The 125,583-nt window shown below is 37.7% G+C and overlaps 1 protein-coding gene across 2 annotated transcripts; it reads right to left on the minus strand.

Annotated features, from left to right (window-relative positions):
- Positions 1 to 16,008: 16,008 nt before the first annotated feature.
- On the minus strand, positions 16,009 to 94,666 carry CCDC50 (coiled-coil domain containing 50). Of its 2 annotated transcripts, XM_059163136.1 has the most exons (12): positions 94,497 to 94,666; positions 55,515 to 55,577; positions 53,853 to 53,979; positions 48,962 to 49,052; positions 40,129 to 40,246; positions 35,292 to 35,819; positions 28,402 to 28,517; positions 27,932 to 27,976; positions 27,731 to 27,835; positions 25,846 to 25,925; positions 17,981 to 18,087; positions 16,009 to 16,431 (listed from the first exon to the last, which is right to left on the minus strand). In XM_059163136.1, the coding sequence occupies exons 1-12, from the start codon at positions 94,543 to 94,545 to the stop codon at positions 16,412 to 16,414; spliced, it is 1,449 nt and encodes a 482-aa protein (XP_059019119.1). In that variant the 5' UTR covers positions 94,546 to 94,666; the 3' UTR covers positions 16,009 to 16,411. The 2 variants fall into 2 exon arrangements, with proteins under 2 accessions (XP_059019119.1, XP_059019120.1); XM_059163137.1 differs by lacking the exon at positions 35,292 to 35,819.
- Positions 94,667 to 125,583: the final 30,917 nt, after the last annotated feature.

The following is a 125,583-nucleotide window of genomic DNA, read 5'->3' on the forward strand; positions in this document are numbered from 1 at the left end:
AGACTCGGTACCCATGTAAATCACCCTTGAGGCAACCTAGAATCCCATGTGCTTGACCTCAAACTACAGTCATCTTTCTTTGCACTCCACCGCAATCATTTGGTCCTTGGGCTTAACTCCCTTTTCTGTATCTAAGATACCCTTCTTCTGACCCAAACAGTTCATCTTTCACATGCCCTTGTTTCCTGACCCCAGCACTCTGAGCCCAGTGATCTCTCAGAGAGCCCTTTCCTCTTCTCTCAGCTGTCACCCTGCCCCGGGGCCTCGTTCCAAGAGCTCATGCTGCGTCTCCTCAACCTCTTTCTTTCCTTCTGGCCCTTCGATGTTGCTTCACAAGCACACCCACACATCAACAATGGATCCCTTCCAACCAGCCCTGTCTTCTGCTTCCACACATAAGCTGCTCATGCAGCTACCACAAGCCAAGTAGCCATGAAGACTGATGCTGCCAAAAATGCGTAGAACCCGGTACAGCTGCCCACTCAGTCTATGGTACTCAGTGCTTCCTGGCCAGGCCCTCCACCCTGGCCCTCGGGATTCTTCCAGACCTCTTCCAGACCGTCACCTTTTCCATAAGCATCTAAATGCCACTCTCTCATGCAGATTAGAACTTGCATTTTATTTCGCATGCCTTGAGCTCCCAACCTTGCCCCCTCATTCTCAGCACTGAGAATCAGTCCCCTTCTAGGACCCAAAACAAAGAAATTATGAAAACTTCATCCACTTCCCATCCCCAGGTCCAGGACATCTCCCAAGCTTTCCTCCTGCCATCATATCACACGTGGTCATGCATGAACAGGTCATGTAGAAGAGGTCATTCTCCAATGTGATCTACCTGGCCAGCCCCTCCTCTGTGTAGGTCTGCTGCACATTCAGCGTGGGTATGACCATGTGTCCCTGGCTCCTCTCTTTAACAGGAACTTTATTCTATCATTGGTCAATTTCTCTCCATGGTTAAGCTCTTCTCTCTAGTTCATCATTCCCATCAGCATTTAAACGTGCGCAAAGATCCATGAACTCCACATTTTCTTTAATATGACTACAATTACATGGAATTAAATCCTCTGTACAGAAAAGGGCTTGGAACAGAATGTGGTGAAAAGGGTTTGTAATTGTGTTTCTGTTGGGTCCATGGATGATGTATTAATTGGTTTAGATTTTACTTACTGATATTCTAAAAATTCCTTTAATTATCATCTAATACTTTTACAGATAAAGTGTTGTTTCTGTAAAAGTATGATTTTTTTTTTTTCCCTAACTAAACCAGTGCATCGGTTTTTATATACAGCCAATCCAGTTGGAAGAGTGCCCAGTCTGAGTACTGCAAAGTTTAGGCTGTCTTGCCAGCTCTGAGCGCCCTCTTCTGGCGAAAGTGCATATAACAGAAAGACAGTTAAAGTGAGTTAAAAGAAAACCACCACTTCGCATTTATCAATCACTTTGCAGGTTATGGTTTCACTTCCATTATTGTATAATGGCTAATTAATATGTTACAAATAGGGCTCTCCCTGTCTCCATGTGATCTGTATATAATAATTCTGTGCTGTCTAAAACAGTAGACTTTAGCCACAGGTGAATTGTGAGTGCTTTAAACATATCTCGTTTGAATTGACTGTCTTGTAAGTGTAAAATACACACCACAGTTCAAGCGTTAAAATAGGAAAAAAGAATTTAAGGCATCCAATTAATAATTATAGTGATTACTTGTTAAAACGATAATATTTTGGCTGTATTGGGTTAAATCAAATATCTTTTAAAAATTAATTTCATCTCTTCATTTTTCACTTTTTTAAAGATTATTAATTTATTTATTTTCAGAAAAACAGTATTCATTATTTTTTCACCACACCCAGTGCTCCATGCAATCCGTGCCCTCTATAATACTCACCACCTGGTTCCCCCGACCTCCCACTACCCCCTCGCCACTTCAAACCCCTCAGATTGTTTTTCAGAGTCCATAGTCTCTCATGGTTCACCTCCCCTTCAAATTTACCCCAACTCCCTTCTCCTCTCTAACTCCCCTTGTCCTCCATGATATTTGTTATGCTCCACAAATAAGTGAAACTATATGATAATTGACTCTCTCTGCTTGACTGATTTCACTCAGTGGGAGTTGGAGTTGGAGTTGGAGTTGGGCTTGTGACTGCTGGGAATTCCCTATGAGTAAAGGGCAGTGAAGGGGTGAAAGGAGAGGGGAGCACATATGCCATGTGACACTCTCTGCCCTTTTGAGTGGGTCTGCTCTCCCCCACATCCTAGCTTAACAAAACTGCAAAAAAAAAAAAAAAATCTCTTTGACAAATCTCTGAACATGAGATGTGTGACATTCATTTGAAATATTCATTTTTGCAAACATCAGTTATAAGCAACTGATAAGTCAAAAACACAATGACCATCAGGGAAATACAAATCAAAACCACAATGAGATATCACCTTAAACCAGTTAGAATGGCAAAAATTAACAAGACAGGGAACAACAAATGTTGGCAAGGATGTGGAGAAAGGGGAACCCCCCTTTAAAAAAGATTTTATTTATTTATTTGACAGAGAGAGAGATCACAAGTAGGCAGAGCAGCAGGCAGAGAGAGAGGGGGAAGCAGGCTCCCTGCTGAGCAGAGAGCCCGATGCGGGGCTCAATCTCAGGACCCTGAGATCATGACCCGACCTGAAGGCAGAGGCTTACCCCACTGATTCACCCAGGTGCCCCGAAAGGGGACTCTTTTACACTGTTGAGGGGAATGCAAGCTGGTGCAGCCACTCTTGAAAATAGTATTGAGGTTCCTCAAGATGTTAGAAATAGAGCTACCCTATGACTCAGCAATTGCACTACTGGGTATTTACCCCAAAGATACAGACTTAGTGAAAATAAGGGACACATGCACCCCAGTGTTCATAGCAGCAATGTCCACAATCGCCAAACTGTTGGAAGGAGCCGAGATGTCCTTCAACAGATGAATGGATAAAGAAGATGTAGTTCATGTATACAATGGAATATTACTCAGCCATCAGAAAGGATGAATACCTATGATTTGCATGGATATGGATGAACTGCAGGGTATTATGCTGAAAGCAACTAACGAATCGTTGAATACTGCATCAGAAACTAAAGATGTACTATATTGTTGGCTAATTGAATACACTAATAAACAACCAAAAAGCACACTCACCAAGTGGTCTCTTTAATCCTTATGCTAGAGTCTTCCTAACATTCATTAATTTATTCATTAGATTTTGAATAAGACTCTTGTTGAAATAACTTTCTAGGCCCCAAATAGTGCTGCACGTGCCCTGGGTGCCATGTCAGCAAACCAAAATGTAGGTAACTTTCACAGCCCTCTAGGTGCTCCACTTGGTCCGAAATGCAGTATATCCACTCAGCCAATCCCCAAATGCCAAGCCAGCTATGCACTCTATACTCATTGCCTTGTTCTATATATTTGTCACTACAAATATATAGATTTCCTACTTAATAGTCATTCATTTTTATATTTCTGACCTTTCATCCATGATCATTTTCCTTTTGCCTCGAGAACACATACATAGTTAGAGTATGACTTTCCATAGTTTTAGTTTGAAAATTTTATTTCTCAGCCATTTAAAAAACTTTACTAATGGGCAACTTGAACATATATGAGTAGAGAGAACATTATAATATACCTGATTGTCCCATTCCTAATGATTGATATATGGCTGATCTTTTCTTACCTATATCTCATTCGCTTCATACCCCCTAACATCATATCATTTTGTCAGTGTATTCCCTGATACATAGGGGCTTTCTTTGTTTACAGTCTGACCCCAAAATCATCACACCTAAAAACTCAACACTAAATCCTCAATATCATCAAATATCCAGCCAGAGTGCACATCTCCCCCATCACCTTATGAATTCTGTTTTCAGTTCATTTGCAGTTAGTTAAAATATTCCTTGCATCTTATACTCCTCCTTCTCTCCAGTTTCCTCATAAGTATATTTCATTTTGGAGAATTTTTGCTATTTGTTTAATAAAGTTTCTCACAGTCCGATTTTGTAGATTGCAACCTTATTTCCTACTTAAAGTGTTCTTTAATGCCCTCTACTTCCTACAGTTTGGTAGATAAATCTAGAAACTTGGCAATTTTGTTGTTAGTATTAATTCTATTTAGAGGTATATAATATCCAATTCTCTCTCCTTTTATGATACCAAATGTTGGTGATCATTACCTAGAGCTATTAATTGAGGGTTGCAAAATGATCATAATCTCATTCTATCATTTTTTAAATTTGACTACCAGTTAAAATGTTCTATAAAGGGAAACGTAGTATCATCAACTATTCATTTATTCATCAATAAGGTACCCATCTTATATATAAAAAATACCAGGCAGGATAACGTAGTATCATCAACTATTCATTTATTCATCAATAAGGTACCCATCTTATATATAAAAAATACCAGGCAGGATAAATCCCCAGTTATTACCCTTATTCACCAGTTTTCAAAAATAATGAATTGGCCCATAACATCTGTCATAGGTAAGCAGTAAGGGTTATTTTAAGAGGATAAAGATGCTTATAAAGACATGGATATAAACATATTTGATATGCTTCTATTAATTTCAGTTATTATCTTTATTGATGCACAACCTCCTATGTATGGCTAGTTGGACCTTTTGATATGACCCTAGTAGTCTTTGATAACTTCTTTGCTTTTTGATAATAAAGATATTCCAGTTTTATCTTGTAAATGTAAGCTCATACTTAAACTAAAATGCAAGTTCTAATCTGCATGAGAGAGTGGCATCTCTATTAAGTCTGTTTTCTTTTGGTAGAAAATATTTCAAGTATTTGAAATATTATTTCATAATATTTTTAATGTTATGAAATATTAGTATTATTAATATTATGAAATATTAATGTTAACATTACAAAATATTAATATTAGTATTAATATTATGAAATGTATTTCATTAATATTAAACATATTGTGAAATAATAATATTTCAAATTATATTTCATACAATTTGAGTATGAAAAAAATGTTCATTTCTACTAGGGTGTCCATTCTTCTAGGTTTCTTGGCCTTTCCAGTGAACAAAAATGGTGGAAAATATTGTTAAAAATATGTATATGTAGGGACGTCTGAGTGGCTTGGTTGGTTAGGTATCTGACTCTTGATTTTGGCCTAGGTCATTATCTCAGGGTTGTGAGATTAAGCACCATGTAAGGCTCTGTACTGAACATGAAGCCTGCTTAAGATTCTCTTTCTCCCTCTCCCTCTAACCCTCAACCCCTCCCTCTCCAAAAAAAAAAAAATATATATATATATATATATATAAAATATATATATAAATATATATATAATATGTATATGTGTGTGTATAGAAAGAGAGAGAGAAGATATAATTTCATATATAGATAAAACCATTTGAAATAGTTCCCTCTGTATGATTATGTACCACCTGGGTATAGTTAAGTCCATTGTTTCATTTTACTTTGACTTTTATAGTTTCCTTTTAATGTATACAATTTTGTTTTGAAATTATTTAAAGTATCTGGTTCTAACCTCAGATCTACAAAATCAGGTATATGCCACTATGCCTGGGTTCCACATCTCCCCTACACATGTATTTCTCTGCCCTCCTTAGAGCTAACTTCAAAAATGTTGACATTCCATTTTACTTGTTATAAAAAATGCATACACATAAGTATCATTTCCCCTCCTCTCCTTTTCCAGCTACATGGTAGAAAACTTTAATGCTTTCTCTACCTTGCTTTTCTCATTTAAAAATATATTCTGGAGACCAGCCTATGGCTGAGATTTCCCTCACTTCTTTTGCTGTCTAACTAGTACTCCACGATTCATTAGTCCCTAGCTATTTATGAAAACAAAATAAATTTTCCAACATTGATCTATAAAATGACAATTTGCTTTTTAAGAAATTGCCAAGAGTGATGTAAGCAAAGTGACCAAGTACATAGCCTCAAGCTCCCATTCCCCCAGAGAAATATCAAAAACACAAGCAGAAATTGTCAGAACCAACATTGTCAGAACTCTGGAAATTAATCAAGGGCTTATAGTAACCAAGTAAACATGGATTCATGAAAATTTAACTTGGATATAGAAAAGCATTCAGTGTTTTTCTTGCTGGGCAGCAGTCTTGAAGACAGCAGCCTGTCTTTCCAGCAGGGGACCTTATTTTTGGTGCCAGAGGAAGCAGAGCAGAATTTATTTGCAAAATTATTGTATATGTCTATTCTAACCTGACTGGGGGACTAGTTGAAGGTGAGGTGCAAGGTTCTCATTCTATTTTCTCTAACTTGGAACTCACTGAGGACAGAAAAGCAGTGGGTATTATTTGAAAACATTGCAAAAGTGGATGGACAATTTGCAGACACCTGAGACAAGACATTACAGTTGAGACATAGACAGCTTAAGTCTTAGGAGGGAAACTTGGAGAAAATTTGTGAAACAGGAACAATTAAAAAAAAACCCACCATATTTGTGCAGGAATTTAGAAAGCCATGCACAAGTTCAAGGCAAAATGAATACTCAGAAAAGATTTCAGAAGACCTTTAGCTTTGACCTCAGTGAAAATCCAGTTAAGTGTTAAAGGAAGCCTTCAGAACAAAGCCAATCTGCAAAGACTAAAAGAGATTCCTTTTCTTACCTCTAGTGTTCAAGAAAATGTCCATCAAACACAAGATGAACAAAAGCTAAGAAACAGAGACTACAGAGACCACAAATAAAAGGAATACAATCTCTGTAAACACACACACACACACAAACAAAACAAAACAAAACAAAAAAACAAAACGTCAACATCAACCCAAAAAACAACTTGGAAAAGTCACTAGATAAATTAACTGCTACAACCTTCAGCAATCAAAATGTAAAATAAAAACAAAAACTCCAGGTAAAAGGAAGAACCTGGCCTCCAGCGTTACCATATTACAGTATTCAACGGTCCATTTTTCACAGGACATACAAACTCACAAGAAATTATATGCTATCTACAAGAGACTCACTGTAAATATAATGGCATGAATAGGCTGAAAGTGAAAAGATGGGGAAAATGAACTGAGTGGCTATACTAATAACAGAAAAAATAGTCTTCAAGTCAAAAATTGCTACAAAAGGCAAAGGACATTACATAGGAGGGTTAATTTCATCTAGAAAACATAACAAACACATGTGCAACAAACGGAGTCTCAAAATAAACACAGCAAACATTAACGGAATTGAAGGGGAAATATATAGTTGGAGACTTCAATACACCACTCTGAATACAACAGCTAGACAGAAGATCAAGAAGGAAAGAGTGCACTTGTACAACACTGTAAATCTTTGTAGACCTAATATTTAGAACACCCAATGCAACAACCACATTTACTATTCTTCTCAAGTGCACATGGAATGCTGTCCAGGAGAAACTGTTAGACCATGAAAGTCTACAGAAATTTTAAAAGATTGAAATCATACAAAGTATTTTCTCTGACTACAAAGTAATAAAGCTGAAAATCAAGAGAAGAAAGAATATTTACAAGTATGTGGAAATTAAGCCAAGCATCTTTAGACAACCAATTGGTCAAAACAAAGATCAAAAGGGAAATTAGAGTATACTTAGAGAGAAAAGAAAAAAAAAACCACAACATATCAAAACTTATGGATGCTACAAAGGCAATACTCAATGTAAATGTATGTATTAAAAACAAATACATGTATTAAAAACATGTATTAAACATGTATTAAATGCATGTATTAAAAACAAATATCTCAAATCAATAACCTAACTTTATATCTTGTGGAGCTAGGAAAAAAAAAAAAAAGAAAAAACACTATATTGAAGATTATTAGAAAGAAGACAATCATAAAGATTCAAATGGAGATGAATGAAATAGAGAACAGGAGGACAATAGAATCAGCAAAACCAAAATTGGTTCTTGGTAGTCTTCTGAGTGTGGAACTAGGAGCCACAGGATAGTGCAATCCAGAACACATGGTCAGCAAAGGGTATAGACATTCAATTTAGGTTTGGGGGATCGAATATATAACCTGGAGACTATGGTTAGTCATCAGGTACTGTATACTTGAAATCTGCTAAGAGTAGATCTCAAGAACTCTCACCACATATACACACACACACACACACACACACACACGCACACACCTATGGAAGCTGATGAGAGAGGTGATGGCTGTGTTAGTTTCATAGTGGTCATCATTTCACAATGTATACATACATCAGAACATCACACTGTACACAATAAAGTTTTGTCAAAAATAAAAAAGAAATTAAAAAAAAAAATGATCAGGAATGGAGCCTTTCAGCCAAGTGTTTAGAAGTCTTTGTGACTTTCCAGGCCCTCAGTACTGTATGAGGGTACTCTTTCTGAGGCACCTTGAAGGAACCCAGCAGCCGTTGACAGCAGGAATTCCAGAATGTTGGACTTACAGAGTACTTAGATGGAGATCACCAACTCTGCTGCAATGTGCTTATTACTCTATGTAAAAGAACTGAGTTAGCAATGGTTAAGTGGTGTCCCAAAGGTCCTGAAGCAAGTTCAAAGCCAGGACTAGCACTCAGGTCTCCTTATTCCTGTTAATGCATTTAGTACACTATGTCACACAGCCTTCATGTCCTTAAGCATGTAACCCATATATAATGGGGAGCCAAAAAACAATCTTCAAATCCCTACCCTTACCCCATGACTTGTAGTAATCCCAAAATTCTTAAAGACGTCACCTGATTTCCAAGTTGTAGGAGGTGAATGTTCTCCTGGCTGCCTTTTAGGAAGGGGCTTTCTAGCGTGCCACAGCTCTCTGCACAAGGGCACAGTTTAACGTCCAACTCAGCCATATTACACAAAATCCAACCAATCATACCAGGTATGTCCTCCCACAGAGTAAAGGAGCTACCTTAATTGCATATTCAATTTTTTTAAATTGGCCTGTGGATATGTCTACTTCTTTCACTGTCAGCTTTCATCCATAACTCTTTAGAAAAGGAAGGTTGAAATCGACATACCGACTTTCTTCAACATTGCGCATCACCGGTGTGCCTATACATCGGTAGGGTATCAGTATAGATATATTAACAGAGATCATTTAGATTTCGTGTTACATTTGCTAGAGAAGAAACTAAGGCCTAGAGAATGTGCTAATTATCACTTTAAAAATTGTTTAGTAGTTATGAAAAATAGGATCTTATTTTCAAGATACCTCCTAATTTCTGCAGCCATCAGTTTCCATTACTATGGCTTGTCTACCAAAAAAAAAAAAAAAAAAAAAAAAAAGAAAAAGAAAAAAAGAAAAAGAAACAAGCTTTTAAGATAAAAAGTCAGGGACACCAGGGTGGCTTAGTTTGGTTAAACTACCAACTTCAGCTCAGATCATGATCCCAGGGTCCTGGGATGAAGCCCCCACCCACCCACCCAGCTCAGCAGGGAGCCTGCTTCTCCCTCTGCCTACTGCTCCCTCAGCTTGTGCTCACTCTCTGACAAATAAAATCTTAAAAAAAAAAAAAAAAAAGATAAAACGTTAAGTGGTAGTTGTTTCTATCTATTTTACCAAAATCCACAGAGGACCAACGATAGACTTGAATTGTTGCACTCATGGAGTCTTCATTCAGATTATTCTGTGAATATCCACTTAACTGTTTTTCTCCCACATACATCAAACTAAGTCACCAACCACCACACACACTTCTTTAGGCAACTTTAGATTTAGGAGTGTTTATTGCGGACTTCAATGTACTAGGTATCAACATCAGATTTGGGAGTATTTGTTGACAATTTCAATGTACTAGATATTATCATGAGGGCTATACACGGTTATAGAACATGGATGGAACTGGAATGAGAGAAAATTCTAATGCTTTTAAATGAATACAAATTAGGATTATGTCATTTAAAAAAAAAATACTCTTCCTCCCAGAACTTCCCAAGTCCTTGATTGCAAAAAAGAAAACATGAGACCATGGACTTAACAAATGGATGACTTTATTAAGAGAGAAGGACAAGACTGGTGTTTGCCTCAAACCATCCAGGAAAACAAGCACACAGACATATACATACTTTGGTTTAAAAATTATTCATAATATTAATGTTAAACCTGATATTTAAAGAATCAAATGGGACATAAGTGTAGAAAACAAACCATAAAAATTTAAGTTTGCATAGATGAATTAATGTAGATGTAGAACTGGCATTTAAGGGAGGCATGAGCACTGGAGAGTGCTGACTGACTAGACCACCTCAACCTCCCAAGACACACGGAAGTCACCAGCACCATGTTTCTCGTGTTCCTCAATGAGGTCATGAACAGGAACAACTTGCGCTGTGTGAAGGTGAATGGAAATAGATGATTCTGTCAGCCTAGCCCAGATGGGTGCACATACCCACCAGTACTCAACACCAGTCACCTTTAAGGCATCCACAGAGTGTCCCTCACAGTTTCATTTAATCTCTAAAATGGCATGTGGTTTGAGGTGGCCTCTTTTGTTTTCTGTCCTCAGACAGACAACTGGATTCCATTAAGGTTCTGTTCAGTTCTATGAAGTAGCTATTTCAAAGCTGCCTTTCCTTCTAGGGCTTGGCGACAAGTTGATAGGCACCTGGGTTAACAGCTCACTCATTTTTTAAACATATCCACATTCCAGGTGTTAAAGGACTCCTTACCAAAGAATCCAAAACTGCCTGGGCACTATGCAGTTTCTCTCTCAGGAAAGCACTTTTCTGAATTATAAGACAAATGACAGCACCACCTCTCATTTCCTGAGCAACTGATTTATATGTACTCATGAAACTCTATAATCCAGCACCTTTTTAAAATATAATGCTGTTCTGGGATGGATTCTTTTTAAGGAAAACCCCCTTATAGAGAATTCTCATTGTGGAACACCATTTTTATATGCTATCTTCCCCCTGTATCTCCTCATTATTTATAATACTTCATGAAACAAATATTGGACTGCTTTTAAGAGGCAGGTGAAAAATATAGCTACTTCTGAGAAAGGGCATTTGGCTTTCTGCTTATAGCAAGAGCTTAAGTTATAGCCTACCATGATTTCAGGGGCTAATTCAATCAGAAATTAAAAAAAAAAAAAATTCTGACATCAAAAACCCTCTTACTAAATTTAATAGCTAGAAACTATTTCAGGAATTATGGTCTGAAATTCAGTGCAACAAAAATACAGCCTAAGTATGCAATGTGTAATGGTATATTCTCTTAGCTGTATATAGCTGCTCTTAGTCCTTGCTCTTTTGTGAAGGACATGTCCCTCAAAAACCCTGTCTTTCAAGTCTCCTGTTCTTTATATATGAACCTCAGCAATGAATAATAGGGCACTAACTAAGATGCACAATTAATTCTGTCCTCATCTGAAATGCTGAAACCAGCACAATACTGGCTTGCTATGCTATCAAGAGTTATTCAAAAGGAGAAAACCATCCTCTAGTTTGCTGAGAATAAACAACAGCATATGAAATGCATTAGGAACATGTTTCTAGGCAGTATTCACAAATATAGAAGGGAAGAAGATGGTTTCCAGCACTAGATATTTCCAACAAATCAACACAATTACTTAAATGATTCTGTCAATTTACGGCATCAAACACAACCTTATAAAAACACTCTGATGTCTTCCTTACCAGCAAAAGTTTTCCTGGTTAATTTTCTCCTAAAAGTAATAAAATAGAAATACTCTTCATGCCAAAGGAGCTCCCATTTCAAGTAAATGTCTCTGTTTTGTTTGGTTTTCTCTTTTTTTTTTCTTTTGGTCAATGGTATGCATTTAAAAACACAAGAGTGTTGGTGAAATCCTCACAAAACAGTAATAATTGACTTTGCTACAAAATACAACCTTTGGAAGTATCTTCCACATACCATGTAACAGAAAGACAGTCAACTCTCAATTACATAGAATAACTTAGAGAATCTGATGAGGAAAACTCTCACTCTCCTATCACCAGCCTGTTTTGGTCATACCGCTGCTCGTTCACAAACTGAGAGGCAATTCAATGAAATGATGTATCCATCAGTACACAGGTCATGCATAGCTCAGCGGGGGGAAATCCAGAGTTTCTGATGGCAAGGATGTTTGCGGATCACCTGTGAATTTCAGATCTCAAAGGCGAGTTGACGGTCATTCACATATCAGAAGTACAGTACTCTGACCTTCGTCAGAATCAAACTAATTTAAGGCAATACTGCTCCTTGAGACATTGCTGGCAAAAAGGGCAAGCCTCATCAGAAAGTGACTCTGTAAGAAGTAAAAATTTCCCAGTTTACCCCTTCTTTTTTTACTTCTCTGGAAGTAAATTTCAGCATTTCCAACAATTAAATGGCAGGAGCAACAACAGCCTTGACTTTCCCTTTAATAAGCCTTAGGATCTTCAGGGGTAAAGGAGACTCTTTGACCAGGAATCTGGATGACACTGTGCCCATGCAGCATTATTAGAACAGTCTCCAGTTTGCTCCCCCTGACCACAGTCCCTGTTACAAGCTAAAGGAGAAAAACAGGATTTTATCAACAGGAAGATAAGCAGTTTCAGCTTTAAGACTCACAGGCACCACCAGATGTGAGGAGAAAATGGCACCACTTTATCTAGTCACTTCTCTAGCTATGAGCAGTAGGTAAGGGACAAAGTACTTTAAAAATCTGTTTTGTTTTGTTTTGTTTTTTCCTTTTGGCCGAGAGAACAGGTTTTGGTAATTTTAAGATTGTTTCTAAAAAGCCAACATTATGAGAATATGGCACACCACATCTGGTGAAATCAACCTGAATGTTGTTCTCTTTCACAGTAGTACTGTTTTATCAAAAGGGAAAAAAGCCTTTCAGTGCCAATTCTATTCTGTTCTCAGTCCCTTGGAAAGCTGATTACACTGGGGTCTCACTCCCTTTATTTAGAGGGAAGATCTTATATCCAGTCACCAGTTACCTTTCAAGATAACCATCACTGAATCAATGAATAATCCTGATTTTCCCCGAAGTGATTTTTATACAAAGGCAACACCCCTTAAAAATCAAGGCCCTAAAATGTTAACCACAGATGTGGTAAACTGAATGCACCATATTATATAGCAGGTGTTTCCAAAGAACAATTTGGCACAACACAAAAATTAGAGAGTATTTGACAGTATTGAGGAAGAATAATTATCCATTAAAAGTTAACTATATTTATACTGAAAAGTCCTGACATCGATGGAAAGGTGTGGACAGAGTCAGCAATGAATTTAGTCACCATCCAGTTCAGCTGCAGACCACAGTAGAGAGGAAAAGGGGAAAATGAGTCCAGTTCACAATGTTCTAGAGTTCAGGGGAACACAAGGCCCAAGGTCACACACCTTGGACTATGTTGATTGAGATCCAAGTGGCCACTGAAAATTTGAAAAGGTTTTCCTCCTGGGAAATATCTATCCATATCTTTCTTTGCTAATTTAGATGTTTCTCTATGATCAAAAACTGTGAAGTCGTTTTTTGCAGTTCATTAGTCTGTTGCTGGTTGCTATAAAGTCACTTGAGAAAAAGTAACTCAAAGGTATGCAAAGTCACTTTCTAAAAATCGCAATGTTCTTTTGAAGCATATGTAGCAACTGTCCAGTCTCCTGTAAAATAATTATGTCTAACAACAGTTTCACACTACAGATTTCTTCAATTCAGAACATTTAATCTGACCCTTGTCTGACTTTGCTTCCAGGCAATGAATTACAAAAAGTTAGGCTGGGGGAAGAGGGTATACACATCCAGTAGCCTTATGATAAGGCTCTATAACATACTGTGCTCATTCAGCAATACCAGTGTTAATGGGGCCTTCAGGGAAAAGAAGTACAGAAACAGATTTCCAAGGCCAGCATATTAGTTTACATCACCACATTAGAGCATAATACACTGTGGGCCTAAAAATTAAATTGCCTGTGGTCCAGTGGTAGAAAGAGGAACAAAATGTTTCCATATTTATATAAATATAACAAAGTGAAAAGCAGAGAACACAGTGAAGAATGTTTGTTAGTTCCTTTTAATATAGTTGTTACTTCTATAGTCAAAGGTAATAATTAATCTTAAAGATAATATAATCTTAAAGATAATAATATTTGAATGAGAATAAGAGGATTTAACTAATATGAAGAAAAGAATCACTCTGATATTCTTTGAAAGTGTCTGCTTTACAAAAAATAAAAATATTTTAAAATTCTAATTTTTTAAAAACCTAAAAAAAAAGTTAACTAATTTTCAATACAGATGTTGAGTTACGCGTCACAGGGAATTATCACCTCTGGGCACTAAGACAGCTGAAACACTAATATCCAAGGGTTAAGTGTTAAGTGGACTAACATTTTTTTGAATGAAAAGATCTCCAGACAGCATTTTACAGTAATAAATATGATTGGCTAGAGTACATAAGAAGCAAGACAAATGCAGAATTCCTAAAGTAAATCTGATCATTGTATGAGATAGAAAAATAAACATTTATGAAATAAAAATATGGCAAATGATGTTGCCCATTTGCCTATCAAAATAAAAATACATTGTTTTCTTTTTTTAAAAGTTACCACACATAAAAAAATTTAAAACATGAAACAAAATCACAGGGCAGACAAAGAAAAATACAGCATTAATAGAAGTCAACAAGGCCTAAGTTTTGGATACTGAAAGCACCCTCTAGAATTTGACTAAGGCTAGGACCCCCATTTCATCTGCCCTTGCCTACTGAATTGAAAACTGCTTCATTCATTTCATCAGGGTCATTCAAAGTCCTATTTGTTTTTCTCTTTCCCCATTTCTTGACTCATATTATAGTGTTTCTTTCTTTCTAGATTATCATTTCCCTAAACTTGACTCTTAGCTACCTTTTACCCACACTTCCGCAATCCAAAAACTTTTTGAACTAAAGATCTTTTTCAAAATGAAAGGACCTAAATCCACTCAGAATTCTAAATAGCTTCCTGAATATTGCCTGACTTCAAAGACTATCCGGAAAGATAAGGCAAAAAATAGGCAGTTTCCAGTGGGAAAAGAATGGACTAACCACTTTTTCCTCTACTCACCTCCATATTTCTTTCCTGAACAAACACTATACTGGAATGTCAAAAATGTCAGATTCATATAATGAAAAATAATGGAAAGTTAAGCTGAAGGGAAATTTTATATATGTATATATATATAGATATATAGATATTATATATATATTATATCTATATATATAATATCTATATATATATATACTAATATAATATCTATATATCTATATATATATACACACACCATGATTGCCATTTATATTAACTAACTAGTATGGGAAAATAAGCATTTCCACAAGGTTAGAAACTGGACAAAGACTAGGTTTCTCAAAGAAGGCTTTAAAGATCCTGTACAAAGGAATCCAATGCCATGAATCACTACCGAATATGTGGAGCTAAATACCTGGATAAAGAATCACTGTATCCACTTCAACTTCATGTTGAGTTCATCTGACTACTGACTGATAGATAAAATACTCTTTGAGCGGTTGCCAACAAATACCATCATTTTTTAAGCAAGTGGAAAACTTATCAATCTATGTCCACAGAAAATGATGGCATCACCACTTACATAAACATTTTTCCAATTCTACTTCCCTTGGCTCTATCTGTAAATGTAAAAGAAGAGAAGAGATACAACCCTTTTTTACTTTTTCACTTTCAGCTGAATTTGCACAGACCTGAGTTAATATTTCATAGAATTAAACTTTTGCCAATAAATACTAATAAATAGCCCAATGCCCAGAGGCCTCATAAAGACTTGGTATTAAGCTGAAGAAGAGGGAAAGTGTCAGAGAATGACATCTGGGCCAATTCTCCCAGGACAGCTTATAAGGATAAAACTGCTACAGTCCTGGTGGTCAGCATAACATGTTCCAACTGTTCCAGGTTTTCTACTTTTTTTTTTTTAATACTTTATGGTTGTGATTTTTTTTTTTTAATTTTCCTGAAGAATACAAAAAGCAAAAGGTTCTTTAATATACCATACACTAATGCACGAAAAAGCTATTTCTTATATTCTTTTATTCTGTATTGCTTCCAGACATTATGTTTTATTCTGATCATAATCTCCACAAAATTCTAACTGCTAAATAAAGCCTAGTCTCTAGATACCAGTACTCCATTCCTAACAAAAAGGATATTTCACAGAGCTTTTAGACATTATATCCCAGGAAGCATATGTAGCAGAGAGGTGGCCAATATTCAGAAGCTAGATTTTCCTCTACTGCCCAAGTGATCAGGAATAAACAAACATTTTAAACAAATTAAAATTATTTATGGTCAGAACACTTGAAGATAAATCCCAGGAATACAAACCCAGGAGGAAAAAAATGAGTGTGGAATGCATTCTGTATCATCCAGTAATGTTTGCTACAATGAGTCCGTTCTCAAGGCAAATTCCTAGGGTTTTACTGCTTATGATGGAAACCTTGGAAAGGAGGAAAAAAGAAGAAACACCATTAAGGACAAAACCTTGGAAATGCTCTGCTTTCTCCCTGCTCGGGCAAAATCACTTATCTTCATTTCTATGCATGTCTTCTTTGTTCTTGATTGTAAAATATTTACATACAGAGTCAATGTGCTATCTTAGTATTGTATATCAAATGTATGTCAAAGATAGACCTCCCCTAAAAAAGCAGTGCATTAATTTGAGGGGAAAAAAAAAATCATGAGCTACTTCCAGTTAAGCCAGCCACATTGGAAAGTCTGCCAAAGGATGGAAATTAAAGTGTAAGGGTTGTTTTGGTAATGTCCAACTAATTCTGCCTTTTACATAATGTCCTTTGTCTGATCAACCTTGTATGAATGTCCGAATGGAGAGGGTTGGGGTTAGGAGACCTTTCTAAAAAGATATAAGTGCTTGGCAACCTCCTGCTCCCTGAAATTCTCATTTAATTTGTCTGGAGCAGCACCTGTATACTGGTATTTTGTGATGATCACAGGGGGAAAAAAAAATTAAAGAAGTTTGGGAAGGCATGACCATTAGATTTGTTAAAGGATAATAAAAGCATGACCTAAGAAATCTTCAAAAGCTGTACCAAATAACAGGTATCAATTTACAGGACTTAATATTTATAAAGACTATTGCAATGTGCTTTCATGTATTTTATTTATATGATCCTGACAACACTGACACTATTAAAATCACTTCCATTCTTAGATGAGAAAATTAATATAAGAATTACCACCTTTTCATTATTTCATTTTATGAGTGAATGTGTATGCTTGGTAGAACAGCTACATGCAACCATTCTTTTCTTTTTAAAGATTTGGCACAAAAATAAATAAATAAATAAAATAAAGATCTGGTTCAACTTAGACTTCATATTCTTTCATTTCCTTTGCCCAGATTTTCTTTTGTGTGACAGAAGTTTTGTGTGAATTGTATATATATATGTGTATACTTTATTAATTTTAATTTCTTTCCTTTTTTTAACTTTTTATTAAATCCTAGTTAGTTGACATACACTGTAATATTAGTTTCAGGTGCACAATAGAGTGACTCAACACTTCCCACACAGCCCCTGGTGCTCCTCACAAGGGCCTCCTTCACCCCAACCCCCTATTCACCCACCCTCCCTTTGCCCTCCTTTCTGATAACCATCACTTTGTCCTCTGCAGTTAAGAGTCTGTTTTCTTGGTTTCTCTCTCTCTCTTTTTTTTTTCTTTTCCCTTTGCTCTTTGTTTTGTTTACAGTCACCCTTTAACAATCTGATAAAAGCTACAAATTCTCCCTACGGGAAAATGCACATACATAGACCATCTGGCATTCAAATTAGGGTGTTCTGTTTTCTGTTTTATCTTTTATATTTTTTAACAAATGAAGAATACTATAATGATGTTCCAAAAGAAACGATAACTTATTCTGCCACTCTAGCGATCTATAAGACGTCATTTAATTTTTCCACCATACCATGAGGATTGTTAAAAAAAAAAAAAAAAAATCCTAAGCTTGATCACATATATATTTTTCTTACCTTTATGAGTGGATTCTGATTTTGAGAAATGACGTGTGGAATTATGCTGGTTTGTAAAATGAGTGTAATCCAAATCTTCAGCATCCGTCATGATAGGTGGTGGTGGCCTGAAGGGAAGTCCGAATTTAAAGAGATACTCTAATTAGTGGTGACTACAACTCCACCTCTGATTGGAATACATGGTAAAAACATTTTAGTAGAAATGCAAAGCCACATTGTAGTAGAATTCTCGTCTTAGTTCCTTGCCTGTTGCATAACCTTGAATAAATTATTTTATCTTACTGTTCCTTTGCTTTCATATACATAATTCAATAAAAACAAATATTTTCTGAGCACCTAGTATGTAGGAAGCATTGTGCTAAGGATGAGAGAAAAAACAATTACATGTATGACTACTGCCATTGAGAAATTGACTTTCTTTTGGTAGATTTTAAGAAGAAAAAGAAGAAAAAAAAGTAAAGGATAGAAAAGAAGTAATAAAGTTAAACAAGGAAGAAGGAAAAAGAGAGGGTGAGGGTGGCGGGTCAGGAGGGAGGACAGGAAAAAAGGAAAGGGGAGGGCGAGGATATGGCTCAGCTTGTAAAATCTAGAGCAAAGTTCCTCAGTCCACTAGGTGGCAAAGCAGAGCTTAGAGAAGGAAAGCACAGTCACACACCCACACACCAGCAACTTTTCATGTCAAAAGGAGACAAAATGTAAAAACACTGGGGAATTTTTATTACTCCAAAACTGTAATTATTTTAAAATCACGTGACATAGTGTTTTTTTGTTGTTGTTGTTTTTTGGTTTTTTTTTTTTTTTTTTTTTTTTTGCAAACTCTTGGCATTGATGAAGATAAGGAACAAAATCTCTCATCAGAGGTGTATTAAATGCTGCACTACAGCATGGAACCAGAAGAGGTAACAGATTATGTCAAATAAATGAGCACGCTGAAGGACGTTGTTTGTAACCATATATGCAATCTGGAAGGCACCATTATACTGCAGTTCAGAAAGGTATGATGAATTTGATACAAACGGCTCTGTCATGCAAGAATAAAGACAAGTGATTTTAAATTTCTCCATCGGTCTCTAAGCAGCAGGTCTCTGATTATTTGGAGTCTGCCACAGGTCAGCACAGGATGTAAGCTTGAGGACTGTGCTATGGGCTCTCCTCAGATGATCTCAATGAATTTTCAGGACCAGTCTGAAGGGCAGCTATCACATACATACTTCAGAGTTATACTGGATTAGATGAGGCAAGTGATCTGTCCAAACTCACACAGTTGTTAAATGGCAGGGGTGGGGCTCAAACTTGACTCCTCTTCAAAACCAGTGTGCTCTTCACTACACTCCGCTGTGCTACACACATGTGTATTTTTATCAGCAGCAGTATCTGCATTCAAGACTATATACACACGTCTGTATCTTACACTTTCAGATGGTATTTGGCTTATATTTTTATATTTTCATGCCTTTGTTCTGCATATATAACTAATATATAATATAATTGAGCATAAAATGATACAGTATTTTTAATTTTTCTTATTTTTCACTTTAACTACTTGTTTTCAAATGCTAGAAATGAAACATAGTGTTTTTCTTTCATTATTGACTAACAGTTTATAACAAGTGCCTTAAAAAGCAGTGTTAGGAGTTAGCAGGAAGAGTTGAGACAAACAATCAGACTCTAGAATTAAGAAACTCAACTTCAAAAAGAAGGTGGTTCAAGAAGTAGCTTAGGCCCAAGAAAACAGTACTGGTCATCAGGACGGCAGAGTCTCATCTCCACTCCTCCATTAAACTCTCATATTAGGTGATCAAAAGCCAGAAAAACAAAAGCCAAGTATAACTCTCAAAAACAAACCAAACAAAAACACAACAAACCAGCATCACCTTGATCCCAAAACCAGACAAGGATCCCACCAAAAAAGAGAGCTATAGACCGATATCCTTGATGAACACAGATGCGAAAATACTCAACAAAATACTAGCCAATAGGATTCAACAGTACATTAAAAAGATTATTCACCACGACCAAGTGGGATTTATTCCAGGGCTGCAAGGTTGGTTCAACATCCGCAAATCAGTCAATGTGATACAACACATCAATAAAAGAAAGAACAAGAACCATATGATACTCTCAATAGATGCTGAAAAAGCATTTGACAAAGTACAACATCCCTTCCTGATCAAAACTCTTCAAAGTGTAGGGATAGAGGGCACATACCTCAATATCATCAAAGCCATCTATGAAAAACCCACCGCAAATATCATTCTCAATGGAGAAAAACTGAAAGCTTTTCCGCTAAGGTCAGGAACACGGCAGGGATGTCCATTATCACCACTGCTATTCAACATCGTACTAGAGGTCCTAGCCTCAGCAATCAGACAACAAAAGGAAATTAAAGGCATCCAAATCGGCAAAGAAGAAGTCAAATTATCACTCTTCGCAGATGATATGATACTATATGTGGAAAACCCAAAAGACTCCACTCCAAAACTGCTAGAACTTATACAGGAATTCAGTAAAGTGTCAGGATATAAAATCAATGCACAGAAATCAGTTGCATTTCTCTACACCAACAGCAAGACAGAAGAAAGAGATATTAAGGAGTCAATCCCATTTACAATTGCATCCAAAACCATAAGATACCTAGGAATAAACCTAACCAAAGAGACACAGAATCTATACTCAGAAAACTATAAAGTACTCATGAAAGAAATTGAGGAAGACACAAAGAAATGGAAAAATGTTCCATGCTCCTGGATTGGAAGAATAAATATTGTGAAAATGTCTATGCTACCTAAAGCAATCTACACATTTAATGCAATTCCTATCAAAGTACCATCCATCTTTTTCAAAGAAATGGAACAAATAATGCTAAAATTTATATGGAACCAGAAAAGACCTCGAATAGCCAAAGGGATATTGAAAAAGAAAGCCAACGTTGGTGGCATCACAATTCCGGACTTCAAGCTCTATTACAAAGCTGTCATCATCAAGACAGCATGGTACTGGCACAAAAACAGACACATAGATCAATGGAACAGAATAGAGAGCCCAGAAATAGACCCTCAAATCTATGGTCAACTAATCTTCGACAAAGCAGGAAAGAATGTCCAATGGAAAAAAGACAGCCTTTTCAATAAATGGTGCTGGGAAAATTGGACAGCCACATGCAGAAAAATGAAATTGGACCATTTCCTTACACCACACACAAAAATAGACTCAAAATGGATGAAGGATCTCAATGTACGAAAGGAATCCATCAAAATCCTTGAGGAGAACACGGGCAGCAACCTCTTCGACCTCTGCCGCAGCAACATCTTCCTAGGAACAACGCAAAAGGCAAGGGAAGCAAGGGAAAAAATGAACTACTGGGATTTCATCAAGATCAAAAGCTTTTGCACAGCAAAGGAAACAGTTAACAAAATCAAAAGACAACTGACAGAATGGGAGAAGATATTTGCAAACGACATATCAGATAAAGGACTAGTGTCCAGAATCTATAAAGAACTTAGCAAACTCAACACCCAAAGAACAAATAATCCAATCAAGAAATGGGCAGAGGACATGAACAGACATTTCTGCAAAGAAGACATCCAGATGGCGAACAGACACATGAAAAAGTGCTCCATATCACTCGGCATCAGGGAAATACAAATCAAAACCACAATGAGATATCACCTCACACCAGTCAGAATGGCTAAAATCAACAAGTCAGGAAATGACAGATGCTGGCGAGGATGCGGAGAAAGGGGAACCCTCCTACACTGTTGGTGGGAATGCAAGCTGGTGCAGCCACTCTGGAAAACAGCATGGAGGTTCCTCAAAATGTTGAAAATAGAACTGCCCTATGACCCAGCAATTGCACTATTGGGTATTTACCCTAAAGATACAAATGTAGTGATCCAAAGGGGCACATGCACCCGAATGTTTATAGCAGCAATGTCCACAATAGCCAAACTATGGAAAGAACCTAGATGTCCATCAACAGATGAATGGATCAAGAAGATGTGGTATATATACACAATGGAATACTATGCAGCCATCAAAAGAAATGAAATCTTGCCATTTGCAACAACATGGATGGAACTAGAGCGTATCATGCTTAGCGAAATAAGTCAAGCAGAGAAAGACAACTATCATATGATCTCCCTGATATGAGGAAGTGGTGATACAACATGGAGGCTTAAGTGGGTAGAAGAAGAATAAATGAAACAAGATGGGATTGGGAGGGAGACAAACCATAAGTGACTCTTAATCTCACGAAACAAACTGAGGGTTGCCGGGGGGAGGGGGTTTGGGAGAAGGGGGTGGGATTATGGACATTGGGGAGGGTATGTGATTTGGTGAGTGCTGTGAAGTGTGTAAACCTGGTGATTCACAGACCTGTACCCCTGGGGATAAAAATATATGTTTATAAAAAATTAAAAAAAAAAATAAAATAAAATACTCTTATAAAAAGAAAAAAAAAAAAAAAAAAAACACAACAAACAAAAACCCATGATTACTGCCTTACCATCAACCTATCAAGGAAAAGGATGCTAACGTGTGAAACAACACAAGGAACTTCCATGGGCTAGGGTCTCCACGGGCTAAAGAAATCAATTCTCTCAGTTTTCTTCGTATCCTGTCTGCTTAGTTTGTTTTCTGGTTTTTGTTGTTGTTGTTGTTTAAGATTTTAGAGAGGAACAGAACCCATGCACACAAGCAGGGGAAGGGCAGAAGGAGAGGGAGAGACAGAGTCTCAAACAGACTCTCCACTCAATGCAGAACCAAGAGTCCACGGCTTAACTGACTGAGCGGCCCAGCCACCCTACGTCTGCCCAGTTTTTTATTACACACCAAACAAATCTTGGCTTATGGCTTCCAGTAGTCCTATCAAGCTATCTGCCGCACTGGAGACATTGTTGTAAAGCTAAGGATATTCATATTCAAAATCAGGAAAAGCTTGCTAACCAATAGTCTGTTTCATAATTTTAGAAGTATTAGGAATACCTGTTTCCTATTGTTCTCACAAAATAATTTAAATGTTTAAGTCAGCAACACAGCCAAATACCTTTCAGAATTCACTCAAAAATCATTTCTTCAGGTGCCTGGGTGGCTCAGCCTGGTAAGCATCCAACTCTTGGTTTTGGCTCAGGTTATGATGACAGAGTCCTGGGATCAAGTCCCAAGTAAGGCTCCCTGCTCAGTGGAGTCTGCTTCTCCCTCTCTCTCTCTCCCCACCCATACCCCCACTCATGCTCTCTCTTTCAAATAAATAAAATTAAATTAAATAAGTCATTTCTTTAAGAGGCCCTCCAAGATACCTGGACCAGGCAATCTCCTTATTCTCTTATAATACCATGCACTTTTCATCCAAAGCATTTAACATGGTAATAGTTATTTATACTATTGTTCAGATGATACATTTCATCAGAACAAAAAACAGTTCTTTCTTGTTAACTGCTGCTTACTCTAACTATGGGCAATTATTAGGACACTCAACAAATATCTAATGAATGACTAAGTAGAGATAAATATATTTCATACTCATAAGAATGCTAAATCAGATTTTTTAAAAGCTTATGTTTTTCTAAGGGAAGAATGCAAATAAAATACCAGGAGTATGATGAGTATAAAATCCTACACTTTAAAAGATTTTGGAACTTGGTTGAAACTTTTCTCAGTTATAAAGGGTCTAAATTAAGTCAGATCGCCAACTGACTTTGCATTTCCTTAGAGAGGGTAGAAAATCTTGTAATGGACAAAGAAACTGATTTTGGACCATGAGTGTTACAAGCTCTCATGATAATTTGTTTTCCCTCTACTACTATTATCACTATACTGAAGTAAACTTCTAGACCTAGGATGTTCCGTGATCCTTAAATCCATCTCTTTCTGTACAAACAGGTAAGTAAATCCACCATACTTAAACATGAAGGAGGAAATAGAAAATGTGAAAGAGGAAACCACAGACTAACCAGAAAGCATATATTCTAATATTAGTTGTACAAGATCTGTGGTAGTATGCTTACTTTTTAACTATGAAATACAAATTTCATAAAATTCTCATTTTTGTCACCTATATCTAGATCTATATCTATACATATGATCTTTCTATAACTGACACTTAAAGACAAATGTTCCCTTCAAGTCAATAAAAGGCTTCAGTTCTATGAGTCACAGGTCACTTTCACTCATTTAAAATAGCTATTTTAATACTGGATCATTTGTTTATTCATCTTCAATATACCAAATATTTTTAAAGTAACTTACATTTCAGAAACTTGTTTTCAACTTCAATACATCTTTTTAAATAGACATTCCAGACTACTCTATCATATCTGATGTCAAAATTATTAGTGTTTAAAGTGCCCCAAAATTTAGGAGACTACAGAAAAACCCAAAAGATGTTTTAATTCAGTTGAGTAAAGAAAATGTAATAAACCACTTATTTACCTACTGAGAAGACATTAATTACTTCTTATTTTACTTGGATATTGCAGGGATGAAAATAAAGTCTGCCTTAAAAAAACCTTTGGCTGCTGGGGAGAGAGGGGTATGGAGAAGATGGTTGGGTAACGGGCATTGCAGAGGGTATGTGCTATGGTGAGTGCTGTGAAGTGTGTAAGCCTGACGATTCACAGACCTGTACCCCTGGGGCAAATAATACATTATATGTTAATAAAAAAAATTAAAACAAAAACAAAAACAAAAACCTTTGGCATGTGCTTACTTAAAATATATAAGAAGAATTAACTTTAAACAATTGATAGAATATACTACTGTTGCCCCAAGAGCCTTACAAACCTGAGGTAGTTTTCTGAAGGATATTATCTTCTAAGAGCCCATGGGTTTTAAAAATAGAATACAGCCTTTTTTTTTTTTTTTTTTTTTTTTAAAGTAGGTAGGTGTTGAGCCAACATGGGGCTTGAACTCATGACCCTGAGATGAAGACCTGAGCTGAGATCAACAGTCAGATGTTTAACTGACTGAGAGACTCAGACATCCCAAAACAATTTGGCCTTCTAAGGACACTAAACATATTCTCTTTAAGCCAAAAAGTCTAGCAGCTTAAGTGTGGGCAGTTAGTAGCAACAGTAGTGTATATTTTTCAATGTGATAAAGCTAATACATATATTAATAATTAGGATCAATATTCAAAGTTTTAAAAGAATTTTCAAAATGTGAAATTTAGTGTTAATTCTGTCTTTCTGTATATAATATTCTTTCTATTCCAAATAGGTTGTCTTTTTTTTTTTTAAGCCACAGGAAGCAATAAAGGACAAAGAGAACAAAAAAAGGTTGCTTCCTCGGAGACTTAAATATTGCTAACTTGAGGTAGGAGGTAGAAAGATTGCATATACTCCTTGAACTATGACCCAAGGCTGTTTGAGAGAAGTCCAAAAGTATATCTACTATAGCCACAGCTATTTGATCTAGTTGGATTTAGAATAGTCTGCCATGTCTCAAGTAGGTGCCAAGACTTTGAGATTCACGCAGAAATGAACTTAAGTATGTGTAAAGATCAAGCACACACCAGTATGACCATGAAACGCAGTAAAACTTCAAAAGCTGAGATTTTACTGGGAAATTGTTTAAGTTCATCCCTTCTTAGCTGAGGGCTGTGAATCCAAAGACAAGAACTTGTCCTAACAAAAAACACATCATTCTTTATATGCCCTAGTTTCTGTAAAATTATGATCTTCCTGATTTGACTTGATCGACCCAGTTTAAGAAACAAAGTTTGAGAATAATCCCGCAAGACTTGATACCACTTCACAACTGCCAATTTCTGGATCTCCTCTCCAAAGAACACTCTTCTCAGACTATCCACATCTCCTTACTCACCCCAAGGTCAAGTTCCTCACTCCCCTTTCCAGGTGGCATCTTACCGTGCTGGCCTGTCATTCTTAGAACGGTGAGGGTCATCACTCTCTTTCGACTTTGAGTGTGCTGATTTAGTTGTTTTTGGCTAAGGATAGGAAAAAAGAAAAAAAAAAAGGAAGAAAAAAAGAGAAAAGAAAAGAAAGGAAAAGAAAAGCAAAAGAAAAAACATACATATAGAAAACAGCAAATGGTAAGATTGTTAGGTTTAGAAAATATCTAAATCATATCAAACTATAGCAATTTCAACTTACGTTCACATGAACAACAGTAAGATATTTTTACATACAGTCACTCAGATAAAAAAAAATTATAGTCACAAACCTATGCTGGAAGTGGTCAGTAGATGAGAGATGAGTGGGCTAACTACACATCAACATGCTCCCTGACAGCAGTGTGCCTGGTCACCCATTATTAACATAAAGCTGCACAACAGCTGACAAGAACTTCCCGAGTCTGTGGAATGTAGGTCTGTGCTCTTAAACTTATTTCTGAACATGTGACTTGGGGATGGTGATTTTCAAGCCAGGAAACTAAGGAACATTCAATTCAACCTTTCTATCAGAAGAACGATGCCAGCACCAATTACAGAATCTAGGAACTAAAGAAGTCTTGATACTTGCTAGAAGTGTGGCCTTCCCCTTTTATTGCTTGATTTGTGATTTTTAAAAATACTCACTTCTTCACAGTTGAGCTAACAAAGAATCCAAGTAACTCCTGGACAATTATTTGTAGCTTAACTTATAGAGCAGAAGCATTTGGGAGCCTTTCCACTAAAATGAAATACATTTGTTAGGAAAATCCTGAATTACTAAAAGGGTAAAAAGAAAGAAAGACCTATACATAATTAATAATGCTTTCATTTGATTTCAAACTGACAACTGAATAACTGAGCAAGAGGAAACAGTAGAGCAATGCTGTTATCACGGTTTCTGTCTTCTTTTTCCTCCTAATCGGTGCTGAAACCAGAGACCCAAGGGAGGAATTTGTTCGAGAGAGAAAGGACAGTGCTAAACATCACTATGGCTTGGATACACACCTGAGCTGAATCTTCTCAGGCCTAGTACAAACTCCCTCTCTGAAAAACCTTTACCTTGGGAATTCTTCCTCCCTGCAACTCTGCTGTTCTTCTACTCTGCTTTCTTCAGCCAGCTTGACCTTGTATCTGTTCGCAGTCTACATTGTCCTCTTTACCCTCCTACATTTTACAGTATGATAAGGAAACTGTATGTTTGCCCTTCCCTGTTAAGTGCAGAGCAGTGCACTGCACACAGTAACTACTGAGTAATGTTTGTGAACCTGGACCTGCAACTACCATGAACAACAATGACATTACTTTACAGCAGAAGAGATGGCAGCCACTACTCTGTCTAGTATTTCTGACTGATGAGAGGAAGATGATAGTTCAAGCTCATGCTAGACGGTTCCTACACTCTGACCTAAGCCTTGGTTGCTAGTGGTATCTGTCGGTTTGCCACAGATCAAGTTATGTCAGAGGAAAGAAAAATTATGGGCACATGATCATGGATGGACAATATAAGCACACAGAAAAAGCAGAGAGAGAAAAAGAAAAGGTCACTGGTGAAATAGGAAAGCATGAGAAAATACTACATTCTCCTGTAAGGTAAATATTAGTAAAACTAAGGTTGCTTATGACCAGAGGCACCTGCACCTCAACTGATCTTAAAATCAATGGAATGAGTTTTCAATCTTAGCAGTAATCTTTTCACAGTTACTTTGAAGAATTAAGTTTCTTTGTAATGAAGTCACTTTTACAAATTAGATCCATATATGCAATACAGATAATTTGTAAACACTAAATACAGTTGCAGAATTTACCCTAAAATTAGAGTCCCCATTACAAAAATCAGAGAAACAATAAACAGAACTTACCTTCCAATCAGGGTCGTACTTCCTTTTGTCCAAAGATGATTTCTCCCGCTCCTTGGCCTTCTTATAAGCTTTCTTTTCTTCAGCCATGAGAAGTCTAGCGATTTCCTAAACAAAATCCAGTCAATACCATTGATTGCAGAGTTGTGGGCAAAAGCTACTGGATATTTCTAAAGAGTACTGGCCAAATGAATATGAACTCACCTCATCCTGGGCTACTTGAGCTGCTCTCATGTCCACCTGGGTAGCCTACAGTATAGAAATACACAAAATTGAGTCATTTAACTAGAATCTGTGTTGTCCATTTTTAAAAAATCTTCCATAAAAGTAAGCTGGTATTTCAAACCAGCTGTAATCAACATCCCTGAAGTTTAATTAGTATACTTTCACCAGCCAGAGCAGGGGCTATTTTTATCAAATTCCACACCAGATTACTAAAGGATTATCAGGACTCAATGAAAGAGAGAAAGGGATATGGAATTTTGTTGCTAATGTTTACTCAGTAAGTAGAACTGAACAATCTATTCCCATTGTCTTGATTTTCCCACCGATAAAAAGGTACCAGCTTCTCAACTCATAGAGGTTCATTAAGCCTATTACATAATCTCAAGAATGATTCAATTCAAGAAAACCTAGTGATTATCACCTAAAGTTCTACGTGAAAATTTACTCACCAAAATTTCTTCTTCTTGCAGTTTTCTGGCAATTTCAGCATCATACCATTCCTGATCTCTGTGCGCCACTCGTGAGGGAGTAGAGAGAGCTTCTTTCATCCCTCTTGGCTTCATTCCTAGAAAAAACTCAATGTAATAAGGCAACTGCATTTGTTTTCTGAAAAGATGCAAAAGTTAAAGTTCTTCTTTAGTATCTAACACTGACAACACTGCCACCACTATAGAATTCCGTGTAGGGTGCACGTGAAATAAGTTTTTCCCTTAGGCACAGAAGTGGCAATGCAGATTATCCACACATTGAAACAAAGTTACCCACACAAAATCACCAGGCAAAACTCCCCTTTCATATAGTTTCTTCAACAGCAGAAAATCGCACAATGAACTGTAAGTGAGGCTTTTGCAAAAATAGCTAGTGAAAAAAAGGTGAAGTCACTGAAATTTTAAAAAAAAAAATAGAGTAAGGAGAGTTAGAAGAGTCGGGAGTTTTAAAGAGGCTGAGGAGTCAAGACTGGAGGAAATGAGGCTCTTCCTTCTATTTAACTCAGCCTTGCATACTTTACTTCAGGGGGAACAGAAACAGTATCACCGGGGAGCTATGTGACAGTACCTGTGAGCCCACAAGAGGCCCTACCATAGTTTCCGCTCTGATGGTCAACAAACCCACTTGCTTTAGATCCTTCCTGTAGCTTTGATTAGTTCAGTGTTGTTGCTAAATTTTAGGGAAGATGTAACATAAGGGAAATACCAGAGAACAAAATGAATGACTTTGATTTCTACTCCTCTGAGGGAAAAGGAACATGGGGGACTGATGGGGAATTGTGGCATTTTACTTTGAAACGTTATAAACAACATGTAGTCCTTTTATAACTTTTAATCAAGTGGTAGCTGCTAATGTTTATTTCAAAATTGCAGATATTTCCCTCTTTGTATCTTGTATTAATTACAATTATTCAACATTGTAAATGTATTGGATACAGAAGTAATAACAATTTTCAGTGCCATGAACATGATTAACCATCTGGAATAGTAACTTCCAATAAAGGGACTACTGAAGGGAGAAATAAAATTTACTACTAACTGCCTACTTCATTGTATCAGTGGTTGTCAACTCTAGCTATATATTAAACTCACTTGGGATGCTTTAAATAAACATAAAAATCTTCAACTCAAACCTCAAGGATTCTAACTTAGGTAGCCTGGATGAGATCTGGTTGTTTTAATCCTAATAGTTGATGCTTGCTTGAAAATGGCATTGAAACTATTAGTTTACTATATTATATCCATCAAAATAACCATACATTAAAATAATGTTTATCAAAATGCCTCACTGCACTTGACAAAAAGTAAAGGAAAAAATACAACTAAATTCTGGGCACATGAAGAAATTTAAATTACTTGGAGAAGTCTCCCTTTGTAGAGCTTTACACCTAGTTTTGTGGTAAATCCACAAGCCATGTATTCATATGTCTTCCCCCACAAATACAGACTATTAAACCTGGATTTCTTAACTTCAGGCCTATTAGCACCTGTTTATTCAGAATACAGAATTCACTTCAGTTTCTCATCACCTCTAGAGCTACTGAATCTTATATTCTGGGGTAGGCTGGGCTGGGCTGGCTTTAAAACAGATTTCTGAGTGGTTTGGGACAGTCAGGAAACAGATATTCTCAAGAGTGAATCATATTTAAATGAAATAGTAAACCTCCCTGAGTTATCATTAGTTTGGTCATAACTGGAAAACAGTATTTCAGGGAAAATAAATGAAATTATATAGGGAGCTGGAATTGAACAAAGTTAGTGGAAAAGAGGTTGTGATATTATTCTCCTATCTATAGGAAACTGATACTTCTCTAAGCAGCTGAGTCTCACAGCAAAGATTACAGTTAGGCCTTTTTCCTTCCATTTTGCCACCAGTAAAAAAAACAACAGAGTGGGATGTGTTCAGATTTTAACATACTAAACCCTCTCCACTCTTACTCTACACCACAGAATTCACTAAGAAAACATTTTGTCTTAGTATCTTTCAAAGACACTTAGAAGACATTCAAGTCAAATAGTCAAATGAACAAACTTAATTGGTTTGACAGGGTGGTAAGACGGTCACTTCCAGGCAGTTTAAAAGAAAATGATACACAGGTCAATGGAACAGAATAGAGAGCCCAGAAATAAATCCATGCATATATGTTCGGTTGATCTATGACAAGGAAGCCAAGAATATACAATGGGGAAAATACAGTCTCTTCAATAAGTGGTATGGGTAGAATTGGACAGCTCCATGCAAAAGAATGAAACTGGACTTATACTATAAAAAAATAACTCAAATGGGGGTGGCTGGGTGGCTCAATGGTTAAAACCTCTGCCCTTGGCTTGGGTCATGATCCCAGGGTCATGGGATCAAGCCCCTCATCAAGCTCTGCATCGGGCTCTCTGCTCAGCCAGGAACCTGCTTCCTCTCTTTTTCTCTGCCTGCCCCTCTGCCTACTTGTGATCTCTCTTTGTCAAATAAGTAAATAAAATCTTAAAAAAAAAAAAAAAATAACTCAAGTGGATTACAGACCTGAACATAAGACCTGAAACCATAAAACTCTAAGAAGGAAACATAAGCTCTTAGAAATGATTTTTTTTTTATTTGACACCAAAAGTAAAAGCAACAAGACCAAAACTAAACAACTGGTACTATGTCAAACTGAAATGCTTCTACACAGCAAAGGAAACCATTAACAAAATGAAAAGACAACCTATGGAATGGGAGTAAATAGTTACAAATTTCCCAACGGGTACATGAAAAGGTGCTCCACATCATTAATCATCAGGGAAATACAAATCAAAACCACAATGAAATTTCACTTTGCACCTGTTAGAATGGCTATTATCAAAAAGACAAGAAATAATGAGTGTTGGTGAGGATGTGGAGAAAAGGGAACACTTTGTGCACTGTTGGTGAGAATGTAAACTGGAACAGCCACTATGGAAAACAGTATGGAGGTTCCTCAAAAATTAAAAATAGGACTACCATGGGATCCAGTAAATTCCATTTTTGGATATTTTTCTGAAAGAAACCAAAACACTAACTCGAAAAGATATATGTACCCCCATGTTCACTGTAGCATTATTTACAAAAGCTAAGAATGGGAACAACCTAAGGGTCCATCAACATATGAACAGATAAAAAAATACGGTATATATACAATGGAATATTATTCAGTTATGAGAAAGAACATTTAGCCATTTGCAACAACATGGAAGGACTCTGACAGCATTATGCTAAGTCAACTAAATCAGCCATAAAGAAACAAATACTTTATGACCTCACTTTATAGAGAATCATAAAAAAAAAAAAAAAGCACTCATAGATACATAGAACAGACTGGGAGTTGCCAGAGGCAGAGGGTAAGGAGTGGGCAAAATGGTTGAAGGGGGTCAAAAGGTACAAACTTCCAGTTATAAAATAAGTAAATATGGTTTAGCTATTGGTAATAATACTGTACTGCGTATTTGAAAGGTGTTAGAGAATACATACTTTTTTGTTAAGAGAGTACATCTTAAAAGTTCTCATCACACGAAAAACATTTGTGCTTGTATATGGTGATGAATATTAACCAGATTTATGAACATTTTACAATATACACAAATATTGAATCATTTCACTGTATACCTGAAACTAAAATAGTATGTTAATTATACCTCAATATAAATGAATGCATGAATGAATGAACAGAATAGTTAATGAGTAAGTATTTGAGGTAATATCTCTCTAAGTCTCAAATATCTAGTGGAGAAACACTTTATTTGAACTATTGATATGTCATTGAAATGTACATGTCTCACAAGCAAAAAAAACTCAATTATTAGATTTCTGGCAGGACTGGTGACTGCATGCAGTATGCTCAGTACCAGAAGTAAAAAGAGCTTTTTTAAGTATATAAGACAAACTTCAGACACTACATTGGAAGTCTACACATTTCATTATAGAAAACGGAGATTAAAAATGTTAAAAGCGGAGTTAATTGAAGGAAATTAACAGAATGGCTGCTCTTATCTCAGTAGACTTAACAATCCAAAAACTAGCTTCCAAAAGATAAGGTGAGGGCTGCCTAGGTGACTCAGTCAGTTAAGCATCTGCCTTCAGGTTCAGGTCATGATCCCAGGGTCCTGGGATCAACTCCCCACTAAGCTCCTTGCTCAGTGGGGAGTTGGCTTCTCCCTCTGTCCCCCTACCCTACTCTCTCTTAACTCTCAAATAAATAAATAAACTCTTTAAAAAAAAAAAAATCAGGTGAGCCATACTTAATGGCTGCACATTCTTTTATTTATTTGTTTATTTATTTATTTATTTATTTATTGACAGAGAGAGATTGAGAGAGGGAGGAGAGGAGAGAGAATTCCGAGCAGGCCCCATACTCAGTGCAGAGCCTGAAAGGAGACTCAATCTCATGATCCAAAGATCATGACTGCAGTCAAAATCAAGAGTTGGACACTTAACTGACTGAGCCACCCAAATGCCCCTGCACATTCAATTCTTAATTTAATTCTTGCTTGTCTTTTGTTCATCATTCTCCAGTTTAGGACACAAGAACCTTCCTGAACAAACACAAAATCAAGCTTACCTTTATATTCTCGCACAATAGGCTAAAATTATTAGAAGTATTAATACTGAAGACACATTTATCCCAAATTTGGGATAAGGTAAGATGAGGACTGATAGATTCTTGAATATCATGCAAGAATATTTTTTAATAAGCCAGTCTGAAGCTTAGGGAATGTCACAGCAGAAAGATATAAATGTCTCATGGTCCTAAGAGGCTGGAAGTTAACCAGCAGGAAGTAATAAGCTGTTATAACTTAAAAGTTCATTAGAGAACTTACCCTCATAGGAGATAGGGTTTTAAAGTCCTTTAGAAAGTTAACTGATCTTATATTTAATTTAGCAATTGTATTTTGCATTCCTTTTTCAACTGACTATGCAAATTCTGTTAGACCTAGCTCTTTGTCATCCTGGTAGTTTCTTCATTACTAACTTAAACAAAACTTTGGCTTATGCTAACAACTTTAAGAACTGTGCTTTTATAAAAACAAGAATAGACACCAGTATTTAATAATTGCATTTTAAGTAATCTTCTATTCTAGAGGGTCACAAAATCAAATACCTCAAATCTCTAGGAAGGTAAAATTTGTAAAGATGAGTACAGAATGACAGATCAGCAGCTACACTGTAGCCATTTTAGTAGCTACCTAGCCACATTGTTTTTTTAAACTACTGGGGGGTGGGGGGGTAGCAGGGAAGAGGGAGTTTACCCACAATTCCAGTAGGAGGGTTGTGAATCAGTGTTTTATTTCCTATTAGTTTTACCTTTCTCAAGCCTGTTTAAGAAAGCCTCAAGTATAATGAAAAGCCATAACCAGCTCTCAAAGCATACTTAAAAAGCAGAATCACAGAATCAGAAATGTAGAGATAGGAGCAATCCTTCACCATGTTATGACTCCAACATACCTTTCTACATTTGGATATAGATAGTATAACTTGTTATAGAGAGATCATATCACTGCCTCCTCTACTCCCACATAGCTCTTTGTTCAAAGTACATCTAATTTGTAATTGTTTACATTTATTCTACTTTCTAGCTTGACTTATACCTCTGGGGCTCAGATCCAAGCATATATCCCAGAACATAAAGCCTGAGGCAGAATATTTTCAGCAGATACTCAATGTGGTTGCTGAACTGAAGTTTCATTTTCTTTACGACCTTGTCTTTTAATAGCTTAAATGACTAACATCATAGGAAGAGATAACATGTAGAAGAAACCTACCAAATCCACCTGAATCTGCAACGTAGAAACCAGTTCCAGACCCAGAAAAAGTGGTTGGCTGGGCAGTGAGAAGGAAGAAAATAAGAACAGATGCCTCCATGGAACTCCCCAGTAACCCTCGTATCTCTGTAAAACTTCAGGAAGAGTAAAATAGAATGAGGAAGAGGAGTATGGCCTGATTATGACTGATAGTGGTACAGCCACAAGGAAAACATCACCACAGCAGTTTCCAGATAAGAACAGAGAAAACCATTACTGTGTCAATGAAGGATGTCAGAGCCTCAAAGATGCCAGAAAATTTGAGGCTCAAGTCTAACATTCACCTCATTCCAAACAAACCCCAAGAACAGAACGTACCCAATACTGACATTTCAGAACACCAACTGCAGTCTTAGAGTCTAGATGGTTACAGCTTAGAAAGAAACTTAAGGCAATGGCCTTCCAACTTTAAGTACAGGTCAAAAACAAATCCACCCCACCAGAAGAAAGTACAGAAATGATCATATGAGATCCAGAAAGCTGCCTCTTTAGGAAACAGCCCAGCTGATTCTGACAAAAATAGCCCAAGGCCCACAATTAGAAATATGCTGTTATAACAGACTGCCTATTCAATCTCTCACTTTACAAATGGGAAAAAAGATGAGACCAAGAGAAGCTGGTACTTCCAGACTCATTGGTTATCTAGTTTGGCAAATACTATGAAGACAGTGTCAATACCTCTTACTTACAACCAGAAATTCAGGAGCTTTGATTTGGTCTCTGATCTCTGGTATACGGTCTTGGCAAATGAAGAACTGTATCCAGGACGGGCACCTCCACTGCAATCTGGGGCTAAAAGACCTTTGTAAGGAACTGGTGTATTTTCTTAGAAAGCAGTAGGAGAAAGGTACAAATATTTTTCCTCTTACTATAAACTTGATTTTAAGTAGATACCTTTTATAATATTTGGCTCCAGGATTTATTTTAAAGCCATGAGTATAAACTAAAGATAAAGAATAGGTTGCTTAAGATGCTTATTAAATACATTCGCTTGTATACATATACAGGATACCAGGACTTTCAAAGTGACTGTCCTTTATTACCTGTGTCATGGAGCTGGAGCTGTTCCTCACTCTCTGAGAAGGGAGGAGTCCTGGGCCTGTGTTTCCTTTGTCTGTGCTCACCTTTCCCATGGTCCCTCCCATAAACAGCTTCCTTGCAATGAAGCCCTGCTTTCTGTGAAGACTTGGGTGAAAGTTGGTCTTGGTGTCTGGACTGCTTTTCCCAATTCCAAGTTCGATGGATACTGTTAGCCTCCCCATCATCAAATCCAGTACTCAGAAACACCTCACCACTGATCTTGGGAAGTGGAGGTCTCCGAAGTCTCTCATGATCAGACCGTTTCCTTTCACGCTGCTCTGTGTCAATTTGGGAACTGGCCCTCACTTTGCCCAAGCTAGAGGATGACAGACATTTCCCTGATGAACAATGATCTTCTAGTTCTTCCAACTTCTCCATTGGATGTTTGGGTTTCTTGTTCCTTTGCTTCACAGTGTTTCCATCACTTTGGAGTCTACATGACTTTGAGACTCCAGAACCCAATTCCCTTGCCCTCCTGGACTGTGGCTGGTCTGAGTGGAAGTGGAGGGATGTGAAAAATAGAAATGCAGGTTAACTTAATGAGAGTATGAACTCACTATGCAGGAAAGACAGGGCCCAAGTTTAATGTATTTTAAAATGGAGAAGACTACTTTTTCAACTTAACTGAAAATAGGGGACAGGCATTTATTGGAATGGTCCATGTATACATGAAGGATTCTGGGTATTCAGTCAAAAATGTAAAAGACTAAAATAAAATTATGTCAAATAAATCTGAAAGAAGAGCTTGATTATGAATAGGGAGTTAGTATAGTACTTTGATATTTGCCAATAACAAAAACCACAGTCATTAAATGTTAAAGTCTACTTATAAAACCAATTTGGAACTACTGTGGGGAGAAAATAGGGATTGAGAGAGTCTTATAAAACAGAAAACAACTAAGCCTGGTGATAACTAAGCATTCCAGGAAGAGACTTTCAAATATTCTTATTGGAAATGACAATAAATCTCTATCAGAATGCTGCTAGTTTCCATTTCATTTGGAGACATGACCCAGATTTTAGTATTTCCCTACTCTCTCCCAGCCATGCAGTTCAATGTGGAAGAGGATGGAATAGACAATTTTAAGTGAGTAAACGACCCTGTTATCTTTAGACAACTCTGCTCCCAAACTTCCTTAACTTTGCCAGAGGAAAAAATTAAAAAGGGATGCCATAACAGAATACAGGAAAAGGAGTCACTTCCACCCCTGTATTCATTTCAAAAAATGAGTCGATACTGTATTCTTTGTATAAAAATACAGTGTGTGCTAACTATACAAGTCCCTAAATGTAATACAAAATAGCACATAGAGGGGTGCTTTTGTTAGATCTCACTGAGGCAGGAAGATACTATGAAAATGAAGGAAAGATAGTACTGTGCACTTTGCAAGGCATATTTAACGTTTTCTAAGACTCAATACAATCTAGAATAAAAAGACATCCTAATTCCACAGAAAACTGCTAGATTAGCTAAAATACCTTTCCTATTGAAATTACCCACTTGCATGAATTGCATTTGAAACAGCTACCCCAATTTGATGGGACATAGAGGAAATAATGAACTATATATTTTCTTAATTTTGGGGGGTTTTGTTTCTTTTTTTTTTTTAAGTTTGTTATTGCTAATCAAATAAAGGAACAGAAAGGAAGGGGAGATACACACTAAATGTATCACTGATGTCATCAGGGTTCTCAAAACCTTAATCATTTCCTCTTGAGTTTTCCAGAAGAAAAGAAAATCTGCTTCATAGATAGAATTAAAAGCTGTCTTCCAAAAAGTTTACAAAATTATCTACAGAACTTTTTTTTTTGACTTTTAATTTTTTATTTTTTATAAACAACAGAACTTTTGATTAAATTTATTTTTTACATAAAAGCGAAAGAGAACAATTATTCTCTATGATAGAGGTATCTATTCTTTTACCAAACTATTATTTTAAGTATATCTTGACAATTGAGAAAGAATCAATTGACTACTGCTGTGAATTATTAATATAATATTGACTCGCTACTTAAATGATGACCACATCCAGGGAACAATGGTTTAGTGTTAATACCAGTGTTCCCACAGAGAGCTACATGAATGAAGTCTGCCTTCCAGCCCACCAAAACAAGAAGGGCTTTGTTTCTGACATGGATATATGAGACTATGATTGTTTTGTTGTTGTTTTTAACTCCTTCTAAAAAGTTAACTAATATTAGTACTTCTACTTTAGGTAAGTGTGCTCCAAGAATTAGAACAGAGCTGTCACTATATTTTCACAGAGTTGACAGGAAAAATACATGTTGTCTAGTTCACTTGTGATAACTTTAAACCTCAGAAAGAAAAAAGACTGAGGTTGGGGAATCTGCTTGAATCTTTTGAAACCCTATCCAGTTTAAGGACTGAGACTTGTATATTTCTTGAGACTAGGTTATTTGGCAAATATAATTAACTTACTTATAGCCAATGCATATATATTTATATGCATACATACATATATATATATAAACATTTGTGTGCTTCCATGTTTGTCTTTCAAAATAAGATGATTTTTGTATAGATATGCAAGATATTGTTGTATACACATAATACTGATATATGCATAAACAATAGTACTTAAGAGTTTAAGTCCTCACCAAAATTACATTATTTGATCTTCTCAAAATCCATGTGAAGGATTTATTTTTAAAATCTCCATTTTATCAATAAGAAAAAGGCTTACTGTGATTACAGTAGATGACTTCCCAACACTACAATTGTTCTATAGAAGGGATGAAACTTGAACTAAGGTCTTGTGACTTCAAAAGCCTGATTAAAAAAAAAAAATGATCCATATGCCTATGATACTGGTATGGCTTTGAAAGAAAAACATGGATTCACAAAAGAACAAGACATAGCATTTCAGCTGATATCAATCTGACATACATTTTAGATAATTTCAAATTTGCAGAAAATCTACAAATGATCATTTTTAAGATTTAAGCTTAAGAAAATAAAAGCTAAAAAGAAAACTACTTCTATAATGTCTACTTTAATTATTATATAATTAAGGCAAAAATCATAGTATACATAAAGATAGAGAAGTACGATTAAATAATATCCCTATGTGTTGGGAAAAGACCACTGCAAAGGAATAAGGATTACACTTAACACTTTGTGCATGTGAGCTGAATTATAATGTGGTTTCTGTGGAACTCATCTTGGTCCAACTCAAAGGCAAATGAATGAGGATCACACATGTTCCGCAAACTATAAACTCGCAGAAACAACACAATTGAAGAGGAACTCTAATATTTATATGCATATGCTCAGGAGGTCACAACGTCATGATTTTTTTTTTTAACTTTAAGAAAAACCACTGAATTCTTAACATAGTCTCCTGCCCTAGAGGATGACAGCACTCTGGTTAAATCAACCAGATTTGAGTCCCGACTGAAATTAGCCAAAGGTTTTAACAGAGGAAGGCCAAAATTAATACTTTAGTATACTTAGTTACTTGCCATCCTAATGTTTTTATAGACTTCATAGTTTCAAATGGTTGTTTTTATTTGCAGTGAACATGATTGCGGAGCAGAAATAAAAAACAAATGAAAAATGCCATAGCACATTTCTAAGTTTTTAATTAAAGCTGAAGAATAAACTCTTTGCCTTCTGGTCTCTAGCTACAGAAATATATGGCAATATTTTTTTTTTTCTTCTTAAATGATGTACTACATGATTTCATTAAAAAAAACAGCATAGGGAAAATGACTATAAAAAAAGAGCTGAGCATTTTGCATATGGAAGAAGAGCACAAACAATAAATAATCAACCTGCTTATTAACTGCAGTAGAGCTAAGCTCTACTGATAACAATAAATTTAGAGCATGACTGTGTAAGATTGTACTCAACTATAATAATCCTAGCATCTACATATGCATTCCTTTCATTCTACCCATCAAAGACAAATAAATACCTGCTTCTCCTTTCCAATGAAATTATAGATAAGTACTGATAATTATCTCACAAGGGCATTGGGGATCATTGACTTTAATACCTTTACTCTTTAGGAGATGTTTTAGGTTTTACTTACTTGTTAACCTAAGTCTGGTCTCCAAGTTGAACTACAAAAAATACTGATACTAGAATTATAAGAAATGTCTTCCCTTTGACAGATCTTTAAAGAAGATGGAACAATACTTGCAAATACTCCTTTCCCAACACACTTTTAAGGTAAAGAATCACCGGGACCACAATTGCCACCACTACAGTGCAAAAGCAGGCACTAGAGAAGAGAAATTGAGAAGGGACTTCTCGTCCTCAGGAATTTTTCTATACGGCAGTCAAACAGCAAGGAAGCATCAAGGACAAATAATGAACAGAGTGTCTTAGAATTTAATTTTGTCATCAGCACACATACTCATTGGTAAACGTTTGAATAGGCAAGAGGCAGAGAAAGAAGCTTTGTTACCAACTGATGTAGGACGTACCATCTTCATTATCCGTGTCTCTCTGCTACTTCGGACATTCTGCCCACACTCTTTGAGAAAGGCCAAGCCCAGAGACTCACCCCATTTTCTACACCCCAGTTTATGTGCTTAGAATGTAGTACGGCATTCCAAATGGCTACAGCACAACAGAATGCATGTCAAATCTTACAAAACCACAGTTGTTTTAACAGCCATAAAAATAGCTCTGATCATTCAACTAAGAACAGTTGAATTCATTAGATTCAGAGAGGATCTGGCCACAAATCCACACAGCCCCTGAGGTCACTTTACAAATTTAAAGGGGTGTCTTATGGTTGAGTCTAAGGACAGAGTAAATCATATTGTTACCTCCATTTTCGTAATAGTAACTATCTCCATAAACACTGGATCCAGAGGATTCTGGAAAGTGTTTCTTCCGCTTTTTCTCTTCCTGTAACTCCTTTTCTTGCAAAAGGCGAGCTATGTCCTACAAGTACAGAGAGAATGCTAATCAGTATGACGAGAGAATGAACAAACCTTTTACAGTGGAACAGGTTCCACCCAGTGGCCCTACAAGTCAGTAGTTTGATATTCCATTGCCAAGCTTTTGTGGGCTCTGTCCATAGCTTTCCAGACTTTCAGGTATTAAGCTCATGCTATTCAAATGACATCCATAATAGCCCAACAGGAGTGGTGCATGATCCAGATGAACAAGAAAGACTTTTCTTTTTTTTTGTTTTCAACTAAATTTAAATCTAATGCAATCTGAAGACATACAAACCTAGCTTTCCTAAAGCTGGCTATACAATATAATTTTTAAAATACTTATTTGCGGGCCTTTTTTCCAAGCTGATAATTCAGTAAGTCTGGATGGAGAAGAGTGTGGTAATCTATGAAACTTTATAAACTGTATGTATAATTTAATTTTAAAATTTTATAAAAGAATTTTTCTGTTGATTCTGATTTAGCTTTGCATTAAGAGTACTACTGTCATAACTGAAGAAGAGAAAACGATATTCTTTCTGTCTCCCCCTTGCTTCATCTCCAGGCAAGTTTTTAGCGGTTACTGAGTGATAAATAACATTCTGACCCTGCCCCTAAAAGACTACCATCATCATCTGAAAACAAAGGTATGTGTAAATAATTATAATACAATTAAATCATAAATGCCTCAATAAGAGGGTAAAAATACCAATGTGAGTATATAAGAGGCAAGTCTTATTTCTGCTTAAGTTAATTACTGCAAGTCTTTGTATTTGTGTTAGGTTTTGAATAAAGAACTGGATTCCAATAGGCAAAGTAAGGAGGGAGAGCCACCTCAGAAAAAAATATGAATGTTGTATTGGGAACAAACAACAGTCCATTTAGAACACAGGAAGTGGGGTGTTAAAGAGAAAGGTAAGGTTAGATAAACAGTCTGAGACTGGATCACAGGTCTTCTTACACACAATCTCAGTGTGTGTGGACTCTGGAGTCCACACTGCATGGGATGAAGGCTTACTAAACGTTTGAGCTAGAAAGTTACAGTGTTCTGAATCTGAAGCTTATTTCTATGAAAGACCCACAAAATAGCACATAAACTTTGTTCCATGTACACTTTTTTGGACAGAAGGTCCCTAGGAGTTGCCAGATTCTTTTTTTTTTTTTTTTTTTTTCAGATTTTATTTATTTATTTGACAGATCACAAGTAGTAGGCAGAGAGGCAGACAGAGAGAGAGGAGGAAGCAGGCTCCCCATGGAGCAGAGAGCCTAATGCGGGGCTTGATCCCAGGACTCTGGGATCATGACCTGGGCCGAAGGCAGCGGCCTAACCCACTGAGCCACCCAGGCGCCCCGGGGTTGCCAGGATTCTTACAGACCAAATATGCAACAGCATTCACTTGTGAAAAATAACAATCCCAAGAAGTTTGAGGTGCCTACTTTATATTTATAATAGGGAATATAAGAAGTGCTCAGATGTTGATATAAATTTTGAACCAAGAATTCATTACTACTCTGCCTTTTGCAATTTTTTAAATAAGTCAAAATGAAGAATATACTAAGACTGGAAGGCAAACTTCAAAAAAATTCATCTGAATAAATGAATTACTTTCAGGTCAGTGTAGAACATTATGGATGTGGCAGCTAGGTAAATTAGCAGTGACTATCCACATACTCAGCTTTTAATGTTCATCAAAATGGCCTTACAAATCTGACCGTATGTTAAATGAATACCTAAATTCAAACTCATGAATATACTAATTAACATACTGTCTTTAATGGATTTCTATGCTGGAAGTGTCTCATAAATTTTGTGCAAGATATACATACCTTTCTACCAATCAACTACTTGACTGTCTCTCTCTCTCTATATGGTCATGTATCCACAAACACATATGTACTTATCTATAGATATACATACATATTTATATCTACATAGTCTATATATACATATAGATGTCAATTTATATACATATTACACACATTACCAGTCAGTCTTAAAGTCAAATGTCTTGCTTGATTCCCTAATGCATCATTTTAATAAATCTGTTACCACATATAACCCCTGTGCCAGGTTCATTGTATTTGGTGTCTTATAAAGTAATATATCAATCAGTTCGAGAGAGAGAGAAGTAGGATAGATATCTTGCTCTCCCAAAGCTAGTATTATTATAGTAGAGTTTCCCAAATCTCTATGCTTATTGCAAAATAGGAAGAAAATGCAAAATTTTCCTGAGTTATCATGTTTACTAAGCACCTAACACTATAAATGGTTTGCTTTACAGAAATTTCCCTTGTTGTAACGGAGTAAAAATATAAGGGAAAATTACCAGGTCCAGCAGAAATGATTAAGTTAAACTATGCTTTAGAGACCTTATAGTTGCCCTCCCGCTACTGAATTTTGTCCTAATGGATACACAGTAATAAGCCATGTTCTCAGTGTAAAGAACCAGGAAAGAAATGAGATGATGCCACTTCTTGCCTTGCATTATCTAGTCAAAGAAAGTGCTCTTCATCAAGGAAAATAACAGTTATGGGCCTTAGCACCCAAACCTGTTGTTCTAAGCTCTCAGCTCTTTTTTGAGTAAGCTTCGACTGGGTGAGAGGAAAGGCTGCCCATACTTGATGAGGGAAAGGATCAGGGCCCCACTGACAAGTGACTGCTGTGTGAAGAGCTACAGCTTCACCAAGTGCGTGTCCCTCCCCACATTCTAGCATTACTGTGCCCTGCCTTCAGGAAGGTGATTTCAGGAGAAAGAACTTCCCCTGAAACAAACTGAAGATGACAATTAGTCACAATGCTGTGTGCAGCTTAGTCACCCATGACATAAACAACCTCCTTGGTCCTCCTCAGCTTCCTTCCTGTTAAAGGCTGGTCTAGAAGAGCATTTCCAAAGCTCTGTTTCAGAGAACACCAGTCTCTAAAGGTTCTCCAGAAAACACAAGGCACTGAGTAGAAAGCATACATTACATCTAACTCTTTAAAATGCACCTTCACCTACTTTAAAACTTTGGTAAAAGAAGCCTGTTATCTTCCTATAACAACCCAAATATACTCAAATATACTCAAATATAACCAAATATACTCAAACTTATTTTGAGAAAGACGACTTTAACATAAAAAGCATAAACTTTATGGATTTACTGTTTCACAAAATATAACTTGATAAAACAAACCTAAAAGAACTTATAAGCCCTTCTGAAGTCAGCTTCAATTATTTTTTAATTATCATATTAATCAGGTAGGCTTAATTTGCACTAATGTATCAAAAAAAACCACTCCATAATTAGATTTCCTGGTAAATACATTTATTGGAATAAAAATTCTCCACTGTATCCAAATCTTGAAAATGTGAAACTGTGAGTACAAGACAAAACACAATTAAGGATCTCCAGATGCTAGGAAAAAAGTCATTTTAATAAAAGCATAGTTTTTTTTTTAATAACAAAATTCACCTTTTATTTAAGTTGAAATGAACTATATAAAATAGATTTTCCTCACCAAAAATAACAGCAATATTTTTTGTATTATTCCTAGATAAAGCACAAAACACTTATTTTGTAGGCTTTCCAGGTTTTGTTTATAAATCAAGACAAGGCAGTGGATATAGTCATGGAAAAAGACAGAGGAAAACAGACAAATCAGTTGTCAGTATGCATGGCCTCTGATTCTGCCTTAACCATGAACAAAGGTGTTCAACATATACCATAAGCTAAAAAGCTTATGAAGACTAAAAACACAGTTTTACTGACTGCCTTCGATGGGCTAAATATTCTCCTACAGACCTGTAGAAAAACAGCATATATGGCCAATATTCTCAAAATTCTTACCTATTAAGTTTTAGAAGCAAAATTATTAGCATAATTTAAAACATGCAAAGGTGAGTGCCCTAAGAGAAGCATTATCACAAACAAGGTATAGTGGAGCCCAGAGGAGCCTAACACATCTTTCCCAAGTAGATTACAAATTACTAAATTACTAGGGCACTTGGGTGGCTCAGTGAGTTGAGTGTTCAACTCTTGATTTTGGCTCATGTAATGATCTCCAGGTCCTGAGATTGAGCCCTGCAGGTTCCACACTCAGTGGGGAGTCTGCTTGGGGTTCTCCCTCTCCCTTCCTTCTGCTCCTCCCCTCTGTTCGTATTCTGTCTCTCTCTCTCAAATAAATATATATATTTTCTTAAATTACTAAACTATTATGTTGGATTCCTTACGCTATTTTTTTGGTTTATATGACTTTATATTGGCATCACTTCTCCCTGAAAGCTTCCACTTCCATTCCTCAATGGTAGTAGGTTTCAAACTGAGGAAATCTTTGGCATAAAATCAACTGAAGAAATCTAAAAATGTGATTGTCAAATGATCAGTGGAAAGAAAAAAAAGAAGAAAGAAAACCATTCTATTATATTGCTATACTTCTTTATCAACTAGCAATTATCATCTAATTCAGTAGGGAACTCATCATACATATAATCTTTAGAAGGTGTAAGACTGGAAAACAACATACCAATTCTACTAAGTAAAAATATCCGTATGACCAAGATAAGAGAGAAGAATTTTCTCAACTAAAAACCTTCCACTCACTCCCCCCTTTCTGGGCATATATGTATAATCTTATTTTTATTTTTTTAAAGATTTTATTTATTTATTTCACAGAGAAAGATCACAAGTAGACAGAGAGGCAGGCAGAGAGAGAGAGAGAGAGAGAGAAGCAGGCTCTCTGCTAAGCAGAGAGCCCGATGCAGGACTCGATCCCAGAACCCTGAGATCATGACCTGAGCCAAAGGCAGTGGCTTAACCCACTGAGCCACCCAGGCACCCTGTATAATCTTATTTTTAAAGTACCAAAACATAGGGCTTTTTTTTTTAAGTAGCTAAAATGTACTACTATTTGAGCTATGCTCTAAATATTAGCAGCTTACATAAATACTCTTTTAGAACATGAAATTCTATGTTACGAAAAAGTACCATGGTTCACACTAGATTAATTTTTAATGTACATTGGTTACTTAGTCTGTCTCTGAACAGTTCATATTATAAATGGTTTCAAACTGTTGGAGTAGTGCCACAGACTTTTCATAACATGGTCATGCTAATGTTTACTTAAGCAAACAAACAAAAAAAAAAAGTTTTGCCCTAAAATATTGCACATTAACATATATTTGGACCTAAGTTCAAAAGACACATATGTATATCTATAGATACACACACACAAACACACACATATGCTTAAGAGTTTTATTTAAAAATAACTTCAATCAACCAAACACACATTCTTTAGCTTTATGAAATGACAAATGCTTATGTTGTAACCAAAGAGAATGATCCCAATGGAATTAGCTCACTTTTTCTTAGTTACAAACTCATGCGGTCCAGTATTCCCGAAGGCTACAACCCTGCTTCAACAGGGGCCTAAGGAGAAATGCAACTACTATAGTGACACTATGTAAAAAAGTTTAAAAAAGAAAAAAGAAGAAAGGGGGAAAGGAAAGAAGGGAGGGAGGGAGGAAGGACAAGAGCAAAAAAGAAAGAGAAGGGGGAAAGTAGGGGAGAAGCAGGAGAGGGAGGCTACAATACTGGTAAGAATACTAAAGATTTTTTTTTTCCTTTCTTTCATTCCTTCTTTTTTTTTTTTTTTTTTTTTTTTTTTAAATTTTGTACATCTGTCTTCCTGCATGGAAATGCTATTTTCCTTACATCTGTGCTCTGTTAAAAAGCACAATAAAATTATACCAAAACAAAGCCAGATATGGTAATTCACCCACATGGAGTTGTGTAACTTCTCATGTACAATGCTGTTCAGGAAAAATCCTCTGCCCCAAGAGGAAAGAGGCCTTGGATTCTACATCTGGTTGTTTGGGGGGTTATAAACTACGGAAGAGAGTTGAACCCAAAAATCTGAAAATGAGATCTGGATGAAAATCAGAGAGGAATTTTCCACAGCCCTGCTTACATTTAGTAAGAGCTTACTAGCTAAGCAGACTCCACAAGGAAATAGAAGAGCACAGACAGAGAAAAAATTCAAAAAGAATTAGGACAGTTCATGAGTAACAGGCAATGTTTTTTTAAGAGTTGGGCAGAAACCTTCCACTATTATCCCATCTCAGTCTCAGTCTCCTCTGCGAGGCACAGGGACGAAAATAAACAAATATGCACTATCATAGATCCTTCAATGACAAGCTTTACTACTGCACATTTTATTCATTTAATATTAATAACATGCCAGTCAGCTGACAGTCCTATTTTTTGATAAGAGAAAATCTCGGCATGGTAGGCATCTTCTAATCTACGGCATCAGCTGGAAAATCAAAGAAGCTGAATGGAGTATTTAAGGCTAGTCTTAAGAAATCTCCCAACTGGATTTCTCCTTTAATCTCTCCACTGCACTGGGGAATGGGGGCATCAGAGCAGGTAAAACGGCACTGGACGGCAACCTAGCTGGGAGATCTATTAAGGCAAAGATGCTTGAAGATTGTTCAGATCATACCAGACTGGAATACACTTAAGCCTGTTTACTCTCCCCCTTTCTAATTTAACACACATCTCTTTTTATAAGAGAAATTTTTGTTATAAAGGGCCAAGTGGTGTGGAAACGACTGGCAAGAAAGTAAAAAAGAAAGAGAAATTATTAACTTACTATGTCCCAGAGGCCTTACATACACGATCTCACTTAAACCTCACAACAGCCCTCCAGAGTGTGTACCATTATCACGGCTTTTCCAATTTGAAACCTGAGGTTCCACATCGTGAAGTGAGATTCTGAAAGTCACGGCTAAAAGTTAAAGAGCTAAGATTCAGACCCAAAGCACTCTAACTCCAAAGTTTACTTGTTTTCTGTTGTGTCACAGGATATCTGTGTCAGAAGTGGTCAGTCAGGGAACCTGAACTATACAGACCTTTCTCTGGCATCTTACTACAGCTGGGGACAACTCATTGATTTCTTCAAGTCTGTTTCTTCATCTGAAAAAGAGTTAATTACTAAACTGCTTACTTTATCTAGTATTACCACAGGACTATTTATTGTGATTGCTGTTTAGATTCTACATGCCTAAATAAAATGTTTTGGTTTCTCTTTCTTTCCTATTTTTCCTGAATGGGTGGGGGGTGTGGGGGGGTGGACCACAGGACACCAGTAGCATTTATAAGAAGCCAACTCCATTACTCTTATTTTTCAAATAGAAGTTTTCCTGTTTAGAAAATATAATCACTTCTTTCAGTTCCCAGTTTCATCCCCAAAGCAAAGTCTTGACTATAGAGAAGTAACACATCCTGTAATAAGAAAGAGTTCCTGTGTTGATAACAGGAAGGATAAAAAGCAATCCTTAAATCTTACTTGCAGTTCTGATTATTGTAAAATCATGGTTTGTTTCTTAAAGAAACAGCTAAATACACACATACCAGGTGTCTCATGCTCACCTGGCACAGAACAAGGGGTCTTACAGGAACAAAGATGGCTCTGTGGGAGCAGCAGTATATGCAGTGTGGTTTACTGGTGGCCCTCATCCCACCTATTTAACAGGGTGATCACATGTGCTGGTACCCAGGACAGGCCCCGTTTATGTAATTATTAATAGTGCCCCCTTTTAGCCCAGAGAAGTAGTTGAGTATACATATAATAAATCATATGGCCATTCTACTCTTAAAATTATAAATCATTTTCTTCCTTAACATAATCTTAATCTGTGGCCAAGAACAGCACAAGGCAGACACAGAATCAATACACACTGAAAAGGAATTGTCTGTAAGAAATGCTAAAAGTCCAACACAAAGTCAAGTAACCATTAACTGCAAATTTAAGACTTCTTACCAACAAAACGCTATTGCTACTTTTAGTCATTTTTCAGCTGGAAAACAATACAATTTAAAAATACCTACAGACTCAAAAGGATGGGTTGGTTGTTTGAGGCAGCACTCATAGGAGGGTGAAGCCACGAATGACGTAGAGTGACAGTAACAGTGGCTCCCAGATTCTCACAATGACACCCCTGACTCATGTTCAGCCTGCACTCGGATCTGCTTTCTCTCTTTCTCTTTCTCTCTCTCTCTCTCAAGACTATAAGAATAGCCCATAGATATAGAGCCTGTACTGGGTCGAATAATGTCCCCACAAATTCATTCTTACCAAGAACCTCAGAATAGGACCTTATTCAGGAAAATGGTCTTCACAGATGTAATTAGTTAAGAGAAGATCATACTAGACTAGGGCAGGTCCTCAATCCAATGACTGGTCCCCTTATAAGAAAACAAGAGGACACAAAGATACAAGGAAGGCTATGTGACAATAGAGGCAGAGACTAAAAGGATGCAGCGACATGTCAAGGAATGCCAGTGATGGTCAGGAGCCACCAGAAACTAGGAAGAGGCAAAGACGTATCTTTCCCAGAAGGTAGCAGGGCCCCACCAAAACCCTGATTTCAGATTTCTGGCCTCAAGAACTGTGAGAGAAAATATTCCTGCTGCCTCAAGCCATCAAGTTTTTGGTAATTTGTTAAAGCAGTCCTAGGAAACGAATCCATACCTTAGGTTGAATTATCATCATTTTTTAAAATTTCACTGGGTTATCAAGGGGTAATAAACAGTGGTCTATGGAAGGGAATACGTGGACTATGCACCCCAAAGACGAGAGCTCTGCTGCCCATCCAGCAACCCTACCTTGGGCCTGTGAATACTGAAAGCAGCCCTTCCTCTGCACTGGGGTGGAGGGGCATTATCTAAGTTGTACCTCATCCTTCTTCTCCTGAATGCGTCGTCTCTCTGCCTCGATAGCCAGCTTCTCCTGGATTTCCTGAGCAATTTCACAGTCTTGCTGTTCACTAAAAAACAAAGGTGAAAACAGTATGAATAAAGAAACTAAGGCATGATTTTTTCCTAAAAATAACATAATTTATTAATACTCACTTTGAGCCCATGCACACTTTTTATTTTACTTAAACCTCACGAGAGTGATGAAAGAGGTTGATATCACCACATTTTACAGACAAAAAAGGCGGGGCCCAGAATAGTGAAACCATTTCTCTAAGATCAGAGAAAATAAGTGGCAGAATAAGAATCCAATGCTCAGACACTACAATGGAAAGTCCCATGCTTTTTCTACATTCCTAAATCACCTCACCATACTGGGGCCACCCAACAGAGAAGCAGGTTTTCTCAAGAACATGTAAAGGAGACAAAGACTGAGATTAATGTCCACAAATATCCAAATACAGATATGGAACACATAGAAAAAACTTGGGAGATAGCTCACTAAATGTCACTGTAATCACCTGGGGTACTGGTATGACTTTAAAATTATTTCTATAAATTTTTAAATTAGATGTATTTTTCAGTTTCACTAATACTTAAAATTCCTACCCTGCTTCAGTTCCCAATAGACACCTCTTTGGCTGATGCCAGTTTCCTTAATACTCAGGCCCCTAAGAAAATAAAATGTAATACCATGGCCAGCACGGATTTTGTTTGGGTATTCATGCATTCAACAAAGATTTAAATAACACCTGCTATGGTCCAGGGCCTATGCTCAACACTGCGGATACAAACATGAGGAAATCTTTACTCTGCACTCAGAGAGTCACAATACTTTTTGGTGAAAGAAACAAGAGAATGACTTTGGTGGGAGAAACAGATCCTTTAAAACAGCACCTATAAACTAGCAGTTCAAACACAAAATAAGGCTTTAATCTCTCAGAGGTGGGTACAAGTGTACATGTCATCTGGCTTTAGGTTTCAAGAAAAGTAAATGGACAGCTCAAAACTCCTGAATGTGATGGCTCTGGACACCAACCTTTATACAAAAGTGTTGTGAGGAATAAAGACCAGAAACATGCATAGAGTTTACTATTTAAAAAGATGCTGGAATAAACTTACATTTGTGACTCATGGGTACAGTTTTTTTCCTAAACAAATATATCCTTTCATTGTCCCCTGCCAAGTAAACTTAAAATATTTGGTAGGGGAGCCTTGGTGGCTTAGTTGGTTAAGTGTCTGACTCCTGATCTCAACTCAGGTCTTGATCTCAGGGTCCTGAGTTCAAGCCCTGCGTTGGAGTCCATGCTGGGTATGGAGTCTACTTTAAAAAAAAAAAAAAAAAAACCACACTCAGTGAGTCTCAGCCTTGGTGGTATACTCTGTGTTTAACAAATAGCATTTTCTAATTCAAAAGTGTTACAGAGGGCAATAATCCTGCTGCCATTGAGGAATTAAAATCCATATACTCTCTTCTGACGAAACTGAGAGGATAAAAATTATTCTGACTATTCTATATGGAAATGGGTCACTTTCAACATGCCTGGAAATAGCTGTAGGAGGAAGATGTATGCACAGATGCAGGTTTGTACACATGTGGTGTGCACATACAAGACAGAAACAGAGGGAAGAGAAACATATCTTCTCATGGCAATTTATCAGCTATAAAAGTATTTGGACTTAATGACTTCATCTTATAGGTCTAATATTTTAGGATTCTTAACCACTCAAATCAAAGAACTGAAAAGAAATAAAAACCTACTCAGAACAATTTTTATTTATATATCGTCTTTTCATTTACTCACTTCTAATAATTAAGGATCATATATAAAATCATGGTCTTAGTTTTCAAAGATTTCTCTACTAGGATCTCCCAAACTCATGTAAAATCTGTACAGAAGTTAGCAACTATTAATTATATGCAGATGATAACAGATGGGAAGAAAGCAGAAGCTCAGCAAAGAAGACAAGGCCAAATCAAATGTTAAAGGTACCAAGTGACACAGATGTACCTCCTAATATGGACAACAGCCAAAATATGGAAAGAGCCCAGATGTCCACTGTCAGAAGAATGGATAAAGAAGATGTGGTGTACACATAACACACTCACACACACACACACACACACACACAGGCACAGGAAGACTACTCAGTAATTAAAAAGAATGAAATCTTGCCATTTGCAATGACTTGGATGGAACTAGAAGGTATTATGCTAAGCTAAATAAGTCAATCAGAGAAAGACAAATACCACAGGAAATCACTCATATGTCGAACTTAAGAAACAAAACAGATGAATATAGGGGAAGAGAAGAAAAAATAAGACAAAAACAAAAAGGAAGGCAAACCATAAGGGACTTTTAACTATATGAAACAAATTGAAGGTTGCTAGAGGGGAGCTGGTTGGGGGGAATGAGGTAACTAGGTGATGGACATTAAGGAAGGCACCTGATGTGATGAGCCCTGGGTGTTATATATAATTGATGATTCACTAAATTCTGCCGCTGAAACTAATACACTATATGTTAACTAAAGTGAATTTAAATAATTTTTAAAAAATAACTTAAAAATATATAAAGAAGTGAGGCTTAAGCTGAGCCTAGTAACTTCAAATCCTACTTCCATAAAGGACCAGATCCAGCCAATTATACAGAATCCCAAGAAGAAAAATCAAGTGGGAAAGGAGTAGTCAACAACCGCCAAACCTGACATTGGACAGGGACCCCAGGATGCAGATGGAGTGAGATGTTCCAATTCATTAATATTTACAGCATTTCATCCATCCACTGATGTGCAATGTCAAAATTACCAGGGTGTGAAAATCAGAAAAACGTCCTTTCTAACTTACTTATTTCAGTTAGAAATACCTCCAAAATGCCGAAGTCCCAGGCAGAGGCTCTCCTCTAATTTAAGACCTATAATCCATCACTGTCTGAATCCTCATTTATATTTAGTGTTTTATCTTGATAATCTCTGAATAATCTCTTTATACTCACTATTATTACCCTAACTTAGGATCTTAAACCTCTGCATCAGCCTCAGAACTGCCCTTTAGAGTAAAGCACTGTGAATCCTGTAAAGGGCAATAACTGAGAACTCTAGAATATTATTCTAGCTCTGGGTCTGATCTTCCCTCTGGTTGTCACCCTGAACCTCCACACATCTCAAGTCTCTTTTTTTTTTTTTTTAAAGAATTATTTATTTTAGAGAGTGAGTGAGAGAGCAGGGGGGATGGGCAGAGGAAGAGATAGTCCCAGACTCTGCCCTAAGCACAGAGCTCAATGCAGGGCTCAATCTCCTGCCCCTAGGATCAGGGCTTTAGCTGAAATCAAGAGTTGGTCGCTTAACTGACAGAGCCACCCAAGCGCCTGTCAAATCTAATTCCATTGCCTCAAATCAAGCCCTGTCATCTCTTCATTTGACCACTGCTTAACAGTTGCCTCCACAATTCTTCACCAACCTAGCAGCACCCAGAGAAGGCCCCAAAATAAAAACCCCAACAGGTTATCTGTTGTTTATAATATAAAATCTAAATTCCTAAAAATATAACTTAAGTAACCTTTTGATCCAACTTTTGACTACTTTTCTGGCCTCATCCCCTACCCAGGCTCTTACTCACACTTTGCAGTCCAGCAGGACTGAACATCGTGTAGCTACCATGAGATTCCAAGTTCTTTGACCTCCTGTCTTCCTTTTTACTTCCTCTGGCTAGAATCATTTTCCCCAGCTATAACTACATACTTCTAATTAACCATCAAGGTTCAGATTAATTGTATCATCTGCAATTGGGATGGTTTTCCCAGTCTCTCCCCTCTTCAAAGGCATGAAATGTATTCTCCAATTCCCTGGGGCTTGTGCAGATTATCTGTAGATTTATAATACTCAGAGTTTTATTCTGAGGCCCTTAAGGGCAGTGTCTACATTTTATTCCTATCTGTGGTCTTCAGTGCCTTTCATGGTGACAGGTATAGCAAGAGTCAATAAGAGTGTTTATTTCGAAAATAAGTAAGCTAATAAAATGATGACTAAAATTCTTTCTACGAGTATTAGAACAAAACAATAAACCCTTCCTCAAAATGGCAAAAATGATGGGTTTTCCTGTTTCTTTGAACATGAACTACAGTAAATTAAAGGTCCCTTCACTTCTTCCTTAACCTTTCCTCCTCAAAACAAAACCATGCAGTAAAACCCACCATTTGCGATTTAGGGTTAGGGGCCACTGACAAGAAATGCACTCTGTGAGCTTGTGCTGGAAGAGATTCTAGATGTGATCTTTACATTTATCTAACTCTTAAAGGAGGAGACTGAGAAAGAACTTTTGTTAGATGCAGAAGTTATAAAAAGAACTAAGGGTATAATTCAGAGCTTTCCAGAAGATTCTCCCTCTCTCTGAAAAGGACGAGGTTTAAGGAAAATAAGAGCAGCAAACATCACAAGAAAAGAGTAAAAGAATCCAAATAATTCCTGAAGTTCTTCGATAGCCAGTATTTCACTGGACTCCCCCAAACAACCTGGGACAGAGATGATGTTCAGATTATGTTCAGATTATGTTTAGGGACAGAGATTATGTTCCATATGCTATAGGGAAGGGATATACACTCAGAGAGGTGGGCCAAATGCCTCGAAGTCATACAGTTACAAGTGTTAAGAGTTCATACCAGAAGTCACATGTCCCAAAACCAAGAAAGAGTTCCAACAATGAACAAATATTTTCAAATCAAAGAAAACTATGAGATAGCCACTACAGGATTTATAATCTAATAGTGAAAGGCATAAGAGGGATAGACCCAGTCTTCTTCCCTGAGCTGGTTGCTAACTCCACAGAGAAAACCACTCCCAGCATGACTCCCTCCCATCCCCCAAATCCTCACAGGTCTTTGTAGCGCTTCTGGAGCTGAGCCTGAGCTTTCAGATCTTCCTCCTGAAGCTGCTTAGCCACCTGGAGATCATGTTGGACCAAGCGGTTCCGCTGAATGTTCGATGCCAAATGATGCTCGACTGGACAGAAAGATTGAAGAGAGGAATGACAATGTCATTTTTTTTTTTTTGGCTTATTAATACTATGCCTCAGAATAATTTAAGAAGAGCTTTTGCATTAAAAAGAGCTTCACAGGGCGCCTGGGTGGCTCAGACAGTTAAGTGGCTGCCTTCAGCTCAGGTCATGATCCCAGGGTCCTGGGATCAAGTCCCGAATCAGGCTCCCTGCTCAGGGGAGAGGCTGCTTCTCCTTCTGCTTGCTGCTCTGCCTATTTGTGCTCTCTATCTCTCTGCCCAATAAATAAATAAAATCTAAAAAAAAAAACTTCATTTAAAAAAAAAAAAAAAAGAGCTTCACATCCACAACTTCACTGTATGCTCTCAATAATGCTATATAACAGGGAAAGAAGAATTCCTCTTCTCATCTTTCCATTAAGTAAAGTGAAGACCACAAAGGTTAAGTAATTTGCCTTTGGTCAAATGGTGAAACAGTCGTAGTACCAGGACTTCCACACATACTCTAAGGCCAAGGCCAAGGCTCCTTCTGCTCCACCAGTTGATATTCTCTTTATAAACTACATTTTTCAATACTTAATTTTTATATTGACATGTAAATGATTCTCAAATTACATACTGTAGTATAACACAGATAACTTAGATCTAGCTTCTATAGATACATAATTTTTTTAATTTAATTTTATTTTTTGTGTGTGTTCCAAAATCCATTGTTTACGCAACTCACCCAATGCTCCAAGCAATACATGCCCTTTTTTTTTTTTTTTTTGAGATTATATTTGTTTATTTGACAGAGAGAGATCACAAGTAGGTAGAGAGGGAGGCAGAGAGAGTGGGGGAAGCAGGCTCTGTGCTCAGCAGAGAGCCCGATGCCAGGCTCGATCCCAGGACCCTGGGATCATGACCTGAGCCGAATGCAGAGGCTTAACCCACTGAGCCACCCAGGTGCCCCCCCTAATACATGCCCTCCTTAATACCCACCACCAGGCTCACCCAACCCCCTACTCCCCTCCCCTCCAAAACCCTCAGTCTGTTTCTCATAGTCCATAGTCTCTCATGGTTTGTCTCCCCCTCCAATTTCCCCCAACTCACTTCTCCTCTCCTTCTCCTAATTTCCTCTGTGTAATACCTTATGTTCCACAAGTAAGTGAAACCATAGGATAATTGACTCTCTCCGCTACATAAATATTAAGAAAAATTCACAATCTAGATATTGCCAGTGCCTGGAAAGATATTTAGGCCCCTATTCTAAGGGAAGGAACAGATGCCAGATAGTGTCTCTCTCCAGTAACATTAGGGTAAAAGAAAAGGTTCAAGTCCCTCTACTCCCACATAACCAACAGTCTTCTCCCTGGTAGCTGTCACGCTTCAAAATACCCAGAACTTCACTCTCCACCAGTGACATTTGCCTAGATAATTTCCTCAGGATGGAAAGGCAGTGCGGCCTGGTGACTCTGTTCTCTCCTGCCTCACCCTAAGAAACCTGCCTCAAGCTACCACTAAAAAAGCAGACAGAAGAACAGAATGAGGCCATTACTCACTTTCTTGTTCCTGCAGGCTGTGGGCCAGGGTGTGGTCCTCTAAGACAGCAAAGTCTCGGCACACTGCAGAGGATGAAGGAAGAAAAGCAAACAAGACGCATTGGTAATATTTTAATATATCTTAAAAAAAGAACCGTGTTTATTTCAAAAATTAATTCAAATATTTTAGGATGATCAAGTTTATATCATGCAATGCAAAAGAGTGACTAGTTAGTATCAAGTCTTCATTCACAAAAATCCACATAGTACCTGCTCAGTGCCAAGCACAGGGTGTCACAAAATAATGGTTAGCTCTGGTCCCTGGCCTAACTATACTAACCACAGAATCAGAACCCAGAGGTCCAGATATTCTAATCCACATCTATTAAGAGAGGGCAAGAACTGTTACCACAATACAGAGTCAAGAACGTTCTGAGTACTGCAGCTGAGAGAAAACTGAGTTCTCGCATGGTCAGAGAAGTTAAGAGCAATCTAGCCTTTGCAACAGTCATCTGGGGTTGAGGGGATCCTCTCCCAGAGACTGACATCCTGGTTCCCAAAGGAAAAAACATATCTGTATTAGTCCCTCGGGTAGAAACAGATCTCTAAGTCAAGGATAATCACATTCTTTAAAGGGTCCATACCCTCAGACATGAGTGAGAACTGGTTCCCTAGATCTCTCTAAATGTAGAGTTTCCTAGAATGGATCTGTACACCAAAAGAAAATGGGAACTTTAGGGGATACAGAAATCTACCCCTAATGTTGTCTTGATTTGGAGATCCAGGCGGGAGCATTCACTGGCCTATCTTTGTAGAAGCAAACAGGAAGAGATGGTCTGTCTCCAAGGTCCATTCTACCCCAAACTGCAATTCAAACTCCTGTTTCCTAACATAAGCATATACATAAAACAATACTTATGAAGGACTCTTATCATGAAATGTGCTAATTTATTTGTCTATTTGAAGGGCAGTAGTTTAGGTGATACCTTCTTACTCTATTCCAAACACACAACTCACATGAAAAAGGAAAATTCCTCACAGCCATAAACTACTACAATATGTAGGACTCAGAAAACTACCAGAGGAATACCAGAAGCTATAGATTTCTTTCTGCAGCTTTGGATTTGCCTATGAGGACAAAAAATAAAGTAATACGTCTTTGCCATTCTTAGCACTTACATATGCTGACATACACATTCACGTAGCTCTGTCCCTGAGAAATAATGCAATAAAAAAAGGAGGTAGGTCCTGGACATTAAGGTTACTCCAAAATGGTTTTATAAATCATTTCTATCTAAGAACCACTTAAGCTACATATGAGCTGCTTACCCCTTGTTCAAACGCAACTGCCAAACTATTAATTTCCAGTACAAAGTCCTGTTCTTTTACATCAGATATAGTCTCAGCAAATTCTAACTGTGGCCCAGATCCTAGTCTGTGTTTCACAGAATGAAAGTGCTTTCAAAATGAGCTAGTAAACCCTTTCAATTAATAGGTGAGGAAAATGAAGGTCAGAGGGAACAAAGGACTTATTAAGGCTATATGCAATTTGTTGGTGACAAGGCGAGAAGTCAGTGGCTGTGCCAGCAAGAGCTCTTTCCTTTCCTGACACTATGACAGCCCTCCTGGACTTCAGACAAACCCGGAGATATTCAACACTGACTAATAAACGCAGTCCCTAAAATGCTTAGCTAATTAATATTAATTGATTAACTGCCCAAAACATGCATGATTTAGTTCACAGAAAACAAATATTCAGAATCAGCCAAATGAATGTAATCAAATCCTGTGCAAAAGAATGCTATTTTAATATGCTGCCTTATTATCTGAAGTGCTTTTATCATACTATGAAAGTTTATGTCTATATACTAAATTAATTTTAGTATATAGAATCAGAATTAATTTTAGATTAAGATTAGATTAATTATTAAGTTTATTATTTTTCATATCAAGGATGGCAACTTATTATTAGGTCATAAAACAATTTACTAAGTCTAAAACAAGCATTTAAAAATGAATATGCTAGAAAATAGAGTATAATAGCATAGAGAGTAAGGGAAACTATGGTATAGAGAAACTTTTTCAGTTTTACACACATAACACACACACACACACACAGATACATTATATAGACATGATATGCATTAAGTCATAATGTAAAACGTGTCATTCTGTAGGTTACGGTCAAAAAAACTTAAAAGCCACTTTAATTTATGTGATCAGGGCAGAAAGTTATATCAAACAATATATTTTATATATTTTTAATGTCATGCTGAATAAAATTAAAAATTATAAAATTATTACAGTTTTCCATGGGGATAACCACGTGAAGAACTGAAATAATTTCACATTTTTTCTTTTAGTTAGTGCAACAGTAAAAACATAATGTTTATGGATATAAACCCCTGTAATAAAAATATACATTTTCCACATACTAAATTTAGAATCATGGTCACCTACAGAGAGAGGCAAAGGCAGAAGTATCTCTACTATATCAGATGGAGTTCTACTGCTTTATGAACAAAACAGAGAAGACTAGAGCAAATTAAGGCAAATATTAACATCCATTCAATTTGAACAATAGGTTGTCGGTTTCTGTATTTCTTTTGCTTTTTGTAATTTTTTATGTATTACATTTTAAATTCTATAATTAAATACAAACTTTAAAAAAATCTAGATCTTTGGGGCGCCTGGGTGGCTCAGTGGGTTAAAGCCTCTGCCTTCAGCTCAGGTCGGGATCCCAGATTCCTGGAATCGAGCCCCACATAGGGCTCTCTGCTCCGTGGGGAGCCTGCTTTCTCCTCTCTCTCTCTGCCTGCCTCTGCCTACTTGTGGTATCTGTCTGTCAAATAAATAAATAAAATCTTAAAAAAAAAAAATCTAGATCTTTAATTCCATCAACAGCATATACTGCTAAATCATAAACATGGAGACACACCGACATAACAGGTACAAGGGGTTTATGAATTACTGGTTACTGTAACAATGACTCTTCTCAATGATTTCTTGATATTTAAACAAAAAGTACAAAGTCTATTCAGTCATTATGATTTGATCCTAAATCTTCTTACAGCATATATGGGTTATGGCTTGAGTTAGAAGAGAATCTAGAAGATCTTCAAAGACTACAAGGAAGTGCACACACACATATACACAGAATTGTCCTGTCAATACAATGACTTAGCACTTCAGAGTTTGCTAAAAACTTCCAAGTATACAATCTCATTTATACCAAGTATTGTGTGTTCAGTACAGTTTCTTCTGCATCCACTCTGGTTCCTTCCAAGATGTGCCTCTGTATTCTCTGCACCATAATTCTACTACAAGCTGGAAAACAACCACACATCTAGCCACCTTTGTAAATCAGTAATCAGATGGGCAATTACAGAAAAATTTCACAGCCAGGACAAGTTCAGAGCCTAGATCTTTGCTCCTTCCTTAATCTACTTTGAAGAAAATAGTATAAATGTACTGAGGGTAAACAGCATAAATTCACCACACTACCTTCCCCCTGCAGGCATATTTAAGATGTACAACTTGGCCTTGAACTCTTACCCTCCCACTTCTCAAACTTCCTCCCTCCTATGTTCACTTTCACTCATCCAAATTTCATGCTGATCTTGCCAGTAAAGCAACACCATCACTCCCCTTCATTCCTACTCATACTTAAATGGTCCTCCAGCCTCTTCCCTCTAACCCGAAACATTTTCCCCACAATTAGGGCATGGTAACTAAGTCTCGTTTGAAAACTAATAACCATGTAACTCTGCCTCCTTGCTTCTGAAGTGAACCAACAGAAAGAAACACATTTATCCCTCAACTCAAATACACAGCTGCCTCCCTGACCAGCTGCAAACTCTTCAGGGGAGGGACCTTGTGGGATTAATCTTTGCACCTTCCACAAAATTAGCACTGGATGTAGCATGCAGTAACACTTCAAAAGATATTAACAGGAAAAAAAAAAAAAATGAAGAAACACTGGTCAACAAAGTAAAAAAACACAACAGCTTGTTGTGAGAGCATCACAGAGACTTGTAAAATTTTCAAATTCCAAATTTTCAAATAAAAACTAGAAATCTTTCCCATTCCCATTAAAAAAAAAAATAGCCTTAGTGCTTCTTTTAATCCAGATACATACATGTAAGTATACAACGAATTAGTTTACATTAAGCCAAGCAAATCTCAGAAATATGTGGGATTTTTACATATATAAATACACACACACACACACTCACACTCACACTCACACACACACACACACACTCCCCCTCATCCATTTTCCTTGAAGAGATTTTCATTCATTCATGAATCTCCCTAAATAAATAAATGACATAGCATGTATCTAGTAAACATACTCATTCAACAAACATTTGCTGAGTTCTCTTTTAGGATAAGTAAATCATCTCCAAGCTATCAAGAAGGTGGAGATGACAAAAAGTACATAAACATAATATAGTTTAATAAATGTTATAAAGACCTATTGAATATTCTTTGAGGCCATAAATATGGAGGAGTTATGCTTATTATGAATTGGAGGTAAGTATAAGGAATGACAGTGACTCAGGCAGAAGTATCAAGGAACCTTAAAGTAGCTAAAATACAAAACAAATTTCAAAGGAAGATTAAAATTCTTAAGGGCAAAAGGGGTAGGCATTCTCAGTGAAGAGGCCAATTAACTCTTACAAACCAGAGAAAGAGTGAAGAAGTCATTTCCCTTCTGTCCTTTTACCCCAATCCCAAAACTTTCTGAAAATACAATTCCAGTGAGTCAATCTTTACAAGCTCCCACCCACACAGAAATGCCTGAGTTAATAATACATTCACTAGAAACTACTTCTTTCAACTGTGTCTGGATTGCCTTTTATGTTCTGGTACAGCTTGTGAGTTATTTTTGCGTAAATGCTATTAGCAACAGATGGAATACATACTCATTACACTGAGAGCAGGGATGATACTTACTTTCCTTTGTTCTGTACACATGAAAACAGCTTCTATGAATGACGATATCCCAGACACACATTTTGTCTTGAAAAGTTTGGTAACAACAAGCAGCCACAGTTGATGCTGATGGAGCACTCTGTTCATGACAATGTACTTTCACATTTATTCCTCCTAACCACTTGAAGGTAAAGGCTTTATCAGTGTTCTCATTTCATTTATGGGGAAACTTAAGGCTCAGAGAAATAAAGCAACTTGACTAAGATAGCCCAACAAATAAACAAAAGAACTGGAAACCAAACCAAGTTCCTCTGACCCTAAATATTTCTGCTCAAAGAACTCCTGTGGAGAAATAATGAGTCTATATTTCATTATGTCAGAAAAAAGTGATATTATTAAATAGTAAATAAGACAAATCTGCATTTGGTTCTCTGAAATTGCAGATACAAAATAATTTAGGTAAGGCTGGTACATGTGCTTAGAAGGTAGATTCCCAGTCCCAAAATAGAGCAATAAAAATGGGACATCACTTAACTGTGTCTCACTATCTCCTCAAAATAAGTCTCTAGCAATCAGTTTGTTTTCAATTCTGAAAAACAAGGGCAGTACAAGTTCTTTTCATTCAGTGTTTCATGGGTGATCTACAAGAAAATCCCTCAGCTGTGAGTATGGTGAGAAATTCTGAGGAAAATCTCCCTTTGGGATCTAACCACCTCCCCCCATCTCCTCCAGCTTCCATCCAACATTAGTGAGTTTCCCTCCCTTTGCAAAGACAGTATTAATGAATTTCAGCCTAATGTGTCCATGAGATGCTGAAGGCAATTTGGATGAAGAAATAACATATGTAAACCCTTATGCCTTTGTTTGTTGCCCTAAAAAAAAAAAAAAAGTCTTCCTAATGAATTAAAGAAGAGTCTCTTTTATTTAAAGTTCTAATAAAATTGCCTGAGCAAGAGAGAAATGGGATTCGGGAAAAACTGTGAACAGTTATCATCATAATGACAAGTCCTCAACATTTTCACCCCAAACAAAATTTACATACATAGGAATTAAGAGTATACCAATATCACCACCACTAATACCAACACCAAAATGAACCCCTACCCCCAGCACCACCACCGTCAGCCTGGAAGCTTCTTAGGGATGCCCAGCTGTGGACTGGACACTTTTTTTAACCATCTGCCCCAATAATGAGTCCCAAAATAACAAACATAGCTTTGAGTCACTGACCACTCTGACAACTAAAACTTCCATTTCAGGCAGAAGGTTAAAACAATGAGAATAAAATCTCGGTGATGTTTAAGCAATTAATTTACTAGCGAATAGAGGGTAACTGAAACCTTTGTTCTTTCTGATTTTTAGTGTCCCTAGATGTCCAACCTATTGAAATTAACAAAATCTAAGTACGATATGACAGAAGGAGGTAAGTGGCACCTAATTTTGACTACTGAAAAACTGGTAAATGACACTGGTGTTCTGTCCTCATTTACTTTGTTCCTAGTGGGGGAGGAGTCAAGATGGCGGAGAAGTAGCAAGCTGAGACTGCTTCAGCTAGCCGGAGATCAGCTAGATAGCTTATCTAAAGATTGCAAACACCTGAAAATCCATCGGCAGATCGAAGAGAAGAAGAACAGCAATTCTGGAAACAGAAAAACAACCACTTTCTGAAAGGTAGGACCGGCGGAGAAGTGAATCCAAAGCGACGGGAAGATAGACCCCGGGGGGAGGGGCCGGCTCCCGGCAAGCGGCGGAGCAACCGCGCACAAAATCAGGACTTTTAAAAGTCTGTTCCGCGGAGGGACATCGCTCCAGAGGCTAAACCGGAGCGAAGCCCACGCGGGGTCAGCGTGGCCTCAGGTCCCGCAGGGTCACAGAAGGATCGGGGGTGTCTGAGTGTCGCAGAGCTTGCGGGTATTGGAACGGGAAAGCCGGCTACAGAGACAGAGCCGACAGTAAGCTCGCAGCTCCGTGTTACCTTGAACCGGTCGCAGGCTCGGTGAGCTCGGAGCGCGGCCGGAGGTCAGGCAGACGGGAGTAACTGGGCGCTGTTCTCTGAGGGCGCACTGAGGAGTGGGGCCCTGGGCTCTCGGCTCCTCCGGGCCGGAGACCAGGAGGCCGCCATTTGTATTCCCGTCCTCTGGAACTCTACGGAAAGCGCTCAGGGAACAAAAGCTCCTGAAAGCAAACCCGAGCGGATTACTCACCCCGGCCCCGGGTAAGGGCGGTGTAATTCCGCCTGGGGCAAAGACACTTGAAAATCACTACAACAGGCCCCTCCCCCAGAAGATCAACAAGAAATCCAGCCGAGACCAAGCTCACCTACCAAGGAGTGCGGTTTCAATACCAAGGAGAGCAGCAGAATTCCAGAGGAGGAGAAAGCCAAGCACGGAACTCATGGCTTTTTTCCTGTGATTTTTTTTAGTCTTGCAGTTAATTTAATTTTTTCTTTTTCATTTTTTTTTTTTTTCTCGCCTTCGGGTAAAATTTTTTTTTTTTTTTAACTGTTACCTTTTTCTTTTTTAACGATTTTTTACTAGTTTATCTAATATATATATATATTTTTTTACATTTTTCTTAGGTGTTTTCTTTTTTAAAAAAAAATTCTTTTCTTTTTTTTTTTTTTTTTTTTTTTTCTTTTTTCTTTCTTCCTTTTTGAACCTCTTTTTATCCCCTTTCTCCCCACTCACGATTTTGGATCTCTTCTAATTTGGCTAAAGCATATTTTCCTGGGGTTGTTGCCACCCTTTTAGTATTTTACTTGCCCCTTCATTTACTCTTATCTGGACAAAATGACAAGACGTAAAAATTCACCACAAAAAAAAGAACAAGAGGCAGTACCGAAGGCTAGGGACCTAATCAATACAGACATCGGTAATATGTCAGATCTAGAGTTCAGAATGACAATTCTCAAGGTTCTAGCCGGGCTCGAAAAAGGCATGGAAGATATTAGAGAAACCCTCTCGAGAGATATAAAAGCCCTTTCTGGAGAAATAAAAGAACTAAAATCTAACCAAGTTGAAATCAAAAAAGCTATTAATGAGGTGCAATCAAAAATGGAGGCTCTCACTGCTAGGATAAATGAGGCAGAAGAAAGAATTAGTGATATAGAAGACCAAATGACAGAGAATAAAGAAGCTGATCAAAAGAGGGACAAACAGCTACTGGACCACGAGGGGAGAATTCGAGAAATAAGTGACACCATAAGACGAAACAACATTAGAATAATTGGGATTCCAGAAGAAGAAGAAAGTGAGAGGGGAGCAGAAGGTATACTGGAGAGAATTATTGGGGAGAATTTCCCCAATATGGCAAAGGGAACAAGCATCAAAATTCAGGAGGTTCAGAGAATGCCCCTCAAAATAAATAAGAATAGGCCCACACCCCGTCACATAATAGTAAAATTTACAAGTCTCAATGACAAAGAGAAAATCCTGAAAGCAGCCCGGGAAAAGAAGTCTGTAACATACAATGGTAAAAATATTAGATTGGCAGCTGACTTATCCACAGAGACCTGGCAGGCCAGAAAGAGCTGGCATGATATTTTCAGAGCACTAAACGAGAAAAACATGCAGCCAAGAATACTATATCCAGCTAGGCTATCATTGAAAATAGAAGGAGAGATTAAAAGCTTCCAGGACAAACAACAACTGAAAGAATTTGCAAATACCAAACCAGCTCTACAGGAAATATTGAAAGGGGTCCTCTAAGCAAAGAGAGAGCCTACAAGTGGTAGATCAGAAAGGAACAGAGACCATATACAGTAACAGTCACCTTACAGGCAATACAATGGCACTAAATTCATATCTCTCAATAGTTACCCTGAATGTGAATGGGCTAAATGCCCCTGTCAAAAGACACAGGGTATGAGAATGGATAAAAAAACAAAACCCATCTATATGTTGCCTCCAAGAAACACATTTTAAGCCCGAAGACACCTCCAGATTTAAAGTGAGGGGGTGGAAAAGAATTTACCATGCTAATGGACATCAGAAGAAAGCAGGAGTGGCAATCCTTATATCAGATCAATTAGATTTTAAGCCAAAGACTGTAATAAGAGATGAGGAAGGACACTATATCATACTCAAAGGGTCTGTCCAACAAGAAGATTTAACAATTTTAAATATCTATGCCCCCAACGTGGGAGCAGCCAACTATATAAACCAATTAATAACAAAATCAAAGAAACACATAAACAACAATACAATAATAGTAGGGGACTTTAATATTCCCCTCACTGAAATGGACAGGTCATCCAAGCAAAAGATCAGCAAGGAAATAAAGGCCTTAAATGACACACTGGACCAGATGGACATCACAGATATATTCAGAATATTTCATCCCAAAGCAACAGAATACACATTCTTCTCTAGTGCACATGGTACATTCTCCAGAATAGATCACATCCTCGGTCCTAAATCAGGACTCAACCGGTATCAAAAGATTGGGATCATTCCCTGCATATTTTCAGACCACAATGCTCTAAAGCTAGAACTCAACCACAAAAGGAAGTTTGGAAAGAACCCAAATACATGGAGACTAAACAGTATCCTTCTAAAGAATGAATGGGTCAACCGGGAAATTAAAGAAGAATTGAAAAAAATCATGGAAACAAATGATAATGAAAATACAACGGTTCAAAATCTGTGGGACACAACAAAGGCAGTCCTGAGAGGAAAATATATAGCGGTACAAGCCTTTCTCAAGAAACAAGAAAGGTCTCAGGTACACAACCTAACCCTACACCTAAAGGAGCTGGAGAAGGAACAAGAAAGAAACCCTAAGCCCAGCAGGAGAAGAGAAATCATAAAGATCAGAGCAGAAATCAATGAAATAGAAACCAAAAAAACAATAGAACAAATCAACGAAACTAGGAGCTGGTTCTTTGAAAGAATTAATAAAATTGATAAACCCCTGGCCCGACTTATCAAAAAGAAAAGAGAAAGGACCCAAATAAATAAAATAATGAATGAAAGAGGAGAGATCACAACTAACACCAAGGAAATACAAACTATTATAAGAACATACTATGAGCAACTCTACGGCAATAAATTTGACAATCTGGAGGAAATGGATGCATTCCTAGAAACATATAAACTACCACAACTGAACCATGAAGAAATAGAAAGCCTGAACAGACCCATAACCAGTAAGGAGATTGAAACAGTCATTAAAAATCTCCAAACAAACAAAAGCCCAGGGCCAGACGGCTTCCCGGGGGAATTCTACCAAACATTTAAAGAAGAACTAATTCCTATTCTCCTGAAACTGTTCCAAAAAATAGAAATGGAAGGAAAACTTCCAAACTCATTTTATGAGGCCAGCATCACCTTGATCCCAAAACCAGACAAGGATCCCACCAAAAAAGAGAGCTATAGACCGATATCCTTGATGAACACAGATGCGAAAATACTCAACAAAATACTAGCCAATCGGATTCAACAGTACATTAAAAAGATTATTCACCACGACCAAGTGGGATTTATTCCAGGGCTACTTTGTTCCTAGTCAAAGTAGCCTATGGCAGAACTACTTTTCCTACCAAGTCTCCAAATCTCCTGTCCTATCCCATATACTATGGTAATTCCATCTGTCTGGAAGACAGAGGATCTTTCTGAGAAGAGACCCATGATATAATTAAGGCAGGTACACTTTTCTGTAATATTTATCCTTAGTATAACTGCCCCTCTTACTAACCTGCAGAGGGCACATAGATTTCTGTAATTGCTTTATGAAAGACAAAGACTTTTATCCACATTTTGTACAAATGATTGAATCAAGTACTATTAACCAACCTTTCAACTGTTTGGGGATTTTTATGATTATTAGTTTGGGTTTATCTTTTAGTTAGTTGGTGTGGGTATGGAACACCAAGAATGGGAAAGTTTAGCAAGTCTGAAGGCAAGCTTAGTCATAACACAGATTGTGTGTGTGTCTGCCTGAGGCACCTCTCCACTGTCTAAAAAATTCATAATCAACTTTCAAAACCCTCATTCAAAAGTCATTTCTCTATTTATCCAATCATACAGAATAAAACCAAAACCATCACAACTGACTCTCATACACCCAGTAGATCCACCTAGGCTTCCCCCTCTCCCCTGCAGTGATTTCACAGCATACAGTAAATACAGTACTATGGCACTAATCATAATTATCTTACCCATCTGTTTCCCCAGTATACATTCAAGATCCTGCAAGGCAGGAAAAATATTATGGATCATTTTCTCTCCAACATTTATCACAATGCCTGAGATGATTATTTTCGAATAAATACCTGTGGAAATGAGGGCTCAAAGAAAAATGATGACTAATATAAATAATGATGTACAATAAAATACTGTATTTTTTGCAGGTGTGAGCCATCCTCACCTTCCAGCTCACCTGAAAAAAGGCTGAGTAGGAGCATGGCTACCCACATTACTCAAAATGACAGTAAAGGCGGAGGGGGGTGCATGATGGTTCAGTCAGTAAAGTGTCGGACTCTTGATTTCGGCTCATGTCATGATCTCAGAGATTCTGAGATTGGGCCTGTGCCGGTCTCCCCACTCAGTGGGGAGTCTGCTCCTCTCCCCCTGTCCTTCTCTTGCTCACTCTCTAAAATAAATAAATAAATCTTAAAAATAAAGTGAAATAACAGTAAAGGGTTTCTGCTTCCATCACCCAAATTTCAGATACATTTTATGCATTATAATGGACAGAAGCTGGTAGAAACTTAGAATATCTAGAAATCCTACACTATAGTCTAAGTAGGTAGTACACTCAGACAAACGGTCAACTGTTGGTCCCTTTAGATCACAATTAAACACATAATTCAATTAATGGAGAAATGATGACAGCTGGAAAAACAATGCCAAGGATCACACAAATAAGTGTTATTTCTAAGACTAGACCCCGAGACTATGAAAAATGTGTCCATACAGGATATGTGTTAGGCTAAATAACCCAACAGAATGCATAGAATGTACACGGTATTTTGAAGCAAAGAATGCAATCTGTACTAAGGAGCTGATTCTCATCTTAGAGCAAGTGTCCTGAGTCAAATATTTGAGAAAAACTTCCTCATGTCTTCAGAAATCCTCTATAGTAGCAGACTGCCAAGCAGTCCTGAAAATTAGAAAATGTTAGTAAATCAAGGTAAATGAAGAACATGTCAACATCGGAAGAAGCAAGAAGCAAGAAGGAAGAAGGAAGAAGGAAGAAGAAGAAGAAGAAAAAGAAGAAGAAGAAACATGACGGATCTTTGTAAAAGGAAAACGTCTTCCAGGTGAATTATCCTGCCACAAACATTACTGAAAGAAAGAGAGCTACCCTTCCCATAAAAACCTCTACAAGAACCAGAATACAGTAACTCAAGATCTGAAAAGTTCTACCAAATACCTTGTCTGCTAAAGCCACCGCTTCGGTGACAGCACCAAACTGTCTAACAGTAACAAGAATCTTAATTTCAGTGGGCGCCTGGGTGGCTCAGTGGGTTAAGCCGCTGCCTTCGGCTCAGGTTATGATCTCAGGGTCCTGGGATCGAATCCCGCATCGGGCTCTCTGCTCAGCAGGGAGCCTGCTTCCCTCTCTCTCTCTCTGCCTGCCTCTCCATCTACCTGTGATTTCTCTCTGTCAAATAAATAAATAAAATCTTTTAAAAAAAAAAAGAATCTTAATTTCATATGAATATCTCTAAAAATAATAAAGGCCCTGGATGACAGGCCAGGTTCCCCAACTTCTTCAAATATTTCTAAACTTCAAACACCGTTCAAAAAATGTGCTGATTCACGAGGAGTCAAGATGGCGGAGAAGTAGCAGGCTGAGACTACCTCAGCTAGCCAGAGATCAGCTAGATAGCTTATCTAAAGATTGCAAACACCTGAAAATCCATCGGCAGATCGAAGACAAGAAGAACAGCAATTCTGGAAACAGAAAAACAACCACTTTCTGAAAGGTAGGACCGGCGGAGAAGTGAACCCAAAGCGACGGGAAGATAGACCCCGGGGGGAGGGGCCGGCTACCGGCAAGCGGGGGAGCAACCGCGCACAAAATCGGGACTTTTAAAAGTCTGTTCCGCTGAGGGACATCGCTCAAGAGGCTAAACCGGGGCAAAGCCCACACGGGGTCAGTGTGGCCTCAGGTCCCGCAGGGTCACAGAAGGATCGGGGGTGTCTGAGTGTCGCAGAGCTTGCGGGTATTGGAACGGGAAAGCCGGCTACAGAGACAGAGCCGACAGTAAGCTCGCAGCTCGGTGTTACCTTGAACCGGTCGCAGGCTCGGTGAGCTCGGAGCGCGGCCGGAGGTCAGGCAGACGGGAGTAACTGGGCGCTGTTCTCTGAGGGCGCACTGAGGAGTGCGGCCCTGGGCTCTCGGCTCCTCCAGGCCGGAGACCAGGAGGCCGCCATTTGTATTCCTGTCCTCTGGAACTCTATGGAAAGCACTCAGGGAACAAAAGCTCCTGAAAGCAAACCGGAGCGGATTACTCACCCCGGCCCTGGGTAAGGGCGGTGTAATTCCGCCTGGGGCGGACACTTGAGAATCATTACAACAGGCCCCTCCCCCAGAAGATCAACAAGAAATCCAGCCGAGACCAAGTTCACCTACCAAGGAGTGCGGTTTCAATACCAAGGAGAGCAGCAAAATTCCAGAGGAGGAGAAAGCCAAGCACGGAACTCATGGCTTTTTCCCTGTGATTTTTTTAAGTCTTACAGTTAATTTAATTTTTTTCTTTTTCCTTTTTTGTTTTTTTTTTCTTGCCTTTGGGTAAAATTTTTTTTTAAACTGTTAACTTTTTATTTTTTAACAATTTTTTACTAGTTTATCTAATATATATATTTTTTCTTTTTTATATTTTTCTTAGGTGTTTTCTTTTTTTTAAATTTTTTTTCTTTTTTTTTTTCTTTCTTTCTTCCTTTTTGAACCTTTTTTTATCCCCTTTCTCCCCCGTCACGATTTTGGATCTCTTCTAATTTGGTTAAAGCATATTTTCCTGGGGTTGTTGCCACCCTTTTAGTATTTTACTTCCCCTTCATATACTCTTATCTGGACAAAATGACAAGACGGAAAAATTCAAAACAAAAAAAAGAACAAGAGGCAGTACCGAAGGCTAGGGACCTAATCAATACAGACATTGGTGATATGTCAGATCTAGAGTTCAGAATGACAATTATCAAGGTTCTAGCCAGGCTCGAAAAAGGCATGGAAGATATGAGAGAAACCCTCTGAGAGATATAAAAGCCCTTTCTGGAGAAATAAAAGAACTAAAATCTAACCAAGTTGAAATCAAAAAAGCTATTAATGATGTGCAATCAAAAATGGAGGCTCTCACTGCTAGGATAAATGAGGCAGAAGAAAGAATTAGTGATATAGAAGACCAAATGACAGAGAATAAAGAAGCTGAGCAAAAGAGGGACAAACAGCTACTGGGCCACGAGGGGAGAATTCGAGAGATAAGTGACACCATAAGACGAAACAACATTAGAATAATTGGGATTCCAGAAGAAGAAGAAAGAGAGAGGGGAGCAGAAGGTATACTGGAGAGAATTATTGGGGAGAATTTCCCCAATATGGCAAAGGGAACGAGCATCAAAATTCAGAGGGTTCAGAGAACACCCCTCAAAATCAATAAGAATAGGCCCACACCCCGTCACCTAATAGTAAAATTTACAACTCTCAGTGACAAAGAGAAAATCCTGAAAGCATCCCGGGAAAAGAAGTCTGTAACATACAATGGTAAAAATATTAGATTGGCAGCTGACTTATCCACAGAGATTGGGCAGGCCAGAAAGAGCTGGCATGATATTTTCAGAGCACTAAACGAGAAAAACATGCAGCCAAGAATACCATATCCAGCTAGGCTATCATTGAAAATAGAAGGAGAGATTAAAAGCTTCCAGGACAAACAAAAACTGAAAGAATTTGCAAACACCAAACCAGCTCTATAGGAAATCTTGAAAGGGGTCCTCTAAGCAAAGAGAGAGCCTACAAGTGGTAGATCAGAAAGTAACAGAGACTATATACAGTAACAGTCACCTTACAGGCAATACAATGGCCCTAAATTCATATCTCTCAATAGTTACCCTGAATGTTAATGGGCTAAATGCCCCTGTCAAAAGAAACAGGCTATCAGAATGGATAAAAAAACAAAACCCATCTATATGTTGCCTCCAAGAAACTCATTTTAAGCCCGAAGACACCTCCAGATTTAAAGTGAGGGGGTGGAAAAGAATTTACCATGCTAATGGACATCAGAAGAAAGCAGGAGTGACAATCCTTATATCAGATCAATTAGATTTTAAGCCAAAAACTATAATAAGAGATGAGGAAGGACACTATATCATACTCAAAGGGTCTTTCCAACAAGAAGATTTATCTATGCCCCCAACGTGGGAGCAGCCAACTATATAAACCAATTAATAACAAAATCAAAGAAGCATATCAACAATAATACAATAATAGTAGGGGACTTTAACACTCCCCTCACTGAAATGGACAGATCATCCAAGCAAAAGATCAGCAAGGAAATAAAGGCCTTAAATGACACACTGGACCAGATGGACATCACAGATATATTCAGAACATTTCATCCCAAAGCAACAGAATACACATTCTTCTCTAGTGCACATGGAACATTCTCCAGAATAGATCGCATCCTCGGTCATAAATCAGGACTCAACCGGTATCAAAAAATTGGGATCATTCCCTGCATATTTTCAGACCACAATGCTCTAAAGCTAGAACTCAACCACAAAAGGAAGTTTGAAAAGAACCCAAATATATGGAGACTAAACAGCATCCTTCTAAAGAATGAGTGGGTCAACCGGGAAATTAAAGAATAATTGAAAAAAATCATGGAAACAAATGATAATGAAAATACAACCGTTCAAAATCTGTGGGACACAACAAAGGCAGTCCTGAGAGGAAAATATATAGCGGTACAAGCCTTTCTCAAGAAACAACAAACGTCTCAGGGTCACAACCTAACCCTACACCTAAAGGATCTGGAGAAAGAACAAGAAAGAAACCCTAAGCCCAGCAGGAGAAGAGAAATCATAAAGATCAGAGCAGAAATCAATGAAATAGAAACCAAAAAAACAATAGAACAAATCAACGAAAGTAGGAGCTCGTTCTTTGAAAGAATTAATAAAATTGATAAACCCCTGGCCCGACTTATCAAAAAGAAAAGAGAAAGGACCCAAATAAATAAAATCATGAATGAAAGACGAGAGATCACAACTAACACCAAAGAAATACAAACTATTATAAGAACATACTATGAGCAACTCTACGGCAATAAATTTGACAATCTGGAAGAAATGGATGCATTCCTAGAAACATATAAACTACCACAACTGAACCAGGAAGAAATAGAAAGCCTGAACAGACCCATAACCAGTCAGGAGATTGAAACAGTCATTAAAAATCTCCAAACAAACAAAAGCCCAGGGCCAGACGGCTTCCCGAGGGAATTCTACCAAACATTTAAAGAAGAACTAATTCCTATTCTCCTGAAACTGTTCAAAAAAATAGAAATGGAAGGAAAACTTCCAAACTCATTTTATGAGGCCAGCATCACCTTGATCCCAAAACCAGACAAGGATACCAACAAAAAAGAGAGCTATAGACCAATATCCTTGATGAACACAGATGCGAAAATACTCAACAAAATACTAGCCAATAGGATTCAACAGTACATTAAAAAGATTATTCACCATGACCAAGTGGGATTTATTCCAGGGCTGCAAGGTTGGTTCAACATCCGCAAATCAGTCAATGTGATCCAACACATCAATAAAAGAAAGAACAAGAACCATATGATACTCTCAATAGATGCTGAAAAAGCATTTGACAAAGTACAGCATCCCTTCCTGATCAAAACTCTTCAAAGTGTAGGAATAGAGGGCACATACCTCAATATCATCAAAGCCATCTATGAAAAACCCACCGCAAATATCATTCTCAATGGAGAAAAACTGAAAGCTTTTCCACTAAGGTCAGGAACACGGCAGGGATGTCCATTATCACCACTGCTATTCAACATAGTACTAGAGGTCCTAGCCTCAGCAATCAGACAACAAAAGGAAATTAAAGGCATCCAAATTGGCAAAGAAGAAGTCAAATTATCACTCATCGCAGATGATATGATACTATATGTGGAAAACCCAAAAGACTCCACTCCAAAACTGCTAGAACTTATACAGGAATTCAGTAAAGTGTCAGGATATAAAATCAATGCACAGAAATCAGTTGCATTTCTCTACACCAACAGCAAGACAGAAGAAAGAGAAATTAAGGAGTCAATCCCATTTACAATTGCACCCAAAACCATAAGATACCTAGGAATAAACCTAACCAAAGAGACACAGAATCTATACTCAGAAAACTATAAAGTACTCATGAAAGAAATTGAGGAAGACACAAAGAAATGGTAAAATGTTCCATGCTCCTGGATTGGAAGAATAAATATTGTGAAAATATCTATGCTACCTAAAGCAATCTACACATTTAATGCAATTCCTATCAAAGTACCATCCATCTTTTTCAAAGAAATGGAACAAATAATGCTAAAATTTATATGGAACCAGAAAAGACCTCGAATAGCCAAAGGGATATTGAAAAAGAAAGCCAACGTTGGTGGCATCACAATTCCGGACTTCAAGCTCTATTACAAAGCTGTCATCATCAAGACAGCATGGTACTGGCACAAAAACAGACACCTAGATCAATGGAACAGAATAGGGAGCCCAGAAATAGACCCTCAACTCTATGGTCAACTAATCTTCGACAAAGCAGAAAAGAATGTCCAATGGAAAAAAGACAGCCTCTTCAATAAATGGTGCTGGGAAAATTGGACAGCCACATGCAGAAAAATGAAATTGGACCATTTCCTTACACCACACACAAAAATAGACTCAAAATGGATGAAGGACCTCAATGTGCGAAAGGAATCCATCAAAATCCTTGAGAACACAGGCAGCAACCTCTTCAACGTCAGCCGCAGCAACATCTTCCTAGGAACAACGCCAAAGGCAAGGGAAGCAAGGGCAAAAATGAACTATTGGGATTTCATCAAGATCAAAAGCTTTTGCACAGCAAAGGAAACAGTTAACAAAATCAAAAGACAACTGACAGAATGGGAGAAGATATTTGCAAACGACATATCAGATAATGGACTGGTGTCCAGAATCTATAAAGAACTTAGCAAACTCAACACCCAAAGAACAAATAATCCAATCAAGAAATGGGCAGAGGACATGAACAGACATTTCTGCAAAGAAGACATCCAGATGGCCAACAGACACATGAAAAAGTGCTCCATATCACTCGGCATCAGGGAAATACAAATCAAAACCACAATGAGGTATCACCTCACACCAGTCAGAATGGCTAAAATCAACAAGTCAGGAAATGACAGATGCTGGCGAGGATGCGGAGAAAGGGGAACCCTCCTACACTGTTGGTGGGAATGCAAGCTGGTGCAGCCACTCTGGAAAACAGCATGGAGGTTCCTCAAAATGTTGAAAATAGAACTGCCCTATGACCCAGCAATTGCACTATTGGGTATTTACCCTAAAGATACAAACGTAGTGATCCAAAGGGGCACATGCACCCGAATGTTTATAGCAGCAATGTCCACAATTGCCAAACTATGGAAAGAACCTAGATGTCCATCAACAGATGAATGGGTCAAGAAGATGTGGTATATATACACAATGGAATACTATGCAGCCATCAAAAGAAATGAAATCTTGCCATTTGCGACAACATGGATGGAACTAGAGCGTATCATGCTTAGCGAAATAAGTCAAGCAGAGAAAGACAGCTATCATATGATCTCCCTGATATGAGGAAGTGGTGATGCAACATGGGGGCTTAAGTGGGTAGGAGAAGAATCAATGAAACAAGATGGGATTGGGAGGGAGACAAACCATAAGTGACTCTTAATCTCACAAAACAAACTGAGGTTTGCTGGGGGAAGGGGGTTTGGGAGAAGGGGGTGGGATTATGGACATTGGGGAGGGTATGTGCTTTGGTGAGTGCTGTGAAGTGTGTAAACCTGGTGATTCACAGACCTGTACCCCTGGGGATAAAAATATATGTTTATAAAAAATAAAAAATTAACAATTAAAAAAAAAACATAATCAAGAATAATGTGAACTACAATGTTAAAATAATAAAATTACCAACCTTAAAAAAAAAAATGTGCTGATTCATCACTTTCTTAAAATTATAGAAACTGATTATCAGAAAGGGCTTTAGCAGTTGTTGAGTCCAGCCTTATCCTGCCCAAATAACCATCCTCTTAAATATTTCAGCCCCAAGATGCCCACTTCCATTCAACAAAGTCCCCCATTCCCTTTCAATGCAGTCCCCCTGTAAATAACTATAAGTAAAATAGTCTTCAGATAGATAAAGTCTGCCAATCTATAGAATTTATCCACTGATCTTATTTCCAGCTTTGGGTAGATGGGTGTGATTTGTATAAACAATGGCACTTTGAAAATTGTTGTTTTACACACCCTATAGATAGATGACTACTCATGCAGCTTATCATAGGAACTAGGCACAAGTAAAGATACTCTCCATTATATGGGCTAATCCTGTGAGCCTTTCTGACTATAGGTGACATACCTGTCTTTTCAACTTCATAAAATATTAGGAAGGGTAAACATCAAAATCCCAGTACTGATTATGTACTACAGAATTATAATATCATTCATTTTATTTTTTAAGCATTTTTAGATTTTTTTTTTAAGATTTTATTTGACAGAGAGAGATCACAAGCAGGCAGAGAGGCAGGCAGAGAAAGAGGAGGAAGCAGGCTCCCTGCTGAGCAGAAAGCCTGATGAGGGACTCGATCCCAGGACCCTGAGATCATGACCTGAGCCGAAGGCAGAGGCTTTAACCCACTGAGCCACCCAGGTGCCCCATTTTTAAGCATTTCTATATTCTCCAATTTACCTACCATGAAGGGAAGTCTTATTATTTATAATCCTTTTAAAAGTATTTTATAATAAAATATATGTTTTTAATCTAGCTTTCAGCTCTAAACATTGAAACAAATATTTACTAGGAAAAAAATGAGCTGCACTAGCAATGTTTTCTTGATTCAGTTTAATTATACTGTTTCCTTACGGTTACAGAATCAAAATTTTTTTTTGTTACTATTAAGGAAAAAAGTATGTTAGCAAATATAAACTCTACATAGACCCCCAATTTGTATCTGTTCTTCCTGAGAACCAAAGCAAGCAGAGAACTATGAAAGTTGCTCAGTTTTCATCATCTAAAAAAGAAAGAACACCAATTCTTCACCAAATAGAAATGTTTTCCTGGCAGCAAACGTGAAACTAAAGTGTTGTAATGCTAGAACTTAAATAGGAAGCACTAAATTATATAATGGACATCATCAATAATTCAAGCATGAGTTTTTAAACATGTGCCTACAAACACACACACACCCATCTTCAACAAAAGCACAGGACTGAGCATAGTAAAGAGACATTTTAAAAAGCAAAACAACTTATTTAATCCCAACATTTCACTCTGATGTAACTTATTAAAATCGGTTCCTGACTTTTTTTTTCTTTTTCCTAATCCCCCCAAATTCAAAGTTAAATGAAAACCCTAGTAATCCAAACCACTTGTTTGGCAAGTAGTTATATTATAGTTAACCACAGACACACTAGATTGCAGGCAAGTGGGTTTTGAAAATGCTGAGATAATAGAAGTCCTCAAACGAGAAGTACTACTTTAATATCACAAACCATCTACATCATTATCAGAGACCACAGAGTAACTGGGTAACTTATTGGAAAAGTGAAAATGGCTGAGTCAGAAATTTCCATCTGACAGAGCAAAAGACTGAGAATGAGAGGAACAGTGAGAAAGTGGGAGGAGGGAAGGTAGCAGGGTAGAAACAGAGCAATATTTACCCATCCTTATAGAACTGTCGGGTAAGACTTCCCATAAGGAAATATCTGACTCAAGTTATCATAAAGGATAAAAATATCCACAAACAGGCAACCTTACAAGTTTCCTATGTTTGCAGGCATCAGCTTTAAGGATTGGTACTCTGAATCAAACTTTTGTGTTGGAAGTAACAAAAAAAGCTACTCAAGAAAAGTTACAACTCAGACCTTGTCTATTTTCAGAAAAAGAAGATCTAAATACTAATGCAAATCACTGAAACTGAGCTTCCTTTCTTCTTAAGAAGCATCCCATAATCTCAAAATGAGCTCAACCCAGAGGTCACTTGGTCTGCCTTCCCAACAAACTGGTGTTTGGGTTCTGTCTTTGCATTCTCACCAAGTGATCATAAGTGAGGTTCTCTTCAAAACCCCGTATGATATACATCTACATCATCCAACGTTGGAACCCATGTTAGAAAGTATTTCCTCAAACTAGACCAAATCTGTATGTTCTACTGATCCATCATTATTCTACCCACTAGGGTTACAATCTTTTCCCTATACTGTATATGGTACACACTACTCATATGTAGCTATTTTTTCAAATTAACTAAAATTAAATTTAAAAAATTTAGTTATTCTTACCAGCCGCATTTTCAGTGCTAAATAATTATATGGGGCTTATGCCTACCATTTTGGACAATGTGGAATGTAGAACACTTCCACCATCACAGAAAGTCTATTGGACAGCACTAAACAATAATCACAGTGTGATAGATAAGTTATTGCTAACTTAGACAACCGGATCATTCAGTAGCATTCAAGGCCATTTTAATCATTCATGGTATATGTACACACACGTGCATAGGCATTTATATTTAAAACAACAGATGGAGCTTACTTTACCAGTATGGGCAACCAAAGATTTTGAATATATTATTGGTTTTGTGTTAGCCACTGATTTATCTTCAAAATCCTTGTACGGTATTTCTCTTTTTCTTCAGCTATGAAGTAACAATGGTTTTGCTAACTTCAGCAGAGTGAAAAAAATCAAAAGTTGTTCTACATTTATCAAACAACTACTCTGTAGATAATATGTCACAGAAACAAAGTAAGCAAATCTCCACTCAGAAAGGATAATACATTTAAAGGAATTCAATTCTGGGAAATAAACCTGCTACTGAATAAACCCACCAGATCACTAATATATATTTACCAAACACTGAAGAACTTCACATTCTGATAAGCAAATGTACATTTGTGACTCTCAAATGAACTTGTAAAATTAAACTGTTGAAAGGTGGTGAAGATTCTCCTAAGTTTACTGTCTTTAGTGTACTCCTTAAAGAACAATTACATTTTAAGTGGACATTCCACTTCAGAACAATTCAGAAATACATGAATTTACACAGCAGCTAAATATTTAAAAGAAATCATTCCTGCTTTAAAATGATTCAGTTTATTTTTTAAATGGATTTAAAGTTTCCTAATTGAACATAAAAAGATGACTACCAAATTACACTTAAAAGGGTACCTGGGTGGCTCAGTCCACTAAGCTTTGGAGTCTTGGTTTTGGCTCAAGTCATGATCTCAGTGTCCTGGATTCAGCAGTGCATCGGGCTCTCTGTTCAGCACAGAGTCAGCTTGTCCCTCTCCCTCCCACTCTGCTCCTCCCCAGCAAACCCCCAAATAAATAAAATCTTTTTAAAAATTATATTTAGAAAATGAAGTGTTTTCTGCAATATACTACATAGAGCGCTTGTATTCAGTGAATACTCACTTCATAAAAATGCAGTACAGTATAACTAAGTACTCTCACTGAGATTACAGTCTTGGCTCTAACACTCACTAGATGAATAATCTTGAACAAATTAATATAACTTCCATTTGCCTACCTGAAATATGGGTGTGACAGCAACCACTATAAGTACTTCAGTACTACAGGAAATTTATACATTAAAAAAAAAAGTATTCACAAGTTATTCTGATGAAGATAGTCAGAATTTCTATGTAGAAAACGACGGACCTTTGATAACCACAAGGAGACCTCACAATACCCAAAATACTTAAATACCCTTAGATTAGCCAGCAGCAGACAGAATTTTTCAAAGCAATTTTCCACTAAGAATATCCAGATTGTAAGAATTTATTGCTTTTATTTTGATTGCATGTATCCCTAAAGAAACTTCAACCTTCTGTTGTTCCACTACTTGAATGGCACTCTTCCTGGCACTTAAGCCCTCAAATGGTTTGGCAGCCCTCAAATGGTTTTGGTTTCTCTGTTTGCCTTAGCCTAGAAAGAAAAGCCACCCATCTCCTTAAACCCTAGTAGGATAAACCCAGTCATGCCCATTAAAAACCCAAAAGATCATATCCAACCCAACTTAAGTACAAGTTTACACCAAGGAAAGAAAACCATTTTGGTTTATTGGCTTCATATGACAAGAGAGTTTCCTTAAGTACTAGCTACTGCAAATTCTATTTACCCTGAGTCAGATATTTCCACTTTCAACTTCTCTTCTGCAAGGAGATACTTTAGCTGGCACTTTCTTTCCTATTAGGATTAGCAAACACATTTCAATTTCAAAAAATCAAGAGTAAGGGGCACCTTGGTGACTCAGTTGGTTAACCCTCTGACTCCTGATTTCAGATCATGAGATCAAGCCCCGAGAGGGCTCTGCTCAGCATGGAGTCTGCTTCAGATTCTCTCCTTCTCCCTCTACCCTTCTCACTCCATCTCGCTAAAAAAATAAAATTTAAAACAAAATCAAGAGTAATACTCAAAATCCCCCCCACACACAAAATTCTGTTTCAATTAACAGCCATGGGGTAAGCAGGCATGGTGAAAAGATTCTCCTAAATCTTGTTCCCTTAAAGCAAACTGTACTACTTGCAGTTCCACTCTGGTAACCATTTGTCAGAACTCTACACACGATTCCAGTAATCTTAGACCATATAAATCCAAAAGTATGAACAAAAAACAAATAGGTAAATCTTGAGATTTTTGGAATTTTACTCAGATATGCTGCCATATGCTCAATAATTGGTCGCCTTTACTAACCAGACATGTTTTCAAGTTATCTTGAGATCATGGGTACCGTTTTAGAATTTAGCGGAATGCCTCCCCAGAAGATCAAGAGATTTATCTTCCTAATAATAATACAAGTAGGCTTACATTTAAATCAGAATACTGTCTGTACAGAAGGAAGCAACCCAAGAGTAAACTGAAAGAAGTTAGCCTATGTTTCAAAGCACTCCTAGAAAATCCCTATCCTGATAACAGGGAGTTGTGCCAAGAGTTTAAAAAGTAATTCTGTCAACCACTTTGGCTCTCTATGTAGTTCATCAGAGGGAATATTTTACTTTATTTTTTAAAGATTTATTTATTTATTTTAGAGAGAGCCTGTGCACACAAGAAGGAGTGGCAGAGGGAGAAGGCGAGAGAATCTCAAGCAGACTCCCCAAGCATAGAGCCTGGTGTAGGGCTTGATCTCAAGAACCTGAGATCGCAACCTGAGCCAAAACCAAGAGTCGGACACTTAACCAACTGTACCACCTAGGAGCCCCCACCATTATCATCATCATCATTATTATTATCATTATATTGAGAAAAACCTGTATTCACTTTAGTGGTATTTAAAAATTAGATGTGAACTTTTGAAAGTTCACTAAAAAAAGCTGGAAACACAGCCACTACTATGGGAAGAAAGCAAAACCTGAAGCATAAAGGTAAATTCCAATAAGCAGAAAGCTGAGATTTCTTCCTTAACACAAAAATAAAGAATATATAAAGTGGCAACATTATTCCATTTTGGACTTTTCCTACTGTGTGAAGAGTATTTCAGAGGGGGAAAAAAAAACCCCTCAACTTTGGAGCTATAGAGATCAGGATTCAAATATGGCTTACTTAAATGGCTATAAAACTCTGGGCAAGTTATTTAATCTCTTTGAGCCTAAGGTTCCTTCTCTGTAAAATGAGAATAAATGTCTTGAGAACTAAATTAGATACATGAGGGGCCAAGGAATACACCACACCTGTCACTCAATAAAAGGAAACTCAATACATGGAACCTATTATTTTTTTTTTTAAGATTTTTATTTATTTATTTGACAGAGAGAAATCACAAGTAGATGGAGAGGCAGGCAGAGAGAGAGAGAGGGAAGCAGGCTCCCCGCTGAGCAGAGAGCCCGATGCGGGACTCAATCCCAGGACCCTGAGATCATGACCTGAGCCGAAGGCAGCGGCTTAACCCACTGAGCCACCCAGGTGCCCCATGGAACCTATTATTATTGGCAGCATCAGAATTAAGGAATTCTTATGTCCCATAGTTATTTTCCATTAAGTATTTTTCTTCCAATCAGGTCCCTTAACTAAGTCACTGATTAACACAGATCTAGTCACTTGTCTAGCATACAATCCATTATAGAATATGCAATCATTGCTTCACCTTATGGTGTGTAGAAATGTTTCCTGGCAAAGAATTAAACTGTAATCAACAGCTTACTACATTTCTATAGCTCTTTCTAAACTATGTCCAACTAAAGGAGGATGTTTCCTACACATATTGTGGGCCTGAGTCAAAGGAAAATCAGTATGTATAAAATGTTGAAAAATCTCCATCACTTCAAACTTTTTTTTTTCAATTGAATGTCCAGAGTTAGAAAGCAAAGTAGAATTATATAAGAAAGTTATGTAATTAAGAGTTTAATCAACATCAAGAATGATAGGAGGGTGGACTGTTAAGTAGAGGTATAGTTGGTCAAAATATACACACACTAACATACAAATTTAAAACAGTGCATGCCTAAAACTAGATGGATTTTCCTAATTTCTATTCTTTACGTTGTTCTACTGAAGACTTTCTGCCATTTTGACATCTTTACTGGAAGAAATATGAAAAAAAAAAAAAAAGAAATATGGATATTTCTTGCCCAATGTATAGAAGTATGTCTTTACTGTACCATATAAGAAACACACAAGTACAAAGAGCCCAGTTTTTAATCCTAGACACCTGAAAGAATTTTAGTTCTGCTTCCGTCAATAGCTCACCAAGTGACCTCTGACAAGTCACTTTCCAAATCAGAACCTCAATGTCCTTAGCTATAAGGAAACAGTCCAAATTAAGACTTTATCCAACTTTGGAGCTCCTAGTGGCTCAGTCTGTTAAGCCTCTGCCTTCAGCTCAGATCATGATCCTAGGGTCCTGGGATCAAGCCCCATGTCCGACTCCCTGCTCAGTGAAGCAGGGAGAACCTGCTTCTCCGTCTGCCCTTCCCTCCACCAACTCTCTCTCGCACTGGCGCATACTCCCTCTCTCTCACATAAATATCTTTTAAAAAAGAGGATTCATCCAACTTAGACACAGGCTTGCATGAAATGTACTTGATTCAGAATAAGTTATATATACTTGTCTCTTGGACACAAGCGTATCATCTAAAATGTGATCATCACAGCCTGTAAAAAGACTACCCTACAGAATAACTGTTGTGCTTTCTCCTGCACCAAATACTGCTTTCTTCATTGTTGCTGATGGTTCAACTATTTCCGCAATACAAAATGGCAAACATCTGCTTTTATTCCTCCATATAGAAGCTTCAATGACCAATAAATCTTAAAACAACCTTTCATTTAATCTGGTGCCTTATTTAAAAAAAAAAAAAAAAAAAAAAGGTACTCTTTTCCTATTTCAACTAGCAATTCTCACAAAATGTTCAGTATCAGCGTAAAATTAGACCATGTTATCAGTCATTTATTGTCCAACGAATATGAATGTGAACTGTGCCATTAACTAAAAGGTTTATGCAGGGCCAGATGATCACAGTACAACCAGGGAAAGTGAGCACTCGCCATATTCATCATGCTTCTGAAAGATCACCAAATGTTTCAAGTTCAAGTGGAATATGTTCTTAAAATGTCTTGGATTTCTCTCTGCAATGCTACTGAAACTGGCTTCAGTACATTCTACAGTGTACTTGGTTATCATGTCATTCCCCTGCAGAGGAAGTTAAAGAAAATCAGGGGCTGCCTGCATTTGTGAACAGGAAGACAGCTTCTCCAAATCCTTTCTGCTCTACAGGATTTACTTGCTTCATGGTTTTTTTAAGGAGTCAAAATTATTTTGTTTGTTTTTTTTTTTTTTTTTATAATTTTTTAATTTTTTATAAACATATATTTTTATCCCCAGGGGTACAGGTCTGTGAATCACCAGGTTTACACACTTCACAGCACTCACCAAATCACATGCCCTCCCCAATGTCCATAATCCCAACCCCTTCTCCCAAACCCCCTCCCCTCGGCAACCCTCAGTTTGTTTTGTGAGATTAAAAGTCACTTATGGTTTGTCTCCCTCCCAATCCCATCTTGTTTCATTTATTCTTCTTCTACCCACTTAAGCCTCCATGTTGCATCACCACTTCCTCATATCAGGGAGATCATATGATAGTTGTCTTTTTGTTTGTTTTTTAATTGAAATAATAGCTGCCTCTAAGCATAAATGTGTTTTTTACAGCACTGCCTGTTTTGAAAGCAGTGTCACCTCCTAATATATCATATGAAGCTGAAAGAGGCTAAACAGTGCACCTTAAGTTAGACAACCATTCCAAATTAAGCACAATTGGACATATCCATGCCCAAAGCAAAAACTCTTTGAGCTCTTTCTTGCTCGTGCTTTCCCACCTTCTTTTGATCATAAACCACTCCGAGTTTGCAATCTGTACATCCATCCCTTTAGTCTCCAACCCAAAACTTTCAGATTTTTCAGTTAGCTCCCCTTGTATTCAAAAACTTTAAGAATACATATTATGCTTATCTGTTTAGTTAAAGATTTATAAGAACCTTGCTCCCTTTATGTCAAAATTAATCTGAGAGAAAAATAGCAAACAAAAATTCTGAATGGAACCTAACATCATCTATTAAACTTAACTGGATGCTCTAGTAACAGTGACAAAATGATACTATATAACATTCCTGGAATATATGCAAATATCAGCATTATCTTACATAACTAAAGTCAATCCATAAACAAGCAAGCTCACTGTCTGCAAAGGAAATTACTGTGTGTTTAGGCCTTGATTTAACTTTGATACCAATCAACATCTTATGGAAATTTGAAAAATGGAAAAAAAGACAACAAAAAGTAAAAGCGACTTGTTCCTTGTCCTCGATTCCTACCCCAGTGAATTCACGCAAATAATAGGTCTTAATCTAGTGTCATTAGTTCAGTTAGCTCAGGTTAGTCTGCCCACTGAGCACAAGCTGTCAGACAGTCTGATAAGTTTTCTGGAGTATCTCTCATATGTAAGGATCCAAAAAAGAAATTGAAATTCGTCAGCAACCAGTCTCATGTTAAGAGAAAGGGAGTAAATTAATACAGAGAATGATACACGTTGCTTACAGAAATAAGTAGTTCAAAGAGGCTTGAAGAAATTACAAAAAGAAGCAGGGCAGACTTAACAGAAAATGAGCACTTGAGAGAGGCCTGGTGGGGTGTTGAAATAGGCAGATTTGGATAGTGTAGAAGGAAACTCCAGGCAGGGCAACAGGGCTCACAGGAACAACAGTCTGGAAGAAGTGAAAAACTCAAAGTATTACAAGGCGACTTGAATAGTAATGTCAAGCTTGATTGCATACCACTACATTTTACAGAAAGTTTTCATATCCATTTCTTCAGTTAACTGTCATCACAAGCCCATGTATTAGGCACAGTATACATTATCTCCAATAAGCTGATAATAAAACCAAAGCTTAGAGATACGGAGTATTATCTCTAAGTTCTTAAACCTAATAGGTGGTAAATAGGAGATATGAAACCAGGTCTTACAAGTCTAGGTTGAGGGTATTTCCTTTTAGAAAGAAGTCAGTCTGCTGAAGTTAAATTTTATACTGTAAGTCTGATTTCAATGAGGAAGAATTATTTAATATTTCAGTAAACTAGAGCAAATACTGCAAAATAATTATAGGAGGAGCTCAATTACTAAAAAGATGCTTGGCAGAGGTGTATAGAGTAAAAATGTAGCCTCCTTCTATATTTAAAATGAAAAAGAAAATGAGAGACATATCACATATTGCCAAGTAAACAGGGATTAGAAACATCTGCATTTCTTACCTCCCTTCAATTGGCATAAATCTTTTCAACATCTGTTCCCCACATTTTGTGGGGAACATAGGGAGAGAACCCATAAATAGGGAAGAGAAATTTGGGGTGGCTCAGTGGGTTAAAGCCTCTGCCTTCAGCTCAGGTCATGGTCCCAGGGTCCTGGGATCAAGCCCCACATTGGGCTCTCTGCTCAGCAGGGAGCCTGCTTCCTCCTCTCTCTCTGCCTGCCTCTCTGCCTACTTGTGATTTCTGTCACATAAATAAATAAAATATTTTTAAAAAATAGGGAAGAGAAAGTAAACTTAAAAAAAAAAAATGTTGATTAACCCAAATATGAATAGCTGAACAACACCCTAGTCATTTCTGTTCTACAATCTAGAGAGCAAGTTTTCATGTTTTACACAGTAACCAATTATGAAACAGAAAACAAATTTAGAATCTGGAGACAATCTGTGGTAGACAGGTACCCTCCAGGTTTTAAGTGCCAATGAAAACTTCACATATCCAGAAGAGGCTTTGTAGTAAGGACTTCACTCAGTAATCACATCCAACTGCCCATGGTATTTCAGCAATGTCTCTTTAGCTGCGTGATCACCAGTATCCATTTACTCTGATGAATTTATTAGAATCCTCCTTTTTACTCACAAAGTGTCTGGGTTTGGCCTATAAATTCTGTGGCAACCCTGTCTTAAGCCTAGTAGTTTTCCTAGTATGGGAAGCTTGAGAGTCACTGACACGAAGTTCCTGGACTTCAGGGATGTTAAAAGCACAGTAAACTGGGGTCTACCCATAACTCCCTAATCATTTCTAAACCTCCAATCTCTCCTCTCCAACATACACACATAGCCAAGATGACCTTTTGAAGATCGGCTCTGTGAAGCTCTAATGAGATAACTATAAAAAGATACGAAGAAATGCTTTGTGGGTCCACTAAAGCCCTATTTGAAATAAGGTCTGACCATGGAAACCTAGGAAAACAAGAGAAGCAGACAAGTCCAGTTAAAATCCAGCCATCAGGGATAAGATAAGGGACCTTTTGTAGGCAAAGCCAGAAAGTGATCTGTAAATACAGATATTGAGAATGGGCAGTTCTTTCCAAATAGCTGTTGGCCCAGATGTTAGAGCAAGCTCAAGTAGTACAGATGGGATGATAACAATCTTAATCAAGTCTTTCTCTTTCTCTACTTCAGGTTTCCCATCTAGACAACAAAGTCTTTTTGAAAGTATTTGTCAAACCCTAACATTCTGTATTTTACAGACCCTCATAATATTAAAGGAAAAAAAAAAACAATATTTTAAAGCATTTGATAGGAAAGTGCTCCTAAAACATTAACGTAATTAATGCAATAAACTACGGACTCCTCTACACAGTCAATTAAAAAAAAAAAAAAAAAGACAGGAAAAAAATGTTGTTGATTGAGGGGCAGTGAAGAAGGAAAGATACCCTTATAAGCCACTCACACTTTTTCTATTTGCAGTTAAAAATCCCGGAGTAAAGTTAATGGATTAAGTGACTCAGCTTTTATGACTCATTAGAAAAATAAAAGCCAAAAGTCCAGTGGAGACTCCCCTGATATTTGGTCACTGAGGAGCTGTGTTGAGACTGGAAACACTCCTCACACACTAAACTTTCGAAACCTAATGGTCAACCTAGGTACTTCTGATAGAAGTTTCTAAGAAGACTAAGTAACACTTCCTTCATGCAAAAGTCAGTAACACATTTTGAAGAGAGCCAGTGATAAGCAGTAAGCTAAAAATCAAATTATTTAAAAAACTGAATCTGTTTACTCATCCAATTCATTCATGAAAGCCCACAGACCCTTACTCAGAGCTGACATACGAAATACTCTTTACACATGGCTTCTATCTAGAGAATCAATTTTTAAGTACCTAGAAATATATAGAGAGTGTAAATATATTCTTCCAAAAAAAAAAAAAGAAAAATCAGGATTTGTCTATATTTTTAAAAGTCACTATCAATCTAAAACACACTATCATAGGAATACAGTCAGCAATAGTCAACGACACCGACATATTAAAGAAAAGTTGTAATGGATGCTCATGGTGACAAATGAATATCAAAAAAAAAAAAAAAAGTTAAATAAGGATGTTTTTTAAAGTTTCATCAAAAATGGTCCCGCAAAACCTACTATTTGTTCCTATAAAGTACCAGATAATAAAAAGTTTAAGCTTTGCTGGTCATATGGTCCCTGCCGCAATTACTCATCTCAGCCTTCGTAGCGTGAAAGCAGACACAGGCAATATGTAAACAATGAACATGGTTTTGTTCCAATAAAACTTTACTTATAGAAACTGAAATATGAATTTCAAAGCATTTTCATATGTCATCAATCTTTCTCTTTTTTTTCAACCATTAAAAAATATAAAACCCATCCTCAGCTCACCTGCTGTGTGAAAACAAAGAAGTAGGTAGGCTGCATTTGTCCATGGTCCATAGTTTACAGACCCCTACCCTAGAGGAACAAATTCCAATTACTAGAGAGGGGGATTTAAAAAAAAAAAGCCTGCTCAACATTCTTGAACACTGACAGAGAAATGAGTTGCCACTACAAAAACTTGAGAAATTATAGAGTAGAGAGGATTCCTGCACTAGGGTGACCACGGTATTCTCGTCAGTATACTGCATTGGGAAAATCCAAATGTATAATCTGGGTATAAAAAAACTACAGACTCCTGGGACCACATCCAAGAGATTTAGCTGGTATCTAGTAGGGCCAGCAATGTGTTTATAGTGAAGCTCCCATCATGAACAGTCTAATGTTGCACCAAAGTTTAAAAACCATTGACATTTGCAAAATATATATCTGATATAAGACCTGACTCCACAATGTATAAAGAACCCTCAAAACTCAATAAAAAGAAAACAGCATAATTTTTTTAAGAGGGGCCAAAAGCTTAGAACACACACTTCAACAAATATGTAAGACTGGCAAATAAGCATAAGATAAGAGGCTTAATATCATTAGTTATTAGAGAAATGCAAACTAAAGCCACATGTATTATTATACACCTATTAAAATAGCTAAAAGTAAAAAACAAAAACAACAACAAAAAACCCTTGACAATGCAAAATGCAAACTGTGGACAAGGATGCAGAGCAAGTAGAGCTGGTGGGATGGTGGGAATGCAAAATAGTACAGCCACTTCGAAAAACAGTCTGGCAGTTTCTTATAAAGCTGTACACTCACCATATGACCCAGCAATCCCACCATAAGTGCTTACCCAAAAGAAAAGAAAATTTTCTTTCACCAAAAAAACCTCTCTATGCAAATGTTTACAGGGACTTTATAACCACCAAAAGTGAAAACAACCCAAATGTTCTTCAACAAGTGAATGGATAAGCTAACTGTGGTACAGCCAAACACTGGAACTCAACAATGAGAACAACCAGAATTACTAATACAAACAACATACTATCAGATACATTAGGCTAACTGAAAGAAGCTAAACTCAAAAAAGTACTTACTGTATGAGCCAAATGATATGACATTTTTGCAAAGGAAAAAATTATAGTGGCAGAAAACAAATCAATGGCTAATGGGAGACAGGGAAAAAGGGTAGAGAAGTTTGGGGGTTATGTAACTGTACTGATCTTGACTGTCGCAATAATTACAAGACTATGCATTTGTTACAATTCAGAACTGTAAATTAAGGATGAGTTTTTACTGCAAATAAATTATACCTCAGTAAATCTGACTAAAAAGGAAAAAAATACTGATATTTAAACAAAACTGATTACACCTTGTTCTGGTTTATGAGAAACTTTTCTCTGTTTTAATGTTAGTGTACATGGTTACCAACCATCATATGCATACATACATACTTTAATGTATGTGGAGGATTTTTTGTAAATGAAATGATGTAAAATAAATGGGTGTGTGTATGTTTGTGCACATTTGTCATGACTTCTAATGGTAATATCTGGGAACTCTTTTGCACTGGTTTCTAAATTCAAACATCTGGGGATAAATGGACTAAATAATCCCTAAGATCCTTCTGCATATATAAGCCAATTATCCTTTGTAGGTCTTATTCAAGATCTAGGGTATCCTAATTTTACCTTTTGAAGCACAGGTCACCTTTAAGTGGGTCATCAGTTAAAAATATTAATTCAACAGACCTTCCATAGCTACTTCTGAAACTGCAAATACAGCTAGGATAGGTTTGTTTTTCCCCCATGACTCAGAGTGATTCATTTTAAAAATATGCTCGTTGTACTTAGAAAACTAGGATTTCAAGCAGAGTTCCTTAAAGTTTTGTGGTATCTATAAATGCTTTCTTTATTAGCAGAATATCACATAGCTTTTTATCACTAAGGCAAATTCATTTATTGCAATAAAAACTCCTATACCCCTGGCAAGGAGTGTGGAAAAACCATGGCCTATAGCTTTCTTTGAGTTTATTTCCCTATATGTTCAAAGTGTCCAAGCCTTTAAAGTTTAGCCCCATCAGGTAGAATACAGCAGAGAACATTCACAGTTTGTTTGTTTGTTTGTTTTTTAAATACAGCATTGAGGCAAGAGTGCGACTTCCCACACTTCACTCAATAATTCATTTGATGAATCAAAAATAAAACCTAAAAAAAGGTTTAATTAAAAAATAAAGCCTATATTATCTCATTCATATCAAAAATTATCCCTAAAGTAATGCCAAAACATCACTGAAATTGTTCTCATTATTTTCATTCAACTGTTCTAAACATAAGATAGTATTAATGAAAAACAGTAAAAATTAATCTGATGTATCTATAGAGTAATTTAAAAGAGAGAGATGACAAGGGGAAGGAGGAAAAGAAAGAAAAAGGGAAAAGGTGGTAGGAAAAAAAAAGAAAATGGGGGAGGAGGAGAAGGTAAGATAGGAGAGAATATTTGCAGCTTTAAATGTTTCTAATTCTAGCCCCAATGTGCTAATTCCTAGCTACTTAACCTCAGCAGTTCAGTACACTCACTTCCCCGTTCTATCCCTAAGACTTTCCTCTGGAAAATAAGGAGGTTGGTTGGGATCAGTGGTTTTTAATGCTTTCTACTCTGAGATGCTTTGATTAAATATCAATTAATTTTACAGTTGACACATAGAAGAAGTTGTTCTTTAGGTATCTATTAGTTTAAAAAAATTCAATGACTTAAAAATAGTTTATTAAAAATCATAATTTACAAATGATAGTTATATCCATTTTTAAAAATTAATTCAAACAAGAAAGCATTGCATCTTTGCACATAGCAACAAACTGGAAGAGTTTTCCTTTTTCCTTTATGTTAGAGGCACTTGGGGTGCAGTATAAATTTAGAGGGTTCTTTACAGCAACTCCTTGAACTCTACACAACTGCCTCTCCACTACAGTGAATGAAGATCATGTCCATGCGCCACAGGGCATGCTTTATTGTGAAACTACCCTTGCATAACAGGTGGCACACAGTAGATAAACACTTTTTTTTTTTTTTTTTTAAGATTTTCTTTATTTATTTGACAGACAGAGGTCACAAGTAGGCAGAGAGGCAGGCAGAGAGAGAGGAAGGGAAGCAGACTCCCCGCTGATCAGAGAGCCAGATGTGGGGCTCGATCCCAGGACCCTGGGATCATGACCTGGGCGGAAGGCAGAGGCTTTAACCCACTGAGCCACCCAGGCGCCCCAGTAGATAAACACTTTTTAAAAAATATGTATCTAAGATTCTTTCCAACTTCCAAATTGTGAGATAAGTGCTTTAAACCCATTACTCAAAGAAAAATCAAAACCACAAAAGAGCATTTGTTAGGTGTTTTCACTAAAATTTTATTCTTAATAATGATTACCTCCAAGGACAGAAGAAAAGCATAGAATTCTTTTTTCTTTTTCTTTTCACTTTTTGTTATACATATCTACATAGAATAAAATCTATTTTTAAGATTCACCTATGAGAAAATAAACATTAGGGAAAAAAGATTAGAAGTTTTTATACAAAAAAAAAAGTATTTCTTTAATAAATTTAATTCTGGCACTATGATCTGTAATCCCTATGGATAAAAGGCATTATCCCTGCCCTTTAAGAGCCTAGACTCTGAAAAGGAATATAAGATATTATTTTTAATATATAATAATAATATACTACAACAGAGGTATGATTCCTGAACCAACAGGGAGCATTTAATAATATATTCATTCATTCATTCATTCACATATGCAAATATTTGCTAAATATTTTCTGGCTATGTGAAAGACCTGAAGCCAGATGAGGGTAAAGAAAGATAAATAAGATACAGATCTCCCAAGTCAGGTAGATCCAGCCATTGTCTCCTTAAAAAACAGCAACAACAACAACAACAAAAACCTGCTGTATAATTCTGAAGAGAGAAAATGAGTTTGCCCTGGAGCCAGATGCTGTATGTCTGACAGATACTTCCTTCACATTACATGCCTAGCGTGCGCATGGTACGCTTTAGATCTCTGGGAAAACTTGCTTAATTTACTGCACCAGACCTAATTTTGTATCTTTCCCCTTAAAATTCTGGATGTGTGCCATTAATTTAATTTACCTCATTATACCACTGGGGTGTTCTGAACCTAAAATGAATCAGTGCTTTCAAGACATATTTCTGAAAATTTATTAAACTTTATTTTTCACAAAAGAAAAAGATTTTCTTTCAGAATAGCTAGCTGCTTTTACTTCAAGAAATAAGTCACTAAGTATATTGATTCAGACACACACGCACACACACAGAGTTAACGAACTCTGGAGATGGTGGAACTTTCCATCTGAAGAGTAGTACAAACACGTAATACATAATGCATTTCTTACTACTGTAAGAGAAGAAATAAGAAGCCTGGCAGTAGCAACTGATGTGTTGTGCTAAATGGCTATAAATGGAAAAACTCAAATGCCTATATAATTACAAAGGAGTTGGTAAAAGTTTAAGAGTCTAGAAATGGCTTTGATGGACAGGCTAATATTAGTTTTTAGAGCAACATTTTAAGAGTTAAAACTCTGTTAGACAGAAGGAGCAAGATTATGATGATAAGTGAGCCACTCCAATTAAGTAGCAATATGGGAATCTAAGTGGAGGGGGCAAATAGGAAAGTGAGGGGTCTGGACTATTGCGTCAGAAAGAAAATTCAGGAAAGAAGCCAAAACTGACCAAAAACCTAAGTCTGCCAACTGAAGACAAGCATTCATTTTTTAGAAAAATATACTCCCAGTTCCGATCTAAACTAAGAAACTTAAAGAATACTGTTGGAACCTGACCTGACTATACCTTTGTCTAACATTTGCAAATTGCATGATGCATTTGAATTATACATCTACTGATTTAAGAAAACAATGGCTGGAATTATTTCAAATCTTGTTGGGTAGAAGTTCAAATGTTTCAGGAGAAATAAAGGACTATTCCTAAACATTGGCAACAGTAATTGCATTACAAAAAGTATGTGTGTTCCAAATTCGCTTTTAAACCAGAAATAATGATGTGTGTTGACATTTAGCTAGACTTAATTCCTTTCATCTACATATGAATTCAAATGTGTCCCTTTTTCTCCTACTTTAAGAGATTTCCTAAGGTAAAAATACTACTGTAATTTTCTTTTTTTTTAAAGGTCTGTCCAAATGATGAAATCTTCAACCACCTTAAAAGTAAGTAAGCAAGCACTGGATTTTAACATAGAACAGAAAATTTTAAAATATTCCCTGATGTCAGCAGTTACCCATGACCTCTGTTGAGATGTTCACAACAAAGGTCACAGGGCTCCCCAACCCCTCCCAAAGAAAAGGCAGTGTGAAGCCACAGACATCCATTGCATTATTTTTAATCTCCATTGGAATCCACCCTATGACCCCAAATCATAATTGTATATGAATCTACCAAAGTTTAGATTGAAAGGAGAAGTGGAGGAGACGGATTTTAAAAACAGTTTAAAAATCTATGCCAGGATATTAAGCAACTTACCACTAAACTTCCTTTACAAACTGAGTTGGAGTTTCAGTATTGAGAACAGTATTGAGAACTGTGTGTATTTTACCGAAACATGGGCACCAGCTTTATTCTCTTTAAATTAGGGTTCAAAGACATTGTTAGGGAATTACTGGGCCATAATTAAGAGTTATATTACAAAAAGATACCCTTTATTAGACTTCAATGCATCTCAGGTCAAAAACTACACCCATTAGGAGGTTCCTAGCCTAATACAGCATTTCCTTTGAGGATCCTAGAACCAGAAAATTCAGATGCTTACAAAGACAATGATCTCTACAATTTCTAACCACCTTTGAAATCAATCAGTATTTAATTCTAACTTAATCAAAGAGCCACACCAAATTTCCTTCCCACTTTACCCTATCATGCAAACTGGATCGTCAAACACCACATTATGCAAAGTGAAAGCCAATTTGAATGTGCTAAAATTCCAGAGTTTAGGAATAGAAACATCTTGCATTTTTAGATGGAAAGTGTTTTTTAGAATCCCTTGAGAAAGAAAGTACTAGAATAAATCATTCATCATTCATGTTTTGGTTAGAAACCAGAAGACCTAAGAGTCATACAAATGCATATTCAAAAAGTGAGTTTCAAGTTTGTTCCAGGTCACAAACAGGTACAGGGGGCTGGGTAAAATCACAGCACTACATGATTAATACTTAACCTGTTAAGGTTGTGTTTGAATTCCAGTGTTCACTCTACCCATCGTCCACCCCCAAAAAAGCACAACACATCACATAGGGTCACTTTTTCTTTAGAGATATCCAACACACTGATATCTGTCCATAAAACTCCAATCCAAAAGTCTAAATACAACCAATCTCAGAGACTAGTACTTTCAAAGTCTTATCTGCTTTTCCTCCCACTCAAGCAACAGACCTGACACTGCTGTGAAAACTACATTTACATGAGAATACCTGAATAGTCACCATGGCCGAGCTGGAAATTGAAAGGTTGAAAGATCTCAGGCCTAAACTCTCAGACCCTTCAGGAACAATAGGGCAAGCCTGGCCCCATTAAAAACTCTACGTAAAACCAGTGACTCTATCTCCTAGTGTTCCGAACTCTGGGAAAGAAAGCAGTGAAGCCTACTTGGTATTTTGGGGTGGGCCTGAACACCCACAAGACCATCAGAGTCAAATCAAGCTGTCACTGAAACATGCAGTTCCAAGAAAGCAAAAATTCTTATTTTCAATTCCACATTTCCAGGACACCCCAGGCCACATTGTTCAGCTGAAACAATTGACATTCACAACAAAGACAACCTTTGCAAGCCTGGATAGCACTCTGTGATTTCCACACTTCCGGGGCCAAAGAAGAGCCAAAGATAACTAAAGGTTAAGGTGATCCAGCACCTACAATTTCAACAAAAAAATGCTAGATCCTGGAGCAGACAATCAAGAGCAGAGGAGGGAAGTCAAAAGGCTACTTGCCAGTGGCTAAATCAGATCCGTACTAATCAACCATAATTTCCCAGGACATCAGAATAAAGAGCCCTTAAAAATCAAGGTCACCAGTCAGTCCCCTGTTCCCCCTTGCCCCTGCTTTTTCTAAGAAAAAATGCTTATAGCAACTTCCCATCAGCCTGCCCGCACTGGGCCGTGCCAAGACTGAACTTTTAAACCTTGAGGGAGGTGGGAAAGTCAGCCAGCCAGCCGCTGGGCTAGTTAAAGCGGAGAGAAGGAGGGAAAGAGTCAAGTTTCAAAACAAAGGCTCCACAAGGAACTGAATATCAACCCCTCCCCACTTTCTAGCCTTCAAGCCAGCTAGGCTGGGCCTTGATTTTTAAGGACACAAATAAGTCAGATTTACCCAGCTCTCGAGCGTTCACCAACGCTTTGCTCTGCGGTAAAACATTCTGCACAACCACTTGCTGAGGGTGGTGCCGTCCTCTCTCCCCCCACTTGCTCGGGGGAAGAAATCGGGCTCATTAAGTAGTGACTCGCCCAAGGTACCACAGTAGCGCCTCAAGTCAATTCTGTCCCCGACCAAGGCGCCAGGGCCAGGGCACCGGAGGCGCCCGCGCGAGGGCCTCGGGGGCCAAAAGGACGACGTTCCCCGCCCGGAGAGAGCCAGGCTGGGAGAGGGGAGGGGCCCCGCGCGCCTCGCGCCCCGGCCCCTACCTTCCTTGACTCCCGGCAGCTTGGACTGGTCGATGGTGACTTCAGCCATGTTGGGCCGGGGTCCCGGCCGGCCCTCGCCGCCCTCTTCCCCGCCCGCTACCTTGCCGCCGCTGGCCACAAGCGCGGCCCCGCGCGCAGCAGCAGCGCCCGACGCGGCGCAAAGTCCGGCCGGCAGCGCGCCGACCGGGGGGAGGAGCGGCCTCCGCGGAAGGGCTGGCGACAAAGGCGACCGGAGACCCGGCCCGGCGCCCCAGGCTGGCAGCCCAGCCACCCCGCCGCAGCCACCTGCTCCCGCGCCCCCGGCCCCGACCGATACCAAATCTCCGGAGCCCGGAAATGAACCCGGGCCGTCCAGTACGGAGGGAGAGAGGAGACAGAAAGGCGGGCGGGCAGGCGGGCAGGCGGGCGGGCCTGGGTGGGGAGGAGGAGGGGAGCTGCAGGTCTGTAACCGCAACTGCGAGTGGCTGGCGAGCGAAGATCGGCGCCCGCGGCCGCCTCCCTGCTGTCTCCTTTGTGCCGCGCGACGCCCCCGAGGCTGGGGCCCCCCTGTGCCCCCGCCCCCGGGCCCTGCCTCTCTTATCCTCGGAGGGTCGCGTCTGTCGGCGGGGCCTTTGTGTCCTGAAGGCCTCAACAAAAGGGCCACATGGGTTACCCAGAATATGACCGGTATTGTCACCAGAGTCTACAGCATTCTGTGCCCTGGTTCCGGGCTGAGATTCCCTGCTGCCTGGCTCTCTCAGGCGTTCCTTGCCTCCCGGGATTAGTGGAAAGATTATATATGGACTCGGAAAACCTCTAATACAACCTACAGAACTAGACAACAGCTGATATCTGGGCCAGTTTAGAGAAGAGAGCGTTCACAACCAGCTGGAGGAACTGAGTCATTCATTCATCAAAAAACGCATGACTGTCTACCAAATGCGATGTTAGGTACTGGGGGTGTTTCAGACGTTCCAGACATTATCACATATTGGACTATAATTGTGACATTTTATTCTCCCAAAAATAGACATCCTGTCTGCATCTTCTGGCAACAGAATTCTCCCTCTCTTCGGGACTCCGTCCTCAGCAGTGGGCTCCTCTCCTAAGAGTGTGCAATCTTAGAACCTCCCTATAGCCACCACACCCACCACCACCCACACCTGTTTAAGGATGGGTGTGTGACCAATACAGGTCAAGCAGTATACTTCCCTGGGATTCTTGCCTAAAGAGGGACAGGTACTTTATGTTTTCTATGGGGAAGCTTTGTGCTCACTAGTAAACAATGAAACCAAACTGCAGACCGAGCAAAGATAAGACAAAGAGAGATAAAGAGGGCATGTTCTGATATGAGAGCAAACCAGGTCCCCAGAATAGCTGCTATGCCTACCGCTCCTGGATTCTGGGATCTACCTCCAACATCCTCTCAAATTTAAGCTGGTAATTTTACTCTCTCAAGCATGTAAAAATGGATTTTCCTCCATTCATAACTCAAAGAGTCTCAGTCTGACAGGCCACATGGAAGAGGTTTTATATGGACAGGACATTAAAAAAAAATAGGGTAACAAAATGTAGGCTAACAAAAATTTAGGAGAAGGATTTCTAGGATTTTCTAGGCCAAAGGGTGAACAACTATGGCCACAGGATTTTTTTTTTCTTTTTTCTTTTTTAAGAGAGGGAGAGGAGAGAAGTGGGGAGAGGCAGAGGGAATCCCAAGCAGGTTCCCAGCATGGATCCTGAAGCGGGATTGGATCCCTCCACCCTGATATCATGATTTGAGCCAGAATCAAGAATCCTGCCCCTCAACTGACTGAGCCACCCAGGAGCCCCAAGCCCACTGGATTTTAATGACTGCATTTTATATGCTTAAATGATTACATTTTAAGTGGTTATGTCAATATAATGTAACACATTCAGTTTTGCCTCTTATGTTTCAAAATCTAAAATATTTACTATTAGACCCTTTTCCAAAAAAGTTTGCTAACCAGTAGTACTAGGCAGAAAGAACACTCAGTAAGTTAAATGTTGGAATAGGAAGGTGATAATATTAGAAAGGTAGTTTTATGGTGATTTTTAAGTTCCTTATCTTCTACTGACTTTTTCTAAATTTATGGTCATAGAGAATGTTTGTAATAGATATTTTTGGTTTCCCTCTACAAATCCATTCTCTCCACTTCTCTGCCATGCTCTGCCCTAGGAGCTGACATTTATGAGTACATCACCAGGACCTCCTTGCCTTGTGCTTCCTGTTGAGTTGGACCAATGGGAAGCACTGTCATAAGATCAAAAGAAGGGAGGAAAGAAATACCAGCCTATGAATTACACTCCTCTCCCGCTTGAACTAGGCCAAAGTTGGGGCCATATCATGGCCTTCAGATTATACCGCCTCTACCAAAGCCTCTTTTCCATGGCTACAGCTCTCATGGGTCTCTAATAATACCATTCTCTTCCAGTGCCCTTCAGGCCTAGGGTTGTAAAGGCTTACTACTATTATTAGTTCCGTGAACCACACCCACACCTCTGTAATAGTCCTTCATTATATTCTTTTCAATTAAACCATTTAGAATGTGTCTGGTTTTCTGCCTAGATTCTGACTAAGATATGGCCAAGGGTCACTGATTTGTTTTCCTCAAAAACATCCACATATCTGTCCTAGAGAAAAACAAACATATACAAAGTCATGTTTATGTTTCAGGAATCAGCTGCCTTCAGCAGGAAAAGTAATGAAAAGTGACCAGAAGCTCCTTTCTGTTGCTGGACCAAATGACCCTAAAATCCTCCCAAAAGTCAGGCTATCCTTCCCCACCTCCACCCTTACTCTGTATCTACCCTCAACCTGAGCAATTAGAGCTCACGTTATGGGGTCAGCACCTTCTAGCACAGGAGTGAAATGACTAAATATCTTCTGATGATTTAAAAGGAAATGAATGGACTTTTTTTTTTTTTTTCCATTAGACGTTCTTTCCTGCTTTGTCGAAGATTAGTTCACCATAGAGTTGAGATAGGGTCCATTTCTGGGTTCTCTATTCTGTTCCATTGATCTATGTGTCTGTTTTTGTGCCAGTACCATACTGTCTTGATGATTATAGCTTTGTGATAGCTTCAACTAATGGTGTTGGAAAAATTGGACAACCACGTACAGAAGAATGAGACTGGACCATTTCTTTACACCACACACAAAAATAGACTCAAAATGGATGAAAGACCTAAATGTGAGGCAGGAATCCATCAAAAATCCTAGAGGAGAATGCCTCTTAGACTTCAGCTGCAGCAAATTCTTCCTAGACACATCGCCAAAGGCAAGGGCAACAAGGGCAAAAATGAACTATTGGGACTTCTTCAAGATAAAAGCTTTTGTACAGCAAAAGAAACAGTGAAACCAAAAGACAATGGACAGAATGGGAGAAGATATTTGCAAATGACATATCAGATAAAGGGCTAGTATCCAAAATCTATAAAGAACTTATCAAACTCAACACCCAAAGAACAAATAATCCAATCAGGAAATGGGCAAAGGACATGAACAGACATTTCTGCAAAGAAGACATCCAGATGGCGAACAGACACATGAAAAAGTGCTCCATATCACTCGGCATCAGGGAAATACAAATGAAAACCACAGTGAGATACCACCTCACACCAGTCAGAATGGCTAAACTTAACAAGTCAGAAAACGACAGATGTTAGCAAGAATACAGAGAAAGGGGAACCCTCCTACACTGTTGGTGGGAATGCAAGCTGGTGCAGCCACTCTGGAAACAGTATGGAGGTTCCTCAAAAAGTTGAAAATGGAGCTACCCTACAGTCCAGCAAACACAATACTGGATATTTACCCCAAAGATGCAAATGTAAGCAATTCGAAGGGGCACATGCACCCAAATGTTTATAGAAGCAATGTCCACAATAACCAAACTATGGAAAGAGCCCAGATGTCTATCAACAGATGAATGGATTAAAAAGATGTAGTATATATATACAATGGAATATTATGCAGCCATTAGAAAATGAAATCTTGCCATTTGCAATGATGTGGATAGAACTAGAGGGTATTATGCTAAGCAAAATAAGCCAATCAGAGAAAAAGACAATTATCATATGATCTCACTGATACATGGAATTTGAGAAGCAAGGCAGAGGATCATAGAGGAAGAGGGGAAAGAATTAAACTATACAAAATCAGAGAGGGAGACAAACCATAAAAGACTCAATCTCAGGAAACAAACTAAGGGAATTTGGAATGGAGGTGTATGGGAGTGATGGAGTAGCTGCGCGATGGACACTGGTGAGGCTATGTGCTAGGTGAGCGCTGTGGATTGTATAAGACTGATGAATCACAGACCTGTACCCCTGAAACTAATAATACATGTTAATAAAAAAAATGAGATAAAATAAATGAAAGGAAATGAATGTATATTGAATTCCTATAAAGAGTTTATGTATTTTAATGTCCTGAAATGTCAATTTTACAGTAAAAAGTAGCAAAAGATGGGCTTCCCAGAAGATGTACAAATCCCTAATTTTAAGCAGATCTCAAACATGCAATTCAGGGCTAAATTGCAACTCAAAAGCCACAGGTAGAAATAAAGATTTATTAATAAGGTAATAAAATACCTTATTTATAAGGTAATTGAGTAGATTATTTTAAAGGAAAGTCATATAAAACATTTTCTACATGAAGAGGGTTAATTTGGGAATAAGGAACACGTGGATTGGAATAGGGAGAGCTTAGCCACGAGAAGTCAAATTGGAAAACTAGAACATTACAGCCAAGTGGTACCAGATGGTGAACTCCATAAGGGCAGGGATTTTTTATCTGTTTTATTCACTACTATCCCTAATACCTACAACAGTGCCTGGCACACAAGAGACACTCAATAAATATTTGTTAAATAAATAATGAATATATCTACCCAGTTGTATTATTAATAAGAATCCCAAATTAAAGGAAGACTAAAGGAAAGCAATATGGTCAAATAAATGAGTCACATTGGACCTTGATACAACAAGAAAGGGGACCCACAATGTTACACATGCTCCTAGAGAGACCCCTTCTTCTTGGCATCCAGTGCTTCTACCTCACCACCACAAACTCCCTAAGAAAGTAGTTCCCCACCAAAAAGGCTGTAATTAGAACTAATTATGTGACTTCCACTAAGCAGACAGTGTTAGTGCGCTAGTACTGTCATAACAAAATACCACAGCCCGAGTGCTTGAAACAACAGTTTATTTTCTCGTGGTTCTGGAGATTAGAAGTCCAAGAACAAGGTGTTGGCAGGTTTGGTTTCTTCTGAGGACTCTCTCCTTGGCTCACACATGGCCACCTTCTCACTGAAACCTAATTGTCACCTAAGAACATTGTTTTTCCAGCAGCCCTCAAAATTAATGGGTCTCTTCTCGAATGCCCTATACCCCCACTGGGCCTGGTGGTGCTATGGTTGTATCCTTTTTATGTTATTGCCTCTCCTGGAACATATTTATTCCCTATTCTTAACTATGTCTAGCATCTTTGAAGCTCATACCCTCAGACCCCCTGCATCTCCCATGGTAGTTATTTACATCCCCTTAGTAACTTCTTAATCCTTCAAGATGAGAGCTTCTTTCTCATTGTGGCCATCACCATGCAACTTGGTGATTTCAGTGTATACAAAGATAGCCCTTCTCCCAACCTGATCTCTTTTCTTAACCTCCTTATGCCCAGCGATTTTTTACTCCACCCCACCTCAGCCCCAAACTCCCAGGGTCATTCATTAGAATTTGGCATTACTAAAAACTGTTCTCCTTCATCAATCTTGAACAGCCATTCTCCACCTACCATTTCTACCTCCCCAATTCCCTCCTACTAATACCTCATCTCCTACAATTCTTCAACAGCAGTAGAACTTATTATCTCTTTGCCCTACCAGCTTGGTATTGATTCTCACTTGCCCCTATACTCCTAGTTCCGTTTTAACTAGTTTATGGCCTATTTTTGTAATCACTCCCTACAAGACACTCTCACTTCCCTTACCTCTGTCTTCCTCATTCTTATTTGCATGGCAATAACCCAACCATGGCTAATTGACTATAAATTCTGTGTGTTTCCCAGGTCAGTTTATTTCTTATGCCGTTAGACACTAATTGTACATCTTCTTTTCTCCTACCTATAAGGACCCTTGTCCCTCTTTACTCTTAATTTCTTAGACTACTGAGAAAATAAAAGCACTGAAAAGAGGACTTTCAACCTCACCCTTTCCAAATCTATCAATCCATCAGTCTATTTCTCCTGTATAAGATTAACAACTCCGTTGTGCCCTGGATCCTTGGGTGATATTCAAAACATTTATTTATTTTTATTTTTTTAAATATTTTGTTTATTTATTTGACAGAGAGAGAGAGATTGTAAGTAGGCAGAGAGGCAGGCAGAGAGAAGGGGGGAAGCAGGCTCCCACTGAGCTGAGAGCCCGATGCGGGGCTCGATCCCCAGACCCTGGGATCATGACCCGAGCTGAAGGCAGAGGCTTTAACCCACTGAGCCACCCAGGCACCCCATATTCAAAACATTTAATAACCAGAATGACAAAAGTACAAACATGACAACAGAGCAGGTGTTGATAGTTACCCTGTGCCAGCTGTCACCCTTTGGTTTCTGGATAATGAGAAGAGCTAGGGGGTCCCAAGGAAAAGAAGATGTGGCCCAGGTGGGGGTGGGGGTAGTCAGGGGGTTTAAGACAGCATTAAATTATAAACCAGCCGGAAAGGCTTACTATTTTGGCAATCATTATGTCTGTAGTTATTCACATCTGTTGAATATCAGTCTTGATTACATCCCATCCTCTCACTTGTTCACAGGTATTACTCTCCAACAGTAATCACTTTTCCTCTCTGGTAAATACTTTACAACATTCAAGTGTACTACGGCACCTTAACAAAAACTTTCTTTGACTTAAAATTCCCCTTCACCTATTACTACATTTTTCTGTACCTGTTTATAGAGAACCTCTTTGAAACATTCAACTGTTCAGTGATCTCCTCTTGCTACTTCCCCATCCTTCCTTAAACCCATTCCAGTCAGAGTTTTTTAGGCCCATGATCCCCAAAGTATTTTTTTATTATGTAAACAATGACCTTAATGATGACAGATCCTGAGCTCAGTTTTCAGTTCTTTTTTAACTAACCTATTGCTACTATTTAATAGATATGATCCTACTTTGCTTTTTGAAATGTTTTTGTTGTTTCATTTTTGGGATTTTTCTTATTTCATTTCCTCCCAAAGGCCTTTTCACTTAACCAGCCCCTCTTCCTGGAAAGCTCATTACCCTTGCCCCACCCCCTGCCAAAAAACTACAGGATGTGCTTCTCCATTTTTATTCAGGTAGCTGCTCAAATGCCATTTTCTCAGAGAGACCCCCTGGACTTTATCTAAAATAATAACTTAATCTCTGTCATTCCATATCTTACCCACTCTCTTTTCTCTCCAAATCAGTTATCTCTACAGATCTTGTATGTTTAAATATCTGTTGTGTCCATCCAATCTATCAAAGTGGAACTTTGTCTATATGAATCACTACTATATCCTCAGAATAGTGTTGGCACACAGTATCTGCTCGTAACATATGTGTTGAATAAACAGATAAAGCATTTAGTAAAGGATTATTAAAGCAGATCCTGACTATGCTAATCAAACAATATCTTTTAAAAAGTAAGTTTAAAAAAAGATTTTGTTTATTGGAGAGAGAGAAAGAGAGAGAGAGAGAGAGACATAGAGCATGCACACACATGCAAGAGGAGGGTGGGAGGGAACCCGACAGGGGGCTTGATCCCAGGACCCCGAGATCATGACCGGAGCTGAAGGCAGATGTTTAATCAACTGAGCCACCCAGGCGCCCCTAAAAAGTAAGTTGTAAGTTTTTTAAGAAAAATGTGTTTTTTGGGGACGCCTGGGTGGCTCAGTGGGTTAAAGCCTCTGCCTTTGGCTCAGGTCATGGTCTCAGGGTCCTGGGATCTAGCCCCGCATCAGGCTCTCTGCTCAGCAGGGAGCCTGCTTCCTCCTCTCTCTCTGCCTGCCTCTCTGCCTACTTGTGATCTCTGTCTGTCAAATAAATAAATAAAAATCTTTTAAAAATATATATAAAAAAAGAAAGAAAGAAAAATGTGTTTTTTGGAAATGAGTTTTAAGGAAAAAACCAAGATCTTAATAGACAGTAGATGTAACTAAAATTTTTTAGAGAAACAACTGGGTTTAAAAGACAGAAATCTTCGGGTGTTTGCAAACAAGATGGGATTGGGAGGGAGACAAACCATAAGTGACTCTTTATCTCACAAAACAAACTGAGGGTTGCTGGGGGGAGGGGGTTTGGGAGAAGGGGGTGGGATTATGGACATTGGGGAGGGTATGTGCTTTGGTGAGTGCTGTGAAGTGTGTAAACCTGGTGATTCACAGACCTGTACCCCTGGGGATAAAAATATATGTTTATAAAAAATAAAAAAATTTAAAACAAACAAACAAACAAACAAAAAAGACAGAAATCTTACTTTGCAAGAGAAATCTTTAGCTTATATACCATTGTATCCTGAAGCCTATTTTTTGTTTAAAGTCCTTTCATTTACTGCAGATAAATATATTTCTAATGTGGAAAACAATTATGACACCATTGTCATTTAGGAGGTGTTTCCACGGCTGCCATAAGAGTGCAGCCAAGAAACAGTGAGGAAGGAGAATCTCATCCAGAAGACTTGGCAGGGCCTAGGGTAGAATGTCAACCACTTTCACATACAGGGATGTTAAGCATACCGGCACAAGTACTGATTAGTGCAAGGAGCATAACATAAGGAGAAACATGAAATAACACTGAGAAAGCAAATTTCAGTAGTATGAGGTATGGTAAAATGTGCCTAACCTCAGGGCTTAGTGTGCTGGAGTTACAACAACAAGAAAATTATGTATGGAGAAAGGTCTTAATTAAGAGCAGAGCTTCAAACTGGAAGAGACTGGAATCTACCTTGAAAGGATGAACCACACTGTCTCTTTTTCTGCAGGAGACCCATAATTTAGGAAACTTTTTCTACATGTGATTTTCCCCATCATATTTGTAACTAGAAGGGCAGGTTTATAAGTTCAAGTTGAGAGGAAAGAAAAAGGATGAATCTGTGAAGCTTAAGTCAGCAGCAATGTGATGGCCTTAGCAGATTTTTGGCTAAAGACTTCAAGGAAATCCCTGTTCTATCACACATTTGTGAAATTTCCTCAGTGTTTTGTTTGGCTCTATGTGGACAGTGCTTGATGTGTAAAAGGGATTCAGTGTTAGAGAGAGTTATACTAACGGTATAAAAATATAAATAAGAAGAAGACATATCAGTTACAGTGCCTACGTGTGAGGAAAAGAAGTAGGAGATGTGAGGTAAATGTGCCAAAAGTTGTATCTGCAGGAGTGACCACAGCATCATTTCCTATCACATATGCCCTCCTTCAAAACAGCTTTGTAGCCTCCATCAAAGTGTGGAGTTGAATTCTCCTCCCGTTGAATCTGGGCTGGACCTGTGATGACACTGATCAATGACATGCAACAGAAGTGGCATTTGAGACTTGTAAGTCCTGGCACTAAGAAGACTAGGCAACTTCTTTTTTTTTTTTTTTTTTTTGATTCACAGACCTCTACGCCTGGGGATAAAAGTATATGTTTATAAAAAATTAAAAATTAAAAATTAAAAAATAAAATAAAAAAAAAAGACTAGGCAACTTCTGCTTTCATGCTCTGAAAGAGGTCAGTGGACTTGTAAGAAATCTGACTGTCCTAATATCTCTACGTTATGAGAAACTCAACGAGTTACATGGAGAGGCTAGGTGAAAGGGATGAAAGCAGCCCAGCCAACATCTCTAGTGGAGCGCTCAATTGACAGCTAACACCAAGATGATTGCCAAGCATTCTCTTCAAAACCCAGTTGAGACTTTCTAGGTAGAAGCATGTGGGACCATGTCCTCATTGATCTTGCTCAGTTTGTAGAATGTTAAACAAACAAATGAATGTTATTGTTTAAAGCTATAAGCTATAGAGTGGTATATCATGTATCCACAGATAACCAAAAGAGGACACTTCAAATGTATCTGTGGCGATTCAATTCTTTGAGAAAGGGACACATATTTGAGAAAAATCTGGAAAAATGTTGACCTTGAATCTGAGTGTGGCACATTGGTGACTATATTATTTTCCATTTTTTTCTTCGCATAGGAAATATGTATTGCATAACTCAAAATTTTAAAACTGATTTAGGCTTGCATTTATGGTTAAAATAGAGTAAATAGTTCTAAACACATCCTCCCTCCATGAGCAACTATACAGCTAGAGAAAACACATTGCAACTGTTTTCAAGAACTGAGCAATAGGTTGTAGGATTCCTGAGGAAAGAAAGACACATGGAAAGAGCCTCCCAGTCTCTTGACAGTTCTATAGCTTGGTACAATTTTCTAATGTTTTATAGAGAGGGTGTAGGCTCCTGGGTGGCTCAGTTGGTTAAGTATCCAACTCTTGATTTCTGCTCAGGCCATGATCTCAGTGTTGTGGGACAGAGCCACACATGCGGCTCCATGCTGGGCATGGAACCTGCTTGAAATACTCTCTCCCTCTCTCTCTGGCTCCCTGCCACCATTCATGTGCATACTCTTTCTATATAAAAATAAATAAATAAGTTAATTAATTAATTAATTAATTAAGGGGGGTATAATCCAAGCATATCCTCTCTGGGGAGGCACAGAATTGGGTGCAGAGCTGCTGACACAATTGGAACCTATGAGGTAGGATACTGAAGAGTTTGCTGCATATAGGATTCCTCAAGTACTTGACAAAGCTTATATATATGCAAGATGAAACTCTGTGAGGCCTAACAGAGAGCAGTATCCCTGTAATAGAGAATGGGATGGTAATTCAAGAGGTCACTAGATGATAGAAATGTCAGATTAAAGACCCACTCAGAATGGAGAGAACTCATTAATACATCCAGTATTCAGAGAAGTTACCAAAGAGATCATAAGTTATATGGATAGCTTACTTGCAAAGGTTACTCTTTAGCTAATCAAATAAAGTCTATAACCGAACCTTCACAGAAGGAAAGGGAGCTTCTAGTAAATAATGATCTGCCAGGACAAAAGTCAACAATAGATTTATTTTAAACAAAAACAAAAACAAAAACTCAATCTAATCCAAATTAGATTAAAAATGCATCTTCAAAATGTTCCGAAAAAAAAATCATCTACCAAAAATTACTAGACTTGCATAGGAGTTCAGGAGATGTGGTGAATAATTAAGACAAAAAGACACCAGAGATCACAGATGCCAAGATGACCTAGATGTTGGAATTAGAAGGCAAGGACACAAAACAAGCTTTTGTTATCAATTATTATATGTATTTTCAAAGATTTAAAGCAAAATATATGTTCAAAAGGAATGAATAGCTGGGGAATCTCAGTGGACAATAGAAACTATACAAAAATCAGTGAACAGACCTAGAACATTTTCTGATGAAATCTGAAAATAAATGGAATTTCTGAAAGCAAAAAAAATATAGTACCTGAAGAAAAGAAAAAAAAAATCACTGAATGGGCCTGATAATAGAATGGAGATGGTATAATAAAGACTGTGAACTTGAACAGATCAATAAAAATTATTTAACCTGAAAAAACAAAAAACTGATTTTTTAAAGAGAAGCCTCAGATACCTTTGATATAATATCATTCTGTTTATAATACATGTACTTAGAGACCCAGGAGAGGAATACTTATGCAAATAATAGTTGATGGTTTCGCAGATTTAATTTGAAAACATCAACCTATGGATCCAAGTAGCTAAGAAAATCTGGAAAAGGAGAAATACAAAGAAAAACAACTAGGCCATTCTAGTCAAAGGGCTGATAACCCCAGGTGAAAAGATAATCTTCAAAGCATCCAAGAAAAATGGGATATATAAGAAAACACATAAAAACGATGACTGTCTCCTAACCAGAAACAATACAGGCCAGAAAAGTAATAAAATTACAGCTTTAAAGTAACAACAATAAAAAAATGCCTATCAAATCAGTATTCAATATGTAACAAAAGAGTCCTTCAAAAAAAAAAGTTATTTTCTAATAAATGAAAACTCAGAAAAGTGGTAACCACCATACCTAAACTATACGCATTACAAAAAGAAGTTCAAGAGGCTGAAAGAAAGGATAGCAAATAGAATTTCAGATCTAAAGAAAGAAAAGTCTAAATATGAGGATAAGTTTTCAAAAATCTGTTTTCTTATATCTTTCCACTTTATTTTCCTAAAAGATCATTTATTTTTATTATTATTATTATTAAAGATTTTATTAATTTATTTAACAGAGAGAGATCACAAGTAGACAGAGAGGCAGGCAGAGAGAGAGAGGGAAGCAGGCTCCCTGCTGAGCAGAGAGCCCGATGCGGGACTCGATCCCAGGACCCTGAGATCATGACCTGAGCCGAAGGCAGCGGCTTAACCCACTGAGCCACCCAGGTGCCCAAGATCATTTATTTTTTTTTTTTTTTTAAAGATTTTATTTATTTATTTGACAGAGAGAAATCACAAGTAGATGGAGAGGCAGGCAGAGAGAGAGGGAAGCAGGCTTCCTGCTGAGCAGAGAGCCCGACGCGGGACTCGATCCCAGGATCCTGAGATCATGACCTGAGCCGAAGGCAGCGGCTTAACCCACTGAGCCACCCAGGCGCCCCAAGATCATTTATTTTTTAAAGCAGAAAGGTGAATCAATAAAATTGTAAGTTAGTGTTTGTAAAGTATATAGAGGTAAAACTCATGACCACAGAAATGCAAAGTCATGGGTGGATAAATGAAATTAAATTGCTGTGCTATTGAGATATAAAAGACTCAGATAAATTAAGAGAGACATGAACCAATTTATTTATGTGTCCAACATAGCACCCAATACAAAAACTAACAGAGATATGAAAAGAACAATATAGACCAATATCCCTTATGAAGATAGATGCAAAAATTCTCCACAACATATTAGTAAATCAATTATAGAAGTATACAAAAGGAATAACACATGAGCACCAATTGAAGTTACTCCCAGGAATATGAATGCAAAATTGATTCAAGAATCTGCCAATGGGGGCGCCTGGGTGGCTCAGTGGGTTAAGCCGCTGCCTTCGGCTCAGGTCATGATCTCAGGGTCCTGGGATCGAGGCCCACATCGGGCTCTCTGCTCAGTGGGGAGCCTGCTTCCTCCTCTCTCTCTGCCTGCCTCTCTGCCTGCTTGTGATCTCTCTCTGTCAAATAAATAAATAAAATCTTTAAAAAAAAAAAAAAAAAAAAAAAAAAAAAGAATCTGCCAATGGGATTCAATGTCTTAATCATCTAAATAGATATTATCAAAAACAATTTTGGTAAAATGCATTAAATTTATTAAAAAATAATTTATTAAAAAAACAAAAATTTATTAAAATTTTTTAAATTTATTTAAACATTTATTAAAAAAAAAACAAAAAAAAAAACAAAGAAAACCTCTTGGGATGCTTGGGTGACTCAGTCTGTTGAGCGGCTGCCTTCAGCTCGCGTCATGATCCTGGAGTCCTACAACCGAGTCCTGCATCGGCCTCCTCACTGGGCAGGAAGCCTGCTTCTCCCTCTACCTGCTCTGCCTGCTGTTACCCCGCTTGTGCTCTTTCTCTCTCTCTCTTTCTCTTTCTCTCTCTATGTTAAATTAAAAAAAAAAAATCTTTAAAAAAAAACTCTCAGAAGACCAGAAATAGAAGGAAGCTTCCTTAATATCACAAGATGTGTCTATGAAGAACATACAAGCTGGTGAATTATAGCACTGTTTCCTTCCACAATTGGGAACAATAATAGGATAGGAGGTCTCTTTACTTTTATTCAAGATCTTACTGTGCAATATTCCACAGTACAATAAGAAGGAAAGAAAGTAAACTACACTTATATTGGGAAAGAAGTAATTTTGTGTATTATATGATTGTTTAAATAGAAAACTCTAAGAAATGTGCAAAGGAACTGCTTGAACTAATAAGTTTAGCAAAGGGACAGAGTAGAAATTCGATATATAAAAATCAATTGTATTTCTATGTACTAATAACGATTAGGAAATACACATTTAAAAAATCTATTTACTATAGCATCAAGACACATAAAATCTTAGAAATAAGTTTAACAAATATATGCAAGACTTCTAGTCTGAATACTATGAACTATTGGCTCATACAAATTAAAGATGATCTAGAGTAGAGAATCATCCTGTGTTCATGAGTTGGAAGAATTAATATTTTAAGAGGCCAGTTGTCTCAAAATCAATGTATTGACATAATTCAATTCTGTCTAAAATTCCAACAGATTTTTTTTTTGTAAAAATTAACAATCTGTTTCTAAATCTAATATAGAAATGCAATGGTTAGAATAGTCTAACAGTTTTGAAGCTAATCAACCTTGGTGAACTTATCCTATCTGTTTTAAAATCTAACTATAAAACTACAATAATCAAGCCAATGTAGTATTGACATAAGGAAATACTTCAGTGAAATAGATAATCCGGAAAGAAGCAAATATATGCATTTAATTGATTTTTTTCATAAAAATGACAAAATAGTTCCAGCTTTTCAACAGCTAGAAGAAATGGAACTCATACATTAGTACTGTGAGTATGAAGTCTTCCAACACTTTTAGAATACTAACAGTTTTTAATGTTAAATACATGTGTAAATTATGACCCTTCACTTTCTGTTAAAATGTGACCTGCAAAGAAAACACCACTTTGTATTTGTTTTACTGTAGTTCTGCTTCATTTTCCTTTACTCTATACTCCTGCTGTCCTCCTACCTCATCAAATGTGTTAACATATAATAAGTTTTATCAAACATTCTGTTTTCTGATGACTTGAGGCAAACATAACTGATAGAAAAAATGGCCCTCAAAAGCCCATCCTCAAGATGAGGTCATGTTCTGGAGCAAAGCAACTCACTCCATTGCTATTGTTAAATGGAACAGCAAAACTTCCTGGCCTGAGATGGAATTATAACTATCCAAGCTTTCACCATTAGTTAAGTGAGATGAAGTGAAAAATAAGGAAGGGCATATGAGGACAAGTGGTGGGACACCTGGGAGGCTCAGTTGGTTGAGTGGTTGAGTGGCTGCCTTTTGATTTCAGTTCAGGTCATGATCTTGGGGCCATAAGGTCCAGCCCCACATTAGGCTCCTTCCTGGGCATGGAGCCTGCTTGGGATTCTCTCTCTCCCTCTCCATTGGCCCATTTTCCCCACTCCTCACTTGAGCTTTCTGTCTCTCTCAAATAAATAAATAAATCTTAAAAAAAGAGAGAGAGAGAGAGATCAAGTGGCTATTACGCTTGATTAGGATAGAGACAATTGTAATTACAAAGTTGCAAGAGCTGCAAAAAGAAGGAAGTGCAGACTTGATGGGTCTCTTAGGACAAATGAAAGAAATTGGGGTCTCTGAAGACAGAAACGAGGATATTTGGGAATGTGAGCCTCCTAAATTCTCTGATCTTTCAGGGCCAGCAGAATCATGCCTTCCTACTTGCTGGAGGAAAAGAGCATAGCCTAAAGACCATGCAATAACTACTCAAAATAGTGACTTACCATATTACTACTGGCATCCTCAGGATTCATCCTTACCATTCCTCATGGTCTTCAGGGCTGATACCGAGAATCAGATTTTAGTACAACCTGAGTAGGGAAGTATGAGCCTAGGAATTTGCGGGTGTTGTTTCTTGAAACCTGACAATGTTAACAGCCTTCGGTAAATGAAGTCAAGATGCCCAAGTGTCCATGCTTTGTTATTGAGGAATTTGTCAGAAATCTCAGGGAAGTAGAGAGGTTGGAAAGACAACACCTGAGAATTACTACCTAAAGCTGGAAGAATACTACCTTTACCGAAGCAATAATGAATGCACAGGTGAGAAAGGCATTGACATCTTTAAAAAGCTCAGGGGTCACTTCCTTCATCAGTGGGAGAAGATGCTATGAAACTGGGCTAATTAAATACACATGAAGAAAATGGGATTCTGGAATGGCCAAGTACAAAGTTAATATTTAGAAATTCTGGATTGGTGGTGAGAGAAGTTTAACTGCCAGAGAACTATGCTGAGGGCTAATAGATTATTGTTTTCCTCAAGGGTAACAAAGATGGCAGTTGTTTTATATATATATATATATATTTATATATATATATATAAAATTATTTATATATATAATTTATATATATTTATATATAAAAAAATATATATATATATATAAATATATATATATATATAACAAAGATGGCAGTTGTTTTATATATATATATATATATATATATATATAAAACAACTGCCATCTTTGTTACCCTTGAGGAAAACAATAATCTATATATATATGTATATATATATATATATATATATATATATTTACACACATACACACACACACATACATACATACATACATATAGGAGAAAGAGAGAGAGAGAAAGGAAGAAAGAAAGAAAGAGAGAGGGAGGGAGGGAGGAAGAAGGAAGGAAAGAAGGAAGGAAGGTAGGTGGGGGATGTCTGACATTGAATGCCACATTGGAAAGTCAGAGTCTTTCTTTCACTTTCTATATCTAAGTCTCATCACAGAGCTAGGTCCAACTGATTGAAAGAGAGGCTGGAGACCTGAGGGCCTGTATAGTAAATGTCTTCTGACCTTTTCCTAAGGGACTTGAAGCTATTGGACAAGATAGCTTGTCCTACATGATTTTTTAAAGACTTATATGCAATTTGAACTAACTCATAGGGAACCTGAAATGCCATATTAGACCATGATGGGAGAGGGATTTTTTTTTTAAGATTTTATTTATTTATTTCAGAGCTAGTGAGCGAGAGGAAGAGGGAGAGAGAGAGAGAGAGAGAGAGAGCAAGCCTAAGTTGGGAGGGAGAGGAAGAGGGAGAGGGAGAATCAGAATCCCCTCTGAGCAGTGAGCCTGATCCCAGGGCCCCAGGATCATGGCCGAAGCCAAAGGCAGACACTTAACCAACTGAGCCACCCAGGTGTCCCAAAAGAAGGATCTTATAGAGGACAGTTGTTAAGTATAGTTTTGATCCAAGTCTGTCTCTCAGTGGGCCCAGTGCATCTATAGAATAAGCTTATAGTTATTTCCAAAGTCAACAAGGATAGACAAAAGGATGGATATATGTAACAGGTGACAGAACTCAGATTCATTCTCTGACCTTTGGAATAAGACCCATCGAGAAGTGGCAGTTGGATGTTTCCACAACTACCCTTCCCTACATCAAAGGTAGAAAATAAGAAGCAATAGCACATTCTAAACTAATCGAAGAGATTTTAGCCACCATCAAAGACTTAACCAGCAAAGTTAAATACCAGCATGTTCTTCATCATTTCATCTCTGGCCTCTGAAAAACCACTTGGATCATACTTGATGATGGAGACTGCTATAGCCTTAGCCTAATTATAACTCTGATCACTGCTGTCTTGCTGGATGTCAAGAACTGGGAAAGCTCTGAGATTTGACTCCACTGGTAAGCTCAGAAGTTAGCCTGCCACAGCTTCATGGATGCTGGCAGAAAACTTGAGATTCCTGAGTTGGAGACAAATGAAGTTTATCACTCACAGAAATAGCAATAGGCAGAACATCAGGCTCAACCCACACAAGGTGATGCAAAGAGGGCCAGGTGTTTCTTCAAATTCAGTGGGGCACGTTATGAGAGGAATCTCAATCTTTGGGATCCTGAATCTTTTGTAATGGGAAGTAAGCCTGCTTATCCTTTGCCTTGATGGGAGATATTATTTTTCTTATATTAGAATGTAAATAAACCTACCATTTGTTCTGAAGGGATATGGTGTTCCTATCCTTCAAAGCTGTTTGTTATAAAACATTCTTTAAAAAAATAGTCTAGAACAAAGAAAGTCAGTACCTCTACTCATAGGATATGCAAAATGTGGGGTGCCCACTGAGAATTGACTCCCAATAGCAGATGCATTATCTTTATTGAAGCACATTCACCAACCTCTGACATTTGGTATGCTATTATCAAATAAGTGATCCCTTTAGCATGGAGGGTCGAATACAGCTTGCCTTTTCATGGCTATGTCACTGTCCTATTTTTGCAATATCATCCCCAGGATGTACCTCAATCCTCAGGTATCCTGACCATGATGATCATTCTCACAATCTGCACGATATCCTGCTGGTCAATTCTGTAGACGGTATCATTCTGATTGGTTTCATAAGCAAGAGGTGACAAATATCCTTAATACTCTCGTAAGACGTGTGTCAGAAAGTGGAAATAAAACCCACTAAAATTTAAGGGGTAATGTTCTTAGGGTCTAGGACCCTGGGGCAAACTTAGTCATACCTAAAAGCAATGGTTAGTAACTGGGGATGATTTTCCCTTCAGAAGACATTAGGCAATGTCTGGAGACATTTTGGTGTTCAAAAATCAGTGAGAGGGTGTAGCATCGAGTGGACAGTAAACCGGGGATTGAAGTCAGGGTAACAACAAAAACGGGTGGAGGCCAGAGAAGCTACCAAATGTCCTACAATGTGCAGGAAAACCCCTCTCACTAAAGAATGATCTAACCCCAAATCTCAATGGTACCAAGATTGAGAAACTCTGTTTTAAATTAATAATTATGATGTTGCCCTTTGCAAATTCTATGCAAGAAAGAAGGATATTGTGTATGTGGATTTTAGCTCTGAATTTTAGAGTTAACATTTAAGGGCACTGGTCACTGAAGTGACTTTGAGTCTGCGCATTTCTAGTGTAGTCCTGTACAAGAGGGGGTTCCACAGTTGGGCCCATACTGTAGTGCCAGCTCCCTACCACGTGCAACATATTCATGTGGCTCAACTCTACTTTTATCCCTGGCCCTAGCACTTGCTTTCCTTCTGAGCCATAAATGTTTTAGCAATAGCTCTTGCCATTACCAAGGTGATAAGGGCCCAACTATTCCTGCTTGTCCCACCAATGCAAACAAAAAAGGACCTGTGCAAGGTATTGACTGACAAGGAGAGACCACTGCAATAAGCCTATTAATAGGCAATAAGTCTATTGGTGCAATGAAGTTGAGAATGTTCTATCTTCCTAACTGGATGCCTTGAGAGCCAAGAGGAGAAAAATAGAGCCCGAAAGTACAGGGGTGTTGACCCTCCAGGGGGAAGAATGAAGATATACAAGATGAGATGGAGGCAGGAGAAAATCTCCTTGCCCTTCTGATTCATGGTGGACTGTTTTAAGGTACTGTGATTCCTTGATGTCAACCCAGATTTATCCTGCAGGACTCAGCAGTCAAACACATTTTTGGGTGATATGATAGCCAGCACAGAAACACATCACTCTGTATTTGGTTTCCCTCTTTCATGCCTTACTTTTCTTTTTCATCTTGTGCTTCCTTGTACGCAGAGGAGGCAAAATTGAAGCTCTAACTCTTTTAGGGCTTTTGACTGGGACTCAGAATTGGACTGACATATTCACGTTAACTAGGGAAAAGCATAAAGATGTATTTAATTAAAGTTTTGCATGACAGAGAGCCCTCATAAGTAAATGAAGACCCCAAGAAGCAGTTAGATTTGAATGTGTGTCTACACTGAATTGAACAGAGTAATAAGTTGTGAAACTGTGGCAATGCATATGGGCTTGGGCTAGGATAGTTAATTAGGTAAAGAAGTGACTAGAGATAGAGGTTTTAGTTTAACAAGATTTATTTTTATAGATTTATTTCAGTGGTAAGAATGTAAGTTTTCTCCTGATGCTGGAAGGATACTTCCTATCTGGGGTTTAATCTGCTTTCAAGTAGGAAGAGTCACAGCACCCGTCTTGCACCTGCTGATTTTCAAGGGTCTTGAACTCTAAATAATCCTTATGTCAAAGTGGTACATTTTGAGGTGGTGTATTCTGCCATCCATTAGTACCCTCCAGTAAAGCATCAGATATAATTTTGTCTCAGGGTTTCTTTTTTGGAAAAACTTGCACTAAAACACACTGTATTAGAAGTATGAGGGCAGGGGCTCCTGGGTGGCTCAGTGGGTTAAAGCCTCTGCCTTCGGCTCGAGTTGTGATCCCAGGGTCTTGGGATCAAGCCCCGCATCGAGCTGTCTACTCAGCAGGGAGCCTGCTTCCTCCTCTCTCTCTGCCTGCCTCTCTGCCTACCTGTGATCTGTCAAATAAATAAATAAAATCTTAAAAAAAAAAAAAAAAGAAGTATGGAGGGCATATGGAGCCATGGTCAGCAGGGAGACTGTAGAGGCAGGTTGAGGCCAGTGCATGGAGCACCTTCAAAGTCAAACTAAGGATTCAAAAGAAGCTCAGGTTTCAAGAATCTATGATTGTGTATTCACAAAGAGTGGTCAGAACAGAATTCTGCATCAATAAAGTGACTTAGTGCCTCTCTAGGCATTCATTAGCTAATTAAACTGGGCAGCAGAGATTGCTGATTCTTTCTTGTCACGTAATTCCTAGGAATCTCTCTTTTGCTTAATTATGTGGGGTGTACTCTGCTTCCTGTCAGCAGCCCATCTCTCATGTGCTGAGGAGTAAAGGCCTGCCAGAAGTGAACTGGAGCTTCTTCAGGGAATTAGTAGGGAATCTGCAGCAACCGTAAGCATGAAAATGTCTCCACCTGACCAGAAGAGACGTTTTAGTGCTCAAACACCCTAAGGACCCCCAAGCATGTCTTCCATATCATATCTGTATCTCTACGGGACTTTGGGCAATTTCCGAAGCTATCGTGGAAACCTGTTGTTGTTTACGTTTCTGATGTAAGTGTTTTGGGGATAAAGCAAGAACAGTTATAAACTAACAAAATACATGACAAACAGACTGTTTACAGACAATGAAATCAGTGAACAGGTTGATTTTATCTCTAAAGTTAACTTGCACTCCTTATGTTTTACACAATGTAGTCTATCTTATGTGGTAATGAGGGCAAACATAAATGATATAAATATATTTTATGTTTGGTGAGTTTCCTTATCAAGGTTAAAATAAAATAGGAATATTATATTCACATTGTGTTAGTGATTTCTTGATTTGATTTCTGCAGAAGTATACCTTGAGACAAGGATTCAAATGAAAGCAGTATATTTGGGAGGAAATGTCAGAAAAGATCTGATAGGGAGAGGAGAAGTGAGACTGGGAAAGAAAGAAAACCCAAACTGTATGTCATCAAGTAAGCTACCACAATGTGCAACCAGAGTGTAATCCACTGGGGAATTTGGGGTGGCAGTGAAACACAACTTTATAGTTGTCCCAGGAAAGGTCAAGGAAGCTAACATATTTATTTTCTACATCCCCGTCTTTCACTGGATGAAGTCTGTTTCAGGGAGCTCTACTAGATTTCCTTTTAAAACCATCAACCATTTCTCTTTTTTGCAATTTTCCAGTGAAGGATCTGGTACCAACTTGCATCTAAACAAGTATGCTCAGCTTAGTCTTATGTCTTGCTAGAGTGAAAACTTAACTACAAATGGCTTGGATGTGGGTCAGGGTCATGCACACAAGTTCTCCATTGACAACTGCTCACTGAACCATCAGCTTGAAATATTAGAAAGAACACTGGATGCAGCTGAAGAAAAAGAAATCAGGAATCATCAGTTGTCATGACACTCATGGGTAGTGTATCAGAGATTGAATTTTAGGTCTTATGAATCTTCTTGATGGGTCCTTTCTATTATGGAGCATAGCTTCTTTTTTTTTTTTTTTTATTTATTTGACAGAGATCACAAGTAGGCAGAGAGGCAGGCAGAGAGAGAGAGGGGAGGAAGCAGGCTCCCTGCAGAGTGGACAGCCCGATGTGGGGCTCGATCCCAGGACTCTGGGATCATGACCTGAGCTGAAGGCAGCGGCTTTACCCACTGAGCCACCCAGGCGCCCCTGGAGCATAGCTTCTTGAATGATTGTGTTCCTCATATCACTTACCTCACTGATGGTCATAATATTGGGGATCAATAGAAACTTGTGAATCAACTGTGAGGGATTTTGGAAGGGAATGTATTCTTAGATACTCCTGTCCAAATCTTGTCTTAAATTCTTCCGTCTTAGAGGGAATGGGCATCTGTTCAAGGGATGTAACTTGTACCTGATGGGGGTATCTTGTACCAAAACTATCTATGGGGCTGAATCTCAGCAGCCAACAAAACTGATTTTTTCTGTGTCCTCCAATTTTCAAGGACTCTTCTTCCTCTTAACTCACAACTCTTTGCAAAGCTCCAGGGACAATAAATCTGAGTTCATCCTGTTATAGCAGTTAATGGACTTAAGAACAACTGAGCTGAAAAGTCATACCCAGGCAGGAGTTACAAATTATCCAAGTCAGGATAAAAGCTTCATCAATATTGACTCCATCTAATGGTTTGTGTCAGAGGAAGAAATCTCATTATGATAATGGCATCTTCTTCCTAAAGCACTGCTCTTTGGACTGAAGTTCTATAAATGTATCAATATCAACAAGAATTTAGTTAATAAAGCTGAATTGTTGAATATCTATCTTTACTCATTATCTAATGTATTGATAATATAAAAGGTTTCTAGGAGTGAAATCTTGAAAAATATTGTGGTGAGAAATGAAAGGAAATTTGTGGAGGACGAGGTAGCATTGTGAATCATATAGGACCATGCAAAATGGATTATGCAAAGCCAAGGATATGGGAATTTATGGCTTTTCATTCAAATCTTTAGGCCATCAGCTAGAATGAGACAAGTTCTCCTGCTGGTTTGACTAAGACTTATGTAAATTCATAAATATGTCTGGTCACTCAAAATGACTTGATGGAATTCACCTAAAAAAGAGGAGGTGGCTCAGTCAAGGAGAGGAAGCTGACATATTATGGGTAACCAGGAAATCACTCTTATAAATAAAAGGAAAGGAAGTGATAAACTCAAGTACATACAAAAAATAGATTTACTAAGCAAAAAGAGCACTCATTCGGAGTTAAAGCAGTGACTTTTTCATAATTCATCAATGAATTTTTTGTGAGTTCCCTTATTGGGCAAGATATTATGTTGGTGTGCTAATGTATAGAAACAATCTTGAATTATATTTTTCTTTTTTTAAAATATAGGTGATTATACATACTACAAATAGAGAAGCATAGGTTAAGAAAGTATTCAGCAGAATATTGCCATGGAATGTTCAAGGGGAAGAGATGTTGGATATAATTAACCTCAACATTTTACATGAGAGATTGAAGCTCAGAGCTTGGAAGTACCAATGTTACATGACAGAGGCAGAAGGTGTTAACTTTTTTTCTTAACTAGGTGACCAAAGAACATTTAGCTTGGCTAGATGACAATGAAAATATTAAATGCATTATTATGATGAATAATGTTTTCTTAAAATTAATTTTCTTAGTAAATAGAGATTATTTAAATGAGAATAATCCATGGTGCAATTACTATTCACTTTAACTAGCATTTGTGATCACAACTTATGTCCCAGGAGCCATGCTAAATATTTTACATCTATTTTTTCATTTAATTCCTACCACAGGATGGAAGATATATGTTATGATGAACAATAAGGAATTATTATCCTTATGCTTAAGCAATTCAGATTTAGAGAGAGACCCACACACAGACCTAATTAGTAATAAACATAATGCAACAAGTAGAGTAACACAAGTATATTATGTCTTTAAGTATATGGAAGAAGAATCAATCAATTCTGCCCAAAAAAAGATCAAGAAATTCTTAATTAGAAAATATAATCTTGGACCTCTGACTTTTTCCTTTTTAATGAGTTTCCTGGGTAGAATAATGAAGGATAAGGATCTTTTTTTTTTTTTAATATATAATTTTTTTATTTTTTATAAACATATATTTTTATCCCCAGGGGTACAGGTCTGTGAATCACCAGGTTTACACACTTCACAGCACTCACCAAAGCACATACCCTCCCCAATGTCCATAATCCCACCCCCTTCTCCCAAACCCCCTCCCCCCAGCAACCCTCAGTTTGTTTTGTGAGATAAAGAGTCACTTATGGTTTGTCTCCCTCCCAATCCCATTTTCTTTCATTTATTCTTCTTGTACCCACTTAAGCCCCCATGTTGCATCACCACTTCCTCATATCAGGGAGATCAGACTTGAACTACAGATTAAAGGGTTTGTCCCTTAGAAGTGTCTAACTCATAGAAGAATACATCTGTGTTTGACCACTTTCCTGACTTGACTCGTTTTAGGAACTAATCCCAGGAGTCCTGTTAGCTCTTCCCTGACCCTAATTTCAGTTTTTTTTCCTTTCTCTTACTCTGAAAGCTGATTTAGAACTTGCCTCACTATGCAGTGGAGACATGAAATTATTTTCAAGAGACCATTCTATTGTTCACATAGTTCCCCTGGCTTGAAAGATCCTTATCCTTTGCGAAATAAGTCAAGCGAAAATAATTTCATGTCTCCACTGCATAGTGAGGCAAGTTCTAAATCAGCTTTCAGAGTAAGAGAAAGGAAAAAAAACTGAAATTAGGGTCAGGGAAGAGCTAACAGGACTCCTGGGATTAGTTCCTAAAACGAGTCAAGTCAGGAAAGTGGTCAAACACAGATGTATTCTTCTATGAGTTAGACACTTCTAAGGGACAAACCCTTTAATCTGTAGTTCAAGTCCAAGAGTCACGTTCAAGGAGAAAAGGAATAGAAGTTACAGGGAACCTCTTCATTTGAAGAGATTCTCATTAAAAAAAAAAAAAAAAAAAATCTGTTTGCTCCCAACCTCTTCTGGAAGAAGCCTTAATTCAGTCCTTCAGTGAATCTGCAGGATGCCTGCCAGTTTCCTTTTCTGACATCTCTTGCCTTCAACATTGTTTTTCCTCACAGATATCACATTCTCTCTCAAGCATAATGAGCATCATTACAGTATATTGTATGGCCTATGCACATTTTAGTTCACATATTAGTTAATTTGCCTATTACATCAGAGTCATGTTTGCTTCCCCTTTCCCTCACTTGCTCAACATCTCCTATTTCTTCTATTTGGGAGAAAAACAACAACAGAAATATGTCAGGCTTTGCCTTTTCTTGCCCTCTTCTCCTCTGAACATGAGACTCTGACTTTGTAAATCTCAGCTCTTCCTATCTCAGAAACATTTGTCTTGTCATCTTCCTTCAGAGGGCCTTATTCTGCATCGAGAAGAGTCAGTAGCCTTCTTTCTTTTAGCAGGTGGATTTGAAATAGTCAAACTAATAGGAGGTACCCAAGCAAAAACAGCACCACAAATGGATTCTTACTCTACTTTTTTATTCATTTTGTTAATCATTAGATATTTTGTTAGGGTTTATTATGTACCAGGTCCTCTTGTGGTTGCTGACAATGTGGTTATAAACATGGCAAACAGAAACCATAACATATTGAATCTGATAGTGCAATAAAGACAGATAATGCACAAAAAAGCAACATAGTAATTTTTCAGAGTTGAGACATGGGCCAATCAGGAAATGTATAGCACAGTGAGAGCTATGACAGGCAGACTAACCTAGTCTGGAAAAACCAGAGATTTTGCTGAAGAATTTTAATTGAGACTTAAAATGGAATGTGTGTGTGTGTGTGTGTGTGTGTGTGTGTGTGTGTAAGTAGGGAGAGGGAATTCCAGTCTTTGTGGGGGAAAGTAGCTTGACATTTTTGAAGAATTAAAGAATATTGTGGCTGAACTGTGGTAAGGGAAAGATGGATCTGGACAAATTGAAGATGTGGGTAGGGGCAGATAATGCAGGACCTTATAGACCGTGTTAATACATTTGATCTTTATCTTAAGTGTAACAAAAAGAAGTTGAAGGGTTTTAAGTAGGAATATTACAGATTGATATTTGCATTTCCAGAAGAGTACTCTATGAGCTTTGTGGGAATAGATTAAAGAGGAGCAATGGTGGGTATAAGGAAATTTGGTAATAATGGTAAGTCAGTAGTGTAGGTGTGAGACATTGGCTTCCTAGTCTAGGAAGGTGCCAAAAAGATAGACATGGAAAGACTGAAAAATACCTAAGAGGTTTAATGTCAGAACTTTGCAGTTGGGTAGAAAAGTTTGGGGAGTAAGGGAGAGGAAGAATAAGTGGCCATGCTGCTCACTCAGGTAGTAAACTTTGAAGATAAGTGAAACATTAGAGTGAAAATGAAGGGTTCATTTTTCACTTTTGGATGTGGTTGAGAACCCCGTAAAAAATGGTATTCAAAAAAGGGGTAAGGAGAGAGGAAAACATTTCGGAGTCACTGGCATGTAGGTAGTGATTAAAGTTATGCATTTCCTGGAAGAGATTGAAGCATGATAAGAAAAGAGAATCTAGAACAAAACTCTGACAAATTTCATTTTTCAAAGGTCAGAGGAGGAGGAAATGTTAAAAGAAACTGAAAAGAAATAGCTAGCAAACTAGGAGGAAACCAGGAAGTTTTTCAATGAGAAGGCTATGGTGAACCAAGAAGACTCTGAAAAAGATAGCCAGGAGAGGAGAACCAGAAAGGGTTCATTGAGTTTGGCAGCAATGAGATTTTTGGAGAGGGCTGTTTTGTTTTGTAGAGCTGGGAACAGAATGGTAAAACCAAAATTGAAATGGTTTGAAGAAAATATGTGGGAAAGAACTAGAGGAAGGAAATTATTTCTGGAAGTTTGGCCCTGATGGAGAGAGAAAGCAGTGACAGTGGTTAGAAGACACTATAAGTAGTCCAGTGAAGTTTACTTAAGATTAGAGAAATACCTTTGTTTAAATGATAGTGGCAAAGAGAAGTTCTGATTCTTGATGTGAAGATAGATCATCTTTACAACTATTATCACCATAGTAGCTGAAGGAAGAGGGTGAGTTTAGAGCCATTTGCTGATGGCCAGCGAATCTATCCATTAAACTGAGACCTAAGCCGTTTTCTTGACAGTTTCTTCCTTTGAATGCAATTCTGGGAGTCTTGTTTCTTGCTGCTTAACATCTGTAGGCTTAGAGAATCTTTTTTTTTTCTTTTCTTTTTTTTTCTTTTCTTTTCTTTTTTTTTTTTAACACAGACAGTGCTAATATATCCTGGATTTTTAATCTAGTTTTTCCTCTCTCTCTCTCTTTCTCTCTTTTTTTTTCTTTTCTTTTTATTTTATTTTATTTCTTTTCAGTGTTCCAGAATTCATTGTTTATGCACCACACCCAGTGCTCCATGCAATATGTGTCCTCCATAATACTCACCACCATCCTCACTCTACCCCCTCCTCCCCTCCAAAACCCTCAGTTTGTTTCTCAGAGTCCACACTCTCTCATTTGCCTCCCCCTCCAATTTTCTCCAACTCACTTCTCCTCTTCATCTCCCAATGTCCTCTGTGTGATTTCTTATGCTCCACAAATAAGAGACCATATGATAATTGACTCTCTCTGTTTGACTTATTTCATCACCATAATCTCCTCCAGTCCCATCCATGTTGATACAATAGTTAGGTATTCATCCTTTCTGATGGAGGCATAATACTCCATTGCATAAATGGACCATATCTTCTTTATCCATTCGTCCACTGAAGGGCATCTTGGCTCTTTCCAGAGTTTGGCGAGTGTGGCCACTGCTACTATGAACATTGGGGTACAGGTGGCCCTTCTTTTCACTACATCTGTATCTTTGGGGTAAATACCCAGTAGTACAATTGCAGGGTCATAGGGTAGCTCTATTTTTAATTTCTTAAGGAATCTCTACACTGTTTTCCAAAGTTGCTGCACCGAGTTGCATTCCCATCAATAGTGTAAGAGGGTTTCCTTTTCTCCACAACCTCTCCAACACTTGTTGTTTACTGTCTTGTTAATTTGGGTCATTCAAACTGGTGTAAGGTGGTATCTCTTGATTTGAATCTCCCTGGTGGCTAATGATGATGAACATTTTTGCATGTGTCTGTTAGCCATTTGTATGTCTTCTTTGGAGAAGTGTCTGTTCATGTCTTCTGCCCATTTTTTTTGACGTGATTTTCTGTTTCCTGTGTGTTGAGTTTGAGGAGTTCTTTATAGATCTTAGGTATCAGCCCTTCATCTGTAGTGTCATTTGCGAATATCTTCTCCCATTCTGTGGGTTGCCTCTTTGTTTTGTTGACTATTTCCTTTGCTGTACAGAAGCTTTTGATCTTGATGAAGTCCCAAAAGTTCGTTTTTGCTTTTGTTTCCTTTGCCTTTGGAGATGTAACTTGAAAGAAATTGCTATGACTGATGTCGAAGAGGTTACTGCTTATATTCTCCTCGAGGATTTTGATAGATGCCTGCCTCACATTGAGGTCTTTTATTCATTTCAAGTTTCTCTTTGTGTATGGTATAAGAGAATGGTTGAGTCTCATTCTTCTACACATAGCTGCCTAATTTTTCCAGCACCATTTATTGGAGAGACTGTCTTTTTTCCACTGTATATTTATTCCTGCTTTGGCGAAGATTATTTGACCACAGAGCTGAGGGTCTATATCTGGGCTTTCTACTCTGTTCCACTGGTGTCTGTATCTGTTTTTGTGCCAGTACCATGCAGTCTTGGTGATTACAGCTTTGTAGTAAAGCTTGAAATCAGGCAACATGATGCCCCCAGTTTTGTTTTGCTTTTTCATCATTTTCTTAGAAATTCTGCATCTCTTCTGGTTCCATACAAGTTTTAGGATTGTTTATTCTAGCTCTTTGAAAAATGCTTGTGGAATTTTGATCAGGATGGCATTGAAAGTATAGATAGCATCCATTCCTGATTAAAACTATTCAAAGTATACGGGTAGAGGGAACATTCCTCAACTTCATAAAATCTGTTTATGAAAAACCCACAGCGAATATCACCCTCAATGTGGAAAAGTTGACAGCCTTCCCTTTGAGATCAGGAACATGACAAGGATGCCCACTCTCACCACTGTTGTTCAACACAGTACTAGAAGTCCTAGTAATAGCAATCAGACAACAAAAAGAAGCAAAACGTATTCCAATTGGCAAAGAAGAAATCAAACCCTCTCTCTTCACAGAAGACATGATACTTAAAATGGAAAACCCAAAAGACTCCACCCCAAACTACTAGAGCTCATACAGTGATTTAGTAATGTGGCAGGATACAAAACCAGTGCACAGAAATCAGTTGCTTTCTTATCCACTAACAATGAAAATATAGAAAGAGAAATTAGAGAATCGATTCTGTTTACTATAGCACCAAGAACCATAAGATACCTGGGAATAAACCTAACCAAAGAGGTAAAGGATCTGTACACTAGGAACTACAGAACACTCATGAAAGAAACTGAAGAAGACCCATAAAGATGGAAGACCATTCCATGCTCATGGATCAGAAGAATAAACATTGTTAAAATGTCTATACTGTCTAGAGCAATCTATATTTTCCTCTCTTTCTGTTCCCATGGACTGTGGTTTTTTTCACTTCAGTTACATTTTTTAAAGATGTTCTGTTTTGTATCATGTGTTGCAAGGGAAGAACTTTATATTTAAACCTTGATTTTTAAGCCTCCATTCTGACCAGAATCTAAACCTCTATTCACTTTTACTAAGAAACCTTCTATGCTTTCAACTATTATCAAAAGTGCTACGTGAAAACAGACTAAACTCCTATATTATAGTATGTCTATGCCTGGAAATTTCTGTTGCCTTGCCCATCTACTGGTGTAAAGCCCTTTCTGTATGTTAACTCTTACTGGTGTTCAATATTAGGCGTATATGTTATTAGGATTATTACTCTTCCCTGGATTCTGCCAGAGATGTCTTTATTTCTCATGGTCCTTAGTAAAGAAGTGACAAAATATCTCAGTGTTTTATTTCTATAGCAAATAATAAATAAACAAATTCCATGGGTTGGCAATATTACTTGTTTACTAAAAACTATAAAACAGTTTTGAAAGAAATTAAACACATAAACAGAAGGACTATGTTCATGGATTGGAAGAGTTAATATTTTTAAGGTTGTAATATTTCCCAAATTGATCTAAAATTTAATGTAATCCCTATCAAAATCCCAGTTGCCCTTTGTATAGAAATTGATAAGCTCATTCTAAAATTAATATGAAAATGAAAGAGATCCAGAAAAAAGGACAAAGTTGGAAGTCTCACATGTCCTGATTTCAAGGCTTACTACAGAGCTACATTAATCAAGATAATATGGTAGGGGCACCTAGCTAGCTTAGTTAGTAGAACATACAACTCCTGATCTCAGGGTTGTAAGTTCAAGTCCCAAGTTGGGTATAGAGATTACTTAAAAATAAAATATATTTTTTTAAAAAGGTAACATGGTGGTGACATAAGGATAGACAGACTGATCAATGGAAAGAAATTGAGAGTCCAGAAATAAAACCACATATCAACGAAAGGTGATGGGACAATTAGATACCCACATTTAAAAGAATAAAGTAGGACCCATGTGGCACACCATATATTAAATTTAGTGCAAAATGTGTCAAAGTCCTACATTTTAAAGCTAAAAGCATAAAACTCTAAAAGAAAATGCAGTCGTGAGTCTTCATGACTTTGAATTAGGTAATGATTTTTAGATATATTAAAAATACACACACACAAAGAAAAGAAAATAAACAAATTGCAGTTTATCCAAATAAAAACCGTGCTTCAGAGGCCATATCAAGAAAGGGAAAAGACAGCCTATAGAATGTGGAAATATATTTGCAAATTTTATACTTAATAAGGGACTGGCATCCAGAATATAAGGAACTCTTACAACTAATAACAAAAAAAAAATAATCCAATTTAAAAAGTTATAAAGCTATTGGAATAGACATCTCTACTTTATTTTGACAAATAAAGTCTTTCTGAACTCTTTAAAATGAAAAAAAATATCAATGCACACACTTATCACAGCCTCTACTTTTGCCTTCTTTCTTCTGTCTGCTGTTTTCTTTCACTCATTTAACTGTATGTTAGGAATTCTACTAAGAAATAATGGGGTCAGAGGAGGGTCAAAATAAAATTGTTTAATTTTTTTACTCACTGGAAAAAAAGCCCAACTGTTTAATAGAGTTAGAAAGTAATTATTCAAATGTATTTGAGTCACCATATGGACTCTGATTATCTGTGCTTTTCCTGTCACTCATTATGAGAATAGTTAAGATGTAAATGAATCTTAGAGTTATCTATACATTGTAATATAATGACAGTGTCTTCATTGACAAAATAGAAATGTTATTTAGAAGTAATGACT

This window comes from Mustela lutreola, chromosome 2, assembly GCF_030435805.1.
Source record: "Mustela lutreola isolate mMusLut2 chromosome 2, mMusLut2.pri, whole genome shotgun sequence".
NCBI lineage: Eukaryota > Metazoa > Chordata > Mammalia > Carnivora > Mustelidae > Mustela > Mustela lutreola.

Bases quoted from the DNA above. Each gene is read 5' to 3' on its own strand.
- CCDC50 (XM_059163136.1), bottom strand. From the start codon at position 94,545: ATGGCTGAAGTCACCATCGACCAGTCCAAGCTGCCGGGAGTCAAGGAA. The intron at 53,980-55,514 runs GTGAGTAATGGC...CTTTCTGTCCAG, and splicing joins CAGCCTGCAGGAACAAGAAA to TCGAGCATCATTTGGCATCG. The intron at 27,977-28,401 runs GTGAGTAAATTT...TCTATACTGTAG, and splicing joins TGCAAGAAGAAGAAATTTTG to GCTACCCAGGTGGACATGAG.